The sequence below is a fragment of the Arvicanthis niloticus genome, chromosome 24, assembly GCF_011762505.2.
Source record: "Arvicanthis niloticus isolate mArvNil1 chromosome 24, mArvNil1.pat.X, whole genome shotgun sequence".
NCBI classification, from domain to species: domain Eukaryota; kingdom Metazoa; phylum Chordata; class Mammalia; order Rodentia; family Muridae; genus Arvicanthis; species Arvicanthis niloticus.
Window position 1 is genome coordinate 37,782,129 of NC_133432.1, and position 144,179 is coordinate 37,926,307.

General features: G+C 41.3%; 3 protein-coding genes and 1 pseudogene across 4 annotated transcripts in view; 2 read left to right on the forward strand and 2 right to left on the reverse strand.

Moving 5' to 3' along the window:
- The first annotated feature begins 17,129 nt into the window (after nt 1–17,129).
- Nucleotides 17,130–34,371, forward strand: LOC143438269 (CD209 antigen-like protein C). The gene is made up of 6 exons (XM_076923959.1): nt 17,130–17,178; nt 17,733–17,822; nt 18,145–18,216; nt 18,844–18,995; nt 20,110–20,219; nt 34,170–34,371. The coding sequence occupies exons 1-6, from the start codon at nt 17,130–17,132 to the stop codon at nt 34,369–34,371; spliced, it is 675 nt and encodes a 224-aa protein (XP_076780074.1).
- An 18,747-nt stretch (nt 34,372–53,118) lies between these two features.
- On the reverse strand, nt 53,119–118,058 carry LOC143437491 (CD209 antigen-like protein B; annotated as a pseudogene). Its single transcript, XR_013106937.1, has 11 exons — nt 118,013–118,058; nt 117,857–117,911; nt 117,495–117,529; nt 116,886–116,975; nt 116,359–116,445; nt 115,235–115,318; nt 114,318–114,422; nt 113,682–113,768; nt 113,039–113,187; nt 55,081–55,190; nt 53,119–53,853 (listed from the first exon to the last, which is right to left on the reverse strand). The product of XR_013106937.1 is annotated as a CD209 antigen-like protein B (transcript).
- Nucleotides 118,059–121,490: 3,432 nt separating this feature from the next.
- On the forward strand, nt 121,491–126,286 carry LOC143438151 (uncharacterized). The gene is made up of 2 exons (XM_076923756.1): nt 121,491–123,365; nt 123,653–126,286. The coding sequence occupies exons 1-2, from the start codon at nt 121,493–121,495 to the stop codon at nt 123,757–123,759; spliced, it is 1,980 nt and encodes a 659-aa protein (XP_076779871.1). The 5' UTR covers nt 121,491–121,492; the 3' UTR covers nt 123,760–126,286.
- Nucleotides 126,287–138,250: 11,964 nt separating this feature from the next.
- LOC143438152 (CD209 antigen-like protein C) overlaps nt 138,251–144,179 on the reverse strand; it is a 13,754-nt gene continuing 7,825 nt past the window's right edge. The window contains exon 6 of the mRNA XM_076923757.1: nt 138,251–140,173. Coding sequence (XP_076779872.1) covers nt 140,023–140,173 — 151 coding nt within the window. The 3' untranslated portion in view covers nt 138,251–140,022. The remainder of the gene's footprint in view (nt 140,174–144,179) is intronic.

Below are 144,179 nucleotides of genomic sequence, written 5' to 3' on the forward strand. Positions count from 1 at the left end.
CTTCATGTTCATTGACTATACTATTGGTGTCTTCAACAACATGGATTCACCATCAGGTTATGGGCAGTGTGGTAGTGGACATTATGTTTAGATGAAGATTTACTGGGCTGTAAAGGCTTGTAAAAACAAAGTTGTTTTTAGCTTGTATAAGGCACGAGGACATTGCTTCTTGCTTGAATGTACCCTGTCAGCTAGCTTGCCTAAGCAAGACAACCTCACTTTGCAATTAGGCTATCATTAAAAACTGTAGGTTGTTGTTAAATATTCCACTGCTCCAGCCATTCTTACAAAGTAATGGGTCACAAGATTAAGCAGGCTAACTGCCAAGTTTTACTTTTGTATGAAATGATTGCTTGCTTAGATGGTTGAAACACCTGCTACTGGGTGTCTGTTACATAATCAATCTTTACCTGTACCTAGACAGGAAATAAATTTATTTGACTCCCCAAAACTATACCTTTGTGCTTTTGTCTTTTTAATCCTCAAACTGTCAACAGCGGATTAGGGGCCTTACCTATAGAAATCTTTCTGCTTCTTGGCAAGTTTGTGTTTTTGTTTAATAAAATGCCTCTATGTTTCTAAAAACAAAACTCGAATTATATTGGTGAACCTCTGAGTGGACCCAGACCCACAAGAGAAGCTAACACTCTTGGCTATAGCCTCAGATGTTTGGGGAGATGGGTGTTTATGGGACCTTTGGAGGTTATAATTATTGCACTAAATTAATTCTGAGTCTGTAAAATATGCACTTTACAAAGAACTTTAAAGTTATGATTATTTGCCTTACATATTAATGGTTGACAAACTCTTAAGTCAGTTCAGTAAATAGTTGTATGACAGAACTTCTGGTAAGATGAAACACAGTCAGTCTACTCACCCTAGATAGGGAACCCCAAACAGACCAGAGTATGTACACCACACAAGCACAATTGACAAAACAGTGAGCTTTATTGGAGTTACTTACAGAAATATTGGTTAGAACATACTCACAGGAGCACAAATAATTGAAAAACAGTTGCATCATCAAAGCCCATCCCAGGACTGGCAAGAGCTCACGAAGTTTGGGAACCCAAAGCACACTGAACTTTCTTCAGGCAGCTCAACATGTTGGACAGAGCGCCCTTCCCAAGGGACTCAGTTGATCTACACCTATTCCACATAGCTGGGTTGGGATTTGAGTCTTCACAGCTTGACTTGTTTGAGAGTGATTCCCACTAGCTGCTTACCTTGTTTATTCTTTGGAAGAAAGAGCCTAGAAAAGATGGTTACTTTCAGGGACTCTTGATGCTATTTTGAATTGTTTCTCTTCCTTCTGAAAGAGTTCCTGTGGAGTGGAATGTTTCAATCTCAGAGGAAACTGTTACAGAATAACAGTGAAAAGCTAGAAGGGAGATTGTCTGAAGTATTTTATGTGATTGTGCTTTAGAAAGGATGGACACAACTTAAGTTACTAAAGAACAACTAAAAAGAGCACAAGCCCATGGTGATTCTAAGAGGTTGTTTCTCTTATATAACCATACAATGCCACAGATAGATGGGTTTAAATCAATTCTGAGAGTGACGATTTCACAGTTATGACTGTCCATTTTAATTTAATATATTTTCTCTAGATTCAATAGTTTTTTTGAAATGTGTAAATGAAATATAAAGACTGTTTATTGGACCCTATCCTCAGTGGACATTGTTGTGGTAAATCTCTGACCCAAATAATTCTGTTCAAGGAAAACACAACTCAATATTTATGATTATAAACTGCAAGCTTAGATTGGGCAGATTTACCATTGCACTACTTTATTTCTCAGCTATGAGATCCCTTACAACTTGCGGTTTTTCTCGGCCACATTCTTCTCCTTTGTTGTCTTTCCACCTCCAGCTCCTCTGTCACCTTTGTAGTCTCTCTCCTGTCAACTTCCTCTTCTGACTCCTCCTCTTCTGACTACTCCCCTAAGCCTTTTTCTCCACCTCCCCTTCTACTGCCCAATCACTGGCTCTAGCCTTTATTTTACTAATACAATTGGACAGAAGGTTCACAATATTCACTCCCCTTGGCAGCCCCTCCTAGGAGTGGAACTACCATCAAAACAAGAGTCTAGGAATATCCACAACAGTTCCCCCTTTCTTTCCAATTAAAAGACTCTTTTCTCTCAGATATTAATTGAACACAATCTATATTACCATGTTGTAATTGTTAAAGTACAAGATAGACCTAATACCCAGTCCATCATTTTTAACTAAATAGAACCTCTGCCATCTCTCTCAACTAAAAGACTTAGTTCTGAACCTGGCTTATGTCCTGTCTTCAGAATGAATAGCATCTGAAAACCATCCTCTCAAAGTAAATAGCCTGGGTTGGCTGTGAGACTATAAATCTTCAACCCCATCAGAATTCCAGAATGACTTAATTAACTGAAGATATGGGAAGCACAAAGTGTGGCTTCTAAAACTGAGCCAATTTAAATAGACTGCCGAACACCTGTACAGTCCCTTATTTCAAAACGTTGGAGCATCTGGCCTTTAGCCTTCTGGCCCAGGATCATCTGACAGACCTCATAATGCAAAATTAGTAAGGGCTGATTACTCTGTCTTGGCAGATATAATCAGTCAACTATTCTGCAAGTGTGTTCTTTTTCTGCACAGTATTTCATCTATAGATGAAAAGAGGCAATTCTTGCCTAGTGGCTGTCTCACCACAACTAGAGTAACTCCAAAGATGCTCAATTTCTTCCTAGAATCCAAGACAGGGAAGCTGTCAGGAGCAGACAGGTCTCCAATAAAATGAATGTTTATACAGTAATGCTTGTAATATCAATTCTGTGGACTTCTGACATTTTTGAAAACCAACTACCTATGTAAAGTAATCTGAACTGTTGTCTGTTAATTCCTTTCCAATATTTCTAATTAAAATTTAGAAAACATCCTAACAGTAAGCTCTGAGCCATGCAATTGCTATAGGCCCTTGACTCACAAGCCATCCATCTCAAATCTGTTTTAAAATAATGTTAAAAAAAAGGACTGGGTCTAAGCCTTGTATTTCTAAATGAGTTATACAGGCACAATGCCTATATGAGAGTAAAAATATTAATCCCACTTTTATATCAATAAGAAATCACACCAGTGAAAACCCTAAATTTGTACAAAATAAATTAAATAAATTCTATACCAATATAAGAGATTATAACTTCAATCTTGTAACAATCATAAATATTTCTACCAATGTAAGATATACCTATGTAATGTTTGACTTAAGAGTAAATTTGCTAACCTAACCCTATTTGTCTATTTCTATGATATTACTATGTCTCCCCCTTTCTTTCCTTCCTCCCTTTTACCTAAGAAGGAAGGATTGAGAGAAGGACAGGAAATGTAGAAATCCCTGAGTTTGAGCTCTCTAGTTCCCTCCCTGTCCAAAGCTACATTTGTAAAGTATCCTTTAAATGACAACACATGTATAATTTCTAAATTAACCAGACCCATCCACCCCAACATAAAGAAATAGGATGATGATCTCCTTTTGTCTGCTTCCAGCTAGGGCTGTCTTTCTCTTCTTTCATCCTGCAACATATAAAACTTAAAAGCAGCAGGTAGTTTTATAAAGACATGGAGCATGCAGGGCACATCGCTTGGTCAATGAAGATCAATAAAGAAAGGCAACTGTCCTTCTTCAGGTTAGTTTGATCACTTAATCAAACTATAATATAACTTTGTATACATGCCCTCATAAAGCATGGTATGTATTAAGTCATGAGAAATTAGTACCTAATTAAGTGCTCTTGGCTTTGCATAGACATTTTACTCCCAGCCAGTTCCAGAGCTGTCTCCATATAAGAGACATAAACAACACCATATATACATCACCTATTTTGTTGGTTGTGTTCTTCTGTGTTGACAAGGTCTTCAGGAGGTCTCCCTTTGTCATGTCTGATTTTTATCAACTTGGAAGGAACCCACAGCTTTTCTTTTCCTGTGGAAACATAGGCATAACCTCTCCCCCAGCATAACACATTTCCCACTTTCCATTTTGACATCAGAATATCCTTAATATAAACAGGTTGATTTAGCTCAGTAGTTTTTTTCCACCATCCAATGTCTCTCAGCAGCTGTGGTGTTTTGTTCATTAGCATTCAAAAAAATTAAGGTTAATAAAGCACTATGTAATCTATCTTTAGGAGTTCTTATTGATCCCTTTTGCCTCTTAAGCATCTCCTTTAGAGTTCGATTGGATCTCTCCACAATTGCTTGTCCCGTAGGATTATGTGATATGCCTGTACCATGTTTTATATTATAATATGTAAAAAAAAACTTCTTCATCTTATTAGAGATATATGCTGGACCATTGTCTGTTTTAATTTATATGGGTATTCCCATAATGGCCATGACTTCTAACAAGTGTGTAATTACAGAGTCAGCCTTTTCTGATGCCAAGGCAGTTGGCCATTTAAATCCTAAATACCTGTCTATAGTATGGTACACATATTTCAGTTTACCAAACTCTGTAAAATGAAAGACACCTATTTGCCAAATGTCATTTCTTTGGGTACCCTTAGGGTTAGTTCCTGGAGGCAAGGGAGTTTGGTTATATAATGAGCAAGTAGGGCATTGCCTCACAATTTCCTTGGCTTGTTGCCAAGTAATAGAGAACTCTTTCTTTAAACCTTTGCTGTTAACATGGTGTTTTTATCAAATTCTGAAGCCTCTAGCATGCTTCCTATCAATAGTTGGTCGATTTCATTATTACCTTGTGCTAGAGGGCCTGGCAGTCTTGTATGGGATCTTATGTGTGTTATATATAGTGGGTAACTCCTATTTCTGATAATTTGTTGTAGTTGAATAAATAGTGAGGTCAATTCAAAATCATCCTGAATAAGTTCAGCAGTCTCTATGTGTAAAACAACCCTTTCTGCATATTGAGAGTCAATTACTATATTAAGGGACTCTTGAAAATCTGACAATATCATGATTATTGCATATAATTCAGATTTTTGAACTGACTTATAGGAATCAGCCACCATACATATGTCTCCTGATTTATATCCTGCCTTCCCTGATTTACTAGCATCAGTGTAAAATGTAGGGGTTCCAGATATCAGAGTTCCCTTTAATATACAAGGGATAATCCAATTAGTTCTTTTTATGAACTGAAGCTGTTTGCTTTTAGGGTATCTGTTGTTAGTGTTGTTAGTAAAAGGTACAACAATTTCAGCTGGGTCCATTCCAACTAATTGTCAAAGTTTCATTTTTCACTTTAGTATCAATTTGGAGACCTTCTCAATGTAGGTTTTTAACTTTTTACTCTGTTTATGAGCTAAAAATATCCATTCTAAGATATAATCTTCTCTCTGCATAAGAATTCCTGTAGGAGAGTGAGTAGAAGGTAAGATAACTAAGATGCAGGCCATCTTTTGATCAATACGATCTAGATGTGTATCCTGCAATTTTATTTCTACCAAGGCTAACTCCTTCTCAGCCTCTACTCAGACTCTTATTTGTCAAGTTAAAATTACTTTTGTTTCTTCTACAGTATTTAATGTATGTTGCATTGATTTTACACTTTCTAATTGTGTTAGTGTATTGAAATCTGGCATGTCAGTTATGGAGGTCTATCAATCAGCTTTTGTTTTATTGCCCTGAGTATGACAGAACATTGGTATTCTGAAAAAATGCTTGCAAGTACTGGAAAAAGTGAGTCAGGCTTTAGGTTGAAGCAAGAGGGTAGTGGGCTTGATAATTACTGGTATAGCAGCTCCAATTAATTAATTTCTAGCACCACTGCTTCTGCAATTGCTTTGACACAAGATGTTAAGACAGCTACTTTTGTTAACCATTTATCAAAAAGGTTACTAATGTGTTGAATATACAAGAGGATTTAGGTAGGCACCTGGAAAAATGGATTGATGCTCTTTATCCTATTCAAATTATTGAAAGGAGGTTCAGATTTTAAGAGTAAGGATCCATCTTGAGTGTCATGCCAAATACCACTGGATTTATGTTAGTTCTAAAATTTACAGTGGTAGTCATTATAATTAGGAAAACATTTAAAAATACTTGCAGTGTATTTTTCATAATTCTAACACCTCTCTGGATGTTTTAACTTTGCATAGTGTGCTTATAAATTTAAAGAATGCTGCTCTGATGAGCATTAATGTGGCAGATAATGCTGATAAAATTACCCATGGCCTGAGGTCAGTATTTCTATTTTGATCAAGTTTTAAGAATGTCATATATAGCTTGATCATGCTAGCCCTTTTGTCCTGGAAATACTTTTATTCCTGCCCATTGTGTTAAAGCTTGTCTTTAACAACAGCAGCATGTTGGCTGCCAAAGTACATGGCTTGAAACTGAAAATGGACCCCCAGACAGAGTTATTAAATTGACAGGCTGGCAAGCAAAGGATGGGTAAGATTCTGCACAGAGCCTTACCAACCTAAGACATAAGTGCATTGTTGGGGGTCGACTTTTAGCAGAAAGCGGCTATCAGCTTTGTAGCCATCTTGAGCCATATACCCTGACATGTGACTTGGATTACAATAGCCTACAATAGCTGAGCATACTCTGATAATCTTGGTTTAGATACCTTGAGATTAAAGGTGCGTGAGATTAAAGGTGTGTGACTTAAGAGTGTAATTTAGAGATAAGATTTAGAGACAAGACCTAAGGGCATGATTAAAGGTGTGACCAAAAGGCATGGCTTAGAAGTGAGACATATAAAAGGCAGAGACAGAACAGAACAGAGAACCAGACACAGCAGAGAGAAGACAGGTAGCAGGCACTTGGAAGAGAACTTGGAAGAAGTAACTTGGAACTTGGAGGGACTAGGAGCTAGGGACTAGGCACTAGTAACTCAAGACTTCAGACTTAGACTGAAGAATAAACGGGATTGAATTACACTCTGTCTGGTCTGCATTCTTCGAATCCATCCTCACTCTCGCTCTTGCTGAACCCCGACCCGTGGACCAGAGCTTGGGCCAGGATACAGTGGCCACCCAAATGTGGGTCGGCCCGGGCCTCAACATTTTGCTTGGGCCCCAACAGTGCATTGCTTTTGTTAATGAATATTCCATGATGGGTAAGGGAAGCATTCTTGGTAGAACAACCTAATATATGCTCAGTTTTGTTTGTGAAATAAAAAAGGGGGAGAGGTGTGGGTGCCAACAGAAGGCGGCTATCATCCTTGCAGCCATCTTGAACCATATACCCTGACAAGAAACTTTTTTACAACAGCCTACAATCGCTGAGCAGACTCTGATAACATCTTGTTTTAGATTCCCAGGATTTTCCCTTGGGTGTGTGAGACTTAAAGTGTGAATTAGAGGCGATGTGGGGCACTGAGCTGAGAGACAACCAGGTGTCTGGTCAAACGAGCTTCTGAACCCGGAGAACCCTTTAGGGATGGTATGAGTTCAGCTCTGTTCCTGGCCCCCTGGCTCTCTCAGCTTCCGCCCTTCACAGCCCCTCCCATGGAGAGGTTGAGAAGTCTACGACCACTGGGTCACGTAGGAATGGTGCCCCAGGCTCTCCTCACATGCATATGAGGCATCCCCAAAAACCTCAGACTAAGCCAATGAGGTTACCTGCTGCTAAAACCTTCACCCACCTCAAACTGTATATATTGAGCTTAATTGAGAAGTAAAGCACACACAAGAACCATCCTATTGTCTGAGAGCTTCCATCGTGGACCCTCCCCTCTTTGCCAGCTAGCCAGCTCCACAGCTTTTAACACTGGGCAAGGGTTCTACCACCTTTCCCTGCTACCTGGCCTGCACTCCCCAGCTTAGCAAAGAGCTGTAACACTTCAAAACCTGCCGGCTCTCCCAGAACATGCCTGGGACACCAGGCTGCCTCCTTGTCAGCTAGTCGGCTCCTTATCAGCCTAGCCTGGGCCTGGACTGGTTCAGCACAGAGAGACAGGGGCAACACCTGGAAGAGACCGGTCAGCGACAGGGCACCAGAGGCAGTGGCTAGGGCAGGCAATCTCCTCTCCTGCTCGATCTCTGTGTCCTTTGGCCTCGACCTCCCGCATCAGGTCTGGATGGAGATCTACAGACAGTGGAAACGCAGGCCGGAGGCAGCACGGAGACAGTAGTGAGCCCTCCCTGCTCCCACCCTGTCCACAGCCGGAAGATCGTCATGGGACACGCTCCAAAACAAGGGTCCTACTTAAAGGTAAGACTTAAATGTCTTGCCTACTTATGGCAAGACTTAAAGGTGTAACTTAAAGGTGTAATTTAGAGATAAGACTTAAAGGTGTGACTTAGAAGTGAGACATATAAAAGGCAGAGGCAGGCAGAAGGAATTATTAGACACTTGAGATTAGACACTTGTACTCAAGACAGGCACTTGAAAGAGAACTTGGAATGAGACTAGCAAATTGGAACAGAGATTAGAACTTGAGACTTATCACAGAGGAACTAGGAATTAGGACCTGAGACTTGGTACTAGGAACTAAGGACTTGAAAAGAGAGAAGAAGAGAGACTGAAGAATAAACGGGATTGAATCACACTGTCCGGTCTCCATTCTTTGTGTCTATCCTCACTCTTTTTCTTGCTGAACCCAGACCCGCAGACCAGAGCAGCTTGGGGCAGTGCAGGCTCTAACAAATTAGCCCCCAAGGCTTTTGGCAGTGTGGGTTCCAACATTGTTAAAGCCGTCCCCAACCTCTTGGCCCCCAAATGTGGGGTAGAGCAGTTCTCAACTGAGAGGCAGAGAGTTTCTGGGGCTGCTTAGCAAAAATCTGACAAGGGACCAGGAGAGGAAAATGGGCAACTTGGCAGGAATATGACATTGGCCAAGGACAAGGAATTGGGCTTCAGGCAGGAATCTGACATTAGGCTGGAACAAAGAAGTAATTTCAGGCAGGAATCTAAATCTTAGGCTAGAACAAAGAAGTAGGCTTCAGACATGAAAATTACTTTGGGCTAAGACAAGAAAGTTGGCTCAGATAATTTAGTCATCCTGATAAGCTTTTAGAAACAGTGATCGCTGAAGTATTCATGGAATTTGGTTCATTTACCTGCTTATTCTTTGACTATTTGTGTTTAATGTCATGCTTGTTCCTTGACTATTTGCATCTCTTATATTGCTAGTTCCTCAACCTAGAACTGACCTTAATACTTGCATGTAAATAAAATGATATAAAAACAAATAGGAGGAGGGGGGATGGAATACAGGGTTTTTAGGGAGGAGAAATGGGAAAATGGGTTGGCATCTAAAATGTAAATAAATAAAATATCCAATAAAAAAAGAAAAATGAAATTAACAAAATTTTTTTAAAAAAGAGGTGAATTGAAGGAAATGTTTATCCAAGGGAATGTCAGTATAAAGAGGTAAGAAGGAAGTAGTGTCCTCAGTATTACCTTATTTCCTGTTACTGTGATAGAATAACTTCAGAATTAACTTAACAAAATTAAACATATTTAGGCTCATGGTTTTTTAATGTTCAGTCCATGATCACTTGGGCCCATTTCTTCAGGGCTTTGGCAAAGCAGGATATCAAGGCAGACAACATGTTATACCCTTGCAGGGATCCAGAATATAGAATATGTTCATCAGGTCTTTCTAGGGAAATAGAATCAACAGAATGGTTTTTTTAGATTTGGTAATATGGTAGGGGCTGGGTAGCCCAACACTGGCCATCTCGCACTAGAGAAACAGACAACCCAGTAAATCCTTAGTTTACAAGTCTGGGTGTCTTACCTTTCTGTATTTGGCATTACCCAGGATGTTAATGATGAAAGAAACATTTGTCATTAAGATTCTGAGTTTATCCTCTCTTCTGCTGGAGTATCCTTGAAAATAAGAGCCCACCTTCATCTCCTAAGTCAGGCCCAATAACTTCTCAATCAAACTCACTATTTCTCTAAAAGTTAAATACTAGTGCACATACTGGTTAGTTCTTATCAGGTTAATATCAACTAGAGTATCTGATATCACAGTTTGGGCTTCTGTTGCAGTGATAAAACACTGTGACTAAAAAACTCAGGGAGGAAGGGCTTAATTTAGCTTAAAGTTTATAATTGTCACCCAGGGAAGTCAGGGAAGGAATTCAAGGTAGAAACGTAGAAGCACAAACTGATAGTTACTCTTTGAGTTGCCTTAAATGGTGACCAAACAGAATCAGGTGAGGTTTTCCTTGCAGTTTGGGGATGAAAAGTTTTATAAATTCTATGAGCACTCATATAGAAGTGGTTCTGCTGGTGATCTGGATTCCAAAGCTCTGGAGAAAGTCCTCCATTGCAGTTTCAGTTGAAATTGCAGATAACAGGAGAGCCTGGAAAGAAACTTCTCACCAACAAAATTCTGATGCAACGTTAATGTTATTAACTTTATGTTAATTTGCTAGATTAATTTTGCTATTAATGTTGCTAGATTTAGGGTCAGAGCTTGGGCCCTAACAGGCCTCCAACAACAGGCTCAGCCACCATCCTTAACAGTGCAATTAAAGACTATCAATAGTGAAAAGAAGAAAAAGAGATGTATTGAACATGGCTATATTGGGAAGAGGAACTCTTAGGAACCATGTAGGATGGGTTAAGTCTAGCAGGTGGCCTTCTTGGAGGTGGTCCATTGCTTTGGCATGATCTGAGACATGTGAGCTCTATGAGGCAAGGTCCCAAAAAGACTTCATCTCAGGATTGTTTCTTGAAGTTGATATTCCTTTCCTGTAATTATTAAATTAACAATCCCACATTATTGATCAGATTTCTTGCAGATCATCATAAAGATGAACTTTCATGAATGAAAGCTATGTAGATTAATTAATAATTCTATAAAATTTCTGATTCATTCAAACAATTTTAAAATAAGAATTTTAAGAGATGGTCTTAGTTAATTTGTTAGAAAGATGTAATAAAATTAGAATCAAGAATATAATGTGCCCACTCCTCATACAGTAAATAATGGTTGCATAATAAGAAATAAAATGAGCTTTCATAAGCACACTAAAAGGAGAAATATAATTGGAACAAATCTGTGTTCAAAGACAAACGATTACATACAAAACTAAAGCCACAGGTATGCACTATGATAAAGCAAGACCATGAAAAAAATGTTCCTTAGAAGTTATAATAAGCACATAAAATGAAACACTGCTTTGAACTTAATATCAGCATCCTGTAACTCATTTTGTGTAACATTTTATCCCTGAGGTAATTTTCTAAGAACTTTTGTCTAAGAAGGTATTAAAGAGGCCAAGGAAAAGAAATAAGGTGTTGGCTTAAGGGGCTCTGCCCCGTTCATCCATCCATCCATCCATCCATCCATCCATCCATCCATCCATCCATCCAGTCATATATGTCTTTTTGTTTATATACATGTATGAAAGTATATGTGTATGTATGCAAGCATACATGAACACTTGTGAAGCTGATGAGACAGATGCCTAGGCGAGCTTGAGTGTCTATATATGACTGTGTCTAAAAGCTATAAAAAGCTAAATAAATAATTAAAAGGTGATGTAGCCAATTTCTGCTTCATCTGGTGTGTGTGTTTTCTGTGTGAGTGACTCCTTCATCTTTTCTGGTTTACAAAAAGTTAACCAGACAAGTTAGTAAGGGGTTTCTGGCTGCCTGGCCAGAGAAGGGAGTACTAGCAATAAATACTTTACCTAATCTTTCAACTCCTCCTCCCCTTCCAGCCCCACACAGTTAGCAACAAATGTCAGTAGGTCCAGAGGCTTGCAGTTTCTGGCCTCAGAGTAACTTAGTCAAGATAGGTCTACATTATTATAGAAAGCAACCCTACTTTCTCAAAAAGCCAAGTCTTGCCCCCACCAACACTATCCCCCACACCCTACTACCTTCAAGAGAGAACCAGGTCTCCAGAGCTGGCCTCTAGCAAGAAACAATGAGAGGCAGTGAATCCATCTTCACTCACATCCATCTTGAGAGCTGTAATACAAGGCTCAGTTATAACTAGAGTAGAGCTAAGCATTCCCAATCAAGGTGTGACCTGAATCAAAGTGAGCCCAACAGGACCCACACCAATGTGCAAGCTACAGCCCTGCAGAGTGTTGTACCTCAGAAAGACAAGCACTCTCAGACAATCTTTAGTGAAATAACTCATGCACTTTATTCCTTGTGGATAAGACCTTATAAACATTTGGGGGTGGGCTTGGATCTAGAGGCAGATGTTTTCTATTGGCTTGCTCTGAGATGTTAGGGATGCCTCATCTGCATGTGGAAGGAATTTAGGTGTTGTTTCTATATAACTTACTGCAATAGTCTTCTCAATGTGGTGCTATGGTCAAGTGTTCCAGGACAAAAGACTGGTAGGGACTAGATTTAAATGCCTACCATTCTCAATTATGAGAATTGTTTGGATTACTAAATCCATTCAACTTTACCAGGTTTTCTGTCTCAGGGCATGATCCACTGCTCCACAGGTTCCATTGTTTCAATAGTTTGATATCCAAGAGAGGGCATAAGTGTTTCTTTGAATATCTTCATTCTCCTGAGGATGGTTACATTAGGATACTGCCATCAAGATACCAGAACTATATGACACCCACAACATGCATTAGCTTCTGTTTCAAGTGACTGACACAATTGTTAGCTGATTCACCAAAATGTCCAACATTTCTTTATTTTTATGTGGCAGTTTATGCACCAAGAAATGGGTGGCATTAATATGGAGTTCTGGGCTTCCACTGTTTACTAGAACTGCAAAGTCTCCTTGGAACTCAGGTCATGAGAGGTTTTAGAAGATCCTTGAATGGTGTTTTAGGACACTGTGATTGTCTTCATGTTCTGATTTACAGAATTGTCTGGGATTACTGTGCTAGAGTTCATGGGTAGAATGGTGAGTCAGGTCTGAGAAGTGAGGCTTTTTTTAAAAATCACTTATGTTGGGGTTTCATCTGTTGCTATGTATTGTAATGCTAAATTCAGGTCCCCAAGACTTGGTTGTCACAGAGACAGGAGAGTCCACACATAGACTATGGACACAAGTGAATTTACGTGATCTTGCCCCCAAGTTATTTATTTCTGATTGGTGAATAAAGATGCCAACAGCCAATAGCTGGGCAGAAGAGACATAAGCAGGGTTTAAGGTTTCTGTACTTGGGATCAGAGGAGAACCACAAGAGGGAGAAGGGAGGTGGAGGAAGAAAAAAGCTTCCATGGGTTATGTGACTCATAAAATAATGGCCATCTTGGTTGACTAATTGGAGCAGCCTGGACAAAACATGGCAAGTTATATATGGGGTTACTGGCTGGAAAATAGAAATAATAGCATAGAGGATAGATATCTGCCCCAGCTTTTGTTCTGATTAAGGCTTATTGTAAATACAAAGGATGTGTGTGTTATATATCTGAAAACTAAATAGTCAAAGGTGGGGCAGAGTTTCAACAACACACCTATCTGTTTATATGCCTGTATTCACACAATTATGGAGGCACACACACATATGCACATGCATGCACATATGTACACACCTACACTTGCACATACACACATATATGCACCTACATGCACACACAGATGTACCAGCATGTACATATATGTGCATTTGTATATACACAAACATCTATATTCACAGGTTTGTATACACATTTGCATGTGTACATATTCATACACCTGCATGTGCACACATACATCTGTGGGACCATAATGGCCAAGGGGCAGAGAGGAAGGATTGAAACAGCTTCAATCCCAGAAACTGAAGGAGCCTTAAGGGCTGGTGGCCCCATGAGGAGAGCAACAATACCAACCAGCCAGAGCTCCCCAGGGTCTAAACCACCAGCCTAGGATCACATATGGAGAGACACATGACTCCAGCTGTATATGTAGGGGAGTATGGCCTTGTTGGGCATAGGTGGGAGACAAGGTCATTGGTACCTTGAAGGCTGAGCACTGAGGGAGGAATCTGAGGGTGGGGAGGGGGGCTGGGGGTAGGTGGGTAAACACCCTCATAGAAGCAGGAGGAGGGAGGATGGGGTACAGGGTTCCCGGGTGGTGGGGGAAATGCGGTAAGGGGATAAAATTTGAAATGTAAATATTATATCCAATAAAAGAGGGGAAAAAAGAAAAGCGGTTAGAACCAACATTCTTAATAAAATGTCAGCCCTCTTTAAAAAAAAAACTATCTTGATACTAAAATTTGTTTTGAGAATTGTATATTGCAGAATGATCAGCCTTGGTGTATCTACTCAACAAGCAAGCTGGGCAGACCTGCTCAAACCTCTGAGGTCCGGGAATTCCATCTGGAGGCAGTGACAACACAGCATCAGAGGATTGTCAATTTGCTCTTCCCCCCACTCCTCTTCTAATATCTCAATGCCCATAATCAGCTTGAAGAAGCTAATGAAGAGTCAGTGCCCCTATTCCCTGGGCTTGGGGACTAAGGTGGTAAATGTTGGACTGTCTTTCTAGGGAAAAGTAGTGATTTTGTGGGAATAGAGAGGATTAGCTAGGAGTTAATTGCATAGCCATACCTATTAGTAGAAATCTGTATAATTGGTATCAGGATGAAGATATAAATTCTTAAATGGCACCAATTTACTTTGATTACAAATTTTAAGGTTTTCATTGGCATGAGCTTCTTATTGATATAAGAGTGAGATAAATATTGTTACTCTCATAGGCATTGTACCAGTATAACACATTTAGGAATACAAAGCTTAGACCCAGTCCGTCTTTAACTTTTTTAAAACTGATTTGAGATGGTCAGCCTGTGAGTTAAGGGACTATAGCAAATTCATGGCATGGAGTTTATTATAAGAGTGTACTCTATGTTTTATTTAGAAATAGCTGAGTGGAGTTAACAGGCAACAGTCCAGATTACCTTACATGGATAGTTGGTTTTCAAAACATCAGAAATCCTTAGAATTGACATCACAAACATTTCAGTATTAATGTTCATTTTCATTAGAGACCTGTCTGCTCCGGACAGCTTCCTATATTGAATTCTAAGAAGAAATTGAACATCCTTGGAGTTACTCCAGTTGTGGTGAGACAGCCACTAGGCAAGAATTGCGTTTTTCCATCTACAGACAAATTACTGTCCAGAAAAGGACACACTTGCAGAATAATCGACTGATTATATCTGCCTAGACAGAGTAATCAGCCCTTAATAATTCTGCATCACCAAGGTCTGTCAGATGATCCTGGGTCAGAAGGCAGAAAAACAGATGCTCCTACGTTTTGAAGTAGAGCGAGTGTCCAGGTGTTCAGAGGTCTCTTTAAATTGGCTAAGTTTTAGAAGCTATGCTTTGTGCTTCCCACAATTATAGATAACTCAGTCATTCTGGATTTCTGACAGGGTTGAAAACTTATAGCTATTTACCTTGAGAGAAAAGATTCGAGTGGATGGTCGGCAGCTGACAGTCATCCTAAAGCCAGGTTCAGAACTAAATGTTTTAGTTAGGATAGATGACAGAGGTGCTGGTTAGTCAACAAAAGGATGGACTGTGTATTAGGACTATCTTGTACCTCACTGGTACAAATTGGCATAATTATGCTCTAATTGTATTTTGAGAGAAAAATTTCATTTTAACAGGAAGGGTGATGTGTAGGAGGAGATAAGGTAGGAGGAGTACTGAGAGGAAGAAAAGGAGTAAGAAGAGGAGAAGAAGAAGGAGAGGAGAAGCTAGGTGATGAAAGAGAGAAAGAGTGGGGAGACATGGAGGCAGATATTCATCTATCTCCACCAGTCAAAGATAGTTGTTATATCTAGGTTGGGTAGTGGGTTACACCTCTGCTTGAACAATTCCAAACTTATAAAGCCTATGATTAACATTATTTTAAAAAATGTATAAATGCAAAAAGGAAAAGGGGGCATGGGATAGGGGTTTTCTAAGGGGGGGGATGGGGAAAGGGGATGGCACCTGAAGTGTAAATAAAAGATCTAATAAATAAAAAAAAATTAAAAAAAGACTTTACTGCCCATACAGTTATCATACTACCCTAATTGATTTCATAAGGTTCTCTCCCTGGACTCTATAGTCACTGATTATGCATATGAAGTGTCTTCCAACACCCCTGTCCAGGCTAATTGTACATAGCCACACAAATTTTGCCCCAGAGATTGACAACTTCCCTAGGGACATAAATACTCACTTTCCCCCTCAATAAATTGAATTAGTTGTCTGAAGCTGTTCCTGTGTTTGTGTGTTATTTACCCACACACCACCTACTAATATCCTGTCTGCAACCACTGGCACCTGGATAAGCTTTTCTTTCCCTAGTCCAGCCCTGTGTACCCTGAAGGTGTGAAGTCATACCTAGGATGGCGGCTGACACCCAAAGACATTCACCAGCATACAAACGCACACAGACATCACCCATTTAACATGTGCATACATGCGCATGCACACATACACACAAGTTCACACACATACCTGTATGCACACATACACACACTTGGTATACCACCATGTACACACACTCCTGCATTTGCACACACTCATGCAAAGTGACTAATGATGGCAGGTGCTAAATAAACAGAATGATGATTTCAGCTCTGTCAGTCATTGAAAATTACTATGAGTGAAGTAAACCAAAGCAGAAAACCTTGTATACAGTGTTTTGTGGAGAGTGTTGACATAGATAGTTGCCTCCCTCTTTAGTGCAGGAGGTGTAATGAAGAAGCTTCAGGACAGGTTATTGGTTTTGGTCACTGCATGCCCACAGTTTTACCACACCACAAGTGACCAATTCTATTGGCTTCTCACCTCAAAACTTCTAAGATGGCTAGTCCTAAATGTCAACTTGGTGGGTTTTAAGATCAACCTAGAAACAAACCTCTGGACATGTCTATGAAAGTAAAAGGGAGGGGGATTCTAGGTGGTTACAATGTGCACAGCTTTCTTAAGCTCTGGTCACTCTAACTTCCACACCAGGAAGGACTATATCCTCAAAGCTATGAGAACCCCCCCCCCCAAACTGTCTTGTTTCTTGTCAGATATTTGGTCACAGCAATGAAAGAGTTAACTAACACACCTCAACAACCCTCCCTTAACTTCATGGAAGGTCTGACAAATGCCATACTGTGTCAGATGCTCAATGCCTCTTTCTAGTCTCTTCCGGCACTAATATTCACTTCCCCCTTTTCTCTTTATGAGTTCAGATTCAGAGAGTAAAGAAAGTAAAAGCTGGTGTTGCCAGCAGGTTCCAGCATTGAAGGAGAGCACCAATGATGATTGTCTCCATGGAAGCGAATAAGAAACAGCAGGTTGGCCCCCTAGGTAAGGCAGGAATGGAGCTTGGTGGTTTGGTGGGAGGAAGCTCCAGGTCTCAGCATATTCACCTATGGCCTTCACACACAATTATGTATGTGTGCACACATGAACACAAACTTAAACATACATTACATACTCCCATGTGCACCTGCACATGTGCATGTACACACACAAACACACACAGTTAATCGTTGGCCTTCAAATGCAGTTATACATGAATGCATACATACATACATACATACATACATACATACATACTATATACACACACACATTCACTTCTGGCCTCCACAGGCATTTGTGTGTGTGTGTGTGTGTGTGTGTGTGTGTGTGTGTGTGTGTGTATTTTGAGTTGCTTTGGAGACAAGCCTTGGTCAGGAATCTTGTATCCTAGAGAATTAGAGACTTCTCTGGGTTCCTCGAGAACCTAAAGGCTCAGTCCTAGAGACCTGACACTGGTTTCCATGGCACTAGTAAGGTTGAGGCTGGGACGTGAACAACTGTTTTCTGGGGAAAAGGTGATTGACAGTCTTATTGTGAAATATCTCTCTCTCCCACAGGGTGTCTGAGACACAGCAATGGCCTTGTGGTGTTGCATCTGCTCTCCATTGTGCTCCTGACTGGGCTTCTTGTGACTGTTCTTGTTCAAGGTAAGGCAGAAAAGGGGTTTTGCACAGCCAGTTTGGGCTGGCTAATTGTCTGTGAGAGCTGGATCTGGGCCATGTTTAGGGGATTAAGAGGAAATAATGAAAATGGGACATACTATAGCCTCTTGGGGAGTGCCCACTCTGGAGCATAAGAGGGTAAGAGTAGGGACAAGATCCATGTCCATTTCGTGTAGTACAGCCATCACTATTTGTCATTTTTTCCTCTTTAAATGTTATTAGAGAAGATTTCTATTGCAAGGATCCAGAGCAGGTTATGACACACAGTGAAGATTTTAAAATTATAGTTTCTGGATTCTTCATGCAGGTTTTAAGGGCCCCAGCTCCTCAGGGGATGAGAAAATCTACAAGCAAGTGATGCAACTGGGGGCTGGAGTGGGTAAGTGAGCAGAAATCAGGCATTAAGGAACTGAGAAGGTCTCCTTCTGAAGGCACTATGCTTGCGATATTGACCCACTCCAGACCTCAGTTTCTACTCCTGTGGGGACTTGATGTCTCAGTTGGTAAAGTGCTTACCATACAGAATCTGAGTTCAAGTCACAAAACCTACATTTTTAAATGCATGGGGAATGTATGTTTTAATCCCAGCATTGTACAAATGCAGATAGATGGGTCCCTGAGACTCACTGCCCATCCAGATTAGTGCACATATATACCTTCACACACATGAATGCATCCATGCACACATGATAAGTAAACAAATTAATGGGAACACGGGACAACAACCAGGGTATCATCTTATGGTCTCAAGGGGTGACACACAAAGTAGGCACTCGGTATTCCCAGGATTCGTGGGAATGTGCACACAGCAGGCATTCAGTTTTCACAGTTGCCATGCACCTAGTCGTCAAGATACACTCCTGGTCTCTGGTTTGATCTCTTAAGTGCCTGTTTCTCCCAGGATGTAGCATCAAATGAGGGAGGGCCCTAAGTATAGAACGCTTGAGAAACTTCAAGATCATGGGTATCCAAGTATGCATCTATCCTAATCCACCTCCCCCAATAGACAGCCTTTGCCGTCCTTGCCCCTGGGAATGGACATTCTTCCATAGAAAATGTTACTACGTCTCCAAGTCCCAGCGTAACTGGAATGATTCTGTCACTGCTTGCCAGGAAGTGGAGGCTCAACTAGTCATTGTTGAGAGTGATGAAGAACAGGTATGCCTCATGGGGTTCTTTATCCTGGGATAGGGCATGATCATTGAGCATGAAGGCAATAGTTGGCAAGAAAGTGTTTCTGGTTAAGGAATTCTTACTCCATTTGGAAAGGGACCAGTCGGAATGTGAGAATGAGGGGATCCCTAGCACCCTCTAAGTAGACGCACCAAGTTCTGAACATACATGAATGCTTCAGAAAACTCATAAAGTCTTACTTTAACTCCAGCTCCAAGGGATCTGATGCCTTTTTCTGGTCTCTATGGCACCTGCACTCACATGTGAACCTACCCACACACAGACACATACACATAATACAAATAATAAAATAAAAAGATTAAAAAGCAATTTAAGAGAAAAGATGCTTTCTTTGCTCACTGTTCTAAGTTACAGTCCATCATGGTCAGGAATTCACAGCCACAGGAGCTTGAGAGAGCCAACCACGTGGCATTCACAGTGGCAGAAATTGATGAACGCTAGTGCTTAGCTTACTGTCTCCATTTTCCAAGGCTGAGGGCCTGTGCTCAGGGAATGAATCTGCCCACAGTTAAAATGGCTCCTTCTCGCATCAATTAATATAGATAACACCTGATAAATGTGCCAAGAAGCAAATCTCCTATGTGATTCTCTGTTCTGGCAAGTTGACATTTAAAACTATCACATTGTCCCAGCTAGCCTGCTGGGTAAAAGATAGAAAATTTTTCTGGTAGGACGAAAATATTCAAGTGTATACTTTTAACCATTTTCTCTGGTGTAAATTATGTCATTGTACTGCTAATGGAATATTGCTCAATTCAGAGCTAAAAAGATACTGGACATTGCTAGCTACCCTGAACCATCTGGCTCTGGCACATTAAGGCTCATAGGTGAGTTTGTATGGGCATGCTTCTCACAAATACTAGCAACACTTCCAGGAACACATGTCTAGACTTCATCTGTGGACACTCTGTAAGTCAGACCTCATTTGGCCACAGGACAGAGATGTAAAAGGGACTCAGACACTGGAGCATGTATCAGGGGCTCCTCTCAGATATAAGAGTGAAAATTGGGAAAACACTATGTGGAAGATACGGAAAATGAGGTAGAAACCCTACTGACTTCTCTCTTTCCCTTCCAGACATTCATGAGTGTGATTTCTAAGGATAAAGGATCAGCCTGGATGGGTCTCTCAGACCTGAAACAGGAAGGCATGTGGCAGTGGCTAGATGACTCACCTTTGTCAGACAGGTAGCCCTGGGAGCATGGAATATCACAGAGTGTGGGATGGGGTTGCAAAACTCTGACTTGAGCTGTCCTTCAAGTTCCTTGCCACTCCCCAGCTGCCTTAGGCTTAAGTGTCCATGAGAATCATTGGGGTGTGGGGTCAGTCTTCATATCCATGCTCAGATAGGAAGGTAGGACTTTTAAATTCTATAATCAGAGTGTCACTATAAACTTGCAGTTTATTTGGGTTGTTTAAATATAGTGTGTTAAACAGATGGGAAGGGAAATACTTTAGCCAGTAAAGTGCTGGCTTTGCAAGAACTTGAATTTGATCCCCAGAACCCACTTTTAAAAAAAGCTGGTATCTAATAACACTATCAGAGTTTCTTGAGAGGAAGTTAAAGGCTGGTCTTAAGACAAAAAGTAAACATGATGTTATCAAGAGAGCATTGTGTGGCCTGTAAGATAACTTAGTGGAAAAAGTGTTTATCATGCAAGAATGAGCATCTGAGTTCAGCTCTCCAACAGAAAAACACATTTAAGAATATCTGGGTGTAACTGGGCAGTAGTGGTTTAATCCCAGCACTTGGGAGTCAGAGGCAGGTGGATTTCTGAGATCGAGGCCAGCCTGGTCTACAGAGTGAGTTCCAGGACAGGCAGGGTTACACAGAGAAACCCTGTCTCAAAAAACTAAACAAAGGAATATTTGGATGTGGTAATATATACCTGTAATACTGGCACTGAGCATGGTGTCACATGCCTGAAATACTAGTGCTTAGGGGGCAAAGACAAGATAATCCCCAAAGACTACTGTCCAGCTAGTTTAGCTTCATTGGTTAACTTCATGTTCAGCAAAGACCCTTTCTTTAAAAATATAAGGTTGAGGCTACTGAGCTGGTTTATTCAGTGAAGTGCCTAGCATGCAAGACTAAAAACTGAGTTTAGATTTACAGCACCCACAAAAATATGGGGTGGTAGCACACATCTCTTATCCTAGCCCTAGAGAGCTGAGACAGACAGATCTCTGGTGCTCACTAGTCCAGGCAATCAATGATTTACAGGTTCAGCAAGGAACCGTGTTTCAAAATATAGTATGGATCCAGTGTGGTGACACAGACCTTTAGTTCCTCCACTCAAGACTCAGGGACAGGTTGAGGCCAGCCTGATTTACACAGAGTTTCAGGACATCCAGGGCTACAAAGAGAGATCCTATTTTAAAATAAATAGCAAAGAAAGATAGACAGAAAGAAAGAAAGAAAGAAAGAAAAAAGGAAAGAAAGAAGAAGGAAGAAGGAAGAAAGAAGAAAGAAGGAAGAAAGGAAGGAAGGAAGGAAGGAAGGAAGGAAGGAAGGAAAGAAAGAAAGAAAGAAAGAAACAAAGAAAGAAAGAAAGAAAGAAAGAAAGAAAGAAAAATTGAGGAATAATCAAAGCAGACACTTTACGTCAACTCGTCAACTTCTGGCCTCCACATGCAAGTGTTCACACATTCACACAAACATATATACACCACACACACACACACACACACACACACACACACACACACACACACACACACTAAAATGAATATGGACTGATGAAGACACCTGGCATTGACATGCAGACACAAGCTCATGCACTGATGATCATGCTCATGGGTATCCATAAACAAACATGTACTCACACAATGTCACAGACAACACAGAGAGAGGACAGAGTGAGAGGAGGAAGAGAGATCTCACTGTTATCTCAGGAATAAGTAAGTGAAACATCGGTAAGAAGCATTACCTCTTTTAAGTCATCTAGTAGGTTCTGTGTAAGGGAAGTCCACAAAGTGGTTCACAGACTATAACTTGATTTAGGCTCGAATTATCATGGGTGTAAGTTAGTGTGTGAAGCATGTGGACATGTTCATGTGTATGAATGAATGGGTGTGTGAACCTGCATGTACATGTCTGTGTTCTTACATAAGGCCATAAACTGATGTCTGGTGCCTTCCTCTATTACTCACCACATAATTCTTTTGTTTTGCGTTTTATTTTTTTATTGGATATTATATTTACATTTCAGATTTTCTCCCCTTACCCCATTCTCCCCAACACCCAGGAACCGCCTATCCAATCCCTCCTCCTCCTGCTTCTATGAGGATGTGCCCTCACCTAGCCCCCCACTCCCCACTCCCCAAACTTGAATTTTCCCCCACTCAAAGTTCAGCCTTCATAGGACCAAGGATCTCCTCTCCCACCTATGCCTGACAAGGCCATCCTCCCCTACATATACAGATGGATTCCTGGTTCCCTTCCTATGTGCTCCTAGGCTGGTGGTTTATACCCTGGGGAGCTCTGGTTGGTTAGTGTTGTTGCTTTCCTCATGGGGCCACAAAATCTTTCAGTTTCTTCAGTCTTCTCTCTAACTTCTCCATTGGGAACCCCTTGATCAGATCAGTGGTTAGCTGTGAGCATCTGCCTCTGAATATGTCAGACTCTGGCAGACTTCTAAAAAGACAGCTACATCAGGCTCCTGTCAGCATTCACTTACTGAGATCCACACCAGCGTCTACCTTTGGTGACTGCACATGGGATGGATACCCAGGTGGAGCAGTCTCCACCTGAAGAAGATGGCCACTCCTTCAGTCTCTGTCCCACACTTTGTCTCCCTATTTGCTCCCTTGAGTATTTTTTTACTCCTTCTAAGTAGGACCTAGGCATTCACACTTGGTCTTCCTTCTTTATGAGCTTAATGTGGTCTGTGAGTTGAATCTTGGCTATTTCAAGCTTTTGAGCTAATATCCACTTAGCAAATAAATACCATGTGTGTTCTTTTGTGATTGGGTTGCCTCACTCAGGATGGTATTGCCTAATTCCATCCATTTACCTAAGAATTTCTCAAATTCATTATTTTTAATAGCTGAGTAATATTCCATTGTGTAAATGTACCACATTTTTTGTATCCATTCGTCTGTTGAAGGACATATGGGTTCTTTCCAGCTTCTGGATATTATAAATAAGGCTGATATGAACATAGTGGAGCATATGTCCTTGTTATATGTTGGAGCATCTTCTCGGTATATGACAGGAGTGATATGGCTGGATCCTCAGGTAATGCTATGTCCAATTTTCTGAGGAACTACCTTACTGATTTCCAGAGTGAATGTACCAGTTTGCAATCCCATGGAGGAGTGTTCCTCTTTCTCCACATCTACTATCACCTGAGTTTTTGATCTTAGCCATTCTGACTGATGTGAGGTGGTATCTCAGGGTTGTTTTGATTTGCATTTCCCTGATGACCAAGGAGGTTGAGCGTTTCTTAAGGTGCTTCTCAGCCATTTGAGTTTCCTCAGTTGAGAATTCTTTGTTTAGCTCTGTACCCCATTTTTAATAGGATTATTTGGTTGTCTGGTGTCTAATCTCTTGAGTTCTTTGTATATATTGAATATTAGCCCTGTATCGGATGTAAGATTGGTAATGATCTTTTCCCAATCTGTTGGTTGCCGTTCTGTCCTATTGACAGTGTCCTTTGCCTTACAGAAGCGCTGCAAGTTTCTGAGGTCCCATTTGTCAATTCTTAATCTTAGAGCATAGAACATTGGTGTTCAGTTCAGGAACTTTTCCTTTGAGCCTAGGTATTCGAGGGTGTTCCCCAACTTCTCTTCTATTAGTTTCTGTGTATCTGGTTTTATGTGAAGGTGCTTTATCCACTTGGACTTGAGACTTGTACAAGGGGATAAAAATGGATCAATTTGCATTCTTCTACATGCTGATGTCCAGTTGAACCAGCACCATTTTGTAGGAAGCTGCTGTTAGCAGTGGCTATACAATTATCTGCGCAGTTGCTAGGCTGATAGGCGGGCCATTAGTCACTGCCAATCCCGAGGCATATTGGGTGGTGAACGAACAGCCAACCAAAAGTGAATACGTCACTCTAGGGTGTATTTAAGGGAGCCTCTTCCGGTTTCTTCCGTCTTTTCCGCTTTTGCTGTTACAAGAAGTAAAGCCTCGTCTGTAGTGATACCCGATTACTGCCTCCGTGTCCTTATTCGCGGGCGAAAAGGGATTTTGGGGGCGCGCGTTACAACTGGTGCCAAAAACCCGGGAACGTCAAGGTGCCGCGGAAAGACCACCCAAGTTTTGGGTCGGGTTAACAAACTACAGGATAAGAGGTACACACTTTGGAAGTTATGTCTAAAATAGAAATCTTAACAAGCGGATTTAAATCCACTGTGGCCACTTCATTAATTAAACTCTTGCTCATATCGCAATTGTTTTGTGGCTACTCGGGCATATCAGAACTAAAGTGTGTTGGCAGGCTACAAAAAGGGCCTGGTGATAAAAGGGAGTGTTCAAAGGAAACACGGACTACTGCAGAGTCCATTAAGCTTGGAGACCCTCCGCCGGATGGCGGAGAGAGAACGGAGGTCAAAGGGACCCCCCTATACTTCATTAAGGAGCCTGACTCCATAGAACTGGGCAGCTCCGAAGAGGAAGCAGCCGCTTGTGCTAAAATCTTAAGTCACTCAGCCCAGCCCCACCGACCTCGGCCGGAGCCAGCGGCTCGCTCGGGCTCGAGGGTCCCCGGCCGTGCTTCTCGGCTCGGGCTGTGGGAACAGAGACGCTGCGACAGGGCCTGGGTCAGACGAGTTACAGAGGCGTCTGCGCGGCTTGCAGTCCAGCAGACAGAGGAAGCCGGGCAGTGGTGGCTCACGCCTTTAATCCCAGCACTTGGGAGGCACAAGTTAGAACAGATGCCAGTGATGGAACAAGGGATTTTTACTGAACCGCGCGCCGCAGAGACGGAACCGCGCGCGACAACTGCGAAACCGCTCGCGGCGGCAGCGGCGAAACGTGGGAACGGGAGACTGAAAAATTGCCTAGAAGCGTGCTGTGGCCCGGGGTGGGAAGCTGTTTGTGTTTATTTCACAGGTGGAAACAATTTAATTTGGGTCCCCACGTGGCTGCTGCAGCCAAAATGGCGGAGCGATGGCGGAGCGCGGCCTGGAGTCGCTGGCCCCCATGTGGTACAGACGCGGCTGCAGGAGCGGGAGCCGTCGCAGGATCAGAAAGAAGGAAGCTAGATTACAAGATCTCGGCTGACTCTCCTGCCATTTTTGGCTGAGTATATCGATGTGGGATTTGGTAAAATCTTAAACTGTTCCAGAGGTTTTTAGTTCAAATTTAAGGTTTTAAATAAAGGCAAAATCTCTCAGTTCGAGACTGCACCTAAACTGGCAGGCAGGCAGGCAGAGGGAGGTGAAGTGCATTTACATTTGAATTAAGACAATGCAGACTGCCTGTAGAAGCCCGGGTGCAAAACATTTCCTTTTGTTCTGGGTCTTCAGACCAGGCCCTAGAAATGTGCTTAAGGGAATTTGTCTTTTGTTCTCATTGTTTCTTGTGAGAGGAGGGGTAAACCTAAGACCCAAAGATTTTACAACAGTCTGTGGGCTAAAGGTTATGATTGTACTGCAGAAATTAAAATTATATCTGCTTCCCTCCATGAGTATAGCTGTGCCTGCTGATAGAATATGGTTCAGGTTGTTTTAATTCCTCTGTATTTGGAATTGTTGAGGATGAGATGCCTTAGATTCCTTTAATATGTGTTACAATTATTAGAGAATAAAATTGGCTTTTATCCGATATTCTCATGGAACAAAAAAGATTGGTTATTAAATTAATCCAAAATAAAGTTCAAATTTAAGTTTTATACAGCATAACTTGTCTTCTCCAGCTACCATTTCAATAAATGTTTACATAAAAAATATTTTTATACCATTCCTTTACATTTCTGGTAAAGGTAAAAGGTTTACAGATAATAAATTTATTCATAATGTTTAAGAGCCCATGAAACAATATTTGTTAAAAAATAATTGCTTTAAAAAATGGGTAATGTTTTATACTTTACATATATATACAAATTTTGTTGCTTTAATACAAAAGGGTAAGAGGTTAAATCCTTTGGTGTATATTATAGCTTATTAGTGGATTTCTCTAAAGAAATTTTTTCTACAAACTATCGCGTCAATATAGCGAGCTTTTAAAATTTTTAAAATACTTGTTACTTCAAAAAAAGATATTCAAAGACAGTGTCTTTCAATGTTTGAGTCAATTTGACTTTAGAAATAACTCAGCCATTAAGGCTGGACTTAATTTAAAATATAAAGGCTAAACTCCCAGCGGCCACGTGGTGTCTCACAACCATTTGTGGTGAGGATCTAACGCCATCTTCTGGCCTATGAGTGTACATGCAAAGAAAAATAGTTTACTTTAATCTTGAATTACTCTTAGTAATTTTTAAAGGTTGTTAAGAGATATTATTTGACTAAAACCTCATTTTAAGCTTACCATAAGAGGATTTAAAACCTCTGTTTAATGTTTTCAAAGGGATGTAAGTCCTAAATTAAATCATATATATATTTTCTTGAGTTTATCTTGCTTCAACACAATTTATGTGTTGTAGTCACTGTTTAAATGTTAAAAAAGGGGTATATCTACCTTTGTCTTGTTGAATATGTTTCATAAAGTGCAAAATGTTTCGGCTACAAGATTTAATATCTCTAGCCATTTAAATAACATTAAAAATTAGTAAGGTGTTTAAAAATACATCTGCACAACCGGTGTTGGTGTGTGTAGACCCTTCATTTTTCTTTATGTTATCCAACCTTCAAAATAATTCTGATATCTTAGATTGTAAAAATGTTACATGCTTTTTAGCACAAGGCTAGAATGGATCACTAGACCTAGCCTTGGTTGTGCATGTGCCTACCTTTGTGCCCATCTCAATACATCGTTATAGAGACTTAAAATAGACTTTGGTCAATCAGAGAGTTGATTGGCTCTAGCCCATGTGAAGGGGCTCACAGATGTGGCTTAAATAAGCTGTGTCAACAGCCCCACATCCAGGTGTTACACCTCTAAGATTTGTGAATGATGCATTTACTTAAAGCCATGATCTTTCTGCTTATTTAAAAGGAAAGTGAAATGGGAAATTGGACCAGATACAGCAGCCATTGCAAATCCGGATTTCCAGCCTTGATGGAGTGTGGATGGAGCCTGTTTCCCATGGAGATTTTACTTATTAAAAATAAATTTCTTCTGCCTTTTCTTTCTTTCTTTCTTTCTAAAGAGCGGGAATAGGCCTGCTTGATATACAGTCCTATGATGTGAATTAGTATTCATAAATGGTTGGTTTGTAAGCTCAAAGCCCAGCAATATAAGTGACAAGGTAGCTTAAAGCCTAAGCACTCGCAAACCTTGGAGCAAGCATCCCTCCCTGAAATTTGACGATCTAGGCTGGAAAATAGCCTATGACAGAGACATTCTCAGTCTATGCACACCAGGGGTTCGGCCCATTGCACTGGGATAGATGAGAAGTCTTGTCCAGTCAGCTCTTGCCTAAATAATTGTGATACCTAATAACAGGTTGACAACCCTCGCACTCCTGGGAGCTATATATATGCTCCATTGCACAGGGATGGGTGTCAATTCTCTTTATATTTTCCTTAGCCCGTGCACCCAGAGGACTGGTCTCCATTGCACCTGGAAGGGTAAGGAAAAAATCTTCGGGCTATAAGCTCTTGATCGCTTACTCCCCCCCAAGATGGAGTTTGCCTGATCGGGTTTGAGTTCGAATCTTATTTGGTACTACATTTAATAGGCAAAAGGCTGTTTCATATTAATAATTTAAACGGGGGGAGATGTAGGAAGCTGCTGTTAGCAGTGGCTATACAATTATCTGCGCAGTTGCTAGGCTGATAGGCGGGCCATTAGTCACTGCCAATCCCGAGGCATATTGGGTGGTGAACGAACAGCCAACCAAAAGTGAATACGTCACTCTAGGGTGTATTTAAGGGAGCCTCTTCCGGTTTCTTCCGTCTTTTCCGCTTTTGCTGTTACAAGAAGTAAAGCCTCGTCTGTAGTGATACCCGATTACTGCCTCCGTGTCCTTATTCGCGGGTGAAAAGGGATTTTGGGGGCGCGCGTTACACCATTTGTTGAAAATACTGTCCTTTTTCCACTGGATGGTTTTATCTCCTTTGTCAAAGATCAAGTGACCATAGGTGTGTGGGTTCATTTCTGGATCTTCAATTCTATTCCATTGATCTTTCTGACTGTCTCTGTGACAATTCCATGCAGTTTTTTTTTTAAATCACTATTGCTCTGTGGAACAGTTTGAGGTCAGGGATGGTGATTCCACCAGAAGTTCTTTTATTGGTGAGAATAGTTCTTGCTATCCTGGATGTTTTGTAATTCCAAATGAATTTGTCAATTGCTCTTCTATCTCTATGAAGAATTGATTTGGAATTTTGATGGGGATTGCATTGAATCTGTAGATTGCTTTTGGCAAGATGACCATTTTTACTAAATTAATGCTGCCAATTCAGGAGCATGGGAGAGCTTTCCATCATCTGAGATCTTCAATGTCTTTCTTCAGAGATTTGAAGTTCTTGTCATACAGATCTTTCACTTGCCTGGTTAGATTCGGTCCCAGATATTTTATATTATCTGTGACTATTTTGAAGGGTGTCATTTCCCTAATTTCTTTGAGTAGAGGAAGGCTACTGATTTGTTTGAGTTGATTTTTATATCCAGCCACTTTGCTGAAGTTGTTTATCAGGTTTGGGAGTTCTCTGGTGGAAGTTTTAGGGTCACTTAAGTGTACGATCATATTATCTGCTTATAGTGAAATTTTGACTTCTTCCTTTCCTATTTGTATCTTTTTGACTTCCTTTTGTTGTCTAATTGCTCTGGCTAGGACTTCCAGTACTATATTGAATAGATAGGGTGAGAGTGAGCATCCTTGTCTAGTCCCTGATCTTAGTGGGATTGCTTCAAGTTTCTCTCCATTTGGTTTGATGTTGGCTACTGGCTTGCTGTATATTGCTTTTACTATGTTTAGGTATGGGCCTTGAATTTCTGATCTTTCCAAGACTTTTAACATGAGGGGATGTTGAATGTTGTCAAATGTTTTCTCAGCATCTAGTGAGATGATCATGTGGGTTTTTTTGAGTTTGTTTATGTAGTGGATTACATTGATAGATTTCAGAATATTGAACCACCTTGCATTCCTGGGATTAAAGCCTACTTGATCATGATGGATGATTGTTTTTATGTGTTCTTGGGTTTGATTTGGGAGAATTTTATTGAGTGTTTTTGTATCAATATTCATAAGAGAGATTGGTCTGAAGTTCTTTTTTGTTGGGTTTTTGTGAGGTTTAGCTATGAGCGTAGCTGTAGTTTCATAGAATGAATTGGTTTGTGTTCCTTCTATTTCTACTCTGTGGAAGAGTTTGAAAAGAATTGGTATTAGGTCTTCCTGGAAGGTCTGATATAATTCTGCACTAAAACCATCTGGTCCTGGACTTTTTATTTCGTGGGGAGCCTTTTAATGACTGCTTCTATTTCTTTAGGGGTTATGAGACTGTATAGATGGTTTATCTACTCCTGATTTAATTTTGGTACCTGGTATCTGTTAAGAAAATTGTCCATTTCATCCAGATTTTCCAATTCTGTTGAGTATTGGCCTTTGTAGTAGGATCTGATAATTTTTTTTAATTTCCTCAATTTCTTTTGTTAGGGCTTCCTGTTGAGTTCTGATTTTATTAATTTAGAGACTGTCTCTATGCCCTTTGGCTAGTCTGGCTAAGGGTTCGTCTATCTTCTTGACTTTCTCAAAGAAACAGTTCCTGGTTTTGTTGATATTTTGTATAGTTCTTTCTGTTTTTACTTGGTTGATTTCAGCCCTGAGTTTGATTATTTCCTGTCATCTACTCCTCTTGGGTGTATTTGCTTCTTTTTGTTCTGAAGCTTTCAGGTGTGCTGTCAAGTTGTTAGCGTATGCTCTCTCTAGTTTCTTTTCGTAGGCACTTAGAGCTATGAGTTTTCCTCTTAGTACTGCTTTCATGGAGTTCCACAAGTTTTCATATGATGTGTCCTCATTTTCATTAAATTATAAAAGTCTTTAATTTCTTTCTTATTTCTTCCTTGAACAAGTCTTCATTGAGTCGAGAGTTGTTCAGTTTCCACCTGTACGTGGGATTTCTGTTGTTTTTGTCCACGTCAAAGACGAGTCTTAGTCCATAGTGGTCTGATAGGGTAAAAGGGATTATTTCAATCTTTTTGTATCTTTTGAGGGCTGTTTTGTGACCAATTATATGATCTATTTTGGAGAAGGTACCATGAGGTGCTGAGAAACAGGTATATTGTTTTGTTTTAGGATGAAATGTTTTATAGGTATCAGTTAAATCCATTTGGTTCATAACTTCTGTTTGTTTCATTGTGTCTCTGTTTAGTTTCTGTTTTCACGATCTGTTTATTGCTGAGAGTAGGGTGTTGAAATCTCCCACTATTATTGTTTGAGGTGCAAGTATACTTCAAGATTTAGTAAAGTTTCTTTTATGTATGTGGGTGCTCTTGCATTTGGGGCATAGATGTTCAGGATTTAGAGTTCATCTTAATACAGTTTTCCTTTGATGGATATAACGTGTCCTTCCTTACCTTTTTTGATTACTTTTGCTTGAAAATCAATTTTATTTGATATTAGAATTGCTAATCCAGCTCGTTTCTTGGGACCATTTGCTGGGAAGATTGTTTTTCATTCTTTTACTCTGAGGTACTATCTGTCTTTTTCACAGAGGTGCGGTTCTTGTATGAATCAAAATTCTGGGTCCTGTTTATGTATCCAGTCTGATAGTCTATATCTTTTTATTAGAGAATGAGACCATTGATATTAAGAGATATTAAAAAAATTATTGTTGCTTCCTGTTATTTTTGTTATTAGAGGTGGAAGTACGTTTGTGTAACTATCTTCTTTTCGGGTTGTTGGAAGATTACTTTCTTGCTTTTTCTAGGTTGTAATTTCCCTCTTTGTGTTGGAGTTTTCCATCAATTATCCTTTGAAGGGCTGGATTTGTAGGAAGATATTGTATAAATTTGGTTTTGTCATGGAATATCTTGGTTTCTCCATCAATATTGATTGAAAATTTTGCTGGGTATAGTAGTCTGGGCTGGCATTTATGTTCTCTTAGGGTCTGTATAATATCAATCCAGGATCTTCTGGCTTTTATAGTGTCTGGTGAGGTGTCTGGTGAGAATCTGGCATAATTCTTATAGGTCTGCCTTTATATGTTACTTTACCTTTTTCCCTTACTGCTTTTAGTATTTTTTCTTTGTTTTGTACATTTGATGTTTTGATTATTAAGAGACGGGAAGTATTTCTTTTCTGGTTTAGTCTATTTGGAGTTCTGTAGGCTTCTTGTATATTTATAGACGTCTCTTTCTTTAGGTTAGGGAAGTTTTCCTCTATAATTTTGTTGAAGATATTTACTGGCCCTTTAAGTTGGGAGTCTTCACCCTCATCTATACCTATTATCCTTAGGTTTAGCCTTCTCATTGTGTCCTGGATTTCCTGGATGTTTTGGGTTAGGATCTTTTGGTATTTTGCATTTTCTTTGAAAGTCATGTCAATGTTTTCCATGGTATCTTCTACACATGAGATTCTCTATTCTATCTCTTGTATTCTGTTGGTGATGCTTTTGTCTATGACTCCTGATCTTTTTTTTAGGTTTTCTATCTTCAGCGTATTGTCCCTTTGTGATTACTTTATTGTTTCTACTTCCAGTTTTAGATCCATGATGGTTTTGTTTAATTCCTTCACCTGTTTGGTTATGTTTTCTTGTAATTCTTTAGGGGATTTTTGTGTTTCCTCTTTAAGGACTTCCACCTGTTTCCCTGTGTTCTCCTCAAACTTTTTGAGAGTGTTATTTGTGTCCTTCTTAAAGTCCTCTATCATCATCATGAGAAGTGATTTTAATTCTGTATCCTGCTTTTCTGGTATGATGGGGTGTTCAGGGCTTGCTATGGTGGGAGAACTGGCTTCTGATGATGCCAAGTAACTTTGGTTTCTGTTGCTTATGTTCTTGTGCTTGCCTTTTGCTATCCAGTTAACTCTAGTGCTATCTGCACTCACTGTCTCTGACTGGAGCCTGCCTTTCCAGTTATCTTGCTTGTGTCAGAACTCCTCTGGGTCCAGATGTCTCTGTGATATTGTGATCCTGAACTCCAGCTGCTCTGAGTACAGTGGCTCCATGTACTTCTCTGAGTACAGGGTTGTTGGGAACCACACTAGCCCCATGTTGGGCACCAAAAATGTTGGGGCCTAGGCTGCCCCACTTTGGGTGGCCTAAAATGTTGGGAACCACACTAGTACCACGTTCGGGCGGCCAAAATGTTGAGAACCACACTAGCCCCACGTTGAGCACCAACAATGTTGAGAACCACACTAGTCCCACGTTCGGGCAGCCAAAAATGTTGGAGCCAAGGTTGCCCCACTTTGGGCGGCCTAAAATGTTGAGGCTCTCTCCACTCCGTGCTTGGCAGCCACTGTATCCCGGCCCAAGCTGCCACTCTGGTCCATGGGTCGGGGTTCAGCAAGAGAGAGAGTGAGGATGGACTCGAAGAATGGAGACCAGACAGAGTGTGCTCAGCTGTTGTAGGCTATTCTAATACAAGTCTCATGTCAGGGTATATGGCTCAAGATGGCTGCAAAGCTGATAGCCACTTTCTGCTAAAAGTCGGCTCCCAACACAGGGTGTCTCAGGATATGGTGTCTCCATGGGAGCAGACCAGTTAGGTGTCTGCTGGTCTGACTGCAGTGGCTTCACTAGGATGTCTCAGGATATGGTGTCTGGTGCTCTGAGTTCGGTGGCTCCTCTAGGATGTCTCTGGATATGGTGTCCACTGCTCTGAGTTCAGTTGCTCCCACTGCTCTGAGTTCAGTGGCTCCTCTAGGATGTCTCGGTATATGGTGTACTCATGGAAGCAGACCAGCTAGGTGTCTGCCGAAGTACCTAGCTGGACCAAGTGAGGGCACAATAGGAGTGGCATTCTGCAGGGGCAGGGTTTGGGTGCCTGATGGGTCCTGAGCACCCCCTGTTTCCAGTTGTAGCTCTCAAGAGTAGGGCAGTGGGCAAGTGTTCTTGCCTGCCGCTCTGAGTTCTGTGGCCCCTCTAGGATTTCTTGGGATATGATGTTCTCATGGGAGCAGACCATCTAGGTGTTTGCCCCAGCCACTTGTAGTAAAATTTCTTGTTGTCATGGGAAGCATTACTTGTTATAATCACAGATCCCAACTGCAAGGACAGTCATCATGTCATAGGTGTCACAGAAGGAAGTACCTGGTCTTGTCAAATGCTGTGGGGTCAGGGTGTGTGGGGGAGGTGGAAAGCAAGGACTCTTATTCTGGTGTCTATGGGAATAAATGACTATAGCTATATTCCAAGCTTAGGACTGGCCATTATGGAATATCCATGGGGTTCTGGGGTAGCCCGTGCTGGATTTCTCCACTCTTACACCATTCAGGGCCTCTTGCTTAGGCATTGGGCTGCACACGTGTGCTGCTCGGCTTTCCCACATCTCTTAAATATAACTAAGAAAATCCTCCATAGACACACCCACAGGCCAACCCAATATAGGCAATCCCTAAGACTGTCTTTCCTGGTGACCCTAAGTTGCATTAATTTGACAATGAAAGCTAACCCTCATGTGGTTCAATCATGAGTAACTTATTCCATCCCCTAAACCCACATAATAAAGCCAAGTGTTTTGGCATGTGCTTGTATTCTCAGCACTGGGAAGGCAGAAACAGTGGATCTGATGCTCACTAGAAAGTCAGTGTAGTAAATTGCATTTAATTGGTGCTTATGGTTTCAGGGGGTTAGAGTTCATGACCATCATGGCAGGAAGCATGGCAGCAGGAAAGCAGGCATAGTGCTGGAGAAGTACCTAAGAGTTCACATCTTAATTCATAAGCACAAGACAAAGAAGTAGCTAGGAATAGTATGGCCTTTTAAAACTGCAAAGCCCAACCCCAGTAACACACGTCTTCCAATAATTCCACACTTCCTAATCCTTCTCAAACAATTTCACCTAATGGGGCCAAGCATTCAAACATATGATCCTATGGGACCCATTGTCATTCAAACCATCACAATTGGTTTTGCAGTTTCATGAAACATTGGATCAAAGGAGAGCCCAATAATGATCAGGAAGAAGACTGTGCAGAATTCAGAGGCGATGGCTGGAATGATGCCCCATGTACAATTAAGAAATATTGGATCTGCAAGAAGTCTGCTATGTCCTGCCCTGAAAAATTATGTCATCTATCTGTAACACCTGTTGCCAAAATGACCCTGCAGGATGACTGAACTTAACCTTCAACCTATGTCTGTCAGTTCCTTCCTCTGTGAAATGAAGATCTTAACTGCAGCTGTCTCTTGATTTGTCTTCCCTCTCTCTCCCTCTCTTTGTCCTTCCCTCCCTCCCTCCCTTCCTCCTTTCCCCCCCCCTCTCTTTCTTTCTCTCTCTGCATTTATCATTTATCTTGCACTTTCACCTTGTTGATAGGGACCAATTTTGCTAGGAATGACTGGCAGCCCAGTAATCCTCCTGTCTCTACCTCCTCAGCGCTTGGATTGCCACCATTCTAGCCCTTTTAAAATGTGGGTTTGAGTCACAAATTGGAGCTTAAGAGACAGTGATGATGGGGCTACTGTGTAGCAAGAGGGATCCCCAGAAATAGGGGTACAGTGGAACTGCTAGGTAGGGTACCTTTTAAAGGACAGAAAGAAGCTGAAGCAGGGCATAAGGAGTTGATCAGTCCAGGTGGCCCACCCATGAGGCATTAGGCACCTCTGAGTCTCAGCCAGGTCCTCACAGCTTCCAGATAAGGATGAAGGACAAGAAGGAACCAGGACACAGAATTCCCTTCTTTCATTCCTGGCCCCAAGCAAGGACATTCTGGAAACTGTTACATTGGGGGTCCCTGCCCTATATGCTTCTATATCCTCATCAGAACAAAATTAAAGCTTGATCCACTAAGCAAGAGGCCATACAGCCCCCTGGAAATCTCCATTCCTTTTCATGTCTCTGTTAAAGTGACCACTTTAGGGTCCTCCTGCAAGCAAAATTCTGCAACCCTTTTTTTCACAGCTAGCTTGCTTTGCTTGCCATAGTATTCTTAAGGCCCACAGTGTGGAGTCTATCATACTTTTGTCTTATTCACCCCTAAATAATATTCCACTGTGGACTGGAACACCCCCATACATACACACATATGTAGCAGATATGTAGTTTGGTCTTCATGCAAATACCCTAACAACAGGAACATGGAAGTATATGTGTATGTTTGGGGGGTATCCATGACTCTGTTGCCTGTTTGTGGATCATGTTCTTCTAACTGGGGTACCATATCTGGCCACAGAGGCAGAAGATATGCCAAGTCCTGCAGTGACTTGATGTGCCAAGAAGATGTCCTCTTTCTCAGAGGAGGAGAGGAAGCATAGAGGGAGGGAATTATGAAGGAAATATTGGGAAGAGGGGACTGCAATCAGGATGTAAAATAAATGAATAAATAAATAAATAAATAAATAAATAAATAAATAAATAAATAAATGGGGAAAATATTCCATTTTATGTATGATGGTTATGTTTAGTTGTCAACTAACAGTATCTCCAGTCAACTAAGAGACAGGCCTGTGGAGCACATCCATGAGGGTGTTTTTTTGAAGTAAGAGGATTCTGATCTGTATGAGAGTGGAGAGGCATAGATATGCTCTCTGTTCCAGTCTATGACCAGTTGTTTCAAGTTCCTACAATGATGGGCTGTAACATGGAATTGTAGCTAAATAGAGTCTGTCTCCCTAAAATGTTTTTGTTTGAGTAGTTTATCACAGCAACAGGAAATTTAATGAAGACTCAGTATCTTTTAGGAACCTGGAGCTTGTTACATTAAGTAGGCTGGCTGGCCTTACTGTTCAAGGGATCCTCCTGTCTCTGCCTTCCCAGGTCTTGGATTATAAACATGCCTGGCTTTTCACATGTGTTCTGAAGATTGCAGTTGACTCCTCATGCTCACATGGCTAACACCTTACCAGCTAAGCAATGTCCTAGCCTGAGGATATGGCTCTTTACAGAATTCATGATATGTAAGCGTTTTCTCCCATCTGTGAGTTTCTCTTATTCCTATTCCTGATTTCAAGGTTAATGCTGGTAACATTTTTGAAATATGAATGAGGCTCAGTATGGTTTCCATGTGTGCAGGTATATGTGCCCATGTGTCCAGGCCAGCTGGACAATCAAGTGGAAATTTTAGACCCTGTGGAGAGGACTCAGATGCAAGAGAAAATAAGGAGGCACAGCAAGTCAAGATGTCTGATCAAGCTGGCAAATTTTTTATTGTTCACACTGAAAACAGGATATGGGGAGGGGTAGAAAAGGAAAGAGGGTTTTGCAGGTAGATGAAGCTAGTTGCAGCTGCAAGGTCTAACTAAGTTATTCTCACAAAGCCTTTCTGTTACCAGGGATTCTAAAAACATCTATCTAGCAGGATGTTGGCTAAATCTAGAGATCAGGAGGAAGGGTTACTAAGATGGGTTGCTATGAGGCCATGTTTGAAGTTCTGAGAACTGACAAGTGAATCATGGAAGGTAAGCAGAGGGAAGAATAGTAGATAGGAAAGCCAAGGATAAGTGTTTGCCCAAGAGTAAGGCCCATGGCTATGGCTTCCCACATCTCTCCCTTCCCTGTATAATAGAGCACTAGAAGCATGGAGGGGGAAGTAAAGGCCTGATCCCCTTTGAGTTTCGGGCATTGCACTGAAGGGCTAAGCACTCCTTGGTTAGGGAGACTGAACCCCAGCCTCCCAGGCACTTTTTTGATGGGATGTAAAGAGTGACCTATGCCAACCCATATGCAATCAGGCATGTTTCTCAGGATCTTTGAGCACAAAGAAAGAGGTATCCCTGCAGTACTTTGTCTAGTACCTTCCAACATCTCCCTTTACAGAGGGGGATCAATGGTAGGACATCCCAGAAAGGCAGCCACTCTAGGGATTTGGCGGGGGGGGGGTGATTTTTGAAGCACCTCATTGGTGCTGGTGCTTGACAACTTCTGGAGTGGGTTCATTATCAGAGTCCAATTTTAGGTAATGGACCTAGAGTGGCTTGGCCTCCAGGTTGTCTACCTGGATCTTTATGAGAGTAGTAAGGTGAGCGAAGGCCCAGGGGACAAAAGAAATGAGCAAGAGAAGGCCAATGAGAGGCCCAAGGACAGAAGGCAGCAAGGTAGAAAGCCAAGGCGAGGTAGAGAACCAGTTCTTATACCAGCTCTTGCTCTTTTTTCTCTAAGTCCTCTCGAACTCTGCAATGCTATCTTTTACCACCCCAATTTATCTGCAAAGAGGCAGCATGCTTCCTTTAAAGGGGTGCAGAGTCCTTCCTGTTGAAGGAGCAAAAGATCTAGGCCTCATCTATTCTGGAGGACAACTTTAGCTAAAGAGGAAAGTGGCTCACTAAGGGCTTTGATGCTCTACTGTAGCTTTCTAACATCTTGATCAATGATGTCACTAAGCTCAGAGTAGTAGTGGTTGGAGAGGACAAGGAAGGAAATTCCAGTCCCAGTGCCCATTGCCCCCAGCCCCAAGATGACTGCAATGATGGGCTCTCGCTTTTGTCGGAGGAGAACATCATTGTGTCTTGAGGGTGAGGTCCAGGAAAGACACTCCTCTTGGTTCCATAAGTGAAAAAGTCATCTGAGGAGTAATAGGCTAACCACAGGAGAACCTGTGCAAAAGATCTTTTGAAGCCTTAAAGGTGGTAAGGTGTATGCATGGCGTGAGTCCAGAGGAGCAGGGCTACCATGTATCCTCAAGAGGGATAAGGTAAAAGTCACCTGTAAAGTTAAAAGAGGTTTGAGTGTGATTATAATGCAAACAAAGGTAGGAACCAGCTTGTTTCTGGGAGAGGTGATGAAGGTATCAGATCCTGAGACCATCTCCAAAGAAAATCTTTTAAGGAAGGGATGTTGCCAATGGCAGGAACTATGTTCTGTGGAGAGAGTAAAATTATTATGAGAGATAGAAATTCCTTCATAGAAAGGAAGAGAAGAATGATAGCAAGGCCAGCAGTCTTGCCTGAGCTCTGGGCAAGAATCACTGATGGCAGTAAACATCTGTTCTACAAGGGAAAAGACAAGGTGTGAAGAAGAATGACAAGAAACTGTTGTTAACGAGGAAGTCAACTCTGGCATGGCATGATCCTGTGAAGGAGAAGTCGGAGGAGGAGGAGGAGGAAGAGGAGGAGGAGGAGGAGGTTGAGAGTTGGAATGTAGGGCAGGTTGGTGAGAGACCAAAACTGGATTAGGTCTTATTGCAACAGAGAAAGTTTTATGCAGGATTTCTTTGAGGAGTTTTCTGCAAAGGGATGATGGATATTAGTCAATGGCCATGAATTCCACAACCTGGTGGCCTATCCAGACTGAACCCAGGATGGCGGGTTCCAGAGGCTCTGGAGGCCCCATTGGGCCTGGGGCTTAACAGGAGGAGTGCTCTCCAAGGAGGCTCCGAGCGTGGACTTTGACCACAGCTGCTCAGACAGTGTCAAGTACTTGATGCTCAACTTTGGACCCTTCAAAACAGTGTATCGCTGGTGGCGCTCCTGCCCTGCAACAATTCATGGGCTCCCGGTGCTGCAAACACACAGTCATAGCATATATGGATGTCATCTATGTATTTGGTGGAGACAATGGAAAGATAATGGTCAATGATAATAAAGGGGCTATTGTCTTCCTGAGGACTGAGGAGGCAGTGAGCTGTCTCCTCAAAGTGGCTAACAAAACTACTGTAAGTTTCCTCAGGACCCTGTCTGATCTTAGTCAATGCTCTTGAAGCAGTATACTTAGATGGAAGTTTCCTCCAAGCTCCCACTGCCGCTTGGCAAACCTGAGCCAAGAGACCAGGTGTATAACATCTCTGGGCATCAGGTATATTGTAAGGTGGTTCGCCCATAAGTTTGGCAAATGTCCAATCACAGGTATCAGGTTTTTTGGAGTTATGAAGTGCCAGGTTATGAACCGCTTCTTGAAATTCAGCCTTCCATAAATACATGGAAGGCCTCCCTCTAGTGCGCCTCCCTAGGCCTCCCTCTAGTGCGCCATGAGCCAGCTGAAAAATTCATTTGGAGTTAACCAAGCCCCAGTAGAGGCCTCCAGTAAGGCTAAGGTAAAGGGGGCCGTTGGACCATACTTACAGGTGGCTGATTTAAATTTTTCCAGAATTGACAAATTAAGAAAACCATACACAAGGGTATGTCGGTCTAGGGTCTGCCTCTCTGGGGCAGCTGCAGCCACAGAATCCCCATCATCTTCATCCTCACTAACAGTCCCATCGGGGTTAGGATTATGAGGGTGAGCCTCACTAGAAGATGGCTCCTCACCTGTATCTCAGGGAACAGATGTGCCTCTACAAAGTGAAAGTGGAAAAGCGATCGAGGTGTGAGGGGCCTTTCCAGGTTTCTTCTTAAGGGACTGGGGCTCATCATGAAAGGGATGTTGTTGGCCTGGGGGGAAGGAGAGATCTGTTAATTGTTTATCCAGGTCATGAAGAGTTTTTAAAAGTGAAAGTTGTTCCTGGCAATTATGGACAAAATCTGTGAGGACACTCAAGTTGGCAGTAGCTGTGGAACATGCCTGCAGGAGGGGGGTGTTTGTTAGAAAAACTTGATCAAGAGGAGAAGACGGATAAGGCTGCAGGGGATAGAAAGGGGGGGAGAAGTTGATTAGAGAGTGGCTCAGGATTTTTGGAAGTTGAAAGAGCCACAGTTTTCTCGAGATGGGGCCAGTCAGGATTGGGATATCAAGCATCCTCCTTGTCAAGGGTGGCTGATGTTTCGCGCCCCTTCACCCGCGAAAGAGGCACGTGAGGCAGTGTTAGGGTAGTTACTACAGCGAGGCTTTATTCTTGTATCAGCAAAAGCGGAAGACCCCAGCCCGGGAAAAGCACTGCTATATGTACCCTAGAGTGGTGTGTTCACTTCTGATTGGCTGTTCACTCATCACCCCATATTACGCCCTGGGATGGGCAGTAGCTTGGCACGCTTTTGCCTTTTGCACCTGCGCAGTTAGTTGTTTACTTGTGGGAGCACAGGATGCCCGTGCCATCTTGTAATGGCGAATGTTGTCACGCTCACCGTGGCTCCTAACATCTCCCCCTTTCAAATTTATTAAGATGGAACAGCCTTTTGCCTATCAAGCACGGCACCAACTCAGTGAGGGAAAGCAGAGGCCTGATCCCCTGTGCAAAATGAGATATTGTAATGGGTTTCTTCTCTTGTCATCGTGCAATGAGTAATACTTCCCATACCCATCTCAATGCCTTTTTGTCGGGGAAAGGGAGCCTCCACTCTGGAGCGCCTGGTGGCCGTCCGTGCACGGAGAGGAGGTTTTGGCATCAAACCTTTGTGCAATCAGGCATACTTTCGGGAAATCTATCCACACTCGTGGAACATTCCCTGTCGAGTACCCACTCTCAAACACCTCTAAATATTTAGGTACCACAGTTATTCAGGCAAGGTCTGGCTAGACTTAGACCTCTCATCGACCCAGTGCAATGGGCTGAACCCTTGGGGTGCATCAACTGAGGGTCTCAGTCATCAGATACTTTCTCAGCCTAGATAGCCAAATTTCAGGGGAAGATCCTTGCTCAAGGCTACGAGTGCTTGGGCGATAGCGACCTTGTCACGTTTTTGTTGGCTCTGAGCTTGCAGACCAACCATAACATGAACACTAATCCACAACATAGGGCTGCACCAAACAGGCCTAAACCCACCCTTTAAGAAAGAAAGAAAAGGCAGAGGTAAGCCAAGAAGTAAAATCGCCAGGGGTAACAGTGTCCACTCGTGTTCCAGCAAGGCTCATGATCCGGACCTGCAATTGCTGCTGCATCTGGTCCAGCTCCCCAGTCCAATTCCCTTGTAAATAAGCAGAAAGATTATGGCTTTGAATAAATGTATCATTCATAAATCTCAGAGCTGTAATACATAGATGTGGGGTTGCTGACACGCAGCTCATTTGAACCATATCTGTGAGTTGTTCTACATGGGCTTGGAGCAAATCAACTCTCTGATTGACCAACAGAATGCCTGATGCCAAGTGTGCATCCACTTTTTGTAGAGTGGTCAAAGCCTCAGAAGTCTTTTCTAAAATTTGATGAACAACAGTAGCTGCTGTAACTTAATTAGCCAAGGCTATGCCGGCTGTCACAGCTGCAGCTGAAGAGATGGTAATAGCAGTGACAATGGCTGCCGTAATGCCAAAGTCTCTTTTATGTCTTATTAATGATGTAATAGGGAAAGTTTCAGGATCGGCTTCTACTGGGATGGGCAGAAAGGTAGGCACGTGCACAACCAAGGCCAGGTCCAGTGATCCATTCCAGCATTGTGCCAAAAAGCATGTAACATTCTTACAATCCAAGATATCAGAATTATTTTGAAAGTTGGATAACATAAAGAAAAATGGGGGGTCCACACACACCAACACTGGTTGTGCAGATGCATTCCTAAACACCTTATTAATTTTAATGTTATCCAAATGGCTAGAGATATTAGATCGTGTAGCTGAAACGTTTTGTACTTCATGAAATATACCATTCAACAAGGCAAAGGCAGATACACTGGCACTAGCTCCAGCCTCATTACTCAACACCCAATGATAAAAGGGCCAAATATTTTCTATGCCAGTGCTCTTACCTGTATTATTCATTATAGCCAAATCGAGAGGAGGGGATAAATTAAATCCTCTGGCAATTTGTTTCTTGGGTTTAATCTTAGACTGGCAAGGTGAAAACACCACTGGAAAGGACAAATCTGGATAGTACCACGGTATCATCTGTTGCAAAGTGGCATTATTGGTATGCCAATTGGACCTCTTAATTATAGTAACATTACTTCTAATCATGGTGGTGGTAATGTTTATAGGTGCTGATGAATTCAGACCGACATTTCCCGATCCTTCCATCTGTCCTGAACTAATCTGATTCAAGACAGCCCCTAGCACTCTTGTCTCTACCTTACTGTAAGTCACAGGATCCACCCAATTAGCAAGAGTGGCTTTCTTAAGAATCATACAAGGTGTATGCAGTTTACTTGTCTATTACCCTTGCTTGCTGCCACAAAACAAAGTGTAAAATTTAATGGAAAACTTGTAGCATTATATAACTCAGGCTGCTGGTAGGTGCGCCGAGAGCACGGGGCATCCATGTAACACTCAGTAGCTGTAAACAACGGCAGCACTGCAGAATTTGAATGTACTGGCATGGGAACAGGCCAAGATCTAACTATGGCCCATAGTGGTATACTTATCCCCAAATCAAACATCAGCATCAGGAGAATCAGAGCCATTATTCTGCAATCTATCTTCATTCTTCACGATCTACACCAGCTGCGTGGAGACCCAAATTGGATTGTCTTCACCCTGTGGAAAAACACAGACAGCTCCCCTCCCTGACCATGGCAGGGGGTCTATCGTATCCCTGACCTTGGAGAAGGACAACAGCCATCGCTAAATTTGCTGCCGAAAGTCCTGCATTAGTGAGGGGACCTCCCAAGCCACGACAGGCTCTCAACCAGTCTTGTAACCCTCTGTTCCCACGAGGGGCAATGACTGTGCAGCATTCCGCTGTAGCATTTTCAAAGACCATTTGTTCTATCAATGGCATTGCCTGCTCTGGTTCCCCAAAGATTCTGCCAGCTGCCTCAGTCATACAGGCCACAAAGTCAGAGAAGGACTCACTGGTCCCCTGAGTTATTTTGGACAAATAAAGATTACTGCCTTCCTTCCTAGGGAGAGACATCCATGCCTTTATTGCAGCTCATGCTATCTGTGCGTAGACCTGCCAGGGATGAGCGGTCTGGTCGTTCGCGTGTATGCCAACTCCAGCCAGCATGTCAAAAGTCCATAATTGTTGTCCCTCAGTGTTTGCATTAATCCCGGCTTGTGCTTGCAGTGCTTCCTGCCACAAGGCCTTCCACTCTAGGTATTGGCCCATATTGTTAAGTACCGCCTTCACTGTGTCCTGCCAGTCTCCTGGCATCATAGCAGCTGCACTTAACCTCTCCACTTGGGATACAGTAAAATTAGCCCCAATTCCATATGCGTGTATTGCCTCAGCTAATTCTTTGACCTGCCTATACTCTACTGGGGCATGAGCACGGGTGCCTTCTGCCCCTTCAAAGACCAGAAATGCCAGCTGTAGCTGTCTCCGATCTCCTGGGCTAAGAAATGAATTAGAGACAGAGCATAGGCCGGAGGCAAGGGTGGGGACGAGGGACTCAAGGTCTTTCTTAGTCTTATCTCAGAATGGTTATATTTTTACATAGGCAGCTGCCTCCTCCTCTAGGCTTTCTTCTTCGGAGCTGCTAAGGCCTATGGCGGCAAGCTCCTTAATGGGGTATATGGGGGGGGGGGTCCTTTTGACCTCTACTCTCTCTTCACCAGCCAGTGAAGGGTCCTTAACCTTAACAGGCCCTGCAGTGGCCCCTGTTCCTTTTGAGTACTCTTTTCTTTGACCAGGCTCCTTGGCCTGTCTCTGTTGCCCAGGCTTTTTTGCCTGCTTCTCCTTTCCAGGATCCTTGGCCTTATCTTTTTCCCCAGGCTCCTTGGCCTGATGCCGACTAACACGCTCTGTTTCTGATACCCTGGAGTGGACCTCTCTTGAAACCTCTTGACTTGCCCTAATAGCTGTGCTTCGAGCTGGATCCCCACAACACAAATAAGCTAAAAGCAAAAGCAACACAAACAAGAGGCCAACTAGTGCAGTGGTGGCAATGGGTGAAAATCCGCTCACAATGAAGGCTTCCAACCCAAACATATCTCTCAGAGATGTACCTCGATCCTGTAGTCTTTTAACCCACCCTGAATCTCGGGGGTCTCTGCGGCGCCTTGAAATTCCCGGGTTTCAGCACCAGATTGTTCCGTGCACCTTCCAAGTCCCCTTCACCCGTGAAAGAGACACGTGAGGCAGTGTTCAGGTAGTTACTACAATGAGGCTTTATTCTTGTATCAGCAGAAGCAGAAGATCCCAAGCCCGGGAAAGGCACTGCTATATGTACCCTAGAGTGGTGTGTTCACTTCTGATTGGCTGTTCACTCATCACCCCATATTACGCCCCAGGGTGGGCAGTAGCTTGGCATGCTTCTGCCTTTTGCACCTGCGCAGTTAGTTGTTTACTTGTGGGAGCACAGGATGCCCGCACCATCTTGTAATGGCGAATGCTGTCACGCTCACCGCGGATTCTAACATATACAGAACAAAGAGAAAATAATAAAAGCAGTAAGGGAAAAAGACAAAGTAACATATAAAGGTAGACCTATAAGAATTACACCAGATTTCTCACTAGAGACTATAAAAGCCAGAAGATCCTGGACTGATATCATACAGGCACTAAGAGAACACAAATGCCAGCCCAGACTACTATACCCAGCAAAACTCTCAATCAATATTGATAAAGAAATCGAAATATTCCATGACAAATCCAAATTCACACAATATCTTACCAGAAATCTAGTACTTCAAAGGATAATTGGTGGAAAACTCCAACACAAGGAGGGAAACTACAACCTAGAAAAAGCAAGAAAGTAATTTTCCAACAACCCTAAAAGAAGGTAGCTATACAAACATATCTCCACTGCCAATAACAAAAATAACAGGAAACAACACTCACTTTTCCATAATATCTCTTAATATCAATGGACTCAATTCTCCAATAAAAAGACATAGACTATCAGATTGGATACATGAACAGGACCCAACATTTTGCTGCATACAGGAAACGCACCTTTGTGGAAAAGACAGACACTACCTCAGAGTAAAAGGTTGGAAAACAAACTTCCAAGCAAATGGCCCCAAGAAACAAGGCTGGAGTAGTAATTCTAATATCAAATAAAATTGTTTTTCAACCAAAAGTAATCAAAAAATATAAAGGACACTTCATAATCATCAAAGGAAAAATGGACCAAGAGGAACTCGAAATTTTGAACATCTATGCTCCAAATGCAAGGGCACCCACATACACAGAAGAAACTTTACTAAAGCTTAAAGCATACATTGCACCCTACACAATAATAGTGGGAGATTTCAACACCCCACTCTCAGCTATGGACAGATCTTGGAAACAGAAGCTAAACCGAGACACAATGAAACTAACAGAAGTTATGAACCAAGCGGACCTAACTGACATCTGTAGAACATTTCATTCTAAAACAAAAGAGTATACCTTTTTCCCAGTACTTCATGGCACCTTCTCCAAAATAACCCATATAATTGGTCACAAAACAGCCCTCAAAAGATAGAAAAAGATTGAAATAATCCCTTTTACCCTATCAGACCACCATGGACTAAGACTTGTCTTTGACATGGACAAAAACAACAGAAAGCCCACATACACTTGGAAACTGAACAATACTCTACTCAATGATAACTTGGTCAAGGAAGAAATAAAGAAAGAAATTAAAGACTTTTTAGAATTAAATGAAAATGAGAACACATCATATCAAAATTTGTGAGACTCCATGAAAGCAGTACTAAGAGGAAAAAACATAGCTCTAAGTGCCCACAAAAAGAAAATGAACAGAGCATACATTAATAACTTGACAGCACACCTCAAAGCATTAGGACAAAAAGAAGCTAATATACCCAAGAGGAGTAGACAGCAGGAAATAGTCAAACTCAGGGCTGAAATCAACCAAGTAGAAACAGAAAGAATTATACAAAATATCAACAAAACCAGGAGCTGGTCCTTTGAGAAAATCAACAAGATAGACAAACCCTTAGTCAGACTAAACAAAGTGCACAGAGACAGTACCCAAATTAATAAATTCAGAACTGGAAAAGGGAGACATAACAACAGAAACAGAGGAAATTAAAAAAATTATCAGATCCTACTACAAAGGCCTATACTCAACAAAATTGGAAAATCTGGATGAAATGGTCAATTTTCAAGATAGATACCAGGTATCAAAGTTAAATGAGGAGCAGATAAACCATCTAAACAGTCTCATAACCTCTAAAGAAATAGAAGCAGTCATTAAAAATCTTCCCACCAAAAAAAGTCCGGGACCAGATGGTTTTACCACAGAATTCTATCAGACCTTCCAAGAAGACCTAATACTAATTCTCTTCAAAGTATTCCACAGAATAGAAACAGAAGAAACAATACCCAATTCATTCTATGAAGCTACAATTACACTCATAGCTGAGCCTCACAAAGATCCAACAAAGAAAGAGAACTACAGACCAATCTCTATTATGAATATTGATGCAAAAATACTCAATAAAATTCTCGCAAACTGAATCCAACAACACATCAAAGCAATCATCCATCATGATCAATTAGGCTTTATCCCAGGAATTCAGGGATGGTTTAATATTCGAAAACCCATCAATGTAATCCACTAAATAAATAAACTCAAAGAAAAAAACCATATGATCATCTCACTAGATGCTGAGAAAGCATTTGACAACATTCAACATCCCTTCATGTTAAAAGTCTTGGAAATATTAGGAATTTAAGGTCCATACCTAAACATAGTAAAAGCAGTAAACAGCAAGCCAGTAGTCAACATTAAACTAAATGGAGAGAAACTTGAAGCAATCCCACTAAGATCAGGGATTAGAAAAGACTGCCCACTCTCACCCTACCTATTAAATATAGTACTGGAAGTCCTAGCTAAAGCAATTAGACAACAAAAGGAAGTCAAAGGGATACAGATAGGAAAGGAAGAAGTCAAAATTTCACTATTTGCAGATGATATGATAGTATACTTAAGTGACCCAAAAACTTCCACCGAGAACTCCTAAACCTGATAAACAACTTTAGGAATGTGGCTGGATATAAAATCAACACAAACAAATCAGTAGCCTTCCAATACTCAAAAGATAAACAGGCTGAGAATGAAATTAGGGAAATGACACCCTTCACAATAGCCACAAATAATATAAAATATCTTGGAGTGAATCTAACCAAGCAAGTGAAAGATCTGTATGACAGGAACTTCAAGTCTCTGAAGAAAGAAATAGAAGATCTCAGAAGATGGAAAGATCTCCCATGCTCCTGGATTAGTAGGAATTATTTAGTAAAAATGGCCATCTTGACAAAAGCAACCTCCAAAGTCAATGCAATCCCCATCAAAATTCCAAATCAATTCTTCTTAGAGATAGAAAGAGCAATTTGCAAATTCATTTGGAACAACAAAAAACCCAGGATAGTGAGAACTATTCTCAACAATAAAAGAACTTCTGCGGGATTCACCATCCCTGACCTCAAACTATACTACAGGGCAATAGTGATAAAAAACTGCATGGTATTGGTACAGAGACAGGCAGGAAGATCAATGGGATAGAATTGAACATCCAGAAATGAGCCCACATACCTATGGTCACTTGATCTTTGACAAAGGAGCTAAAACCATCCAGTGAAAAAGGACAGCATTTTCAACAAATGGTTCAACTAGAGGTCAACATGTAGAAGGATGCAAATCATATCTCATTATGCTTAGAGCATAAGCCATTGGTGTTCTGTTCAGGAACTTTTCCCCTGTGCCTAGGTATTCAAGGGTCTTCCCCAACTTCTCTTCTAATAGTTTCAGTGTATCTGGCTTTATGTGAAGGTCCTTTATCCACTTGGAGTTGAGCTTTGTGCAAGGGGATAAGAATGGATTAATTTGCATTCTTCTACATGTTGACCTCCAGTTGAGCCAGCACCACTTGTTGAAAATGCTGTCCTTTTCCCACTGGATGGATTTAGCTCCCTTGTCAAAGATCAAGTGACCATAGGTGTGCGGGTTCATTTCTGGGTCTTCAATTCTCTTCCATTGATCGTCCTCTCTGTCTCTGTACCAATACCATGCAGTTTTTTATCACTACTGCTCTGTAGTACAGTTTGAGGTCTGGAATGGTGATTCCCCCAGAGGTTCTTTTATTGTTGAGAATAGTTCTCACTATCCTAGGTTTTTTGTTATTCCAAATGAATTTGTAAATTGCTCTTTCTACCTCTATGAAGAATTGATTTGGAATTTTGATGGGTATGCATTGAATCTGTAGATTGCTTTTGGCAGGATAGCCATTTTTACTAAGTTAATCCTGCAAATCCAGGAGCATGGGAGATCTTTCCATCTTCTGAGATCTTCTTCTATTTCTTTCTTCAGAAACTTGAAGTTCTTGTCATACAGATCTTTCACTTGCTTGGTTAGATTCACTACAAGATAATTTATTTTATTTGTGGCTATTGTGAAGGGTGTCATTTCCCTAATTTCTTTCTCTGCCTGTTTATCCTTTGAATAGAGGAAGGCTACTGATTTGTTTGAGTTGATTTTATATCCAGCCACATTCCTAAAGTTGTTTATCAGGTTTAGGAGTTCTCTGGTGGAAGTTTTAGGTTCACTTAAGCATACTATCATATCATCTGCAAATAGTGAAATTTTGACTTCTTCCTTTCCTATCTGTATCCCTTTGACTTCCTTTTGTTGTGTAATTGCTCTAGCTAAGACTTTCAGTACTATATTGAATAGGTAAGGTGAGAGTGGGCAGCCTTGCCTAGTCCCTGATCTTAGTGGGATTGCTTCAAGTTTCTCTCCATTTAGTTTGATGTTGGCTATTGTCTTGCTGTATATTGCTTTTACTATGTTTAGATATGGGCCTTGAATTCCTGATCTTTCCAAGACTTTTAACATGAAGGGATGTTGAATTTTGTCAAATGCTTTCTCAGCGTCTAGTGAGATGACCATGTGGTTTTTCTCTTTGAGTTTATTTATGTAGTGGATTACATTGATGGATTTCCAAATATTGAACCATCCCTGCATTCCTGGGATAAAGCCTACTTGATCTTGATGGATAATTGTTTTGATGTGTTGTTGGATTCGGTTTGTGAAAATTTTATTCAGTATTTTTGCATCAATATTCATAAAAGAGATTGGTCTGTAGTTCTCTTTCTTTGTTGGGTCTTTCTGTGGTTTAGGTATGAGTGTAATGGTAGCTTCATAGAATGAATTGGGTAGTGTTCCTTCTGTTTCTATTCAATAGAATAGCTTGAAGAGGATTGGTATTAGGTCTTCCTTGAAGGTCTGAAAGAATTCTGCACTGAAACCATCTGGCCCCGGACATTTTTTTGGTGGGAAGATTTTTAATGACTGTGTCTATTTCTTTAGGCATTATGGGACTGTTTAGATGGTTTATCTGCTCCTCGTTTAACTTTGGTACCTGGTATCTATCTAGAAAATTGTCCATTTCCTCCAGATTTTCCAATTTTGTTGAGTATAGGCCTTTGTAGTAGGATCTGATAATTTTTTTAATTTCCTCTGTTTCTGTTGTTATGTCTCCCTTTTCAGTTCTGATCTTATTAATTTGAATGCTGTCTCTGCGCCCTTTGGTTAGTCTGGCTAAGGGTTTGTCTATCTTGTTGATTTTCTCAAAGAACTAGCTCCTGGTTTTGTTGATATTTTGTATAGTTCTTTTTGTTTCGACTTGGTTGATTTCAGCCCTGAGTTTGATTATTTCCTGCCGTCTACTCCTCTTGGGTATACTAGCTTCTTTTTGTTCTAATGCTTTCAGGTTTGCTGTCAAGTTGTTAATGTATGCTCTTTCCACTTTCTTTTTGTGAGCACTTAGAGCTATGATTTTTCCTCTTAGTACTGCTTTCAATGAGTCCCACATGTTTTGATATGATGTGTCCTCATTTTCATTTAAATCTAAAAAGTCTTTAATTTCTTTCTTAATTTCTTCCTTGACCAAGTTATCATTGAGTAGAGCATTGTCCAGTTGCCAAGTGTATGTCGGCTTTCTGTTGTTTTTGTCCATGTCAAAGACAAGTCTTAATCCATGGTGGTCTGATAAGGTACTAGGGATTATTTCAATCTTTTTGTATCTGTTGAGGCCTGTTTTGTGACCAATTATATGGTCTATTTTCGAGAAGGTACCATGAGGTGCTGAGAAGAAGGTATATTCTTTTTTTTTTAGGATGAAATGTTCTATAGATGTCAGTTAAGTCCACTTGGTTCATAACTTCTATTAGTTTCATTGTGTCTCGATTTAGTTTCTGTTTCCATGATCTGTCCATAGCTGAGAGTGGGGTGTTGAAATCTCCCACTATTATTGTGTAGGGTGCAATGTATGCTTTAAGTTTTAGTAAAGTATCTTTTATGTATGTGGGTGCCCTTACATTTGGGGCATAGATGTTGAGAATTGTGAGTTCCTCTTGGTACATTTTTCCTTTGATGAATATGAAGTGTTCTTCTTTATCTTTTTTGATTACTTCTGGTTGAAAACTGATTTTATTTGATATTAGAATCGCTACTCCAGCTTGTTTCTTGGGACCATTTGCTTAGAAGATTGTTTTCCAACCTTTTACTCTGAGGTAGTGTCTGTCCTTTCCACAGAGGTGCATTTCCTGAATGCAGCAAAATGTTGGGTCCTGTTTACGTATCCAGTCTGATAGTCTATGTCTTTTTACTGGAGAATTGAGTCCATTGATATTAAGAGATATTAAGGAAAAATGAATATTGTTTCCTGTTATTTTTGTTATTGGCAGTGGAGATATGTTTATGTAGCTACCTTCTTTTACGGTTTTTGGAAGATTACTTTCCTGCTTTTTCTAGGTTGTAGTTTCCCTCCTTGTGATGAAGTTTTCCACCAATTATCCTTTGAAGTGCTGGGTTTGTGTTGAGATACTGTGTAAATTTGGATTTGTCATGGAATATTTTGGTTTCTCCATCGATAATGATTGACAGTTTTGCTGGGTATAGTAGTCTGGGCTGACATTTATGTTCTTTTAGGGTCTGTATGATATTGGTCCAGGATCTTCTGTCTTTTATGATCTCTGGTAAGAAGTCTGGTGTAATTCTTATAGGTCTGCCTTTATATGTTACTTTGCCTTTTTCCCTTACTGCTTTTAGTATTTTTTCTTTGTTTTGTACATTTGATGTTTTGACTATTATGTGGCAGGAAGTATTTCTTTTCTGGTCTAAACTATTTGGAGTTCTGTAGGCTTCTTGTATATTTATGGACAGCTCTTTCTTTAGGTTAGGGAAGTTTTCCTCTATAATTTTGTTGAGGATATTTACTGGTTATTTAAGTTGGGAGTCTTCCCCCTCATCTATTCCTATTATCCTTAGGTTTGGTCTTCTCATTGTGTCTTGGATTTCTTGTATATTTTGGGTTAGTAGCTTTTTGTATTTTGCATTTTCTTTGACAGTTGTGTCAATATTTTCCATGGTATCTTCTGCACATGAGATTCTCTCTTCCATCTCTTGTATTCTGTTGGTGATACTTGTGTCTATGACTCCTGATCTTTTTTTAAGTTTTCTATCTCCAGGGTATTCTCCCTTTGTGATTTCTTTATTGTTTCTACTTCCATTTTTAGATCCTGCATGGTTCTGTTTAATTCCTTCTCCTGTTTGGTTGCATTTTCTTGAAATTCCTTAAGGGATTTTTGTGTTTCCTCTTTAAGGGTTTCTATCTGTCTACCAGTGCTCTTCTTAAGTTCTTTGAGAGTGTTATTTATGTCTTTCTTAAAGCCCTCTATCATCATCATGAGAAGTGATTTTAATTCTGATTCCTACTTTTCTGGTGTGATGGGGTGTTCAGGGCTTGCTCTGATGGGGGAGCTGGATTCTGATGATGCCATGTAACTTTGGTTTCTGTTGCTTACATTCTTGCTCTTGCCTTTTGCCATCTGGTTAACTCTAGTGCTGCCTGTACTTGCTGTCTCTGACTGAAGCCTGTCTTTCTAGTTATCTAGCTTGTGTCTGATCTCCTAGGGGTCCAGATGTCTCTGTGATCTTTTCCAGCTGCACTGATTACAGTGGTACCTCTAGGATGCCTCAGGATATGGTGCCTCCAAGGTAGTAGTCCAGCTAGGTGTCTGCTGTTCTGGGTGCAGTGTCTCCTCTAGAATATCTCAGGATATGTTGTCTGACACTCTGAGTTCATTTGTTCCTCTGTGGATCTGGATTTAGTGAACCTTCCAGTATGTCTTAGGTGGAATCCAGGGTCCACACAACAGCAGACCTGGCAGAGGTCTGATCTAGGCCTCAGATCTGAGAAGTAGTTTCTAAGACACTGTCCAAGTTAGAGTGCTTGGGATCCCTGCTTCCTCCGGGTTCTTGGATGTTGGGGGCAGAGCTGCCACCCAAGATCTGCTCAGTGCTCTGGCCCAGACAGGAAGGAACCAGTGTTCCAGGCTGGGAGTGACTTCCTGGGTCCTTTTGGTTCCCAGTTACTCCCTGTTTAGGGCGGGCCCTGCTTCTGCTTACCTAGGATACTGCCTGAGTTCGAGTGCCTGGGATCCCTGCTTCCTCCGGATTCTTGGATGTTGGGGGCAGAGCTGCCACCCAAGATCTGTTCAGTGCTCTGGCCCAGACAGGAAGGAACCAGTGTTCCAGGCTGGGAGTGACTTCCTGGGTCCTTTTGGTTCCCAGTTACTCCCTGTTTAGGGCGGGCCCTGCTTCTGCTTACCTAGGATACTGCCTGAGTTCGAGTGCCTGGGATCCCTGCTTCCTCTGGATTCTTGGATGTTGGGGGCAGAGCTGCCACCCAAGATCTGTTCAGTGCTCTGGCCCAGACAGGAAGGAACCAGTGTTCCGGGCCGTGAGTGACTTCCTGGGTCCTTTTGGTTCCCAGTTACTCCCTGTTTAGGGCGGGCCCTGCTGTCTGCTTACCTAGGATACTGCCTGAGTTTGAGTGCCTGGGATCCCTGCTTCCTCTGGGTTCTTGGATGTTGGGTGCAGAGCTGCCACCCAAGATCTGCTCAGTGCTCTGGCCCAGACAGGAAGGAACCAGTGTTCCAGGCTGGGAGTGACTTCCTGGGTCCTTTTGGTTCCCAGTTACTCCCTGTTTAGGGTGGGCCCTTCTGTCTGCTTACCTAGGATACTGCCTGAGTTTGAGTGCCTGGGATCTCTGCTTCCTCTGGGTTCTTGGATGTTGGGGGCAGAGCTGCCACCCAAGATCTGCTCAGTGCTCTGGCCCAGACCAGAAGGAACCCCCAACTTTACTTCTTATGCATTAGATTTGATTGAAATACTTTTCTGTTGCTATAATAAAATAACCAGACAGAAAGCAGCATAGGAATGAAACAGTTTATTTTAGCTTATGGTACCAAAGACATAAGAGTTTTTTGTGGTGAGAGAGTCATAACAACTACAGGGGAAGGAAAAGCATGGCAAGAGGAGCAGGAAGATGGCTGATCAAATTTTCAACCACAAATACGAGGAAGAGTGAGAACAGCAAGTGAGGTGAGACTATTAACTCCAAAGCCCACCCTTAATCATGTACTTTCTCTAGCAATGTTCCATCTTCTAAAGGTTGCATAGCCCTCTTCAAGTAGCACCACCTACTGGGGACCAAGTATTCAAATATGTAAACTTACAGGGGATATTCTCAGTCAAAGTTCCACAACTGATAAGCAATCCAGAAATTAATTTAGGAAGAAAGATGAAAACATGAAGAAACATCCCAAGCTCAACCCAAAGTAAGTGATTTGCACAGGAGAGGGCAGAGCAGTGACCCCAACTGTTTAAAGATAAAGTGTCTGGAAAATTAGAATTCAGATGTATATTTGAGACCTAAGTACCCATAGAAAGACAGAAGGAACTGAAATGAACATACTTAAAGTTCAACTAGATGATAAATGGCCCTGTTTGTAAACTATGGCGATAAACAGATTTCACTTAGAGCAAGGCGATACAGGTTTCTTGCAGATCCAGAATGATATAGATAAACATGAGAGATCATTCCATCCACGATTTGAAAGTACTGCACAATCTTCATTGCCATAGTTGTTGTTGGGTTCCCCTGGAGACCAATAGTTCCTGAAATTGAAAACCCCAAAGAACATGAGCTTCTTTCCCAGCCCTATGATGTCAAACTTTTCTGACTTCTGGCACTGGGATCATTTCTTATCTGTCCCATGTGCATATGAAGGTCATACTTCACTCAGATCTTGACAACATGCTTAAGTTATTTCTGTGAGAAACCAATATGATATAATACAGAATTCAAAAGTCTCCAATTGTAAAATTGAGGCAGTGTTATCTTAGATTTTGTAGAATCAATTGGTAGCCTGGACAAATGGCAAAACAAAACAAACAACTGCCATGAACATTTGATGTAAAGCAGTAGTTTTTTGTATTCCTTACTAAATTTCTCTATTCCCTTTATTCTGCTTTCTCTATTCCCTTTATTCTGCATTGGCTAAGTTCTTCAGCAAGGTACAATTTTCCTAGTATTTAGTATAATGTCCTTTCTGAATTCTCCATCCTATTTATCCAGGACATAAAGCCTTGTTTAACACATATACCGGGGCTTGAGATTCCTTTGTCCACCATTTCTGATACATGGTCTCAGTCAATTAGCAGGTTCTCTGTAACTTGCTAACCCTAATATAAATGGAGAGTGCCTAGACAAGCAGCAACCAGCTGAATTCTGCTCATGTATGATTCTCGGGTGACCTCTAAGCATGCCTTTTACTGAAAATGGGACATTATGACATTTCAGATCCCACTGACATTCCAGACTAGCCTGATATACAATCCTATTTTTTTCCATAGACATCAAAAAAACCCTGGCCTTAATCCTCCCACCTGTTTATTTTCATGTTCTCCACAGTATGGAGCAATTCATTTGCAGCTCTCACAGTACCATGGATCTTTATGCCTGACAAATAGTATTTTGAAGGCAAGCATACTCCTATATCTCAGATTATCTGTGCATATCATGCAGAACATGACCCTTAGAGAAAACAGTTATTCTTTTCATTTGACTAGATGGGTCTTTTTGCAAAACCCATCTCCATTGGGATTGTGGACAATTCACATTTACTTATAGGAGGGACTGGGGAGAATCACTTTTTTCAGGAAGAAATTCCTGCAATATCGATCATGCTGTAATCTCCTCCTTCAGATCAGGTGGTCGAACTGCAAAATCATGTCATAACTCACCTCAATAATATTCCAATAAACAGACTCTCATGCTTAGGAGTCCAATGAGTTGGTGAAAAACATGTGGTTCATGGAGATACCCTCAACACACTATATTACCTCCATTTCAAAGGTGAGCCATCTAACCACAGCCATTGGCCTTCCTCTTTTGCATCTGACAGCCCCATCCAGAAATTCACTTTCTTTTTAGGAGTCCTCTGGAGAAAGCTCTGGAAAGGAAAAACAAAAGTCATGATGGAGTTCTGCTGTCATCTTCTCATTTTGTCCTATTATCTAGGTATAGAGTTCTACTTGCAGTCAGACCCTAGGTTTCTACTGCAACAATGAATGCACGCTTGTGTTTAGATTGAATCAAAACACACACACACACACACACACACACACACACACACACACACACACATCTTTACACTCATACTCATAAACACATGTAGGCATTAACATGAAGAGTTCAGGCCAGGTATCACAAAGGCTCTCTCTGGAATGTAGAATTTAGAAGCAGTGTGTGGTGTGACTTGATAGATCTTAATTTTTGGCATCGGTCTTTGTCTCACATGCTTTGTTGAACTAAAATAATGGGATGGGAAACTTGCTCCCAGCTTCCCAAACTTACAAGAGTCTGGTGATTTCTAGGTTTTGAGGATTTCATCAGGAATTTTCTCCTCAGAATTATAAACTTCATGTGTGTGGATGTGAAGATGTGTGTGTGTGGATGTCAGAGGACAAGAATTGGTTCTATTCCTATTGTGTGAGTCCCAGATCCCTGGGATTCTTAGCAAGCACTTTTACCCATCAACTCATCCTATGGGCCCCAAATCAGGACATTTAACATGAGTTGCTTGCTAAACTCTGGTCAGCACTCCAAAAGATTCCCCTTCATATTAAATGTTCCCTAACACATATATCCATGTTCCCACTTTATATATATATATATATATATATATATATATATATATATATATATAATATATGTGTGTGTGTGTGTATGAGACTGTACAATTCTTACCTTTTCAAGTGTAGTAAAATGCCTTATAAGAATTTCATCTATCTAGAGTTCATATCCATAGAATAAAAAAGACATTAGGAGGAGTCTGGGTTCATACCTGCTCTTCATTACTTTTTATGACAACTAGTTGGGCTCCCATGTCTTTGCAGTAAGTAACAGCTTCCTTCCAATTCTTCTGAAATGTGGAGAAGAAGTAACAGTTTCCTTGGAAGAGTGTCCAGTCCCAGGGGCAGGGGCGACATAGGTGGTCTGTTGGTAGAGTGAGTCAGGTGGATATACAAAGTTATCAATGTATCTTTATCAGTTCAGCCTTTCAAGTCCCTGAGATTTGGCCCTCTTCTGTCCTTGAAACTGCACAAAGGAAACCATTTTTTATACACTCCTTAATTTTTCTTGTAGTTGTTTTGTTCATGCATGTGCACATGTGTTTGTTTGTGCACTGTTCTATGTGCATGTCCAAGTGGAGGCAAGGATGGATGTTGGAGATTTTCACCCATCACTCTCATTATTTTTTAAAAAACTCTTATGTATATGAAACAACAAAAATGAAATTTAAAAGGCTATAAATTTGAGAGAGTTGTGCGTGTATAAAATAGGAAGGCTGACAGGGTGGGAGAGAAAATATGTAATAATATTTTAACTAAATTTTTTAAATTAGAAATATATTTATTTAATTTTGATTATTTGATCTATGCAAACAATATCTTTCATTTTTTCTTACTTGTGAGACTTGTTCTCTTTGAACCTAGTGCTCCCAGTTTTGGCTAAACTAGTAAGTGAGCCATGGGGTATGCATGTACCACACCACTCTTGTGTTAGGGCTTGTGTAGCTATGCCAAAATTCTCTCTGGTGTGACAAATCCAAACTCAGGTTCTCATGTTTGTGCAGTAAGTAATTTATTCACTGCACTGTCTCCCCAGGACATTTATTTTCTCTTAAATTCCTGACTCTGTTCCCTCCAAGATGATCCAGGGGTCCTTGGTCACAACTCCTATATACAGATAATAGCAGGGACTTTATATGTCAGAACAGACATTAGGAGTCTGGGTTCATTGAATGTCTTCTGTGTGTATGCCCCAGTGTGTCTAGTAAGTGCCATTTTAAATGTTAATCTGTATTCTCATTCAACAGATGTAGAAACTGAGGAACTGGACGCCCAGTCTCTTCAGTCATCTCATCCCCTGTGGAAACCCTTCCATGTTCTTGGAGATCTACTTTCTGGTCACTTACCTAGTCCAGCCTTCAGCTGGTCCAGTTTCTGGAGAATGTGTTCTTTTTCCTGATCATGCTCTTGGGAACTAGGAACCTCAGAGCCTATGTCAAGAAAAGACAATGAGAACACTAAATGTTGATAAATCTATGAAAAAGGAAGCATTGGTTCAGGAAAGATGACACATAATCATCCTTCAGGGGTTTGCTTTATTTAAATTGCATCAAGACTATGAAAGAGCCTCTAGTTTGGAAAGCCTTTATAAAGAAAACACAGTTATAATTTTAAAAAGGTAAAATGGGACATTAAAGCTAGAGAAGCTTCCCCTTAATACCTGGAAAAGAATTTCACGTAAAAGTCAGAGAGCTAGCTGTCATGACAGGATTGTGGGGCTAGGCCACAGGAGCTTCCAGAGATGTTCATCCAAACAAGGGAAATATCTGAATTTGTTATACTTTCAGGGTAGTACATGAAGGTTCATACCACATAATTTGTTCAGCAGAGCATGATCAACAAGGAACACATAGAGGATGGGCATCATAACACAGGAAGCTGGTTAACCCCATCGAGATGCTTCTTAGCTCTGAGAGGGGGAGGAAGAGAGAGAGACAGAGACAGAGACAGAGAGAGACAAACACAAACAGTGACACATGCAGAAGCACAGACACAGACATATACAGAAACGACACAGACACACACAGACACATACACAGACACAGACACACACACACACAGAGTAAGTATTATGTCTGATTTGGTCAGGCTGTGAAATCTATCCTTTTGGTGACCAGAAGTTCTAAATATTTATTATGAAAGCTTTTTTTTTTGTAGTAAGTTTTAATTGACATAAAGAATCAGAACTGTTCAATGCACATAAAATAAAATCCTGTGGAGAGCCCAGACAAAGATGACATATGTCTAACACAAGCCCTCCCCCTGAAACTCAGGGATTATGATGGACATTGGGGTAGAAAGATTGTAAGCATCATATGCAGTGGAGGACTGCTGCAAAACAGTGTTTCCTGGACCCCACAGTGTTGTGACTGCAGCTCAAACCTGCAGAAGCTCAAGCTAGACAAAATCACAACACAGATGGAGAATGGACACAGGAAGCCTCAACTCTAGCTGAATAACAGCAACTGAAAGCTGCTGGAGAAGGGAGAGTGAGATGGAGGGAGGGAAGGATGGAGAAAGGATCAATGTTCTTTTGCCCCAGGAGACTACCCAGGCTCCAGGAAATGGACTTAAACCCATGTACATAAAGAGTTTTAAGTGTACTCAGTGGATTATAAAAATGATGGAGCCCATGAAGCTGGGAGGAAAAAGGAGTGGTGGAGAAGAGGTGAGAAACTCAAAGACAAAAAGGAGGTAATGGAATTGATCAAAACATTTTTTTCATGTGTAGAATTCACAAATAAATTGTAAATACAGGGCAGACAAAGATCTAACTAATATGTGCTGGGTTCCCAGGAACATCATGTCCAAGTTCCAACATCTTATTTGAATCTATTTCATTTGAAGATGAGAAATCCTAATGCCCAGGGAAGTATGGTGACAAGGGTAAATGAGTCAGACCATGTCCTTGAAACTGCTTCTTTCTTGCTAAACAAGAGTCTTGAGAGAACCTGTGGCTAGTTCCTAGAAGGCATGTAAGACCACAGTCCCAGCTTCAGAATCACCTCCACCCATATGCAGGAGGCTAGAGCAGGAAGCTCTAGCATTACAGTTGTCTGACCTTTGACAAGGATAGCCGTGAGGAGACCAGCCAAGAGCACAATGGAGATGAGCTGCAGCATAGTGATGAAATGCTCACATTCCTGACACCCTGAGGAAAGGAAGTTTAGTTTTTCAGCAGCCCAAGGTTCCTATGACACTCTAAACCAGGAATAGCCTAGTGTCTTCTTTTCTTTTCTGAATACAGGATGACCGATAGATATCATTTTCCCACTGCTTAGGTTATCTTGTCCATAATCCACTAAGTGAGCATCAGAAGTCTGTTTCCAGCCTCACCTATCTCAAGATCCCACATTTTGATCCTCCAGTGTTCAACTCTCTGGAACCCAATAGGCAAGATGTTCAGTCCCTACTACACCAAGAACCAGTTCAGTTCTCAGATGCCACATCCATAGAATCAAGACTTCAGACCCCAACTCTATTTTAAGTCTCAGGCATTCTGTATCCACCCTTGCCCCACAAGATTGAGGATTCCTGTTTGCCAGTATTCACTTCACCTAATACATGCCTCACTTCCCAAGAATATAAGAACTGACTCACTTTTCACCTAAGACCCAGAAGTCAGTTATTCAACCTCCTCCTCATTAGGAGCAAGGAATCCTGACCCTGGCCTTCATCTTTGAACAGCAAGAATCTAGAGACCATCAACTTCTCAGGTCCTGGGATTCCAGGTTTTCAGAAATCCATGTTCTTAGGACTCAGGACACTAGTCCCCACCCTCTACCTATCCATGTTCAGGAGTCAAGTCCTCCAATGTTCATCTCCGAATGACCCAGTTTCCGACTTTGCATCTTCCATTCCCCAGACATTAGAAATAGACTGACAGCCCCAATCTTCCTAGAAACCAACTGTTTATTATATCAGTCTCCCTGTCCCTATGTCTGAGGACTACCTCTTCCATTCCCTTGTCAATACCTTCTTAATCCTTGTATAACTTTTAAAAACTGGTTCAAAGCTTCTTACAAAGGCTACTTCTTGTTTACAAGCTCCTTCATAGAATGGTTAGAGCATCCATTAGAGCCTGAGAATGCTGAGTCATGAGCTGCCCCTCTCGCTCAACCCTAAGCTTCCTAGGTCTTTGTTTAGCCTCACCCAAGGACCACAGATGTTTGTCCCTGTCCATGGTGCATATGCTCATCTTCACTGCTGTCCACCAATATGCAGAATTCTGGGGAGCACAGTTTTTCTTTGCCGCAACCTTTTCTCACTCCTCAAATCTGCACTCAACCAGGAAGAGGAAAAAGAGAAGTGGTGACTGTGACCACATGAGCTACAGGAAGGAGCCTGAAGATTAAACATAGATGAAATTGACCATTTTCTGGGGTTTCAGGGAGATAGAGAGAAGTTTAGAAGCCCAGAGTAGAGAGTATTGGTCCACTGTTAATGTGATCAATCTCTTCGATGGTTTTAACAGAAAATATCCCAATTCAGCTATAGTATTCTTTTGATCTCTTACAGAGATCAAAATCTCTGTATCCTACCACAGAGGTATATATTCATTCATGTTCATCGATACAGTACTTACAATAACTCAGAAATGGAAAGTACTGAAGTGCCTATTCACTAATGAATGGATAATGGTAATGTTTTTGCACATTAACTATTCCCATTGAATTTCATATGTATTTTAATGTGTTTTGCATGAGGATGGAAACCTGTGTGTAATCATAGACTTGGAAATTTGAGGCAGTGAATTCTTAGAGCACAATGGCTAGAAAGACTAGTCATCTCGATGAGTTCTGGGTTTGACTAAGTGACTCTGTTTCAAGAAATAAGTAGAACAGCAGTCAAGGATGATAGCCAATATCAACCTCAGGCTTCTATATGCATGTATGCCCAAATCTTTCTTGCCAAAATGTAGGAAAGTGAAAACAAGAAATAATCAACTTGTGAAATAAGACCCTTTTGCTGTGCTTCCTGGAAACCCAATCTCAACAGTCTAGAATTCCCTGCCTTGTATTGCTGAATTTCTTATTCATGGCAATGTCTAGTGAGTGACTCTTGGGACCAAATCATCAACATTTACATTTGTTTGATATTTGTGATAAAAATAACCTAGAATTTAGAGACTGGCATAGCCCCATGCTGTCATTCATAGCAGTTCAAGGGTTTCCTTTCATGTTCATGCTTTAGCAGAACATTCTTTCTCTTGTGCCTGCTTCAGCTAAATGTTCCTGCACAAGTCTGCACTAGTCTTTTACCTGTGTCCACTTCAAGGAAACACTCCTTCACGTGTTTGCCCCAGCAAAACAGCTTCTAACACAACTGACTTTACAAAGAATCCTTCAGTTTCTATTTCGCTTCCATAATATTCCTTGAGCATTAGATGAAGGAGTTTTGTTGTAAATGTTTCTGGGACTGGGTTCCATAACTCTGCATGTTGACTGGTTTGTTTTCTGTAATGGTCTCTGTCTATTACACTGAGAAGTTTTCTTGATATGGAGTGAGAAATACACTTATCTGTAGATATAAGAGAAAATATTTAGAATATAGTTAGGGATTATGATGGTTTACTAAAGTTTTAGTTCTAGTCTTTCTTCCAAGATCCATAAATTCACTATCCCCAGGAAGTTAGATGGGTTTCCAATAAAAGAGAGAAACCATCTATGGTTTCTCTCTTGTTCAGGGCTTCTCAAATCACTTAAAAAAACTGTTGATTGTTGCCAAGGTTTTTATGCCACTGCTGCTTTTTCTGTGTTATTATGTCATGCTGCTCATTGTTGTGGATTTTAGGCAAGTGCTACATGTTTCTTTTTAAAATTTTATTGAAAATAGATTATTCTCTCATACAACCCACCCCAACAATGGTTTACGCTTTCTCCACTCCTCTTACATTCCCACACTTCCCCTCTCCCCCAGATCAAGTCTGCTTCCATTTCTTCTTTAAAACAGAGCAGACCTGTAAGAGATAACAACCAAACAGGACAAAAGAAGACACAATAAGACAAGGTGAAAGTCCTCATACTGAGGCTGGACAAGTCAACCAACGGGAGGAAAAGAATCCCAAGAGCAGTTTCACTATAACCAATAAATGTTATTGTTCACCAGCTTAGCTGAATTAAAAAAATGATCTTTAGCAGGGACTAATTCCCAAGCTTTCTGAGTGGTTAGCCTACAATTATGTCTCTGTGGGAAATCTGCCCTAGTTCTATTTCTGCTGCTTTGAAAAATACCTAAAGAAAAACAAGTTCATGGAAAAGAAGGATTATTTAGGTTAAAGTTCCAGGTTACAGTGTGTCATTGTGGGGAAGACAAAGAAACTGAAAATTGAAGTAGCTTGTCAAATCCATAGTCAAGAACAAAAAGTAAATGGACACACGCATTACTCAGATACATAGGAAATGGTGAACTCATGCTTCCATCTTTGGTTAATGCTTGTAGTCAAGGCAATCCCCAATGAGTATACCCTGTTGGCCAACCTGATCAAGACAATTCATTCTTAAGATCTCTTCTCAGGTTATTCTAAATTGTGTCAAGTTGACAAAAGTAGCCATTTCAGTCATTCAAAATTTTACTAGATGAACAAAGGCATAAGGAAAGATGTTTATAGATTTTGGATGACTACATATAGGCCACCCCACAGTAAGACAATTTAGTCAACTGGTTCTTCTTGTTGGAAACAAAATCCTTAACATATCCAGTATAGAAATTTTATTTGAGCTAGGAAGATGACTCAATGTGTATGAGTGTTTGGTGTCCAAGAATGGGGACCCGAGTTAGAATCCCAGCACCCACATACAAAGCCAGATGTGACTGCATGTGCCTATAACCACAACAATGTAGTGTGAAGTGGATATAGGTGAATCCTGAAAGCTTGTTGGCCATATAGCCTAGCTCAAAAAGCAAGCTTCCAGTTTAGTGAGAGACCCAAGTCAATGTAATAAGGCAGAAAGCAATAACAGAAGAGACATGAGGTCTTCCTCTGACCTCTACATATGTGCATGTAGTGTACACACCTACATACTCATGTGCATGGAACACACAGACAAATAAAAATATCTTAATTAATTCTTTGAGATTTTTGTATAATGTATTTTGATACTGTCCACCTGCCATTTTTCCTTCTCTCTTCCCTGTTCCTTCTACCACATTATCTTGCAATTCTGTCTTTTTTCTTTATTCTTTTTGAGACAAGGTCTCACTATGTAATCCTGGATATTCTGAAATTTTATGTGTAGTCCAAGCAGGTCTCTAAATGACAGATTTGTCTGCCTCTAACTTCTAGGTGCCAGGATTAAAGTTGTGTCCCATAGTACATTAACCTTTTTTTGTTTATTGAAAATGGGTTCTTTCATACAATATATCCTGATTACAGATTTTCCTTCCCTCTATTCTTCCAAATTTCTCCCTACCTCCTCTCCCATATGTTTCTTAAGAAAACAAACAGGCTTCTAATGTATAATAATAAAATAAAATAGGTAAATTAAAATATAACAAGAAATAAAAGGTAACACATCATAGTTAGACAACTAATTTATGTCTGTCATCTGTACAATAGCAATGCCATCAAGTATTACTTCCCTGCTTGAGACCCTTTCTACTTAGAAAATTGACCTTTGTAAATAATTTTTGTCTCTCCCTTTTACCAAGAATGTAAATTTTAAAGAAAATTTCCTTTGAGTGATGTACATTTTAACTACTGGTGTGGAGTATACAGGAAAAGGAAATAGATAAACCCTGGTCACAAGATTGTTTTATCAGTAGAATTTTAGAGCTCAGAACCTGTAATGGTCTTCATATCTAATCAGAGAACATTCCAGGAACCTACTAATCTTGATCTTTTAGACTGGTGTAATAAGAGTTGAGGAGATGGCTCAGCAGTATATGTGCTTGTTATGTAAGCATGAGTGATTAGTTTCCATAAAGAAGACAGGCTAGATTGCCAGGCATCAGTGGAAGTGGATGGCCTTGGTGCCTGAAAGTTTGGATTCCCTTGTGTTGGGAAATTTCAAGCGCAGGGAGGTGGGAATGGGAAGATGGTGGGAGCACACCCTCATAGTAATTGGAGGAGAGGGGGATGGGGTAAGAGGGTAGGCATCAGTGGAAGTGGAGAGCCTTGGTGCCTGAAAGTTTGGATTCCCTTGTGTTGGGGAATTTGAGAGCAGGGAGGCAGGAATGGGAGGATGTTGGGAGCATACCAGCATAGAAACTCCCAGAATTATATGGATTAGACATGACAGAGGCAGGCCAACAGAAGACTAGATTCCATAATTCAAACAAAAATTTATCTAGACATTAAAATTTGTTTTGAGGATTGTATATTGCAGAATGCACAGCCTTGGTGTATCTACTCATCAAGCAAGCTGAGCAGACCTGCTTGAACCTCTGATGTCCTGGAATTCCATCTGATGCAACGAAGACACAGCATCAGAAGCTTATCAATTTATTTTTCACTCTGCCCCTATTCTAATATTTCAACACCCATAATCAGCTTGAAGAAGTTAATGAAGAGTTGTTGCCCTTATTCCCTGGGCTTGGGGACTGAAGTGGTTAATATTGGGCTGTCTTTCTAGGGAAAGTAGTGGTTTTGTTGGAACAGGGGAGATTAGTTAGAATTTATTCCATAGCCATAACCTATTGGTAGAAATCTGTATAATTTTTATGAAGATGAAGTTATAATTTCTTAAACGGTACAAAATTTACTTTAATTTCAAATTTAAGGTATTCATTGGTATGAGCAACATTTAAGAATTCAAGGCTTAGACCCAGTCCTTCTCTAACTTTTTTAACTGATTTGAGATGGTTAGCCTGTGAGTTAAGGGCCTATAACAAATTCATGGTTCTGAGTTTATTGTTAGGGTATTTTCTATATTTTATTTAGAAATAGCTGAGAGGAGTTAACAGATAATAGTCCAGATTGCCTTACATGGATAGTTGGTTTTCAAAATGTCAGAAGTCCACAAAATTGACATTACAAATATTTATGAATTAATGTTCATTTTGATTAGAGACCTGTCTGCTCCTGACTGCTTCCTGTTTAGATTCCAAAAAGAAACTGAGCAAATTCGGAGTTATCCCAGTTGTGATGAGACAGCCACTAGGCAAAAATTGCCTCTTTCCATCTACAGACAAATTACTGTCCAGAAAAGGACACACTTACAGAACAGTTGACTGATTATATCTGTCTAGACAGAGTAATCAGCCCTTAATAATTCTGCATCACTAGGTCTGTCAGATGATCCTGGGCCAGAAGGCTGAAGATTGGAAGCTCCAATGTTTTGTAGTATAGGGACTGTTCAGGTGTTCAGCGATCTCTATAATTTGGCTAAGTTTTAGAAGCTATGCTTTGTGTTTCCCATAATTTCAGTTAACTCAGTCATTCTGGATTTCTGACAGGGTTGAAGACTTACAGTCTCATAGCCAATCCTGGCTATTTACTTCGTGAGAAAAAATTTGAGAGGAAGGTTTTCAGCTGACATTCATTCTAAATCCAAGAAAAAAGCCAGGTTCAGAACTAAGTCTTTTAGTTGGGGGGGATGACAGAGGTTCTGGTTAGTCAACAAAATGATGGACTGGTATTAGGTCTATCTTGTACCTTACTGGCACAAACTGGTATAGTTATGCTCTAATTGTATTTTTAGAGACAAAGTTTTATTTTAACAGGAAGGGTGATATGTAGGAGGAGCTAAGGTGGGAGGAGTCAGGAGAGGAAGAGGAGGAGTAAGGAGAGGAGGAGGAAAAGGAGATGAGGAACTAGGTGACAAGAAGGGTGGGAATATGGAGGTGGATGTTTGTGTGTCTCCACCTGATAAAGATAGTTGATATATCTAAGTTGGTTATTGGGTTACACTTCTGATTGTATGGGCATCTTGTTATTGGGTATTACCAAACTTATAAAGCCTTTGATTAACATTTAAAAATGTATAAAAGCAAAAAGGAGAAGGGGGGATGGGATAGACATTTTCTAAGGAGGGGAAAAGGGGATGGCATCTGAAATGTAAATAAAATATTCAATAAACTGGAAAAAAGAAGGCAAGCTAGTGCCACATCTATAATCTACTCACTGCATGTGTGTGTGTGTGTGTGTGTGTGTGTGTGTGTGTGTGTGTGTGTGTGTGTGTTGACATAATTGGTGGAGCTTGTTTGCTTCCAACCAGCTTTAGGTTCAGTTCGAGACTCATTCTCAAGGCAGTAAAGTAAATGTGACAGAACAGGACACCTGGTATCCTGTCTTTTGTCACCCTGAAGATGCACTGGCACATGTGTCCATATACACTTGTGTCTATGTCTGTGATTGTCTTGATTGCCTTAACTGATGTGGTAAGACACACCCATTGTGAGTGGCACTGTTCTCAAAGCAGAGGACTCTGAACTGTGCAAGAATAGAAACGAAAGTTCACTCCTATTCACATGTTAATTATTCTGTTCCTGGTTATGAATGTGATATCTAGTCTCTGAAAACTCATGACACTATCTTCTCTGCTTTGATGGACTATAATATGGAACTTTGATCTGAAAACCCCTTTTCTCCATGAAGTTGTTTTGCAGGGCATTTTGTCATAGGAACAAGAAACCAAACTAAGCTAAGTTTTCCTAAGAATATTCTATTAGAAGGGAAAAGTAGTATAAGAAAATGATGATAAAGACATTGAGCAGCATGTTGCCATCCTGACCTCTGTCTCTTGAGGCTCTATTTCTTCCTAAAAGACTCATCTGTTTACCCTATACAGCCTTTGCTTTGTTTTGCTTTGTTTTGTTTTGTTTTGTTTTCAGATACAAAGTATCCTCCAAATCAGTATATATTCAAGGCTGGTACTGAATGCAGCCCCAGTTATCAGAGGTTCTTCTTTAAGAGGAGATTAAATAAAAAGGACTATGTTGATAAATCTATAAATATGTTTTTAATTTATAGCTGAATGAGCTTTTCTGAGGTGGCATATAGGTGGAGGACATAGGTCAATGGAGACATACACATTAGGTATATCTTGTCATTCCCTTGCCTTTTTTGTTTTTTAAGATTTGTTTATTTATTTTATTTTATAAATATGAGTACAGTGTTGCTGACTTCAGACACACCAGAAGATGGCATCAGATCCCATTATAGATGGTTGTGAGCTACGATGTGGTTGCTGGGAATTGAACTCAGAAACTCTGGATGAACAGTCAGTGCTCTTAACTGCTGAGCCATTTCTCCAGCCCCATTCCCTTTCCTTTTAACTTCTCTCCTCCTATCTTCTTTTCATCTTCTGCATTTTATGCTCTCTATTCTCTTCATCTTCTAATTAAATGTTTTATTATATGGGAGTTTCACATTTGCATATACTGTTTTCTGATCAAGTCTACCCCATTTCTTCCTCCTCAATACCCCTCTATTTCTCTCATCATTTTTCCCTCCCAGCTTCATGTGAGAGGGGAAAAAACCATAGGGGAGGGTCTGATGCTAAGGTCCTGTTCCCCAGTTGGTTCTTGATCTGTCAGTTAGGAATGCTATAGGGCAGTTGCTTGGTGGAAAGAATAGGTGGGACTTTTGGGTCCCTGGAGAAAAGCAGAGGGGCGAGGGAGGAGAGGCTCACCATAGTTTGGAAAGAGAGGAACCCAGCAACCATGTGAGGTCTCTGGAAGAGCTGGGGCCTGTTGCAGGTCCTAAAAATGGGTGGTCATAGATGTTTAGCAGTGACTATATGTATCTTGGCAAATAAAGTTTAGGGTATATGGGAGGTGCACAGATAAGAGATTGATAAGGGCATGTTTTTCCAGGCAGGAGATAGCAGCACCCAGCAAATGTGTCAAAAGGCAAGTTAAAAATGAACAACTGTCTGTCTCTGTCTCTGTCTCTCTGTCTGTCTCTGTCTCTCTCTCTCTCTCTCTCTCTGTGTGTGTGTGTGTGTGTGTGTGTGTGTGTGTGTGTGTGTGTGATCTGTAGATTCAAAGGAAGCTGGTGGAGGCTGGTAGTGCATCCCATTCCTTGAAGTAAGGTTTGGTAGCAAAAAGTTACACACAACACAAAACACTGAAACCACTTAGTGCCTGTGTCTATGTGCATGGGTTAAAGACCATGCACTATAGTATGGGTTAGTTTTTAGGGACCAAATCTATGAAGAAAACACACTCTTCCTCCTCTGGGGACCATTGATTGGCTATAGATTCTTAGCTAGTAGTGGGGCTTCATGGTACACTTTCTTGTCCAAGATGGGATTTAGTCTGACTTGATCTTGTGCATGTAATCAGAGTTGCTTGTGTTCATGTGTTACAACAGCTTTCTCATGTTGAGAAAATGGTGTTTTCTTGAAGACATTTAGTACCTATGACTTTTACAGTCTTCCTGGCTTCTTCTAGATGGTGATCCTTAAGCCTTGGATGGGGGAATGATACAGATGTCCCATTTAGAGCTAAGAACACTAGATTCTTATTCACTGCAAGTTTACCTGTAATTGTATGTCTCATTAACACTACCTACCTATGAAAGAAGCTTTCTTGATGAGTGTCAAATGAGTGTCAAGAGATACACTAAACTAATAATATGAAGGTAAGAATTTGGGGGACGGATTAATACTATGTCCACTTAGTGGAATAATAGTATTAGATTCTCTTGTAGGACTATGCCCTGGCTAACCACAGGTTATTGGCCCTGATAATGGCACCACGTTTGGTCCAGATAATGGTGCCCACTTGTGAATAGGACCTGAAATTCAATCAGAAAGTTGTTGATTACTCCTCTGACACTCATGTCAGTATTATAGTAGTGCACATATCTTTCCATGCCAGCCTTAACTGAAGCTCTCAGAATTCACAGCTGAGTGAAATTGATGGCTACTTTTCACCCCTATGAGCACTCATAGCACCTTCCAACACTGATTGCTTGCTATCCCATAGAGGTAAGCTTTCAAGTGAGTATCAGCATGATTTCTCCAAATACTATGCCTCAAGTAGGTGGTGTTGTGATGGCTATTCCTAGTTGTCAACGTGACTACATCTGGAATGAACTACAATCCAGAAATGGAGGGCACACTTGTGATCCAGATCTTGGGGCTGGAAGACACAGGCTTCTGATCTGGGTCTTCACATGAATGACACATACTTTTGATCCAGATCTTGAGGCATAGTAGCTATGAAAATCTTAGGCCCATTAATCCTAAGAGACTGGGGCAAGAAGATGTCTGTTATCCTGAGACAGAGCAAGTTCCAAATTCAGGTGTAGTGGTATACACCTTTAATCTTGGCCACACCTTCTGCTGAAGGCCTACATAAGGACTTTGGAAGAAAGAAAGCTCACTCTGCTTTGCCTGATTGCATTACTTACCAGCACATGTGTTGGTATTTACTTCTTCAGGATTCCAGGTCATGCAGAAGACCAGATGAAATAACCAGCCTCATGGGACTAAGAAAATACTGCATTCTTGGACTTTCCATTCATAGCTTCCGATTGTTGGGTTAGTTGTACTGCAGACTATAAGTTATTACAATAAATCCTCTTAATATACAGATATACTCCTTAAGTTCTGTGACTCTAGAGAACTCTGACTAATATAGGTGTCTTATGTAATATGGTTGTAGCATCAAGTATTGGAGGTAATCAAGAACAAGTAGTAGAGGCTAGAGAGTTGGCTCAGTGGTTAAGAGCACTAACTACTTTTTCAGAGGTCCTGAGTTCAATTCCCATCAATCACATGGTCGCTCACAACCATCTGTAATGGGATCTAATGCCCTCTTCTGGTGTGTCTGAAAACAGTTACAGTGCACTCACATATATAAAATAAATAAATCTTAAAAAAAAAAAAAGAACAGGAAGTAGCCTGTAATATTTTGGGGCTCTATGCAGGTTTGATGGACAACAGCTCAAGAAAGGTTACACATTCCTGGTACTTGGCTTTTTAATTTGTTGGCATTTGGTGTGTGATAGTGCTTTGTTGTCCCTTTATAGAGTAACTCTATTTACACCTTTCTTGTATGTGTGTATGTATATATTTTAGAAAGTTTCTACAGTAGTATATTTCCATTCTAAGAATTCCATTAGAATGTTGATGGGAATTTCATTAAAATTGTAGATTTCTTTTGGTGAAACGGAATTCTCACAATAATAATCCTATGAATCCAGGAGTACATGCCTAGGAGTGGTACAGCTGAGTTTTCAGGTGGAACTATGTTCAATTTTCTGAGAAACCAACATATTGATTTCCAGAGTGACTGTACAATTTGCACTCCCACCATCAGTAGAAGCATGTTTTCCTTTCTCCACATCCTTGCCAGCATGTGCTGATGCTTCAGTTTTTATCTTAGCCATTCTGATTGGTATAAGGTGATATCTCAGGGTTCTTTTGATTTGCATTACCCTGACTAAGGATATTGAACATTTCTTTAACTGCTTCTCAACAATTTCAGATTCCTTTGTCGAAAATTCTGTTTATCTCTGTACCCATTTTTAATTTGGTTATTTGGTTTATTGAGGTCTACCTTCTTGAGTTCTTTAATATATTTTGAATATTAACCCTCAGTTGGGTGTGAGGTTAGTGAAGATCATTTCCTGATATGCAGGCGGATGTTTTGTCTTCTTGACAGTGTCCTTTGCCTTAGAGAAGCTTTTCAGTTTCATGAGGTACTGTTTATTAATTGTTGGTCTTAGAGCCTGAGACACTAATGTTCTGATGAGAAAATTATCTCTTTTACCACTGTGTTCAAGGATATTTCCTACTTTCTCTTCTATGAGATTTAGTGTACCTGGTTTTATGTTCAGGTCCTTCATTCTCTTGAACTTGAGTTTTGTGCAGGATGATAAATATGAATCTTTTTTGCATTCTTCTACTTGTGGACATCTAATTAGACGAGCACCACTTCTTAAAGATGTATTCTGTTTTCTATTGTATGGTTTTGGCTTCATCAAAGATTGAGTGTCCAGAGGTGTATGGAGTTATTTCTGAGTCTTTGATTTGTTTCCAACCATGACATCTTGAAGTAGAATAAGAAGAGTGACATCATTGCCTTGTTTTTGATTTTAGTCAAAATGTTTCATGTTTTTATCCATTTATGATTAGGTTTACTGTATGTTTGTTATATATTGCCTTTATTATTGTGTGATGTGTTGCCTCCATCCCTAGACTCTCTAGAGTTTTTATAATAGAAGGATGTTGAATTGTGTCAACAGGTTTTTTCTATATCTAATTAAGTGATTATGTGGTTTCTGCTCTTGAGTATATCTTTGTGGTAGATTATGGTCAACGTTGGGGTTCTAATGCTTTGCATTATTCTGGCCCCAAATCATGAATCTTCATGTCTAGATGCCGATGGTCCTTGTCCCCAGTTTTGTTTTGATTGATCAATAAAAATCCAATGGCTAATGACTAGGCAGGTAAACTGAGGCAGGACCTTTGGATTTGGGGAGGCAAGAACTGAAAAAAGTAGGAGAATTACTGTGATTCAGAGGGAGATGGATCAGATTTAGAGCTGCAGAAGGAAAATCATCCAAAATATAGGTGAGAAAAATGTGGTCCCTGGAAGGGCTGCCCAGAAGCATCTTAGGCAGCAAAGACTAGGGAGCCACCCAGAAGGAGCCAGGGCAACAAAGATAAAATATAGAACTAGGTTTTAAACCAGGAGTACAGGAGAGAAATGTGTGATAGCTGTGGGAAATATTAGAAGTGCCCAACCTTTGAGATAGCCAAGGATAACTGGTGTGTGTGTGTCTGTGTGTGTGTGTGTGTGAGTGTGTGTGTCTTCCATTCCTGAATCCAGATAGTTCTTGGGCAGGTGCACTTATGTGTCCTGCCAGGAGCCAAAGCAGTGTAGCCAACTATCACTACAGGTTATTGGTTATTTTCCTGTTACTCTGCTCTTTATTGTGTTTAAATTTTAAATTTTTTATTATGTTTCACTATTTTTTTTAAAAAAGTACACAACATACTTTGATTGTATTCTTTCTTTTCCTTCAAGTCTTTCCAGGCTGCCTCCTAACTCCCACCCAAGTTCATGTTCTTTCCATTTCTTTTGTCTGCTGGAAAAGCAAATAAAGTTCTTATTCATATAAAAACTGATATTACAAAGTACAGGAACAAGGCCTTGGTAGGGGGAAGAAACAAATCTTCTGCCAACTTGCCAACACTGTCTCACCCAGTGCAACCATAGTGCTCTATTCTACATACAATTACTTATATAATAAACTACAAATAAAATCTCTGAATGATAGTTCGCTCTATTTTGGTGGCAGAAGAAAAAAGAACTTTGGTTGGAGGCTTTATTCTTTTGGCAGATCTTCTCAGTCATTTTTTCTCAGACCTTCTCAGTCAGATATTTCTTCATGGTTATTACAAAATATATGTTTCTCTGACAAGCTCTTTAAAAAAATTCCCAAAGATGGGATAGCTGGGGACTCAGCTCAAGTATCTCCAAATATATGTTGTTCATCTTCTGACCTTTCTCTGATGTTTCTTGGTTGTTTTCTGGCTCAATGTGACTCCCTCTGTTTGTTAGCTTCTATGGTCCATACGTTTCTGTTGGTCCATAATTCCTTGGAGACAAATTCTGGGATCCACATTTCCCAGATTTGAACTTTGTACAAAGTGATAAATATGGATCAATTTTCATTCTTCTACATGCAGACCTCCAGTTAGACCATCACCATTTAATGAACTTCATGCTTTTGGCTTATTTGTCAAAGACCAAGTGTCCATAGGTGTGTGGGTTTATTTCCAAGTCTTTAATTTTATTTTATCGATCGACCAGTCTTTACATGTACCAGTGCCATGTGCTTTTTATCACCATTGCTCTGAAGTACAGCTTGAGGTAACAGATGGTGATTCCCCCTAGAAGTTCTTTGATAGTTGGAAATTGTTTTGACTATCCTCAGTTTTTTTTTTTCCACATGGAGTTGAGAATTGCTCTTTCTATGTCTGTGAAGAGTTGTTTTTGAATTTTGAGAAGGATTGCATTGAATCTGTAAATTACTTTGGGTAAAATGGGCATTTGTACTATATACCATGAATATGGGAGATCTTTCCATCTTCTGAGATCTTCTTTGATTTCTTTCTTCGGGGGCTTGAAGTTCTTGTCATAGAGGTCTTTCATTTACTTGCTTATAGTTACACCAAAGATATTTTACATTATTCATGGTGATTGTGGAGTATGTTTTTTTTCACTAATTTCTTTCTCAGCCCATTTATCTTGGGTATAAAGGAAAGCTTATGATTTGTTTGAGTTAATTTTATATCCAGCCACTTTGCTTAAGTTGTGTATCAGCTGTAGAAGTTCTCTAGTAGAATTTTGGGGGTTGCTATTCTATCATCTGCAAATAGTAATATTTTGACTTCTTTCTTTCCAATTTGTATCCCCTTGATCTCCTTTTGTTGTCTAATCACTCTGCCTAGAACTTCAAATACTATATTGAATAGATGAGAATAGAGTGGGAAGCCTTATCTTTTCCATGATTTTAGTGAGATTGCTTCAAGTTTCTATCCATTTCATTTTATGTTAGTTGTTGGTTTGGTGTATATTGCTTTTATTATATTTAGGTATGTTACTTGACTTCCTGATTTTCCAAGACTTTTATCATCAAGGCTTACAGTATTTTGTCAAATTCTTTTTCAGCATCTAATGAGATGATCATGTGATTTTTTAAAGATTTGTTTATAGAATGGATTACGTTGATGGATTTTTGTACATTGAACTATCCCCTGCATTACTAGGGTGAAGCTTACTTGATCGTGGTGAATGATGTTTTGGATTCAGTTTGCAAGAATTTTATTGAATATTTTTGTATTAATATTCATAAGTGAAATTGGTCTAAAGTTCTCTTTCTTTGTTGGATCTTTGTGTGGTTTAACTATCAGAGTAACTATGGTTTTGTAGAATGAATTTAGTAGTGTTCCTTCTGTTTCTATTTTGTGGAATTGTTTGAGGAGTATTGGTATTTCTCTTGTTTGAAGGTCTGGTACAATTCTGCACAAAAACTATCTGATCCTCAGCTTCTTTTCTGGTCTTTAATGACTGCTTCTATTTCCTTAGGGGTTGTGAAACTGTTTAGATAGTATACATCATTTTGATTTAACATTGCTATGTGGTATCTGACTAGAAAATCATCCATTTAATCTACATTTGCCAGTTTTGATGAATGTGTGCATTTGTAGTAAGATCTGATGATTTTTGAATTTCCTCAGCTTTTGTAGTTAAGTCTCCCCTTTAATTTTGTATTTTGTTAACTTGGATACTGTCTTGTGTTTTGCTCGGTGTAGTTATTCTCTTTGTGTTAGAGTTTTCCGTCTCATATCCTCTGTAGGTGTGGATTAGTGGAAAGATATTGTTTCAATTTGCTTTTGTAATGAAATATCTTGGTTTCTCCATCTATGGTGATTGCAAGTTTTGCTGGGTATAGTAATCTGGGCTGATATCTGTCATCTCTTAGGGTCTCTAAGACATCTGTCCAGGCCCATCTGGTTTTTGGTGCCTCTGTTGAGAAGTCAGGTGTAATTCTGATAGGTGTGCATTTATATGTTGCATGTTTTTCCTCCTGCAGATTTTAATATTCTTCTTTGTTCTGTACTTTTAGTGTTTTATTATGTTGAGGGAGGATTTTTTTTCTGGTCCAATCTATTTAGCATTCTGTTACCGTCTCATCTGCTTATAGCCATTTTTTCTTTAAGTTACAGATATTTGTATTTTTTGGTTGCTTGGTTGGTTTTTTAGTTTTGGTTTTTTGATTTTGTTGAAAATCTGTTCTGGGATGTTGAACTGGTAATCTTCTCCTCCTATTTCTAGTCTTCTGATGTTTGGTGTTGTCATAATATCCCAAATTTCCTGGATGCTCTTTGTAAGGAACTTTTTACATTTGGCATTTTCTTTTACTGATGTATCAAATCATTATAGTGTATCTTCTTTGCCTGAGATTCTCTCTTCCATCTCTTGTATTCTGTTGGTGATACTTGTAGTTCCTTTTCTTTTCCTAGGTTTTCATCTCCAGTTTGCCTCAGTTAGTGTTTTCTTTCTTGCTTGTATTTCCATTTTCTGGTCTTGAAGTTTTATTCATTTCCTTCATCTGTTTGTATTTTTTTCTGTATTTCTTTAAGGGATTTGTTTCTTCTTTAAGGGCTTTTATCTGTTTGATTTTATTTTCCTGTATTTTTAAAAGGATTTATTTGTTTCCTCTTTAAATGTCTCTATCATCATCACAAGATGAGATTTAAGGTCACCATCTTGCTCTTCAGGTGCCTTAGAATATCTAGGTCTTATTTAGTCGGCGTGCTGGTTTCTGATGGTGCCATATTGTACTGGCTTTGTGGTTTATGTTCTTCCACTTGCCTTTAGCCATCTCATTGTCTCAAGTGTCAGGTGGCTTGATAGTCCCTGGGAGTAACAGGCCTCTGAGACTTGTTTTTATGGATGGCAGCAGGCCTCCCTAGAGGCAGACAGAACTGTGATCTAGGGAGTGGGGTTCTGAATAAAGATTGAAGGTAGCTATGTAGACTGAGAGATGGAGATCTGGAATATAATTTGTAAAGTATGAACTTACTCTTCATTTAATTGATTGTTTATATATTTTAATTTTTATTTCAATTTCAGCCCCAAATTTGGTTATTTCTTTTTGTATACTGACTTGTGCTGCTGTTTGTTCTTATTTTCACAAATCTTAACAGTACATCATTAAGAGATTAAACAGAGATTGCTCACTTCTTTGGTGTAGGTATTTAGTGCTATAAACTCACCGATCAGGACCTTTCATTGGATCACATAGGTTTTGGGTTTGTTTGCTTGTTTTCACTTTCATTCTATTATAGAAATTTAAGTGTTTTCTACTTGACTTTTTTCCTCTACTCAATTATTCAGCAGTGTATTCTTTAGTTTCCCTGTATATTCTGAAGTTTCTATTTCTGTTGATATCTAACTTTGTTCCATTGTGATCACATGGAATGTAGGATGTCATTTCAATTCTCCTAAATTTGTCTAAAAGGAGGGATTGTTTTATCTGTTTGTTTTTCACAACTGAGAAAATGCATACATAAAATATGGATGTTGGGCATTTTCTTAATTGATGATTGATGTGAGGGCCCACCCCATTGTGAATGCTGCCATCGCTGGGCTGATGCTCCTAGGTTCTATAAGAAGATTGAACAAGCCATGGGGAACAAGCCAGTAATTAGCATTTATTCCTTTATGACTTCTGCATCATCTCCTGCCTCCAAGTTGCTGTCTTATATATACCCTTTCCCTCAGTGCCTCTCATGATGAACTGTGACTGAAATATGAAACTATAAGCAAAATAAACCCTTTGCTCCTTAAGTTTCTTTTGATGGTGGTGTTCCATCACAGCAACAGTAAACATAATTAAGACAGTTCTTTAATGCTTGGGTGGAATGTTCTTCAGAGAACTGTTAAGTCCATTTTATTAAGTTATAGGGTTTCTCTATTTCATTTAAGCTCTCTCTTGAGTGTTCCTATGAAATATTGTCCTGTATTATCTTGTGCCTCATTCTTGGGTGACAGCTTTTCTATGAGATATGGAACACACACACACCCTTGCACACACAATTGGGTCTTACTCAGAATCAAATCCTGTTTCCACTTTATAGCCCTAGCTTATGTTGAAGTTGCTATAGGATACAGAACTTCCTAACTGTTGGGGGCCGACTTTTAGCAGAAAGCGGCTATCAGCATTGCAGCCATCTTGAGCCATATACCCTGGCATGTGACTTGGATTACAATAGCCTACAACAGCTGAGCACACTCCAATAATCTTGGTTTAGATATCTTGAGATTAAAGGTGCATGAGATTAAAGGTATGTGAGATTAAAGGTGTGTGACTTAAGAGTGTAATTTAGAGATAAGATTTAGAGACAAGACCTAAGGGCATGATTAAAGGTGTGACCAAAAGGCATGGCTTAGAAGTGAGACATATAAAAGGCAGAGACAGAACAGAACAGAGAACCAGACGCAGCAGAGAGAAGACAGGTAGCAGGCACTTGGAAGAGAACTTGGAAGAAGTAACTTGGAACTTGGAGGGACTAGGACCTAGGGACTAGGCACTAGGAATTCAAGACTTAGGACTTAGACTGAAGAATAAATGGGATTGAATTACACTCTGTCTGGTCTGCATTCTTTGAGTCCATCCTCACTCTCGCTCTTGCTGAACCCCGACCCGAGGACCGGAGAGGCAGCTTGGGCTGGGATACAGTGGCTGCCCAAACGTGGGTTGGCCCGGGCCTCAACATTTTGCTTGGGCTGTGACATTTTTTGGCTGCCCCAACGTGGGGCTAGTGTGGACCCCAACATTTTTTTGGCACCCAAGGTGGGGCAGGGAGATCGAGAGATTTAGTGAGGAACATTACTGGAAGAAGGATCCCTTGATTGTCGCAGGAATCTGCTGCTTGAGAAAGATAAGGAAAATGAGACAAAAAATTAGTCAGCCTGAATTCAACTCTCTGTTTTGGTTTTGTTGTTTACTGCTCACATGTGTTAATTTTCTGCTTTTGTTCTTGAATGCTGTCTTTTTTGTTCAAAATAAAAGGAAGCGTAAGTTAGAATCCAAAATACAACCAAAGGTTGATAACAATTTGTCAGAGCCAGATTGTGCTGACCAAGAGGAAGAGAAAGTCAAATTTTATGATGCTGAAATGCCCCCCTCCCTATGCACCTCCACCTCCAAGTGCTCCCCCAATGGAGATGGTGGTTATAGATCCCATAAGGGAGTTACAGGAAAAAAATACTGTTCTTAAACAACAAATAGAGTTAGAAAAAGAATATCAGGACTTAATTAATCAGCTACAAAAATTAAAGACAGGAAAGATGTCTCAAGAGGTAAACTGTGAAAATCCCCTGGCTCCTTGTATTCCTCAACCAGGAGTCCAAAGACAGTCTCTATCATCTAGCTTAAGATTAGCCACAGATCAGCCAGAGGAGGGAAATGCTGAGGCTTTTCCTGTATCAGAGACCAGAGATGCTCAAGGGGTTGCTTGGAGACATCACACAGGGTTTAATTTTTAAATTATTAAGGAATTAAAAAATGCAGTATCACAATATGGTGCCACTGCTCTTGCAATTTTAGAGTCTACTGTAGAGGAGTGACTAACTCCTAGTGATTGGAATACATTAGCGAGAACAGTTCTTAGCAGTGGAGACTATCTTATTTGGAAATCAGAGTATCATGAGAATTGTAAAGAAACAGCTAGGAGAAACATTCAGGCAGGCAATGGTTGGTCCTTTGATGCCTTAGTAGGAGAAGGGCAATTTGCTTCTAGTGATAACCAGATGCACTATGACCCAGGTTTATATGCTCAAATTCAAAATGCAGCCATGAAGGCTTGGTGTAAACTTCCAGTAAAGGGAGACCCTGGTGCATCTTTAACAACAGTCAGGCAAGAGCCTGATGAACGATTTTCTAACTTTGTTCATCGATTAATGACAACAGCAGGGAGGATTTTTGGTAATGCAGAGGCAGGTGTAGATTATGTGAAACAACTTGCATATGAAAATGCTAATCCTGCCTGCCAAGTGGCCATTAGACCTTACAGGAAAAAGACAGACCTTACGGGGTATATCAGACTCTGTTCCGACATAGGTCCCTCTTACCAACAGGGCTTAGCTATGGCGGCTGCCATGCAAGGACAATCAGTAAGAGATTTTTTGGCAAGTAAAGAGAGAAAGGCATGTTTTAAATGTGGTAAGCCTGGACACTTTGCAAGAGATTGCAAAGTAGAAAATGAGTTAAGCCAGAGACAGCCCAGAAAACAGCCTGGGCTCTGCCCACATTGCAAATGTGGAAGGCATTGGGCTAGTGATTGTAGGTCTAAACAAGATGCACAAGGTAACACCGTTTCCCATAATCAGGGAAACGGGAACAGGGGCCAGCTCCAGGCACCAAACCAACACAAGCCAGAACAGGCTTATGGAGCAGTCAGTTTCCTACCAGCAAACACCAATCTCTTTCTGAACTTAGTTGAGCAACACCAGGAAGTGCAGGACTAGACCTCAGTTCTGCCACCCACACAGTATTAACCCCAGAAATGGGACCTCAAGCCTTACCCACTGGAGTGTTTGGACCACTCTATCCAAATGTGTTTGACCTGATAGTGGGAAGAAGCAGTACTACTATGCAGGGACTACAGTTTTTTCCTGGAATTATAGATAATGATTATGAGGGTGAGATTAAGGTAATGGCACAGGCAATTCAGAATATAGTCACCATTGCTACAGGAAAGAGGATAGCTCAACTATTGTTACTTCCATTGTACCCTACTAATCACAAATATAAGAATCCTAAAAGAGGGGATCAAGGTTTTGGTTCCTCTGATGCATACTGGGTACAGCCTATAGTTAAACAAAAACCTATGATGACAATTTGGCTAGCTGGAAAGGCATTTCAAGGCTTGGTTGACACAGGAGCTGATGTGACTATCCTAAAACAAAGTGATTGGCCTGCTACCTGGCCTCTGACCCCAACCTTAACCAATTTAAGGGGTATTGGCCAAAGTCAAAATCCACTGCAAAGCTCTAAGGTGCTGACGTGGAAAGATAAAGAAGGAAATACAGGAAATATACAACCCTATGTCATCTCAGGCCTTCCAATTAATCTCTGGGACTGAGATCTGTTATCCCAGTTGGGATTGATTATGTGCAGCCCTAATGAAGTAATCATGGCTCAAATGGTAAACTCTGAGCTGTCCCCAGGCAAAGGATTAGGAAAAGGTAAAGATGGAATTATTCATCCTACTGAAGTTTATGGTAACAATGAAAGAAAAGGCTTGGGGTATTTTTGATGGGGGCTACTGATTCAGCTGCACCCCTAGGGTGTTGTGCGGATCCCATCACCTGGAAAGGGGACTCGCCCATCTGGGTGGATCAGTGGTCCCTAAACACCGAAAAATTACAAGCTGCCCAGTTGCTAGTGCAGGAGCAATTACAGGCAGGACATTTAGAAGAGACTAACTCTCCCTGGAACACCCCAATATTTGTCATTAGGAAAAAGTCAGGAAAGTGGAGATTGTTGCAAGACTTGAGGGCTATTAATGCAACCATGATTAAAATGGGAGCCTTACAACCTGGGCTGGGCTGCCCACACTGGTGACCATATTTTAGGTTATTATAAAATAGTTATAGATTTAAAAGACTGTTTTTTTACTATCCCCTTGCATCCTAATGATAGAAAACGTTTTGCTTTCAGTGTTCCCTCTATAAACTTTAGGGAACCTATGAAAAGATATCAATGGAAGGTATTGCCTCAGGGTATGGCTAACAGTCCTACCTTGTGCCAAAAGTTTGTGGCTTCTGGCATAGAGGGTGTTAGAACTATGTGGAAGCAAATCTACATGATTCATTTCATGGATGATATTTTGATACCTGGAAAAGATGGAAACAGGTACTCCAGTGCTTTGATGATCTTAGAACAGCTTTACAGACTGCAGGGTTACAAATAGCACCAGAAAAGGTGCAATTACAAGACCCATATACCTATTTAGGATTTCAGATTAATGGTCCACATATTATTAATAGTAAAGCCACACTGAGGACTGATTTCCTTAAGACACTTAATGATTTTCAAAAACTATTGGGAGATATTAATTGGCTACGACCATATTTGAAACTTACAAAAGGAGAACTGAAGCCTCTGTTTGATATTTTCAAGGGAGATCCTGACCCTAAGTCTGACAGGGCTCTAACAGAGGAGGGTAGAAAAGCCTTACAGAAGGTAGAGAATGCTATTTCATCTCAATTTGTAACTCATATTAATTATTCTAAGCCTTTATATTTTCTTGTTTTTAACACTAAACTGACTCCTACTGCAGTTTTTGGCAAACTGCACCCATATTATGGGTTCATCTTCCCTCATCCCCCAAGAAGGTTCTTAATCCATACTATGCAGCTGTAGCAGATATGATTATGTTAGGCAGAGATAACAGTAAAAAATATTTTGGAAAAGATCCTGATATCATAGTACAACCCTATACAAGGCATCAGGTTGATTGCCTTATGCAGAATTCTGAAGTCTGGCCTATTGCATGTGCTTCATTTGCTGGTCAGATAGATAATCATTATCCACGAGATAAATTGGTTCAGTTTTGTAATCATCATGAATTTGTTTTTCCATCTCGTACTGCACATGAACCTATCAAGGAAGCATTGCTAGTTTTCACTGATGGTTTTTCATCAGGAACAGCTGTTTATGCCTTTAAGGATCAAGTAATCTCTTTTGCTACATCATCTGTATCAGCTCAATTGGTTAAATTACATGCTGTTATTGCAGTGTTTCAAGCATTTCCAAATCAAACTATTAATATTTATACAGATAGCTCATATATAGCTCAGTCTATCCCTCTGCTAGAAACTGCTGCACAAATAAAACATTCATCAGAAGTAGCTGATTTGTTTTTACAGTGCCAACAGTTAATTTTGAGGAGAAAGTATAAATTCTTTATAGAACACCTGAGAGCCCACACTGGGCTACCAGGTCCTCTCTCTGAAGGAAATACCAAGGCAGACATAGCTACTCGTATAGCTGCAGTGACTTTATCAGATCAGCAATCTAATTTGGATCAGGCCATAAAGGTTCAGGAGTTACATCACCTTAATTCTAAAACTTTAAAAAGGATGTTTAAAATTACCAGAGAACAAGCTAGACAAATTGTCAAACAATGTCAATCATGTGTTAAACTTTTACCAGTTCCTCATTTGGGTGTAAATCCAAAGGGACTGATACCAAAAAGTATCTGGCAAATGGATGTTACTCATTATAATGAATTTGGCAAGCAAAAATATATACATGTATGTGTAGACACATACAATGGTTTCATTTATGCAACATTACAAACTGGAGAAGCAAGCAAGCATGTGATCGCTCATATGCTTGCTACAATCGCTGTATTGGGTGTGCCTAAACAGATAAAAACTGACAATGGCCCAGGTTATACAAGCTCCAGTTTCCACCAATTTTGTGAGAAATTGGGAATACTACATAAAACGGGTATTCCATATAATCCACAGAGCCAAGGTATAGTAGAAAGGGCACATCAAACCATTAAATGTCAATTTGAAAAAATTAAAAAGGGGGAATACCAAGGGATCCCCCAGAAATATCCTTCATCATGCACTCTTTATTTTAAATTTTTTAACTTTAGATTCTGAAGGAAAATCTGCTGCAGATAGATTCTGGCATCCTGATACCAAAAAGAATTTTGCAACAGTCCTCTGGAAAGACCCATTAACTGGAACCTGGAATGGGCCAGATCCAGTGCTTATCTGGGGAAGAGGTTCTGTTTGCATATATTTCCAAACTGCAGATGCTTCACGTTGGCTGCCAGAGAGACTGACTAAACAAATAGACAACAATAACAAATCCAGGGAGGAGAAACCCCCTGAGAAGCGTATTTTTTCTTCACAGGAAACATGAAGATGCTTCACAATTGCCTTCAAACTGGAACAGATCAACGAGTAAACCTGACTTGGGAAGTTATCAGTGCTGAAGGAGACATTACCACCTGAATCTCCAGGGTGGCTCTATTGGACTCTTGATTCCCTGACTTATGATTTAGTGGGGAACTAGATTGTTTTAGATTTAGTGGGAATTTAGATGGTTTAGACCCAGGAGAACCCCCACTACCACAGTTACTATAGTTGTTTTTTGGGGGTTTGAGATTGATTACAGCAGGAACAGGGATTTCCTTAGTTTTCTTTAGATCAAAGCTATGATCAGTTTTGTATTTCTATAGATTTAGATTCTGATATAAGACATTTATAAACAGAATAGAAGAGGCTTACACTTTTTACTCCCCTGACAGAGGGAGTTATATGTTGCCCTTAAAAAAAGAGTGCTGCTGTCATACTAACTACTCAGGCGTTGTTAAGTCTCTTGTCTTTTGGGTCCATGTGTTTCAACAAACTGATGGCTTTTGTATGAGATGCTATTCAAATGAAACCCACACAGGTCCACTATTACAGGCTGGAAGTAGGGGACTCTGAAACCTCTATCATCAAGACTGATGAGGATTAACCCCTAACTTACGCACTAAGCCAAATAGTCAGTGATGGGTAAGAGAGCATACCGAGACCCTTGCCCCTAAAAGAAGGGAGGCCTCACAATCCTAAGACAGGAGCTCAACCAATGGCTGTTGAGTATCCAAGGACAGGAAAGGGAGGCTGGGGTCCTTTGCTCAAACCTAGGACAGGCACGGTTTCCTTAAGTTTTCCCAGCCTTCCCTTTTGAAAAAAATTAAAAAGGGGAACCTGTTGGGGGTCGACTTTTAACAGAAAGCGGCTATCAGCTTTGCAGCCATCTTGAGCCATATACCCTGACATGTGACTTGGATTACAATAGCCTACAACACCTGAGCACACTCCGATAATCTTGGTTTAGATATCTTGAGATTAAAGGTGCATGAGATTAAAGGTATGTGAGATTAAAGGTGTGTGACTTAAGAGTGTAATTTAGAGATAAGATTTAGAGACGAGACCTAAGGGCATGATTAAAGGTGTGACCAAAAGGCATGGCTTAGAAGTGAGACATGTAAAAGGCAGAGACAGAACAGAACAGAAAACCAGATGCAGCAGAGAGAAGACAGGTAGCAGGCACTTGGAAGAGAACTTGGAAGAAGTAACTTGGAACTTGGAGGGACTAGGAGCTAGGGACTAGGAACTCAAGACTTAGGACTTAGACTGAAGAATAAATGGGATTGAATTACACTCTGTCTGGTCTGCATTCTTTGAGTCCATCCTCACTCTCGCTCTTGCTGAACCCTGACCCGTGGACCGGAGCTTGGGCCAGGATACAGTGGCCACCCAAACGTGAGTAGGCCTGGACCTCAACATTTTGCTTGGACCGTGACATTTTTTGCCACCCCAACGTGGGGCTAGTGTGGACCCCAACACCTACCCACCTGTGGAACAAATGCAAAGTCCAATCTAATTCCATCCTGGATAAACAACTTCTGCTGAAGCTTCTGAGAGATGAATTACTGGTTGTGCTCTTGTGAGCCTAACATATGAAACCTGGTCCTCACTCTGAGGTACTTTCTTGGTAGCTGTTGAGAGATGTCAAAATTTCCGAGCACCTTATACCTGTCCTGAGGTTAAATGCAGTCATCACCTTGTGTCTTCAGTTCTTCTTCCTTCTTCTCTTTCTCCTTACCATTATCATTGTTGTCACCATTTTAGTCATCATTGTCATCACCATAACCACCATAACCACCATCACCACCACCACCACCACCACCACCGCCACCGCCGCCACCGCCGCCGCCGCCGCCGCCCCCGCTGCCACCACCACCACCACCACCACCACCATTGTCTTTCTTGAAGGCATCATAAATTGAGCATCTATGTTCCACAACATGTTCCTAGTCAATATGTTCTCCCTCACCACAAGTCAAAAGCATCACAGGACTGCAGACTGAAAACTCTGAAACAATGAGACAAAACCAAATGTCTCCACTGCAAATTGATTTTCTCAGACATTCTGTCACTGAATCAGAAAGCTAACAGTCTCTTCTAAAATGATTGTCCCTTGAGTAAATCTGATTTGAGTTTTGCTGTTTTGTTTTGTGTTGTTTTGTTTGTTTAACCAATTCTTATCTTCCAAGTATTGGGTTTTGGAGTCAAGGGGCAGCAAGCAGGATACAGTATACAGGATGCTTTGATACATTAGCATCACCATTATAATTTAAATTTTTTTGTTTTTTCTTTATAGACTAACACTTGGGATTTGAGGCTTTTGAGTTGAAGCTGGAACAAAAAGATTTTGTACACTGACCAAGCCAGCTCAGTCAGTCAACAGGGTCTCAAGGGAGGAAGCAAGGATTAAAAAGAAAAAGACAATTAGACAACATTACAGCATGACTCCATCCAGTGCTGAGGCTGAAGTGAATTTTTCTCCAGTCTGCTTTCATGCCACTCTAGGTACATGCATAGAATAAGGTCAGTTCTAGGTCAAGAAACAAACAAAGCAATAAAAACAAATAGTCAAGGAACAAACAAGACAATAAACAAAGTCCCATAGTATTCAGGGAATTATCAAAATGATCAAAATCTAGAGCCTACTTCTGTGCCCTGGCCCAAAGTCAAATTCCTGCCAAGTTTCTAGAAGCAGCACAAAGAGCTTTCCACAGTAGACCATCAGGATTGAATGATTGCACTTATGGGAGAACACTCATTGGAGGGAGTAAATTGAAAAAGTACTTTGGTTTGAATAAAGGTTGTGGCTCACCTGAAATTCACATTGAAGTTTGATAGGCACTTTGGTAGAATTGAAGATAGATCTTTTAAGGAAAACGGTATGCACACTGTTTATGTTTCTTGACATTAGTCACATTGTCTTAGTCAGGGTTTGTATTTCTGCACAAAACATCATGGCCAAGAAGCAAGTTGGGGAGGAAAGGGTTTCTTCAGCTTACACTTCCACATTGCTGTTCATTACTAAAGGAAGTCAGGACAGGAACCCACACAGGGCAGGGACTTGAAGGCAAAAGTTGATGCAGAGGCCATGGAGGGGTGCTGCTTACTAGCTTGCTTCCCATGCCTTGCTCAGCTTGCTTTCTTATAGAACCCAAGACTACCAGCCCAGGGATGACACCTCCCACAATGAGCCCTCCCACCCTTTATCACTAATTGAAAAAATGTCCTACAGCTGAATCTCATGGAGAAATTTCTTCAAGTAAGGTGCCTTTCTCTGTGATAACTCCAGCTTGTGTCAAGTTGACACACGAAACCAGCTACATTATCTATGTACACCATAATATTCTTGAAAATTTTTCCACTAGTGCAATAGTGGCCAGAAGGTAACAGGAAAAATACACTGCTTTCTGGTTGAATCCAAGGTCTGCTCTGCAGTAGGAAATTCATTCATGGCATTGTAAATGTGGTCAAAAGTCCATGTACCAGGAGTTCATGTTCTCAAGCAGAGGAACCTACTGCTATTTCTTTGCTGGAACATCTTTTAAATATTCATCTTTATATACATGGGTTAGTGCTGCTTTCAGCCTCTTTCTGTAGTGGAAAACAATGCCCAAAGCTCATAGCTGGTCAAAGTGCCTAGAATAAGTAACTGCTGAGAGTTCAACCATAAATGCAATATCTATATCAAATATCACAATGCTTATATGAGAAAGAGAGGGAGGAAAAAATGTAAGATCCAGAGGCTGTGAAGGTGCTATAAAATGCGGTCTTCTGTATACAACATAGCCACTGGACTCATGAATTTATAGCAGCAATGGATCCTTGCAGAAGTCTTGGACAAGATCAAGCCAGCTGGACCAGTCATTTTATCAGGCAACAACACTAATTGTTCTCAGTGGGTTACAAAAAAGAAAGAAAGAAAGAAAAGAGGACAGGAAAACAGGAGGGAAGTGTTTGGGGTACAACCTGGGTAAGTGAAAGAGGAAGTTAGGAGCCAACATAATAAAAATGCATTGTATACAGAAATAGAATTTTCAAAGAATGAATAAAAGTTTTCTGTTTTAAAAGTGAGAAAACAATAAATTCTGAATTTCCCATAATGGAGCCACATAGCTAAGAGACTGAATCCTGACTTACAGTGCTTTGGTTCTTTTTACCTGCTAGGTGAACAGTGAATTAACTATCAGTGTGGGGAAATTAAATGAATGAGCAGAGGAAAGCAGCTATAAACATGGCTGAAGACAGTAGGCACAAAGGAACTATCAGCAACAATGATTCAGTGAGCAGAAGTCACCATGAATAGGGACAATGGCAAACCAAGGAAGTTAAGCACTAGTTGGAACAGATGGCATTTATGAGAGGCTCAGAGAATTGCTTGACTCCCTACATTATAAATAGTGGAGAGACAACAAAGACTATTATTTCAGAATAATCATATTGAAATTATTAAAGGCAACCCAAAGCTTGGTTATACCCTGAATAAACTAGTTCTTCCTGGTAGATGTGTCTAATTTTCTCAGACCAATTTTCTAGAATATTTAGTAAGTACCATGCCATTGCTTCCACTCTATCTCTTTGTGTGTAAAACCCACTTCCTTATTTTTCTTCCTGAAGGTACATTTGGGGACTGAGTAACAGGGTGTGACAATTGAAAGCTATTGTCCAGAAGTCCTGCACACTGAGGGACAGCGTTGATCATGAGCAACTCCAAGAAAGTCAGAGTGAGCATGGCCCCACTGGATAAAGGTGGAATGGTGTAGTGGGATCTCCCCTGGGGGCAGTTCAGATCTCTTCCTAGCTCTTTACTGATGATCTTCTCAATCTGAGCAGGGGCTAAAGACCAGGGACATTAGATCTTCCTCTAAAGGCTCTGGGCTTCAGCCAACATTTGAACTTTATAGCTTTCCAGGTACAGCAGGGTTAAGAGGCCACAGACCAGGCATTTACATTTCAGATGCCATCCCCTTTCCCCAGCATGAGTTAATAGCATAAACATTCTTTAAGATGAACCTTTGTTGGATTATATAGTGGCGTGTTTTATTAGAGGTAGGCAAGTTTATATGAACTCAGATAATATTAAGACAGTGGCATAGCAAGAAGAGGAAATATGAAGCACTTAATTGATGGCAATTGAGTTTAGGTAATGAGGTAACAGATAATATCTGTGAAAGCTTAGCTGTCAATGTAGTCAGAAGTCTGAAAGAGTAAATAATAATTTACCAGTTACATATTATTTTAAAAAATGACAGAGCCCACTAGCCAACAGTTCCCATGGTCTCCATAGTTTCTTGGGTGAAGTCAGTTTGGCTTCCAAGCGCAGAAGACACAGGGCTTTTTCTCTATGGAATGGATATGAGTGACATGAGAAATCACTTACCTTGGTTTAGCCAAGTCATTTGACACAGAGCATCCAGTTTAGTCCACTACATTAGTGACAATATCATCGAATACAATCCAGGCTGTATCTTCTAGGAGTCCAAGTCTTCTGAAACCATCATGGGTCAACTGTTACAGGCTTTGGGAATTCTGTCGGCCATAAGCTTAAATATAGTATTAGCAGACTTCTGACACGATTGAGAGCCATAAGGTTTGGTTGTAACTGAATAGAATTTAATAGCAGTAGTAAAAATCTCTTAAGACAGGATAGGAAAGAATCTAAAAGTAACTTTGGTAGGTTCTATAGGTAGAGGAAAGCACATTTTGATATTAGTAAGGAAACATTTGGCTAGGACCAGAATAAGAAAGTTGGCAACAGTAGGATAGGATCATATAGCTAGCGGGTAGAGGCTGTGGGCCACAGGCACTGCAGGTCAGGTCTGTTGTGCCAGCAGGGTGGGACTTCCTACTAGCAGCCAGAAGTCACTGCCCAATGCCTCTGGCAGCTAGAGTCTGCAGTGAGCAAGGAAAAGCATGTCACAGCAACGTTCATGTTAGCTGTTCTTGTGGAAGAAGGCACCGATAACACTCCCTTTACAGGTCCCAGGCAAAGAGGGAAAGAGAGAGAGCCTTCCTCGAGTGCACGGGGAGCCAAGCCCTTTGCACAGGTGGTTGTGCATGTGGGGAAGCAAATCTCAGAGAGGGTCCCTGGCAGAATGTAAGGAGTAGACGCAGAGCTAAGGACCAGAGGGGAAGGGAGCAAGCAGGGTTCCAGACCAGCTGCTTTTCAGGCAAACCGGCTGAGCTAAATGGCCACAGTCAGCCACAAATGATGGAGGGGGAGAAGAGGCCTACACTAGCAGGTGGAGGACTGACCCCTGGGGGAGACAGACGTGCTAGGGACTAGAGCTTGGAGCCAGTGCTCCTGAGAGAGAGAACACTCTGTCCAGGCCCAGCCTGGGGTACTCAGCTGCGAGAAAGAAACTGTCTCAAGAGGAGAGGGAAAGTGTCTCACCAAAGAGGAGTCTTAGAACAAGGGTTAGGGAAGGAAAGGGTTAGCTCTGAGCTCAAGAAATCTTTGTTGGGACCATGAGGATGGTTACTCTGATAAGTGGCGGGTGGCTAAAAAAAGCCTGGGGTGGGGAACAAGCAGAATACATGGAGGGATTAGAGCAGAGGTAGATGAATGATTGGAAATAGGGAACCTCTTTCCATTTACCAGACTGCTGTATGTATGTATGAAGACCATTTAAAATGACTGGGTCTAACATGCCATTAGGTGGCCATTTTAAACTATTATCTAGAGGATACCAAATCCAGACTTTATTTCAGAGATGTATCAATTTGGAAGGCCTCAAATCAGGCATTAGTTTTAGATATCTGAGGTTTTTAAGGAGACAACCCAGTGGGGTGTCTGGGGGTGCGGCCAAAGACAATGTAATGCCCACTGGGTGACAGGGGGGCTTACTGAGCTATCATATTGGTGTCCCAATAGAAAGGCAGCAAGAAGTCAGGCAACAGCCTAGGTAGTCAGGTTGTCGCGAGATTTCCTAGGGGCCCCAACAAACTCCTGGAGTTTGAGGAAAGCAGTTTAACCTGGTGCCAGGATTTTTGGCAGCTGCAAGAGCTCAGAGCAGGGAGGGAGACTGTAAACTGCTTTTGAGGGAAGTGGGAGTCACCCAGCAGACAATATCCTAAGTAGTAGTTCAGCTAGGAGGCCAGTCATAGGGACTGGGGCAGACAAATGCCAACACCTCTCAGCCCAGGGAAGGCTGGCCAGGCCTTATCTGGGTGTCTAGGGTCCCTCCTGCCAATTGGAATCTCCTTAGCAATCAATATGCTGGTGTGTGTTTGCAGGCTTATGCAGTCTGGTATCAGGAAAGTGAACCGAGAGGTCTGTGTGGCTGCCTAACCTTCGTGGCAGAGTACCACGTGGTGGGCCGCAGGCATAGTTAGTCTGTAGCAGCAGTGGAAATTCATACAGTCAGTGATGGCAGGTAGCGGGGATGGAGTCCACTTGGCTTAGAGGCTGTGATGGTAGAGGCAGGCCACATGAAGTCTGTCCTGCCCGGTTACAGCATCCAGGGGCTGCAGCAGCCCACAGCACAGCAATTCCCAAAGTTTTTGTATCTAAGTCTCGGCACCAATGTTAGTTGTTAGAAGTCCAATCACAGTTCAGAACAGACCACTTCAGACCACAGGGTTCCAAGGTGGAGGAGGTTTTTTTCAGGAGATAGGGCAAAGGTGGGAGAAGAAGGTGGAAGAATAAGAGAGAAGAGAAGTAGAGGCTGGCCATGACCACGTGGAGAGAGGAAGAGGGGGGAGGGGACAGAGAGGCAAGAAGGTAAGAGAGTAAGAGAGTGAGGAGGGGGCAAGCAGCCCCTTTTATAGTGGGCCAGGCCTACCTGGCTGTTGCCAGGTAACTGTGGAGGTGGAGTTTAGACAGAATACTAACAATCACCACTCCCTTAATTCCATTTAATATCTTCAATCTATCTTCTTGAACATAGAATTTTGCTCCATAGCACTTTCTAATGTCCTTTTAAGCCTTGGACCACACATTTTGCATTTTTTGTACAGCTTGTTGCATTTTATCAAAATGCTCTTCACAGAGTGATCCACAGGATAGAGGCCATACTAGGCTGTTTTGAGATTTACTTTGTCAAAACAATTAATCTAAATTCCTTCATGTTAGCTTCAGGTAGATTCTTCAGACAAAAGCAAAAGGCAATCACATTCTTCACTAAAATATCACAAGAATGATCTTCAGGCAACACACTAAAATTCTCTGAAATTCCTTGAGCCAGGTCCTATAGTCTAAATCACCTTTAGTACCACTGTCTTCCATGTTCCTGCTAGGATGGACCATTAAACCCCCTCTTAAAGCATTCCATGCCTTTTCTAATCCAAAATTCCAAAATCTGCATTTCCCCAAACAAAAACATGGTCAGGCCTATTACAGTAATATCCCAGTCCCTAGTACCAACTTCTGTCTTAGTTAGTTTCCACTGATGTGAACAGACACTATGACCACAACTCTTATAAAGGGAAACATTGCATCAGAGCTGGCTTACAGTTTCAGGGGTTAGAACATTATTATGACAGGAAGCGTGGCAATGTGGAGGCAGACAGGATGTTAGAGGAGCCGAGAATTCTTCATATTGATCCCCAGGCAGCAGGGAAGGAGACTGTGTCACACTGACCAGACTTGGGCATATATGAGACAGCAAAGTCTCCACAGTGACACAATGTCTCCAACAAGGCCTCACCTGTGCCCTTACCCCAGCCTTGAGCAGTTCTGAAAGAACTTGTTTACCACAATAGACCAAATAATAGGACCTAGGTGGAGTTACCCACCTTGGCTGCATGTACAGCCTGCTACAGGAACATAAGAATAACTGCCCACTGAGCTTGCCTTGAGATATCTCCAGCAGTGATCAAGGATGGGTTCCCCCACCCATATCTGGCTGAAACAAGAAAAGGTTTGGTGGGGCTTGTCCATTTAAATTGAGAGCTGAACATTAAACTTATAGCCTTGATCAAAGAACTTGGTCTTGGCTTCATCTTTTCAAGCCCTCTGTCCCTTTCTTCATTTCCAGCCCCCCCTTTTAGGTGAACCCAGTTGATTTGTGGCTGCAGGTGGCTACTGGTGGCACTGCAATGAGAGACCTGAAAACAGGGGAACTGCTGAGAAATGCTGTCTTAGGTGGAGCTCCATGAAAATGGAAGAAGAGTATCCTGTGCACTTGGTAAGCAACAAACAGCATTGATGCTAGTGCTAGTTATTTTTTGGAGGATGTTGAAGACCCCCAAACTCAGGAGACCCTTCCTCAAGTCTCAGGAAATCACGACCACCCAAAAATCACAAGAAACCATACCTGAATGCAATCAGCAGAGGTTTACTGGGGAAAGTTGGCTAGTCAACGGACAAAACTGCTTGTCCATGCAGGAACAGAATTTTAACAAAGGCCTGCAAGCTGAGGGTTTTTTTATAGCATGGGGTAGGGAAAGGAAGGCATTTTCACACAGTTACACATGATTGGTTGCATTTTCGCGCGGCTACACACGATTGGTTGTTTTACACATTTTGAACATAACACTGGGAAGACCAAGGGAGGGGTAACCAAGAACAGTGGAACATTCCAGAGGAATCCAACCCAAATGATCCAGAATCATGTGAAAATCACTCTGCATACTCATTCCTCTCAAGAATGTAGCTTTACCATGTCACTGTGCCCTGCCCTGTCATTTACCAACTATTTCAGATTAACTATTTTTCTTCCCTGAGGCTTGAGGAATGTAATCCAGCAAGTGTCCTCTGATTCAGGGATAATGTCCTCCACCCGGAATGTGTCCTAGGGCAGTGAAGGCCTGAAATCTTATTTTCAATTCCAAGTTCTGGAACCTGCACTTTTTCTGCCCAGGTCTAAGGGCAAAGAAAAGTCTACATATTTCATAAAATGGTCTTTATAATTTTTCACTCTACATTACCTTCAAGGGGGATGCAAATCCTAATTCCCCTCAACAATTAACTAATGAAGGAAAAATAGCTTTGCAGAAAACAGAGTAAGTTATTGGTTATCAACAGATTAATTATATAGACTATGATCAATTGTTGGCTCTTTGTGTTATTGCTACTCATGTGCTCACAACAGCCCTTTGACAAAAGAAATTATTAATGTAGATTCGTGTTTCTTCATCTGCAAGTAAAATTTGAACATCCTATTGTGACACTGTTGCTGTGTTAATATAGAATTATAAGATAGAATCCTGAAAGTATTTTGGATGAAATGTTTATTCCTTATTCCAAACAGCAATTAAATTGGTTACTGAAAAATGATGATATTTGGCTTATTACATGGCAAACTTTTTAGGCAAATTTGATAATCATTATCCAAAAGACAAGTTGTTACAGTTTGCCTCTATGCATGCTTTTATATTTCTTGAAATTTACTGCACATGTCACTCATAGAAAAGATGTTTACTGTATTTACAGATGCCTTATCTAATGAGAAGGCAGTATATGTATTGAGATCACATGTTCATTTTCTTGAGTTTCCCCTGCTTCAGCACAAATAATTGAATTATGTGCTGTAGCTACTGTTTGAAATGCTAAAAAAAAATCAAGCTTTTAATTTGTATACTCACAGCCAGTATATGGCTCATGGCTTATAATTGCTTGATATTGTTCCTTTTTAAAGATATTGCTAATTCTCAAATTTTACAAATACAGCTTAATTTAAGAAACATGTACTGTTGCTTAACTTTGTAAGACATTTAAGAGCTCATATTGGATTGCCTGGACCTCAGGGCAATGCCACAGAGATTTGTATACCAGGCAGATAATAGGACTTATAAAACAATTGGCCATACAATCCTATTCTTTTTTATTTTTTTATTGGATATCTTATTTACATTTCAGATGCCATCTCCTTTCCCCATTTTGCCTCCCTAGAAAACCCCTATCCCATTCCCCCTCTCCTTTTTGCTTTTATACAATTTTTTAAAAATATTAATTAAAGGCTTTATAAGTTTGGTAATGCTCAATAACAAGATGGTCATACAACCAGAAGTGTAACCCAATACTCAACCTAGATATATCAACTATCTTTGACTGGTGAGACATGAGAACATTTGCCTCCATGTTTCCCCCCTCTCTCTCATCACCTAGCTCCTCCTCTTCATGTCCTCCTCCTCTCCTTACTCCTCCTCTTCCTCTCCTTACTCCTCCTACCTTAACTCCTCCTACATATCACTCTTCCTGTTAAAATAAAACTTTTCTCTTAAAATACAAATAGAGCATAACTATACCAATTTGTGTCAGTAAGGTACAAGATAGACCTAATACCTGAAAGAAAATTTTGAAATAGGCCCAAACTAATAAAATAGCTGGGCCCTGTGATTCCTTTTCCTAACCTAAATAGTTAAAAATGCCTGTCAGCAGGTTTGGGCCCAGTTAATTAGCCACAGAAAATGTGAAGTTACAAAACAAAGGCCTATTAAAACATCCAAAAAAAAACTGACTGACCATGAAAGATAAAAATATACAAGTATGTTCCACGCCCCTTTTCGAGTCCCCTTTGCCCGCGAAAGAGACACATGAGGCAGTGTTCAGGTAGTTACTACAGCAAGGCTTTATTCTTGTATCATCTGAAGCAGAAGATCCCAAGCCCGGGAAAGGCACTGCTATATGTACCCTAGAGTGGTGTGTTCACTTCTGATTGGCTGTTCACTCATCACCCCATATTACGCCCCGGGATGGCAGTGGCTTGGCACGCTTATGCCTTTTGCACCTGCACAGTTAGTTGTTTACTTGTGGGAGCACAGGATGCCCGCACCATCTTGTAATGGAAATGCTGTCATGCTCACCGTGGCTCCTAACATCTCCCCCTTTCAATTTTATTAAGATGGAACAGCCTTTTGCCTATCAAGCATGGCACCAACTCAGTGAGGAAAAGCAGAGGCCTGATCCCCTGTGCAAAATGAGATATTGTAATGGGTTTCTTCTCTTGTCATCGTGCAATGAGTAATACTTCCCATACCCATCTTGATGCCTTTTTGTCGGGGAAAGGGAGCCTCCACTCTGGAGTGCCCGGTGGCCGTCCGTGCACGGAGAGGAGGTTTTGGCATCAAACCTTTGTGCAATCAGGCATACTTTCGGGAAATCTATCCATACTCGTGGAACATTCCCTGTCAAGTACCCACTCTCAAACACCTCTAAATATTTAGGTACCACAGTTATTCAGGCAAGGGCTGGCTAGACTTAGACCTCTCATTGACCCAGTGCAATGGGCTGAACCCTTGGGGTGCATCAACTGAGGGTCTCAGTCATCAGTTACTTTTTAGCATAGATAGCCAAATTTCAGGGGAAGATCCTTGCTCCAAGGCTACAAGTGCTTGGGCAATAACGGCCTTGTCATGTTTTTGTTGGGCTCTGAGCTTGCAGACCAACCATAACATGAACACTAATCCACAATGTAGGGCTGCACCAAACAGGCCTCTCCCTACCCTTTAAGAAAGAAAGAAAAGGCAGAAGTAAGCCAAGAAATAAAATCGCCAAGGGCAACAGGGTCCACTCATGTTCCATTAAGGCTCGAAATCTGGATTTGCAATCGCTGCTGCATCTGGTCCAGCTCCCTAGTCCAATTTCCTTGTAAATAAGCAGAAAGGTTATGGCTTTGAATAAATGTATCATTCATAAATCTCACAGGTGTAATACATAGATATGGGGTTGCTGACACGCAGCTCATCTGAACCACATCTGTGAGTTGTTCCACATGGGCTTGGAGCAAATCAGCTCTCTGATTGACCAACAGAATGCCTGATGCCAAGTGTGCATCCACTTTCTGTAGAATGGTCAAAGCCTCAGAAGTCTTTTCTGAAACTTGATTAACAACAGTAGCTGTTGTAACTTGATTAGCCAAGGCTATGTCGGCTGTCACAGCTGCAGCTGCAGAGATGGTAATAGCAGTGATAATGGCTGCAGTAATGCCAAAGTCTCTTTTATGTCTTATTAATGATATAATAGGGAAAGTTTCAGAATCAGCTTCTACTGGGATGGGCACAAAGGTAGGCACATGCACAACCAAGGCAAGGTCTAGTGATCCATTCCAGCATTGTGCTAAATAGCATATAACATTCTTACAATCCAAGATATCAGAATTATTTTTGAAAGTTGGGTAACATAAAGAAAAATGGGGGGTCCACACACACCAACACTGGTTGTGCAGATGCATTCCTAAACACCTTATTAATTTTAATGTTATCCAAATGGCTAGAGTTATTAGATCGTGTAGCTGAAACGTTTTGTACTTCATGAAATATACCATTCAGCAAGGCAAAAGCAGATACACTGGCACTAGCTCCAGCCTCATTACTCAACACCCAATGATAAAAGAGGCAAATATTTTCTATGCCAGTGCTCTTACCTGTATTATTCATTATAGCCAAATGAAGAGGAGGGGATAAATTAAATCCTCTGGCAATTTGTTTCTTGGGTTTAATCTTAGACTGGCAAGGTGAAAACACCACTGGAAAGGACAAATCTGGATAGTACCACGGTATCATCTGTTGCAAAGTGGCATTGTTGGTATGCCAATTGGACCTCTTAATTATAGTAACATTACTTCTAATCATGGTGGTGGTAATGTTTATAGGTGCTGATTAATTCAGACCGACATTTCCCGATCCTTCCATCTGTCCTGAACTAATCTGATTCAAGACAGCCCCTAGCACTATTGTCTCTACCTTACTGTAAGTCACAGGATCCACCCAATTAACAAGAATAGCTTTCTTAAGAATCATACAAGGTGTATGTAGTTTATTTGTCTTATTATCCTTGCTTGCTGCCACAAAACAAAGCGTAAAATTTAATGGAAAACTTGTAGCATTATATAACTCAGGCTGCTGGTAGGTGCGCCGAGAGCACGGGGCATCCATGTAACACTCAGTAGCTGTAAACAACGGCAGCACTGCAGAATTTGAATGTACTGGCATGGGAACAGGCCAAGATCTAACTATGGCCCATAGTGGTATACTTATCCCCAAATCGAACATCAGCATCAGGAGAATCAGAGCCGTTATTTTGCAATCTAGCTTCATTCTTCACGATCTACACCAGCCGCGTGGGGACCCAAATTGGATTGTCTTCACCCTGTGGAAAAACACAGACAGCTCCCCTCCCCGGCCATGGCGGGGGTCTATCGCGTCCCTGACCTTGGAGAAGGACAGCAGCCATTGCTAAATTTGCTGCCGCAAGTCCTGCATTAGTGAGGGGACCTCCCAAGCCGAGACAGATTCTTAACCAGTCTTGTAGCCCCTTGGCTCTCCAAGGAGCAATGGCTGCACGGCATTCAGCTGTGGCATTTTCAAAGATCATCTGTTCAATTAATGGCATTGCCTGCTCTGGTTCCCCAAAGATTCTGCCAGCGGCCTCAGTCATGTGGGCCACAAAGTCAGAGGACTCATTAGATGTCTGAATTATCTTGGACAAATAAAGGTTACTGCCTTCTCGCCTGGGGAGAGACTTCCAGGCCTTAACAGCAGCTGTCGCTATTTGTGCATATACCTGCCAAGGGTGAGCGGTCTGGTCATTCACATGTACGCCAACTCCAGCCAGCATGTCAAAAGTCCATAACTGTTGACCCTCAATGCTTGCATCAGCTCTGGCTTGTGCTTGTAACTGCTCATGCTGGAGCGCTTTCCATTCCCATATTCCATTCCCAAAATTGGCCCATATTGTTAAGTACCACCTTCACTGTGTCCTGCCAGTCTCCTGGCGTCATAGCAGCTGTACTTAATCTCTCCACTTGGGATACGATAAAATTAGCCCCAATTCCATATGTGTGTACTGCCTCAGCTAATTCTTTGACCTGCCTATACTCTACTGGGTCATGAACACAGGCTCCCTCTGCCCCTTCAAAGACCGGAAATGCCAGCTGTAGCTGTCTCCAATCTCCTGGGCTGAGAAATGAATTAGAGACGCTGCCCGGGGCATAGGCCAGAGGCAAGGGCGGGGCTGAGGGACTCAAGGTCTTTCTTAGTCTTATCTCAGAATGGTTATTTTTTGCATAGGCGGCTGCCTCCTCCTGTAGGCTTCCTTCTTCGGAGCTGCTAAGGTCTATGGTGGCAAGCTCCTTAATGGGGTATAGGGGGGTCCTTTTGACCTCCACTCTCTCTTCACTAGCCTGTGAAGGGTCCTTAACCTTAACAGGCCTTGCAATGGCCCCTGTTCCTTTTGAGTACTCTTTTCTTTGACCAGGCTCCTTGGCCTGTCTCTGTTGCCCAGGCTGTTTTTGCCTGCTTCTCCTTTCCAGGCTCCTTGGCCTTATCTTTTTCCCCAGGCTCCTTGGCCTGATGCCGACTAACACGCTCTGTTTCTGATACCCTGGAGTGGACCTCTCCTGAAACCTCTTGACTTGCCCTAATAGCTGTGCTGCGAGCTGGATCCTCACAACACAAATAAGCTAAAACCGAAAGCAACACAAGCAAGAGGCCAACTAGCACAGCGGCGGCAATGAGTGAAAATCCGCTCTCAACCAAGGCTTCCACCCCAAACATACCTCTCAGAGAAGTACCTCGATCCTGTAGTCTTTTAACCCTCCCCGAATCTCGGGGGTCTCCAACAGCGCCTTGAAATTCCTGGGTTTCGGCACCAGATTGTTCCAAGCCCCTTTTCGAGTCCCCTTCACCCGTGAAAGAGACACATGAGGCAGTGTTCAGGTAGTTACTACAGCAAGGCTTTATTCTTGTATCAGCAGAAGCAGAAGACCCCAAGCCCGGGAAAGGCACTGCTATATGTACCCTAGAGTGGTGTGTTCACTTCTGATTGACTGTTCACTCATCACCCCATATTACGCCCTGGGGTGGGCAGTGGCTTGGCGCGCTTTTGCCTTTTGCACCTGCGCAGTTAGTTGTTTACTTGTGGGAGCACAGGATGTCCATGCCATCTTGTAATGGCGAATGCTGTCACGCTCACCTTGCTCCTAACACAAGTACATCCTTAGAAGAACAGAGATATGTCCAAATGAATAATGAGCCATCTGGTGTTCCTCCAAACCCTTTCCCCCTCCCCTTGAGGTCTTCTCAAGGTCCAAGAAACTGCAATTCAAGTTTAACTAGAGACTACGCTAACTTAGATCGGTACAGTCAGCTGATGTAAAACAACCAGTCATGTGTACCCATGTTAAAATCTCCCAATTCCCCCACCCTTTGGCTATAAAAGTCCTAATTCTTAGAGCTTCCAGGTCAGTCCCTCTATCCCCTATGTGAGATATGGAGATATGGACTGGCCCAGAGCTCTGATATTACACTGTCCCATGTGTTTACAGCAAGCTGGTCTCTCGTGAGTTTTTTGGGTGGGCACAGTCCTGAGACTTGAGTGAGAATCTCTCTCTGAGTTTTTTCATACTCAGTCCACCATATTTTTTGACTAACCAGAACCTCTGTCATCCCTCCTAACTAAAAGACTTAGTTCTGAACCTGGCTTTCATTCTTGGTTTTAGAATGAATGTCAGCTGAAAACCATCCTCTCAAATCTTTTCTCTCACAGTAAATAGCCAGAATTGGCTATGAGACTATAAGTCTTCAACCCCATCAGAAATCCAGAATGACTGAGTTAACTGAAATTATGGGAAGCACAAAGCATAGCTTCTAAAACATAGCCAATTTACAGATACCGCTGAACACCTGGACAGTCCCTTTACTACAGAATGTTGGAGCATCTGATCTTCAGCCTTCTGGCCCAGGATCATCTGACAGCCCTAGTGATGCAGAATTATTAAGGGCTGATTACTCTGTCTAGGCAGATATAATCAACTGGCTATTCTACAAGTGTGTCCTTTTCTGGACAGTAATTTGTCTGTAGATGGAAAGAGGCAATTCTTGCCTAGTGGCTGACTCACCACAATTGGAATAACTCCAAAGATGCTCAATTTCTTCTTAGAATCCAAGACAGGAAGCTGTAAGGAGCAGACAGGTCTCTAATCAAAATGAACATTAATATAGAAATGTTTGTAACATCAATTCTGTGGACTTCTGACGTTTTGAAAACCAACTATCCATATAAGACAATCTGGACTGCTGTCTGTTAACTACTCACAGCTATTGCTAAATAAAATGTAGAAACCACCCTAACAATAAACTCAGAGCCATGAATTTGTTATAGGCCCTTAACTCACAGACTAACCATCTCAAATCAGTTTAAAAAGTTAAAGAAGGACTGGGTCTAGGCCTTATATTCTTAAATGTGTTATATAGGCACAATGCCTATGAGAGTAACAATATTAATCTCACTTTTATATCAATAAGAAGCTCATACCAATGCAAACCTTACATTTGAAATCAAAGTGAATTTTGTAACATTTAAGAAATTATAACTTCATTTAGTAACAATTATACTTATTTCTACCAATAGGTTATGGTTATTCACTAAATACTAGTTAATCCTCCCTGTTCCAACCAAACCACTACTTTTTTCTAGAATGACAGCCCAATATTAACCACCTCAGTCTGCAAGCCAAGGGCATAGGGGCGCTAACTCTTCTCTAACTTCTTCCAGCTGATTATGAGCATTGAGATTTTAGAAGAGGGGCAGAGGGAAGAGTAAATTGATAAGCCTCTGATGTTGTGTCTTCACTGCATCCAGCTGGAATTCCCGGAGATCAGAGGTTTGACCAGGTCTGCTCAGCTTGCTTGATGAGTAGATACACCAAGGCTGTGTAGTCTGCAATATACAATTCTCAAAATAAATATTAGTATCAAGATAATTTTTTGTTTGAATTCTGAAATCTGGTCTTCTGGTGGCTTGCCTCTGTCATGTCTAATCCATACAATTCTGGGAGTTTCTGTGAGGGTGTGCTCCCACCATTTTCCCATTTCAGCCTCCCTGCTCTTGAATTCCCCAACACTAGGGAATCCAACTTTCAGGCACCAATGCTGTCCACTTCCACTGATGCCTAGCCCCTTACCCAATCCCCCCTCCTCCAATTACTATGAGGGTGTGTTCCCACCATCCTCCCATTTCTGCCTCCCTGGTCTCGAAATTCCCCAACACTAGGGAATCCAAACTTTCAGGCACCAAGGCAGTCCACTTCCACTGATGCCTGGCAAGGCCACCCTCAACTACTTAGACAGGTGGAGCCATGAGTCTCTCCCTTTTTGTTCTCAGGCTGGGGAATTTTAGAATGGCTACTCCAGCTTGTTTCTTAGGACCATTTGTTTGACAAATTGTTTTTCAGCCTTTTACTCTAAGGTAGAGTCTCTTTGAAACTGAGGTGTGTTTCCCATATGCAGCAAAATGCTGTGTCCTGCTTACCTATCAAGTCAATTAGCCTATGTCTTTTAATTGAGGAATTGAGTCCATTGATGTTAAGAGATATTAAGGAACAATGATTGTTGCTTCTTTTGGATTTGTTGAAAGAGGATTATTTTCTGTTTTTTTCTATAATATAATTTATTTCCTTGTATTGGAGCTTTCTCGCTATTATCATTTGTAATACTGGGTTTGTAGAAAGATATTGTATAAATTTGGTTTTGTCATGGAATATCTTGCTTTCTCCATCTATGGTAATTGAGAGTTTTGCTGGGTATAATAGCCTGGCATTTGTGATCTCCTAGGGTCTGTATGACATCTGTCCAGCATCTTTTAGCTTTTATAGTATCTAGTGAGAAGTCTGGTGTAATTCTGATAGGTCTGCCTTTATATGTTACTTGGCCTTTTTCCCTTACTGCATTTAATATTCTTTCTTTGTTTTGTGCACTTGGCGTTTTGATTATTATGTGATGGGAGGTATTTCTTTTCTGGTCTAGTCTATTTGGTGTACTGTAGGCTTCTTGTACGTTTATGGGCATCTCGGTTTTTAGATTAGGGAAGTTTTCTTCTATAATTTTGTTGAAGATATTTATTTGCCCTTTAAGTTGGGAATCTTTACTCTCATCTATACCTATTATCCTTAGGCTTGGTCTTCTCATGGTGTCCTAAACTTCCTGGATGTTTTGTGTTAAGAACTTTTTGCATTTTGTGTTTTCTTTGACCATTGTGTCAATATTTTCTATGGTATCTTCTGCACCTGAGATTCTCTCTTCTACCTTTTGTATTATGTTGGTGATGCTTGCATCTATGATTTCTAATTTCTTTCCTAGGTTTTCTGTCTCCAGGGTAGTCTCTCTTTGAGATTTTTTTTATTGTTTCTACTTCCATTTTTATGTCCTGGATGGTTTTGTTCAATTCCTTCACCTGTTTGGTTGTGTTCTCTTGTAATTCTTTAAGGGATTTCTGTGCTTCCTCTTTAAGGGCTTCTACCTGTTTACCTTTGTTTTTCTCAAATTCTTTTAGAGTGTTATTTATGTCCTCTATCATCATCATAAGAAGTGATTTTAAATCTGAATCTTGCTTTCCTAGTGATATGGGGAATTTAGGACTTTCTTGAGTGGGAGAACTAGGTTCTAAGGATGCCAAGTACCCTGGGTTGCTGATGCTTATGTTCTTGCGCTTGCCTTTCACCATCTGGATCTCCTTAGTGCTACCTGCCCTGTCTCTGACTGGAGCCTATCTTTCCTATTATTTTGGTTGTATCAGAACTGTGTGGGGTGGGTGTTACTACTGGGGTTATATCTGGGGCCCAATCCTCTGGATTCTGTGAAATTGGGGGCAGAGCTGCCACCTGGGATCCACTCCGTGCTAGGGCCCAGACCAGAAGGAACCAGTGCTCTGGGCCAGAAGTGACTTCCTGGGTCCTAGTGGGTCCCAATTACTCCCTGTTTGGGGCCAGTGTTGCTTTCTTCTTACCTAAGATACTTCCCAGGTTGGAGATCCTGGGAGGCCTGCTTCCTCTGTGTTTTCTGAGATTGGGGTCAGAGCTGCTACCTGGGATCTGCTCAGTGCTTGGTCCCAGACTGAAAGGACTACAATCCTATTCTTTACATCATCAAAATAGTAATAGCTTGAGACAACAATTTGGTATTTCTAGAGAGTATGCAAGTCAAACTGTAAAAACTTGTTCTCAGTGTCCTTAATTTTTTCATAATGGTGTTAAGCCTTGAGGACTTATACATAATCAATTCTGACAAATGAATATTATTCATTTTTATTTTGGAAAATTAAAATATGTACATGTGACTTGACACCCTTTGAGACTTTCTAGTTGCAACTGCTTAACAAGAGAAACAACTAAAAATATAACTACTTATTGCCTACATTAATTTTCTATGCTTGGTGTTTCATATCAGATTAGAGATAATGGAACTGGCTATTGCAGTCAGACATTTGAGATGTTTTGTTGACAATTTAATATTACCCATATTACTGAGATTTCTTATTATACTCAAGGACAAGGAAATGTGAAAGAGATATTATGGAACTTTAAAATAATATCTTGATAACTCTCTTGAATGTGGGAGGAGCAGCTACTGGTGCTTCTGCCCTGGTTTTGCAAGGAACTCTGTAAAATTGGCTCTTAAAAAACTAAAAAGAGGGAATTATGCCCTCCAAGGTCACCAAAAGCACACCTTCCTTTTGTCTTAAATTTTTTGCAAGCTGATGCTAAAGGTCAGTCTGCAGCAGATCGCCTCTGGCATCCAGTCACTTCCATCTCATTTGCCAGAGTCAAATGGAGAAACCTCCTAACTAATAAATGGAATGATCCTGACCCTGTTTTAATTTCGAGCCATGGCTCAGTCTGTTAGTTGTTAGAAAAAGTCTGACCGCAGTTCAGAACAAACCATTCCAGACCACACTATTCCAAGGGGGAATTGGTTTATTCAGGAGATAGGGTAGAGGTGGGGAGAAGAAGGTGGAAAGAAAAGAGAGAAGTAGAGGCTGACCATGACCACGTGGAGAGAGAGGAAGGGGGAGAGAAAGAGTAAGAGAGTAAGAGATTAAGAGAGTAAGAGTAAGAGAGTGAGGAGGGGGCAAGCAGCCCCTTTTATAGTGGATCAGGCCTGCTACAACAAACATCAGATAACCTAATGAAACTGACGTGCAAGAAGATGATCTTAAATCCAATCTTAAAAAGATGTTAGAGGCCTTTAAAGAGAACATGAATAAATCTCCCAAGGAAATACAGGAAAATAAATTCAAACAGGTAGAGGAATAAAAAGAGGAACCAAATAGATATAAAACACACAGAAAAATACAAACAGGTGAAGGATGTGAATAAAACTGCTCATGAACTGAAAAGGAAAATAAAGTAATAAAAAAATACAAACTGAGGCAATCAGAAGATGGAAAACCTAGGAAAGGGAACAGAATGTGAGCAAAACCAACAGAATGCAGGAGATGAGAGAATCTCAGGCATAGTAGAAGTGATAGAAAAAACCCAATGTATCAGTTAAAAAATGCAAAATCTAAACAGGTTATGACATAAAAGATTCAGGAAATTTAGGGCTCTAGGAAAATCCCAAACCTAAGAACAATAGAAATACAACAAGAGGAAAATTCTCAGCTCAAAGCCCCCAAAACACCTTCAACAAAGTCATAGAAGAAATTTTCTCTAATCTAAAAAAGAGAAATGCCTAAAAAGATACAAAAGCTTACAGAACACCAATTAGATTGGACCAGAAAAGAAAATCCTCCTGCCACATAATAATCAAAACACTACATATACAGAAAAAATACATATACATTACATATGCAAAGAAAGAATTTTAAAACTGTAAGGGAAAAAGTATTGATTTCAGCCATGATTTTTATTATTTCCTGCCTTCTACTCCTCTTAGGTGTGTGTGCTTCTCTTTTTTTAACCTAGAGCTTTCAGGTATATTTTTAAATTGCTGGTATGAGAACTTTCTAATTTCTTTATGGAGGCATTTAGTGCTATGAACCTTCCTCTGAGCACTGCTTTCACTGTGTCTAATAAATTCCGTGTGTTATGCCTTCATTTTCATTGACTTCTAGAAAGTCTTTCATTTCTTTCTTTATTTTTTCCCTGAACAAGTTATCAGTGAGTAGAGAGTTGTTCAGTTTCCATGAGTATTTATGCTTTTTGCTGTTTTTGTTGTTGTTGAGGTCCAGCCTTAGTCTGTGGTGACTTGATGGAATACAAGGAATTATCTCAATCATCTTGTATATGTGGAGTCTTGTTTTCTGCCCTATTACAGTGTCAGTTTTGAAATGAAAGATCCCCGAGATGGGAGTCCCTCACTCAAGTCTCGGGATGTCACAACCACCCACTAATTTACAAGACACCGATCTAGATGCAGTCAGCAAGAGGCATATTTCAGGATTAACTGGCTGATGGTCAATCCATAACTCACACAGGAGCAGAGGAATTGACCCAGTGGCCCAGGGGGAGGGGGACTTTTAAAGGGTAAAACCGCAAACCAGGGGGGTGAGGGGGTAACCAAGGGAATATCAAGAATGCAATCTTGTTCAACCATTCATCTTGTGATCAGCTAGTTCCTGGAACCACCCAGATGACTTGCATCTTTCTTTGTACCATTCACCTTGTGGAATGTGTCTCTCCTGTGCCTTGGACCTTTCACACCCACAGGTAGGTTCTATTCCCTGAGGTCTGAGGAATATTAATCAGCCTCTCCCTTCCTCTCCTAAATGTTAATCAAGCAAGTGTCCTCGGACTCAGGAATAATGTACTCCTCCTGGAATGCAGAATGTATCCTGGGGCAGTGAATTCCAAGACCTAAAAATTTCACATTTAGTTTTGCTTTCTTTGTGGAACTAGTGAACTGGATGGCCTGTGTTTTTGTTCTAGGGGTCATAAAACCTTCTGATACTTTTCATAAGTTTTCTATATCTTTCAGGAAAAGGTTCCATGAAGTGCTGAGGCAGAGGGTTTAAGTTTGTGCAAAATAGATTATGGAAGCCCATTAGGTCTATTTGATTTATCATGTCTGTTAGTTTCATTATTTCTCTATTTAGTTTCTGTCTTAATGACCTGTCCCTTGGTGAGAGTGGGGTGTTGAAGTCTCCTGCTATTGTTGTGTAAGGTTCAATATATGCTTTGAATTTTAGTAAAGTTTTTTTTACAAATTTCAGTGCCTTTGCATTTGGGGCATAGATGTTCAGAATTGAGACTTCATTTTGGTGGATTTGTTCTTTGAAGTGTCCTTTCTCATCTCGTTTAAGAACTTTTGGTTGAAAGTCTATTTTATTGGATATTAGAATGGCTACTCTGGCTTGTTTCTTGAAACTGTTTGCTTGAAAAACTTTCTTCCAGCCCTGTACTTTGTATAGTGTCTGTCTTTGTTGCTGAAGTATATTTCTAGAAATATCTTGTTTTCTACATCTATGATGATTAGAGTTTTGCTGGGTATAGTAATCTAGGTTGGCACCTGTTTTTTTTAGAGGTTGCAATATGTCTACTCAGGCCCTTCTAGCTTTTAGAGTCTCTTTTGAGAAGTTGGGTATTATTCTGACAGGTCTGCCTTTGCAGGTTACCTGGCCTTTTCCCCTTGCCACTTTTAATATGCCATTCTTTATTCTGTAGTTTCTGTGTTTTGATTATTATCTGCCAGGAAAATTTTCTTTTCTGGTCCAGTCTCTTTGGTATTCTATATACTTCCTGTATGTTTATAGGCATCTCTTTCTTTAGGTTGGGAAAGTCTTCTTCTATGATTTTGTTGGGAATATTTTCTGGGACTTAAGCTGGAACTCATCACCTTCTTCTATTCCTATTATTCTTAGGTTAGGTCTTTTCATGGTATCCCAGATTTCCTGGATTTTTTTGTGTGTGTCAGGAATTTTTTAGATTTAACATTTTCTTTGACTGACATATTATCAATTTCTTCTCTTGTGTCTTCTACACCTGAGATTCTCCTCTATGGCTCATATTCTGTTGGTGATGTTTCTATCTGTTGTTCCTGTTCTCTTTCTTGGGTTGTGCATCTCAAGGATTCCTTCAGCTTGTGTTTACTTATTGCTTCCATTTCCACTTTTAGGTCTTATTTATTTATTTCACTTGTTTAATTGTATTTTCCTGTATGTCTTTAAAGGATTCATTTGTTTCCTCTTTAAATACCTCTATCTGTTTGATTGTATTTTTTGTATTTCTTTAAGAGATTTAATTTTCTCTTTTAAGGCCTCTATCCTTATAAGATTGAATTTAATGTCATTTTAAAATTTTTGTTTGTGTTAGGTTATCCAGGGCTTGCTGCACTGTCTGTATTCTGGAGGTGTCACATTGCTCTGGCTTTTTTAAATTGTGTTCGTTCAATGTCCTTTAGCCATCTGGATTGTTAGTAGGTATTGGGAGGTGGTGAACTTCAATAGTCTTGGTGTGTCAGGCCTCTTATGGTTAGGTACCCTTGGGCTGTATGCTTCTAGACCTACAGGTCTGTGTTGTTCAGCATTTATAAATCTGTATATTTTAGGAGCCACAGGCCCAATGAAGGTGGGCAGAGAGGTGACAGGAGAATGGAGGTCCACCTTGGTTAGCAGACTTTTCAGGGCAGCATGCTGTGATCCAGAGGACTCAATGAGCAGAAAATGATAAAATCTAACACCCCTTCATGTTAAAAGTATTAGAGAATTCAGGGATCTAGGACACATATATAAATATAATCAAAGCAATATACAGCCAACATCAAACTAAATGAGGGAAACTTAAAGCATTTCTACTAAAATCAGAAACAAGACAAAGCTGTCCACTCTCTCCATATCTATTTGACATAGTACCTGACATTATACCTAGAAAAATAAAACGACTAAAAGAGATTAATGGGATCTAAATTGGAAAGAAAAAGTCAAAGTATCACTATTTGTAGATGATATGAAAGAATACATAAGCAACCAAAAAATAATTCTATCAGAGAATTCCTACAGCTGATAAACACCTTCAGGAAAGTGGCTGGATACAAAATTAACTCAAAGAAAACTGTAGCCTGACTCCCCTTCCACCCTTCACCTGGGCCTGCTGCCTTCAGCAGACACCTACCTGGTCTGCTCCTGTGTGGACACCAGATCCCAAGACATCCTAGAGGGACCACTGAGCCCAGAGCAGCAGATCCCAAGATATCCTAGAGAGACCACTGAACCCAAAGTGGCAAACACCCACCTGGTCTGCTCCTGTGTGGACACTGAATACCAAGACATCCTAGAAGAGACACTTCACCCAGAAAAGCAGACACCTAGCTGGTCTACTACCATGGAGACACCATATCCTGAGACATCCTAGAGGAGCCACCACACAGAGCAACTGAAACTCAAGATTAAAAGATAACAGAGACATCTGGACCCTGAGGAGTTCAGACACAAGAAAGATAACTGGAAAGGCAGGCTCTAGTCAGACACAGTGAGTGAAGGTAGCACTAGAGTTAACCAGATGGTGAAAGGCAAATGCAAGAACGTAAGCAAAAGAATCCAAAGTTACATGACATCACCAGAAACCCGTTCTCTCATCATAGCAAGCCATGCACACCCCATCACGCTGGAAAAGCAAGATTCAGAATTAAAATCACTTCTCATGACTGTGATAGAGGACTTTAAGAAGGACATAAATAACACTCTCAAAAAATTTAAGGAGAACACAGGTAGACAGGTAGAAGCCCTTAAAGGGGAAACACAAAAATCCCTTAAAGAATTGCAGGAAAACACAAACAAACAGGTGAAGGAATTAAACAAAACCATCCAAGATCTAAAAATGAAAATAGAAACAATAAAGAAATCACAAAGGGAGACTACCCTGGAGATAGAAAACCTAGGAAAAAGATCAGGAGTCATAGACACAAGTATCACCAACAGAATACAAGAGATAGAAGAGAGAATCTCATGTGCAGAAGATACCATGGAAAACATTGACACAACTGTCAAAGAAAATACAAAATGTAGCTCAGGCTGGCCTTGAACTTGTGATCCTCCTGCCTCTGTCTCCTTCAGCAAATCCTACCAGCGTGTGCCACCACAACTGGCAGCACTGAAATCTGTCATATGATCCTGGGCCAGAAGGCAGAAGAACAGATGCTCCAATGTTTTGTAGTAGTGGGAGTGTCCAGGTGTTCAGAGGTCTCTATAAATTGGGTAAGTTTTAGAAGCTATGCTTTGTGCTTCCCACAATTATAATTAACTCAATCATTCTGGATTTCTGACGGGGTTGAAAACTTATAGCCTCATAGCCAATCCTAGCTATTTACCTTGAGAGAAAAGACTTAAGTGGATGGTCTTCAGCTGACATTCATTCTAAAGCCAAGAAAAAAGCCATGTTCAGAACTAAGTGTTTTAGTTAGGATAGATTACAGAGGTACTGGTTAGTCAACAAAATGATGGACTGGGTATTAAGACTATCTTGTACCTCACTGGTACAAATTGGCATAATTATGCGCTAATTGTATTTTGAAAGAAAAGTTTTATTTTAACAGGAAGGGTGATATGTAGGAGGACCTAAGGTGGGAAGAGTACTGAGAGGAAGAGAAGGAGTAAGGAGAGGAGGAGAAGAAGGAGAGTAGAAGCTAGGTGATGAAAGAGAGAAAGAGGGGGGAGACAGGGAGGCAGATGTTCATGTATCTCCACCAGTCAAAGACAGTGGTTATATCTAGGTTGGGTAGTGGGTTACACCTCTGATTGAGCATTACCAAACTTATAAAGCCTCTGATTAATATTTTTTAAAAAATGTATAAATGCAAAAAGGAAAAGGGGACATGGGATAGGGGTTTTCTAAGTGGGGGGGGGAATGGGGAAAGGGGATGTCCTCTGAAGTGTAAATAAAATATCCAGCAAAAAATGAAAAAAAAAAGAAAATGCAAAATGCAAAAAGCTCCTAAAACAAAACATCCAGGAAATCCAGGACACAATGAGAAGACCAAACCTAAGGATAATAAGTATAGATGGAAGAAAACTCCCAACTTAAAGGGCCAGTAAATATCTTCAACAAAATTATAAAGGAAAACTTTCCTAACCTCCAGAAAGAGATGTCCATAAATATATAAGAAACCTACAGAACTCCAAATAGCCTAGACCAGAAAAGAAATATCTCCTGCCACATAATAATCAAAACATCAAATGTACAAAACAAAAAAATGCTAAAAGCAGTAAGGGAAAAAGGTAAAGTAACATATATAGGCAGACCTATAAGAATTACACAAGACTTCTCACCAAAGACTATAAAAGCCAGAAAATCCTAGACTGATATCATACATCATAAGAGAACAAAAATGCCAAGCCAGACTACTTTACCCAGCAAAACTCCCAATCAGTATTGATGGAGAAAGCAAAATATTCCATGAAAAACCAAATTTATACAATATCTTCCCACTAATCTAGCACTTCAAAGGATAATTGTTGGAAAACTCCAACACAAGGAGGGATACTATAACCTAGAAAATTGAAGAAAGTAATCTTCCAAAAACCCCAAACGAAGATAACCACACAAATATAATTCCACCTCCAATAACAAAAAAAACAAAAAAACAAAAAAACAGGAAGCAACATTCATTTTCCCTTAATATCTCTATATATAAATAAACTCAACTCTCCAATAAAAAGACATAGACAATCAGACTAGATACATGAACACAGCCAGCTCCGAATTTTGCTGAATACAGGAAACGCACCTCTGTGAAAAAGACAGATACTACCTCAGAGTGAAAGGATGGAAAATAATTTTTCAAGCAAATGGTCCCAAGAAACAAGCTGGAGTAGCAATTCTAATGTCAAATAAAATCGATTTTCAACCAAAAGTAATCAAAAAAGATAAGGAAGGACACTTCATATTCATCAAAGGAAAAATGTACCATGATGAACTCTCAATTCTGAAAATCTATGCCCCAAATGCAAGAGCACCCACATACATAAAAGAAGCTTTACTAATGCTTAAAGAATACATTGCATCTCACACAATAATAATGGGGGATTTCAACACCCCACTCTGAGCAATGGACAGATCATGGAAACAGAAACTAAACTGAGACACAATGAAATTAACAGAAGTTATGAGCCAATTGGACTTAACTAATATCTATAGAACATTTCATCCTAAAACAAAAGAATATACCTTTATCTCAACACCTCATGGTACCTTCTCCAAAATAGACCACATAATTGGTCATAAAACAGGCCTCAACAGATACAAAAAGATTTAAATAATTCCTTGTACCCTATCAGATCACCATGGACTAAGGCTGGACTTTAGTAATGACAAAAACAATAGAAAGCCCACATACACGTGGAAACTGAACAATGCTCTACTAAATGATGACTTGGTCAAGGAAGAAATAAAGAAATTAAAGACTTTTTAGAATTTAATGAAAATGAGGACATATCATACCAAACCTTATGGGACTCCATGAAAGCAGTACTAAGGGGAAAGCTCATAGCTCTAAGTGCCTACAAAAAGAAACTGGAAAGAGCATACACTAACAAATTGACAGGACACCTGAAAGCTTTAGAACAAAAAGAAGCAAATATACCCAAGAGGAGTAGACAGCAGGAAATAATCAAACTCAGAGCTGAAATCAACCAAGTAGAAACAGAAAGGATGATACAAAATATCAACAAAACCAGGAGCTGGTTCTTTGAGAAAATCAACAAGATAGATAAACCCTTAGCCAGACTAACCAAAGGGCACAGAGACAGTATTCAAATAAATAAAATCAGAACTGAAAAGGGAGACATAACAACAGAAACTTGGGAAATTTTAAAAATTATTAGATCCTACTACAAAGGCCTATACTCAACAAAGTTGGAAAATCTGGATGAAATGGACAATTTCCTAGACAGATACCAAATATCAAAATTAAATCAGGATCAGATAAACCATCTAATCAGTCCCATAACCCCTAAAGAAATAGAAGCAGTCATTAAAAGTCTTCCCACCAAAAAAAAATCAAGGGTGGGGAGGTGGGAGTTGGGGGGTAGGTGGGGGCACATCCTCATAGAAGCATGAGGAGGGGGGATGGGATAGCAGGTTCCTGGGTGGTGGGGGCAAGGGAGTTAGGGGATAAGAAATGTAAATATAATATTCAATAAAAATAAATAAATAAAAAGAAATCTGTAGCCCTGATTTATACAAATTATAAATGGGCCAAGAAAGAAATTAAGGAAACAACACCATTTACAATAGCCACAAATAACATAAAGTGTCTTTGTGTAACTTTAACCAAGGAAGTAAAAGATCTGTATGACAAGAACTTCCAGTCCCTGTAAAAAGAAATCAAAGAAGATCTCAGAAGATAAAAAGATATACCATGCTCATGAATATGTAAGATTAACTTAGTGAAAATGGCCATATTACCAAAAGCAATCTACAAATTCAATGCAATCCCCAGCAAAATTCCAACACAATTTTTAATAGACCTTGACATAACAATTCTTGGCTTCATATGTAAAAAATGAAAAAACCCAGGATAGTCAAAAGAATCCTGAAGGATTGAATGATAAAAGAACTTTAGGAGAAATTATCATCCCCGACCTCAAGCTGTACTACAAACCAATAATGATAAAAACTGCAAGGTCTTGGTACAGAAACAGACATAATGATCAATAGAATCAAATCGAAGACCCAGAAATAAACCCACACACCTATAGGATGCTTTGTTTTTGATACAGAATCCAAAACCATACAATGGAAAAATGAAAGTATCTTCAATGGTGCTGAACTAACTAGATGTCTGCATGTAGGATGAAAATAGATCCATACTTATCACCCTGCACAAAACTCAAGTCCAAATAAATCAAGTACCTTAACATAAATCCAGATACACTAAATCTCATAGAAGAGAAAATGGGAAATACCATTGAACCCATCGATTTAGGAGACAATTTCCTGAATAGAACAATGGCTCAGGTTCTAAGATCAACAATGGGACCTCATGAAACTGCAAGTCTTCTGTAAGGCAAAGGACACTATCAATAGCACAAAAGAAAACAAAATTTCAAGAAGTTATACACCAACAATCCAAGTAACTCATTAAAAGAATGAGATACAGAACTAAACATATTCTCAATAGAAGAATCTCTAATGGCCAAGAATCACTTAATGAAATGTTCAAAGTTCTTAGTCATCAGGGAAGTGCAAATTAAAACAATTGTGAGATTCCACCTTATACCCAACAGAATGGCTAAGATCAAAAACTCAAGTGACAGCACATGGTGGCAAGGATGCATGGCAAGGGTAGCACTCATCCATTGTTGGTGGCCATGCAAACTTCCTCAACCACTCTAGAAATCAATTTGATGCTTTCTCAGAAAGTTGGGAATAGTTCTGCCTCAAGACCCAAATATGCCACTTCCAGGCATATACTGAAAAGATGTTCCACCCTTCCACAATGTCACATGCTCAGCTATGTTTTATAGAAGCTTTATTCATAATAGCCAGAAACTAGAATCAACCTAGATGTCCTTTAACTGGAGAATGGATAAAGAAAATGTGGTTAATTTACACCATGAAGTACTACTCAGCTATTAAAGATGAGGACATTATGAATTTTTCAGGCAAATGGATAGAGCTAGAAAATATCATCCTGAGTGAGGTAGCCCAGTCCCCAAGGGACAAGCATGAAATGTACTCACTTATTACTACATATTACCCATAAAATACAGGTATCATGTTACACTACACAGATACAAAGAAGCTAACCAAGAAGGAAGAATCAAGTTAGAGAGCTTTAATCTCACTTAGATGAGAGAATGAAATAGTCATGAAGCAGATGGAGGGAGGGAACTGAGTGGAAAGGGATTGGGAAAGGGTTCAGGATCAGGTGTAAGGAAAGGACAAGAGAGATAGCTATATGACCATGAAAATGAATGGAAATCTGCAATTGATGGGGGTGAAGAGTTTAGGGCATCTCCAAGATAAGAAAGAGACTTGAAATAAGAACGGTGCCTAAAAATTAATGAGGATGACCTTAGTTGTGACTCAGTACACTGGGGATATGGAAAGTGAAGAGGCCACCTCCTGTAGCTAGACAGGAAGCTCTTTAGAGCAATAGAGACACCACCTGACCCAAAAAACTTTCAACCCAGACAAGGGCTGAATCCCACCAGATAAACCTGTTCATCATTATTCATGATGACTAGCTGAGCCTTCACTTCTTTGCAAGCTGTGACAGCAACATTTCAGTTCCATTGGGACTTGGAGAAGAAGTAGCAGTTTCCTAGGAGGAATGTCCAGTCCCAGGGGCAGAGTCAACACAGGCGGACTGTTGGGGAAGTGGGTTAGGACAGACTTACATCTGGATGCCTGTGATATTGCACCTGGTTAGCCTTCAAACTCTCCAGAGTCAGGGCCTTCCATTGACACAACATTCTGAGGAAGCATTTTTTTTCCACTTTCTACACCCCTTTGAATCTCTAAGGGAACTCAGGAGTCCTAGATCTACTTCCTCTAGCCTGGAAGAAGTAGGGGATAAAGTTCAGAACAGAGGGTAGGAGACAAGCTCATGACCTTTGTGATTACTGAAGTGTGCACAAATATGAACACTAAGTGTTCACTGTGTGTGCACAGCCCCTATTATCGCTGAGTGCCTGCTGTTTGCACAATCCCTGTAAATACCAATTACTATCCTTGCTGCTACATTATAGACCCAAGTGAGAGGAGGGGACTAAGGTTCAAAGATGTCTGAGAACTCAAAGAGATTGACCCAAAGTAATGACTGCCTGAGGCTCCTGAGGCCTCTGGTTTCTGTTCACTCATGGAGTTCAGTCTTCATCTGTACCAGCTGTTGGTAGATCTTCTCCTGCTTATATTCATCCTGTACCTGGAAGCTGGGGATCTTGGAAACTGGGCCAAGAAAAAAGAGGGGAAACTGCAGCTATTAAACAGCTACTGTGCACATTGACTTGAACTGTGTTCCCAGGGACATTCCGCCATTTCTCTTTTGAGATGGGACTCACTGTTGAAACCTGCAGGACATAGGCAGCCACAGTGGACTTGTCAGACCATATTGCCCAATCTAACCTAGTAGAGTCTTTTGATAAGTATTCATTCTATAGACTTTGTTCTTCCAGAGAACCTGACCAATGAAGGCTTTGTAAATGTTGAGTGCCTACTATGTATACAGTCCCTATAAACACATAGTACCTACTGTGTGCATGTCCCTGTGAAAACTGAGTACCTACTGTATGCATGGTGCTTATAAACACCAAGTACTTAGTGTATGGTTCTTATCAACCCTGAATGCCTACTGGGTGCCTGCCTCTGTAACATCAAGTGCTATCCTTGCTGTCATTTGTGGCCTGAATTTACAGATGAAGAAACTGAGGCAAAAATACATCTTATATATGACTCAAGAAAATTGACCCCTATAGTGATGTGATGCCTCAGAACCACTGGTTTCTGACCACTCATGGAGTTCAGCCTTCAGCTGTGTCAGTTGCTCAGAGATCTTCTCTTGCATGGACTCATTCTGCCCCTGGAAAATGGGGATTCTGGATACTGTGCCAAGAAAAAGAAAGAGAAAAATAAAGACCTGCCATGATTAAATACCTACTATGCGCCATTGCCTATCCCTGGGAGATCTTATGTCATATTTTATGAACTTCACCATGTCACAGCTTGTCACAAATTCTGACACAAATGAACATCCCCTTCCTGGTTCTCCAGTGGCTACGACTGCAGGCACAGGTTGCCACCCCAGCTTCTGGGATGGTTTCTGATTGATGTCATGTTTACTCTCCTTTGGAAACTGGGGAAGTATACATTCAAAAGGGTGTCTAATCCTGGAGCTTGGGTTGGGGGTTAAGGTGAGCCCACACTTGAATGCCTATGTTTCTTTTCTCTTCAACCTTCAGGACCTCCAGAGTGAAGGTCCTTTGACACAGCACGCTGGAGAACTATTCCCTTCTCTGCTTCCTAAATCCCTCCCCAATCCCAGGAAAGCCCAGGAGTCCCTGTCCACTTCCTCTGACAGGAAGAACTATATAGAATTCAGAATAGGAGCCAAGACATTGGCTTGAGTATCTACTGTGTGTACAACACTTTGAACATGAGTGTACACTGTGCATATGACCACTGTGAACATCCAGTGCCTGATGTATGCATGGTCCTTCAGAGCTCCCATGCTGTGAACAACCACTGGGAATGTGAGTGCCTACTGTGTATACAGTCCCTATAAGGAGCAAATAGCACCCTTGTTGTTACTTTGTGGTTTCAATTTATAGATGAGGAAACTGAGGCTCAAAGAGGTCTGATAGCTCAAAATTAGCCCCAACAAACCCAAAGCCTTGGACTGCTGGTTTCTCACTCACGGAGTTCAGCCTTCAGCTTCATCACTTGCTCAGTGATCTTCTGCATAGACTCATTCTGCCTCTGGGAGATGGGAATCCTGGACACTGTGCCAAGAAAAAAAATTGCCGTTATTAAATATCTACTGTGTGTCACTCCAGGGATATTTTAGAAATATTTGTTTATTCTGTGTGGGGGCGGGAGCATGCATGTTTGTGTGCATGGAGGTTACAGGAAAACTTGTAGGAGACTCTCCTTCTACCATGTGAGTTCAAGGGACTGAATTCAGGTCATCAGGCTTGGAGCAAGTACTTTTGTCTGCTAAGTTATCTCACTGGCTGTGTGCCATTTTACGTTTTAGACAAGTTTCAGTTGGTGTCAGTGCTTCCTCAAATTCCTGTAGGTAAGTGGTTATCCCTCCCTCAGTTTCCCGAGTTGTTCAGACTACAGGTGAGTCCTACCATTACAGCATCTAGGACAGTTTCTGATTGATGTTTTGTTTTTTCTCCTTTGAAGATTGGAAATGGAACACCTAGAAGAATATCTAAACCCAGGGGAGGCAGATCAGGATAAACCCACCCTCACATGACCACGTTCTTTGTCTACTTAACCTTCAGGCCCTCTAGAGTGACACAGCATCCTAGGATCACCTCTCCACTTCCCAACACCTCCCACCCCCAACCCCCAACCCAGGAGTCTGAAGTATTATCCTCTAGACTGAAAGAATTTGGTGCTTAGCAATCAGAACAGAGGCCAAGAAAATTGTTTACTTGAGTACTGATTGTGTGTATGACTCCTGTGAACATTACATGTGTATATGGCCCCGATGAATATGTAATGTTTGCTGCATGCAGAGTACATGTTGTGAGCCAAGTATGTGCATGTTCTCTGGGAACACTGAAAGCCTACTGTGTGTATGGCCCTTGTGGCTATTGAGTGCTTACTGAGGACACAGCCCCTGTAGACACTGAGAACCTACAGAGTGTTCAATCCATATTGATACCATTTTTGTCATTGTTAATCTTATGGTCTCAATTGATAGAACTGATAAAACTGAGGATCAAAGAGATCTAACAATTTAGAAAAATTGACCCCTTTCCCCAGAGCCCTCCTGAGTCCATGACACTTCTGGTTGGTGGACACTCACTAAGTTCATCTGTCAGCTGGGTCAGTTTCTGAAGGATCTTCTCCTCCTTGGATTCCTCCTGCCCCTAGGTTTTTGGGGTTTTAGAGACTGTGAGGAAAAGAAAAAAGAATTTCATTATTAAATACTTCCTGTGTGTCAAGTCCTGCATCAAATTCAGTGTCAACTTTTTTTTTCAGATCAGTCTCATTATGTGGTCAAGACTTCTCTCATTCCTTGGCACAAAGGATCATCGTGCCTCAGCTTCCCCAGTAGCTGGGACTATAGGCACACTACAGCACTCGAGAGTCTGAGACAGTTTCTCACTAATGTCTTCCTTAGTTCTGTTTGAAGACTAGAAATCCTACCACTCAGAAAAAGCTGAGCCATAAAGAGAAATGGATCCAGGATCCACCCATGTCTCTTTTCTCATTTTGTCCTACACCAGAGATGGGGGCATTCTTTAAAGACATGTCATCCATTTCCCTCCCAGACCTAAAAAGGCCCTAGCTGAAGGTCCTGCAAGAACTGGGCCCTTCATTGTGCCTAACCTTGGAAAAAAATGATCATCAGGAGTCCAGCCAAGAACAGGAAGGAGAGCAACTGCAGGACCAGGGGGACTTGGCTGTGTCCCAGGCATCCTTTCAGGGAAAAAATGGACATTTTAGTAGCCTGGTTCCAGCACTGAGGATCCACATCCTCCTCCCAGCTGGCATGTGAATCTAGACTCAGATTCTACCTCCCCATGGGCCATGGTTTTGTTCCCTGGCCTCAATATTCTCACAGCCTGTAATTTTCTGTTCCAACCTCTATCTACCTACACTCTCAGTTTCCTAGCCCAGCTTCTGCTTCCCCAAGACTCTTAACTCCTTGCTGTACCCTCCATCATTCCAGGACCCTCAATTCCCTGCCCAAACTTCCAATGTATCATAGCCCAAGTTTTCGTGTCCTACCTTCCACTTTCCCATGGTACATGATTTTCTTCCCTAGCCTAGGATGTCTCTCCTAGCCACCTGCCCAAGCCTTCCCAGTGGCCCTCTATTCCCTGTCCAGCCTCTATCTCCTCAGATAGAGGAAGTTCAGAGTCCTAGCCTTCAACTCCTGAGGACCCACTTTGAGGAGGGCTCTTCACTTTTCCTCAGCCCCTCACCCTGTTGTACCTGCCAAACTCTTGATTCCTGAATTTGATCATAATCTGGTATTCCACCCCGCCCCCAAGTCCCGTTCACCCTCGAAAGAGACATGAGAGGCAGTGTTCGGGTAGTTACCACAGAGAGGCTTTATTCTCGTACCAGTTGAAGTGGAAGACCCCAACCCCGGGAAAGGCACTGCTATATGTACCCTAGAGTGGTGTGTTCACTTCTGATTGGCTGTTCACTCATCACCCCTTGTTACGCCTTGGGATTGGCAGTGGCTTGGCGCCTCTTGCACCTGTGCAGTTAGTTGTTTACTTGTGAGAGCACAGGATGCCATCGCCATCTTGTAATGGCGGATGCTATCACCGCTAACTGCGGTTCCCTACATTCTGGAGCTTTTAAAATAATACCTGCTGCCACTGACCATTAACTCAACATCTTCTTAGGGAAGAGAGCACCAGTCAAGCCTGGGTGGGCTCAACTCTGAGCAGATCCCTCTGACTTCCCTCCCCCATGCTCCCAGAATCCCAGCTCAGTCTCACCCAAAGAATTAAGAGTCTACATCCCGGCTTCTGCGGAGTCAGTCATGGTCACCACTGTCCCCTGGTGTGTGGAAATGCTGGAGATCACAGCTTTTATCCCCAGATGTTCTCTAAATGTCCTTTCACTCCAGAAGGGGAAGAAGGAAGCACATGGTTGCAGAAGAGTCTGGGGGAGGGCTGCACCTTTGACACAACCTATCTTGTGTCAGTTAACTCAAGATTTAGTTGTTTGTTTGTTTGTTTGTTTGTTTGAAGGGAGGGGATTACATTTTGGGATTTTGTAGCAGAAAGAACTGGTGTATTCATGTTGTGACCAAATTATGGGTGCCATTTCAAAGCCAATACAATACATCTTCTTTGTTATGCCCTCTTCACTTATGCTGAATGTAGGAGAGCAATATCCCATCTTCCCAGTTTCTCTACCAATCTGACTCCAGACTATCTTGCTTTTTTATGTCCTGATCAGTGGCGATTTCTGCTGACTTTGCTGTTCTCATGCACCTGTCTGTTGAGTACATGCTGTTGTCAGGACTTCTGATTGCTGGGTGGAATCATTTCTCAAACCTCATCGCACTGTGCTAGCTGGAAAACTGCATAGCCAGAGTAGGCAACTGTCTAATTAGCCAGACAGTTGGTTCACAGTGAAGCTGAGAATTGAACAAGGGTAATTTGTGTCTATGTTGTAAACCAAAAAAAAAAAAAAAAAAAAAAAAAAAAAAAAAAGAATAGTTCCAAGGAAGAAATGAAAAGATTCATAGCTGTATCAGAATTGTAGAATTTTGAAAAAAACAGGCTGGCAAAGTGGTTCACTGGGTAGAGTGCTTGCTGCACAAGCATGAAGTCCGGAGTTCATATCCCAGCACTCAGGTAAAAAGCCAGGCATGCCAGCACTCACCTGTACTCCAGTGTTGTGAGAAGTAGAGACAGGATGATCTCAGGAGCTCATTGAACTACTAACCTAGTCAAATTAATAGTTCTGGGTTCACTGAGAAACCCTATCTCAAAAGATAAGGTGATCAAAATGATAACCAAGCCAGTTAGAGATAAGCTAACTTTACAAACATTTTGTTCACCTGGATATAATGGCTATTTGGCTCCATTCCCAGGACAAAGGAGACAACAGTGATCTACAACCATTATGCCCATCCTTTATGTCGTGTCTCTGGACTCTTCCAACTGCTGATCACCAGTACAGACTCTTTCAGAGAGAAAAACTCAAGAGGTATCTTGCAAGATGGGGTAGATCAAAGAACTCCAGGTCTCAACCAAGGTTTCACCCTATAAGATGAAAGAAGGCTCTGAGCAAGCCCTAAGGGAGGGAGCTTTCTTGTAAACCCAAAAGGTTGGATGTGGCAGGCTTCTAAGGAAAGCTGACAGTCAGGTTTTCCATTAGGAAAACAATTGGAGGGAACATTTTGTAAGCTTCAAATGAGTAGTGAGTGGTTGTGAGGCATGCTTCTTTGTCAGAGAACTCTATGCTGTGGAGACCCACTGTGCAGGGCAATGAGGATGAATTTGCTTTGAGAAAACCCATTCAGTAGGACTGAGCCAGATAAACTAGATTGTAAACTCACTTTCACCCTGAAGCCTGGACCATCTGTGACCAAGGGCTGAGTTCTGTCCCAGATCTCTTCCCTCACCCCTTGACAAAAAAATCCAATTAAAACCTGGGACCCCTTCTGTAAGAAAGAAGGAGTCCTATTCAGTATCTTACATTTCTAAAAAGAAAAGGATCCATCTATGCAGCAATAGGAAAGCTGTTATTTGTACTGGGTAAAGGCCCTAATGGAAAAGATATTGCTTAGCACTTAATCCCTTTCAGGAAAATAAATTCTCACAATGAATGGCAAATTTATTGTTATTGTGTCTTACATTAAAATTTTAAATAGCTTGATCCAAGAGATTTACATGTAAAGACTAAGATGACTGAATATTTTCAATCTAAAAATAGTTTTTCATCTTGAAATAATCTTTCTGAGAAAGATACAAACAACACATTGATCAGGCCAAGTAAGAGGAGGGGTGGGTGTGTGGTGGGGGTGGGCACTGTCCCTGCATCTCTGGCCTCCTATGGCTACCCTCCCCTAACCTCTACACCTTGTCTGGCCTCAGTTGGAGAGGATTCTTCTACTACTGCAGTGACTTGATGTGCTGGGGGTGGGGGAGGTGGGTGGGTATATGGGTATAGTGAGAGTGATTGCCAGTGGGGCTCCTCTTTTTCAAAGGAGAAGAGAAGAGGGGAATAGAAGGTGGATCTGCGTGAAGGGATACTAAGAGGAGATATGGGGAGCTGACTCTGGGATGTAAAGTGAATGAATAAATAAAATTCAAAAATTAACAAACAAGACCCCGGATTCCGCCAGACACATTCTGGGGGATCCATAGAACCCATGGCCAGTGCTAGCACCCCCCTTCTGCCGCTAGCCCCTCCTCCGGTCTGAGGCCTGCGGTGAGTGCACCCCAGATTCTGCCAGACACATTCTGGGAGATCCACAGATCCCACAACCAGCTTTAGGTAGGAAAGCCCACATACTACACTGAGCTCATAGCTGGGTGCCCTGAGTGCTCAGAATCCAGCAGATACTCCTCCCCCCCTGTTGGGCCTAACACAAGGTCTAATCTCCATTTCACCTCCACCCTTCAGTCATGTACACAGGTGGAGGGCGTGAACAGGCCCTAGAGAGATTTACATACCTGAAGGCCAGAGGTGGAGCCGATTAAACATTCCTCCCCAGCCCCTCCCCCCTTCTCCCCTCCCCTTTTTAACTCAGGTCGATCCTGGGTTTGAGAGAGTATGCATCCAGATCCGTCCACAATTCGCCATGTGAATAAACCAGTTTTGGAAACCCAAGGGCTTCCTCGTGTGTTGGGGCTGCGCCGCTATGAGGAACTGTGAGGAGCCAGGGAGAGACTTTTAGTTAATGAACAGCCGGGCCCAACTTCCAGCTGGAGAAACCCAGAGCGTTCCCAGCCGACTACCCACAGCATGGCAGGAGGAACCGCGGGATCCCCAAGCCTTTTTTTTCCCCACATCTGGCGCCTCAAACGTGGGGCCTTGGAAGCCACACAACCACGCAGCTACTGATACCGCGGGAAGGGTAAGCCCCGAACTCTTGAAACAAGAAATCTGTTTTTTCCTCCTGTGTTTCAGTCGGAAGCCATCTCGCGGATTTAAGTAAGCCAAGGGAGCCTTTGCTACCTCCTGGCCAGGGCCACTCTCTGGTGCTGGTTCAAAGCTTCCCTGGCCTCTGCTTAAATCCCGATAGCCCGCAACGGGTGTTGGCAAAGACTCTATCTAGACTCTCTCTAAAACAAAAAGAAATCTGGTGACGCAGCAGCCATTTAAAAGCCATAAGGGCGGCTGCCAGTTCTTAAATCTGCGGGAAGGCTTGGCGCTCTTGGACCATTGTGGAATCCCCCAAAGCCAATAGGCCAAGGGAACGTTCCCATTTGACAAGGCGTTTCTCCTCCTTTTCTATCATGGGAAACTCCACCTCACGTAAATGTTCACCCCAAGCCAGGCAAATATATTCTTTACTAAAGACCCACGGGATAAGAATAGGCAAAAGGCAAGCCTCCTTGTTTTGGGAGGAAGTCCTTCAGATAGCACCATGCATGGCAGAGGATAATATTTACAGTCCAGACTCTTGGAGCAAAGTAGCTTCCCTTATCAAAAACAGAGATAAAAAACCCCCTTGTGAGTTTTTGCCGATCTTAGCTGCAATTCGGCAATGTATAAGACCATCGAAAATAGGACAGACTGAGAACAACACAGCTCCTGGGGCCCCTCAGTTAAATGAACCCAAAAACCAAGGCCCCAAAAGTCACCTGGTTTCAGACCTTGAGGCCCTTACCCAACTAATAAGAGAAATAAAATCCATATACCCACCCCTTCCCCCTTATGCCTTGGAGGAAATGAAACCATGTGCTCCTCCTGTCCCTCCCTCCCCCATCCAAAGGCAAGGCTTCATTAAAATACCAAAGGAGCCTTCCCCTGCCTTCCCTCTTACCTCCCAACCAAAGAGAGATAAGTCCCCTCCCCCTCCTCTTAGCCGCAAAAGTAGCAGTCCTTCAAAATCCATAGATAAAACCCAAACTGCTCAAACATTCCCAGTTAATATCCACCCCACTCGAACTAAACCACTTAAATGGCACCCTATCCAAGCCTCCGACCTAAAAGAACTCAGGCAGGCAGTGAAGGAAGATGGCATTCATGCACCGTGGACAAAATCGCTCCTACAGAGCCATATTGCCAACTTAAACACCCCCCAAGATTGGAGAGATATTTGCCGTTCTGCCCTTCCTGATCCAATGTTTCTAGAATGGGAAGCGTATTATCGTGATGAGTGTCTTCAGCAAGTCAGGCAAAACCAGGGAAGGGAAGATGACACTCCATGGGGTTTTAAAGAACTCTTTGGCCAGGAAGATTTCTCTACTGGGGCACAACAGGCAAGTCAGCCAACAGGCTACTATGACCAGGTCCGCCTCTGTGCCACTCAAGCCTGGAATAGGCTTACTCCACCTTCAGGGTCTCAAGACCCTGCCCACTCCCTGCTCTCCCTTCATCAGAAGCCTGGAGAATCCCTATCTGATTTTATTCTCAGAACTAAAATGAGCTTAGAAAGAAAAATCTCCAACCCCACAGCTAGGGACCTTCTTCTTAAAACCATTGTTTGGGAAGGCATGACTTCCGAGTCTAGACTAGCTTGCCAGGGTCTCCGGGAGGAGCATCACGATAGGTGGATTGTAGCAACCAGAGAAATAGGAACCCCATCAAATCAGGTTGCATCCATAGCTCAGGCATTTGTGGCAGCAATAAAAACAGAAAAAATCTGCCTCAAATGTGGGGAGACAAGACATTGGAAAGATGAATGCCCTACAACCTGCCATCTTCGGGGCCGGGAGACCCAGCGAGACCTCGAGCTTGCGCGTCCCCCGCCCCCGAGCCGCCCGCTGCGAGCTGGCCCCGCCGCAACCGCCACCGCGCTAACCAGTGCCCGGAGAGAGCGGAGAGGCGGCATGAGCGAGGCGGGCGAGGCCACCACCTGCGACACCACGCTCCCGCAGGCCGCTGACCCTGCGCCTAAGAGCCCTGCGGCCAGCGGCACGCCCCAGGCCCCGGCGCCAGCCCCGCCCCTCGCGGGGAGCCCTGGCAGAGACGCAGCCCCCGGACCCGCCCCGGCCTCTTCAGCTCCCGTGGGCAGCGAGGACTCGGAGAAGAAAGTTCTTGCCACCAAAGTCCTTGGCACTGTCAAATGGTTCAATGTCAGAAATGGATATGGATTTATAAACCGAAATGACACCAAAGAAGATGTGTTTGTACACCAGACTGCCATCAAGAAGAATAATCCACGCAAGTATCTGCGCAGTGTGGGGGAGGGAGAAATTGTAGAGTTTGATGTGGTTACAGGAAAAGGGGGTCCTAAAGCAACAAATGTGACTGGCCCAGATGGAGTTCCAGTAGAAGGGAGCCACTATGCTGTGTGGCGTAGACCTCCCCATAATGCTGGTGAGATTAGACAGATGAAAGATGGAGTCCCCAAGGGAACACAACTCCTGGTCCATCGGAATCCAACCTACTGCCTGAGGTTCTGCAGGGGACCCGCTCACCCACGCACGAGCCCATATTGTTCCCTACAGGTGGTAGAGCCAGCTCCAAGAGTGTTCTCCCCAGTTATTGCCCACAGAAAACCTCTCCGCGAAACTCCAGGACAGTGAGTAATTCCCAGCCTAGTTCACAAAACTAGGCAGGCTTCTTTCTGTCTCTCCCCTCTTTCTCCACGTGTTCCTTGTTAGCTTCTTCTAATTTTTAGCTACTGCCTAGTTCAAAAGACTAGGCCCCACTCTTTCTCCATGTGTTCCTGGTCAACTTCTCTACTTTAACCCCTCCTCTTTCTCTCTGTCTCTCCCTCTCCATGTGCTTTCCAGCTCAAGGGCAAGATGGCAGACCCCCTAGCCTCCACTTTGCCCATCCCCCAGCTCCACAGAGAGGGCTCCTTCACAGACAACAGCAGTCTTTCTTTCAAGTCACAGTACCTGCTGTAACCCTCTTTCTAAGACTCCCTTGGCTGAGAGACTCCTTCTCGCGGCTGAGACCGTTCTCTCTTTCTCTCTCTCTTTCTCTCTCTCTCTCAAAATCGCCAACTCCAAACTCTAGCCCCTAGTGCCCTGCCAGGTAGCTTCTTTTCCTACTCCCCCGTCATATGCGACAGGCTACAGCTATTTGGCTTAGCCTGCTTGCCTGAAGCAACAGGGCGGAACCCTGCTTGCTACCCAGCCCAGTGTTCCTTAGCCAGCCTATGCTGTCCCTCACCCTCAGTCATTTGCAGCTGACTAAAGCTACTTAGCTCAGCCAGCTTGCCTGAAGCAGCAGATCTAAAATCCTGCCTGCACCCTTTGCCCCCTGTGCTGCCTGCCAGTTTCTTTCAAAGCTGCTGACTCCAATCCAGCTTCCACGTGTCTTTCCCATAGACACAGACTCTCACTCTTTCTGACTCTTAGCCCTCCCCAATACTTCTTGCTTGCCTTAAACTTTTTTCAAAGTTGGCCTTTACTTTTATCTACATTTAAAATTTACCAGTTAAGAAAAAGAAAAGCGGGAATGCAGAACCTCTCTGCCAGAGCACCCAGAGGCCACATGGCAGAGCTAGGCCCCTCCCCCCACTGCTTCTAAACCCGCCATTACTGCTCCTCCCCAACAGGAGGACCTGCAACAAACGTTCATGTTTTTCAACCAAAATTTTTAAACGTTTCCTTTTCTTCCTAACAGGAACACCTAGAACAACAATGCTTGTGTTTTTTCAACCAAAAATTTGTTATTTTTTCTATTTTAATGCTGCCTTTTCTCTCTAATACTCGTGATAGATGTCCAACATTAGTTTTCAACCTTTATAATTTCTTCAAGGTTTAAAAGCCATCTAATTTCCTTCCACAGTTAAGTGAACGTGCTGATCACCATATCTTGAGTCTTAATTAACAACTAATTTCTTTTACAGACAAACTGTTGCTGCCAATCCCAGATACAAAATTAACATTGTTTTTCTCCCTCAGCCATCCAAAAACAGACTCAGATACCTTCCAAGACCAAACTTTCCTCAAACACCTTTGCTTTTCCAGGATCTTAACAACAGGCCATAAGGTGCTTGTTCCCAAGCAATTTAATGCCCCATGTCCAGCCTACAGACATCTCCCTGCCCGAGATGCTGCTTCCCTCCTGTGATTATCCTACAGGTATACCCACAGATCCAACAGAGTCCAGCCATCTTCTGGAACCTGCCTGAGATGCCAAGCTGCTTTCTCCCAGCCACCTCATCTGACTGCAGACTCCAGAGACACGCTGAGATCCAGAGACAGCGCCACCTCCTGGAACCTGCCAAGCTGCCTTCTTCCAGTCATCTCATCTGACTGAAGACCCCAGAACATGCCGAAATCCAGAGACCCACACCAGGCTCCAGAGATGCTCACTACAGAAAACAGATCCAGACCTTCCAGCTACAAATGAACTCTTTTGCCAAAGTCACATAGCTAAAGTTACATGTTAGTGAGGAAAACATAATGTCTATTTAGATTAATCAGATGTCATTATCCTCAAACTGTACAATCTGTGTTTAATTGTTTCAATGATTCCCTGCCTTCCAAACCCTACCCCCAATTCCCATTACCCTTGACTTGGTTATGCTACACCCTCTGGCCTTCATAGTGTTTTATTTTGACCACCTCATCCAAAATTTTCACTAAAAACAGTGAGATGTTGGGCCATGAAGACATGGTTTGGACATAGCCTGGTTGAACGGGCTTTAAACCCCGGAGACCCTTTTAGAGGGACGGTAGGATGTTTAGCCCTGTTCCTAGGCCCCCTTGATAGAGCACTGGGTTTGAGATAGCCAGGAGACCCAACAGGACATTGCCTGTCAGGGACGGCATATTATCTCCCCGCGCTCTGGGACTCCAGACTACTTCCACATGGTCCACATCTCTCATTAACAGAGTTGCCCCTCCTTTTATGAAAGAAAAAAGGGTGGGATGTTGGGCCTAACACAAGGTCTAATCTCCATTTCACCTCCACCCTTCAGTCATGTACACAGGTGGAGGGCGTGAACAGGCCCTAGAGAGATTTACATACCTGAAGGCCAGAGGTGGAGCCGATTAAACATTCCTCCCCAGCCCCTCCCCCCTTCTCCCCTCCCCTTTTTAACTCAGGTCGATCCTGGGTTTGAGAGAGTATGCATCCAGATCCGTCCACAATTCGCCATGTGAATAAACCAGTTTTGGAAACCCAAGGGCTTCCTCGTGTGTTGGGGCTGCGCCGCTATGAGGAACTGTGAGGAGCCAGGGAGAGACTTTTAGTTAATGAACAGCCGGGCCCAACTTCCAGCTGGAGAAACCCAGAGCGTTCCCAGCCGACTACCCACAGCATGGCAGGAGGAACCGCGGGATCCCCAAGCCTTTTTTTTCCCCACACCCCCCTGCGCCCCTGCCGGCTAGCACCCCCCTTTTGCCCATCTCCTGGGTCTGAGGCCCGGACCAGACCTCTACCAAGACTGCAGTTGTGTGGACCCCGGATCCCGCCTGAGACATACTGGAAGGTCCACTCAACCCAGAGCCATAGAGGAACAACTGAACTCAGAGGGTCAGACAACATATCCTGAGATATCCAAGAGGAGACACTGCACCCAGAACAGCAGACATCTAGCTGGACTGCTACCTTGGAGGCACCATACCCTGAGGCATCCTAGAGATACCACTGTAATCAGGGCAGCTGGAAAAAATCACAGAGACATCTGGACTCCTAGAAGACCAAACACAAGCGAGACAACTAGAAAGACAGGCTTCAATCAGAGACAGAAGTACAGGCAGCACTAGAATTAACCAGATGGCAAAAGGCAGGCCCAAGAACGTAAGCAACAGAAACCAAAGTTACATGGCATCATCAGAACCCAGTTCCCCCATCATAGCAAGCCCTGAACACCCCATCACACCAGAAAAGCAGGATTCAGAATTAGAATTACTTCTCATGATGATGATAGAGGACTTTAAGAAAGACATAAATAACACTCTCAAAGAACAGATAGAAACCCTTAGAGAGGAAACACAAAAATCCCTTAAGGAATTGCAAGAAAATGCAACCAAACAGGAGAAGGAATTAAACAAAACCATGCAGGATCTAAAAATGGAAGTAGAAACAATAAAGAAATCACAAAGGGAGAACACCCTGGAGATAGAAAACTTAAAAAACGATCAGGAGTCATAGACACAAGTATCACCAACAGAATACAAGAGATGGAAGAGAGAATCTCATGTGCAGAAGATACCATGGAAAACATTGACACAACTGTCAAAGAAAATGCAAAATACAAAAAGCTACTAACCCAAAATATACAAGAAATCCAAGACACAATGAGAAGGCCAAACCTAAGGATAATAGGAATAGATGAGGGGGAAGACCCCCAACTTAAAGGACCAGTAAATATCCTCAACAAAATTATAGAGGAAAACTTCCCTAACCTAAAGAAAGAGCTGTCCATAAATATACAAGAAGCCTACAGAACTCCAAATAGTTTAGACCAGAAAAGAAATACTTCCCGCCATATAATAGTCAAAACATCAAATGTACAAAACAAAGAAAAAATACTAAAAGCAGTAAGGGAAAAAGGCAAAGTAATATATAAAGGCAGACCTATAAGAATTACACCAGACTTCTCACCAGAGACCATAAAAGCCAGAAGATCCTGGACCGATATCATACAGACCCTAAAAGAACATAAATGTCAGACTACTATACCCAGCAAAACTGTCAATCATTATTGATGGAGAAACCAAAATATTCCATGACAAATCCAAATTTACACAGTATCTCAACACAAACCCAGCACTTCAAAGGATAATTGGTGGAAAACTCCATCACAAGGAGGGAAACTACAACCTAGAAAAAGCAGGAAAGTAATCTTCAAAAACCGTAAAAGAAGGTAGCTACACAAACATATCTCCACTGCCAATAACAAAAATAACAGGAAACAACACTCATTTTTCCTTAATATCTCTTAATATCAATGGACTCAATTCTCCAGTAAAAAGACATAGACTATCAGACTGGATACGTAAACAGGACCCAACATTTTGCTGCATTCAGGAAATGCACCTCTGTGGAAAGGACAGACACTACCTCAGAGTAAAAGGTTGGAAAACAATCTTCCAAGCAAATGGTCCCAAGAAACAAGCTGGAGTAGCGATTCTAATATCAAATAAAATCAGTTTTCAACCAGAAGTAATCAAAAAAGATAAAGAAGAACACTTCATATTCATCAAAGGAAAAATGTACCAAGAGGAACTTGCAATTCTCAACATCTAGGCCCCAAATGTAAGGGCACCCACATACATAAAAGACACTTTACTAAAATTTAAAGCATACATTGCACCCTACACAATAATAGTGGGAGATTTCAACACCCCACTCTCAGCTATGGACAGATCATGAAAACAGAAACTAAATCGAGACACAATGAAACTAACAGAAGTTATGAACCAATTGGACTTAACTAATATCTATAGAACATTTCATCCTAAAACAAAAGAATATACCTTCTTCTCAGCACCTCATGGTACCTTCTCGAAAATAGACCATATAATTGGTCACAAAACAGGCCTCAACAGATACAAAAAGATTGAAATAATCCCCAGTACCTTATCAGACCACCATGGATTAAGACTTGTCTTTGACATGGACAAAAACAACAGAAAGCCGACATACACTTGGCAACTGGACAATGCTCTACTCAATGATAACTTGGTCAAGGAAGAAATTAAGAAAGAAATTAAAGACTTTTTAGATTTAAATGAAAATGAGGACACATCATATCAAAACATGTGGGACTCATTGAAAGCAGTACTAAGAGGAAAAATCATAGCTCTAAGTGCTCACAAAAAGAAAGTGGAAAGAGCATACATTAACAACTTGACAGCAAACCTGAAAGCATTAGAACAAAAAGAAGCTACTATACCCAAGAGGAGTAGACGGCAGGAAATAATCAAACTCAGGGCTGAAATCAACCAAGTCGAAACAAAAAGAACTATACAAAATATCAACAAAACCAGGAGCTGGTTCTTTGAGAAAATCAACAAGATAGACAAACCCTTAGCCAGACTAACCAAAGGGCACAGAGACAGCATTCAAATTAATAAAATCAGAACTGAAAAGGGAGAAATAACAACAGAAACAGAGGAAATTAAAAAAATTATCAGATCCTACTACAAAGGCCTATATTCAACACAATTAGAAAATCTGGAGGAAATGGACAATTTTCTAGATAGATACCAGGTACCAAAGTTAAATGAGGAGCAGATAAACCATCTAAACAGTCTCATAATGCCTAAAGAAATAGACACAATCATTAAAAATATTCCCACCAAAAAATGTCCGGGGCCAGATGGTTTCAGTGCAGAATTCTTTCAGACTTTCAAGGAAGACCTAATACCAATCCTCTTCAAAGTATTCCATCTAATAGAAACAGAAGGAACACTACCCAATTCATTCTATGAAGCTACCATTACACTCATACCTAAACCACAGAAAGACCCAACAAAGAAAGAGAACTACAGACCAATCTCTCTTATGAATATTGATGCAAAAATACTCAATAAAATTCTCGCAAACCAAATCCAACAATACATCAAAACAATTATCCACCAAGATCAAGTAGGCTTTATCCCAGGAATGCAGGGATGGTTCAATATTTGGAAATCCATCAATGTAATCCACTACATAAATAAACTCAAAGAGAAAAACCACATGGTCATCTCACTAGATGCTGAGAAAGCATTTGACAAAATTCAACATCCCTTCATGTTAAAAGTCTTGGAAAGATCAGGAATTCAAGGCCCATATCTAAACATAGTAAAAGCAATATACAGCAAGCCAGTAGCCAACATCAAACTAAATGGAGAGAAACTTGAAGCAATCCCACTAAGATCAGGGACTAGGCAAGGCTGCCCACTCTCACCTTACCTATTCAATATAGTACTGGAAGTCTTAGCTAGAGTAATTAGACAACAAAAGGAAGTCAAAGGGATACAGATAGGAAAGGAAGAAGTCAAAATTTCACTATTTGCAGATGATATGATAGTATACTTAAGTGAACCTAAAATTTCCACCAGAGAACTCCTAAACCTGATAAACAACTTTAGCAATGTGGCTGGATATAAAATCAACTCAAACAAATCAGTAGCCTTCCTCTATTCAAAGGATAAACAGGCAGAGAAAGAAATCAGGGAAATGACACCCTTCACAATAGCCACAAATAAAATAAATTATCTTGGAGTGAATCTAACAAAGCAAGTGAAAGATCTGTATGACAAGAACTTCAAGTCTCTGAAGAAAGAAATTGAAGAAGATCTCAGAAGATGGAAAGATATCCCATGCTCCTGGATTGGCAGGATTAACTTAGTAAAAATGGCTATCCTGCCAAAAGCAATCTACAGATTCAATGCAATACCCATCAAAATTCCAAATCAATTCTTCATAGAGATAGAAAGAGCAATTTACAAATTCATTTGGAATAACAAAAAACCTAGGCTATCGAGAACTATTCTCAACAATAAAAGAACCTCTGGGGGAATCACCATTCCGGACCTCAAACTGTACTACAGAGCAGTAGTGATAAAAACTGCATGGTATTGGTACAGAGACAGACAGGACGATCAATGGAACAGAATTGAAGACCCAGAAATGAACCCGCACACCTATGGTCACTTGATCTTTGACAAGGGAGCTAAATCCATCCAGTGGAAAAAGGACAGCATTTTCAACAAGTGGTGCTGGCTCAACTGGAGGTCAACATGTAGAAGAATGCAAATTAATCCATTCTTATCCCCTTGCACAAAGCTCAACTCCTAGTGGATAAAGGACCTTCACATAAAGCCAGATACACTGAAACTATTAGAAGAGAAGTTGGGGAAGACCCTTGAATACCTAGGCACAGGGGAAAAGTTCCTGAACAGAACACCAATGGCTTATGCTCTAAGATCAAGAATGGACAAATGGGACCTCATCAAATTGCAAAGCTTCTGTAAGGCAAAGGACACTGTCAACAAGACAAAATGGCAACCAACAGATTGGGAAAAGATCATTACCAATCCTACACCTGATAGGGGGCTAATATCGAATATTTACAAAGAACTCAAGAAATTAGATGCCAAACAACAAAATAACCCCATTAAAAATGGGGTACAGAGTTAAACAAAGAATTCTCAACTGAGGAAACTCGAATGGCCGAGAAGCACCTTAAGAAATGTTCAACTTCCTTAGTCATCAGGGAAATGCAAATCAAAACAACACTGAGATACCACCTCACACCAGTCAGAATGGCTAAGATCAAAAACTCAGGTGATAGTAGATGCTGGCGAGGATGTGAAGAAAGAGGAACACTCCTGCATTGTTGGTGGGGTTGCAAGCTGGTACAACCACTTTGGAAGTCAGTCTGGCGGTTCCTCAGAAAATTGGACATAGCACTACCTGAGGACCCAGCTATACCACTTCTGGGCATATACCCAGAAAATGCCCCAACAAATAACAAAGACATATGCTCCACTATGTTTATAGCAGCCCTATTTATAATAGCCAGAAGCTGGAAAGAACCCAGATGCCCTTCAACAGAGGAATGGATACAAAAAATGTGGTACATTTACACAATGGAATATTACTCAGCTATTAAAAATAATGAATTCGAGAAATTCTTAGGTAAATGGATGGAACTAGAAAATATCATCCTGAGTGAGGTAACCCAATCACAAAAGAACACACATGGTATTTATTCACTGATAAGCGGAGATTAGCCCAAAAATTTGAAACAACAAAGATTCAACTACCAGATGACATGAAGCTCATGAAGAAGAAAGAACAAGTGAGGATGCCTAGGTCTTTCTTAGAAGGAGTAACTAAATACCCAAGGGAGCAAATATGGAGACAAAGTGTGGGTCAGAATCTGAAGGGGGGGTTGTAGGGAGACCATTCTGTCTGGGTATTCATTCCATGGGCAGTCACCAAAAATAGACGCTGATAGGGATGTCAGGATGGGAAAGCTGACAGCAGCCTGATAAGGCTGTCTCCTTAGAGGTCTCCCAGAGTCGGACATACCCAGAGACAGATACCCACAGCTATCCATTAATTCGATCAAAGGTTCCCAATGGAGGAGCTAGAGAGTAAATTGAAGGAACCTGAAGGGCTGGTGGCCCCGTGAGGAGAGCAATAATACCAACCAGCCAGAGCTCCCCAGGGACTAAACCACCAGCCTAGGAGCACATATAGAGAGACACATGACTCCAGCAGTATATGTAGGGGAGGATGGCCTTGTTGGACATAGGTGGGAGACAAGGTCAATGGTACCCTGAATGCTGAGCACTGAGGGGGGGGGGGAAACTGAGGGTGGGGAGGGGGGCTGGGGGTAGGTGGATAAACACCTTCATAGAAGCAGGAGGAGGGGGGATGGGATAAGGGGTTCCTGGGTGGTGGGGGAAATATGGTAAGGGGATAAAATTTGAAATGTAAATATTATATCCAATAAAAGAGGGGAAAAAATAGAAAAGCGGTTAGAACCAACATTCTTAATAAAATGTCAGCCCTCTTAAAAAAAAAACTATCCTGATACTAAAATTTGTTTTGAGAATTGTATATTGCAGAATGATCAGCCTTGGTGTATCTACTCAACAAGCAAGCTGGGCAGACCTACTCAAACCTCTGAGGTCCGGGAATTCCATCTGGAGGCAGCAAAGACACAGCATCAGAGGATTGTCAATTTGCTCTCCCCCCCCCAACTCCTCTTCTAATATCTCAACGCCCATAATCATCTTGAAGAAGCTAATGAAGAGTCAGCGCCCCTATTCCCTGGGCTAGGGGACTAAGGTGGTAAATGTTGGGCTGTCTCTCTAGGGAAAAGTAGTGGTTTTGTCAGAATAGAGAGCATTAACTAGGGTTTATTGCATAGCCATAACCTATTAGTAGAAATCAGTATAATTAATATCAAGATGAAGATATAAATTCTTAAATGGCACCAATTTACTTTGTTTACAAATTTTAAGGTTTTCATTGGCATGAGCTTCTTAATGATATAAGAGTGAGACAAATACTGCTACTCTTATAGGCATTGTACCAGTATAACACATTTAGGAATACAAAGCTTAGACCCAGTCCTTCTTTAACTCTTTTTAACTGATTTGAGATGGTCAGCCTGTGAGTTAAGGGACTATAGCAAATTCATGACTTGGAGTTTATTATAAGGGTATTCTCTATGTTTTATGTAGAAATAGCTGAGTGGAGTTAACAGGCAACAGTCCAGATTACCTTACATGGATAGCTGGCTTTCAAAACATCAGAAATCCTTAGAATTGACATGACAAACATTTTAGTATTAATGTTCATTTTCATTAGAGACCTGTCTGCTCCGGACAGCTTCCTATGTTAAATTCTAAGAAGAAATTGAGCATCCTTGGAGTTACTCCAGTTGTGGTGAGACAGCCACTAGGCAAGAATTGCCACTTTCCTTCTACAGACAAATTACTGTCCAGAAAAGGACACACTTGCAGAATAGTCGACTGATTATATCTGCCTAGACAGAGTAATCAGCCCTTAATAATTCTGCAGCACTAAGGTCTGTCAGAAGATCCTGGACCAGAAGGCAGAAGAACAGATGCTCCAACGTTTTGAAGTAGAGCCAGTGTCCAGATGGTCAGAGGTCTCTATAAATTGGCTAAGTTTTAGAAACTACGATTTGTGCTTCCCACAATTATAGTTAACTCAGTCATTCTGGATTTCTGATGGGGTTGAAAACAAATAGCTATTGACCTTAAGAGAAAAGATTTGAGTGGATGGTCGTCAGCTGACATTCATCCTAAAGCCAGGTTCAGAACTAAATGTTCTAGTTAGAATAGATGACAGAGGAGCTGGTTAGTCAACAAAAGGACGGACTGGGTATTAGGACTATCCTGTACACTGGTACAAATTGGCATAATTATGCTCTAATTGTATTTTGAGAGAAAAGTTTCATTTTAACAGGAAGGGTGATGTGTAGGAGGAGATAAGGTAGGAGGAGTACTGAGAGGAAGAAAAGGAGTAAGAAGAGGAGAAGAAGAAGGAGAGGAGAAGCTAGGTGATGAAAGAGAGAAAGAGGGGGGAGACAGGGAGGCAGATATTCATGTATCTCCGCCAGTCAAAGATAGTTGTTATATCTAGGTTGGGTAGTGGATTACACCTCTGATTGAACAATTCCAAACTTATAACGCTTATGATTAACATTATTTTTAAAAAATGTATAAACGCAAAAAGGAAAAGGGGGCATGGGATATGGGTTTCCTAAGGGGGGTGGGGGGGGAATGGGGATAGGGGATGCCATCTGAAGTGTAAATAAAATATCTAATAAAAAAAATTAACAAACAAAAACCAAAAAAGTACGTGAGTCAAGCAAAGCACATTGGGCTCACATCAAGAAGCAAAATCCAAAACAACAATAACAAAAAAAAAAATGCATCCTTCATTTTGTCTGGAGACCAAGAGCAGGGTCACTTCTCAGAAACTTTTGGTGTTAGAGCTCAGTAGGTAGAATTTTTAGAGGCAAAACCCAAAACTGCAGCAATGTTAAATGAGGACCAGAGTAACTTTGCAACACTTAACAGAACATTGTAGTCATTTCTGTGGGCAAACAAAGGGCCACCTAGCCCACCTAGACCCACCTCATCACTAACCTCTAAACTTGATATTTCTACTGTTGCCATGAGTACTGTATTCTCCCTCTGTGAATGTGCTATGTCTCTTTTAAAAGTCCCTGCCATCATGGCATATTCCCTGTCTGTCTGTCTGTGTCTGTCTGTCTGTTATCTCCACCCACAGATGCTCTTTACCTCAATTCAAATAAATCACTCATGTGAGATCTGTTGTGTGGTGGCATCTCTGAGGCCCTATCCACCAATGTACTCTTCCAGCTTCTAAGCCCAAACAATTTCAGACACAACAATTAATTTTGATTTATAGCCTTTTCTGTTATTTTAGGTTATGTTTAGTTTGTATAAACATTAATTGCTTTGGCTAATGCATCTGGACCATTATGGAAATCCCAAATATTTTGCCAAAGTAGGCATGGCTGTTGCAGGTAGAAGGCTGAAAGGTATCTAGGCAGATACAAAATGGAATCAGGATAAGGCAGCACCTTATGTGAGAGCCAAAGTTATGTTTTTAAGTTTTAATTACTGTGCCTAAGAGATCTGTAATACAAACATACCTCTAACCTGTTAGCTTCTTGTCCAAGGGCAGATACTTCCTAAGATGCTGGATGCTGCTGTTCACAGAAGATAACAAGCTACCTATTTCTACTTTCCTAAACAAGTTTGGTCCCCCCAAACTGCACCAGATGGCTTTGGTCACATATAGGTGGGAATTATGTAGGCAGGAAGTACATTAGGGTGTATGCTTGCCCTCAGTTGGAGAAGGTGAGAAATACACAGTCTTCTGGGTTTGCCTTTATAAACACCTGGTCAATGTAGCTTGTGGTCATTCTCTGGGAATCCCAGGTATGTATCTAGCCAGGGTCCATCTGCCTGGTCAGAATTTAACAAAGCTTGCTTTAAATTTGGCTCAAAAGTTGTCATGGTGGGTTTTCTTGCCTGGTGGAGTTAACACTTAGTAATTTCTCTCTAAAACTGTAATTTCAAATGTTCAGGTCTCTGGGTAGTCCGGTTTGATTATTCGTGTTTATGAAGAATGTTCTACCACTCAACGTTGCTGGTATCACTAAAGGTCTTGCTGAGATGTGAACTTCTCTCTCAGGCCCAATGGGACCTTAACAAAGTTACAAAAGATATAAATAGGAAGTGATAACATAAAACAGAGTCTCTGGCACAGGGCCACACATGTTGACCTAGTAAAAGTGTTAAGCTATTGTAGAGAGGATGAATTTGATAAAGATGGTGACAAACCATAAAAGATTGAAGCCAAGTCAGAGAAAGTCTGAATATGTCACATGCAAAGATGACATACTTAATGCTGAAAATTTTTAAAAATGTTCCTGTGGATAGAGACTGAATTCAAGTAGTATGTTGAGTCATTTTTGTCTTTGCTAACTTTGTTAAGCTTTTGCTACTTGGAAAAAACTGAGTCATGTAAGAATTGTGGTAAAAATTAACTGTGTACATTTTTATTCTCACAGATGTTTTTGTAATGAGAAGCAAGCTTACTCTTCTGTCCCTTAAATTGTATCTTCTGTGCAAAAATGAGCTACAAACATATCTGTTAAATTAATTTAGTCTTTGCTAAAGTATACTATAAAGTGGTCAAGAGACTGAGGTGCCCAGAATTTCCATGAAATATGTGCTTGGTTTAAAATCTTTTTTAGTACTAAAAAAGCTTCAATTCAAAAATTATAGTTTTTAAGGCTCAAAGTTTTTATAATTTAATTTTTTTATTTACTCACTTTACATCCTGCTCACTTCCCCCCCCCTGAGGTCATCCATATACACAGTTCTTCACCCCCCCCCACCTTCTTCCTTTCTTCTCTGAGTGGGTGGGGGGCTCCCTTGGGTATCCCTCCATCCTGGCACTTCAAGTTTCTGCAAGGTTAGGCACTTCCTCTCCCACTGAGACCAGACAAGGAAGCCCAGCTAAAAAGAATTCGATGTACAGCTTTTGAGCTTTTGGAATAAGACTCAAAATGTTAACAGAGATTGTGGTGAGCCGACAGAAGGCGGCTATCATCCTTGCAACCATCTTGAGCTATATACCCTGACAAGAGACTTGTTTACAATAGCCTACAACAGCTGAGCACACTCTGATAACATCTTGTTTTAAACACGCAGGATTTTCTCTTGGGTGTGTGAGACTTAAACGTGTGATTTAGAGGGAGACTTAAGGGCATGACTTAAGGTGTGATTTAGAGATAAGACCTAAGGGCATGACTTAAAGGCATGATTTAAAGGCACAGCTTAGAAGTGAGACATATAAAAGGTGAGAGGCAGACTGTGACTGTACTAGCCAGGCCTTCTGAGCTGTTTACTGGTTTAACAGCTCCTGGATAGAGGCCTCAGAGCCAGTTTGGTGATAAATCAGGAGGACACTGAATATTCAGTTCCCTATAGCACATGATTTTAAATAGAGCTTTATAAAAGATGTTTAATACCTTTAACAGGTGGAATAATATAGAAGAAACTCCAAGTGATTAACACATTTACCAATGATGAATTTACCAATAGATTTACATAGGAGACATTAAATCACACAATGTAGTATTCAGCTAAGTGAGAGCTGCCTGGTGCTCAGGAAGATCAGAAGAGAGAGACAGCTCCCCTGGAAAGAAAAATCCAGTGAAACACTGTGTTAGAAAACTCCATCATGATATCTAGTATGTTAATTTAAATGAAAACTGTCAAGGTGTTTTTGAGCCACTCATTTTTATAAGTGACTCCAACAAAGTCACAGATACACTGAGCTAGACTTGAGTGAAATTGTTTCTTTGATTCATCACAGTTGCCTTACCTTGGGTGAATAAAAGTCCCAAAACAGTCTCCCAGGCCTACTGCCATTGCTACTGTTGTTAGTTTGTTGGGTGCCACACCCTACCCCAGACTGCCATTCTTACTATGCCCTTATTCAGAGTCCAGGCAACTGAGTGGCCAAGGAGGCAAAGTTTGATGCACTGACTGAGGTGAGAGGTTATGTTTCTCCACCTACATACACCCTGAACAAACAACCAGTCTTTAACTTGTTCTTTGGTAATTTCTTTTAAATATAAATTGTATTTAAATCATATTCATACTTCTCTTTTTCCTGCCAACCCTTCCTGAACTCTCATTTTCCTTTCAATTTTGTCTCCTTCTGTCTTTTTTATAACCCACTGATAGTTGAGGTTGACTAGATGACTGGGTGTGGCCCTGTAAGTTCAGTGCTGGATAGGACTGAAGATAGGAGTATGGTTGGGCATCCCTGGATGCCAGTCTAGCTGAAAAAAGAGCTGGTCTATATTCAGTCAGAGGAGACTTTGGTTCAAAGGTATAAAGCAGGTAGTGGTAGAGGACACACTACTTCTGGTCTCACATACATGTGCATGGGCACATGCACCTGCACACATTGAAACCATAGTGAGCCTCATTCATATTTCAAAAATGTTACCAGCATTCTCCTTGAAATCAGGAAGAGAAATAAAGAGAAACTCACAGATGGGAAAAAAAAGCTTACACATCATAAATTCTGTAAAGAGTCATATCCTCAGGCTAGGACATTGCTTAGCTGGTAAAGTGTTTGCCATGTGAGCAAGAGGAGTCAAGTCCAATCCTCAGAACTCATGTGAAAAGCCAGACATGCTTATAATCTAAGACGGGGGGAAGGCAGAGACAGTACAGTCCCTGGGGCAGTCAGGCCAGCTAGCCTAGTTTACGTAACAATCTCCAGGTTCCTAAAAGATGCTGTGTCTTCAATGAATTTCCTGTTGCTGTGATAAACTACTCAAACAAAAACATTTTAAGGAGACAGAATGTATTTAGCTTACAATTTCATGTTACAGCGCATTATTATAGGAAATTGAAACAACTAATCAGAGACCAGGACATCATATCTATGCCTCTCCACTCAGACACAGATCAGAATCCTCTTTCTTCAAAAAAAAATTACCCTCACGAATGTGCTCCATAGGCCTGTCTTTTAGTTGACTGGAGATCCTGTTAGTTGACAACCAAACATAACCATCATAAATACAATGGAATATTTTCCCCATTAATTAATTTATTTATTCATTTTTATCTTGTTTGCAGTCCACTCCTCCCAATATTCCCTTCATACATTCCCTCCCTCTATGTTCCCTCTCCTTCTCCTCTGAGAAAGGGGAGACCCTCCTGGGTACAAACCTTCCCACATCAAATCACTGCAGGACTGGGCATATCCTCTCCTTCTGTGACCAGATATGGTAGCCAGTTAGTAGAACAGGATCCACAAACAGATGACAGAGTCAGGGATACCCCCTCATCCCTGCAAACACACATACACTTCCAGTTCTAGTTGTTGGGGGATTTGCATGAAGACCAAACTACATATTTGCTACATATGTGCATGGGGGGATGGTGTTCCAGCCCACAGTAGGATATTATTTAGGGGTAAATAAGAAAAAAGTATAATAGACTCTACACTGTGGGCCTTAGGGATACTATGGAAAGCAAAACAAGCTAGCTGTGGAAAGAAAGGTGTTGCAGAATTTTGTTTGCAGGAGGACCCTAACATGGTCACTTTAACAGAGACATAAAAGGGAATGGAGATTTTCATGGGGCTGTATGGCCTCTTGCTTAATGGATTCAGCCTTAATTTTGTTCCAATTAGGATACAGAAGCTTATAGGGCAGGGACCCCCCAATGTAACAGTTTCCAGAATGTCCTTGCTGGGGGCCAGGAATGACAGAAGGGAATTCTGTGTCCTGGTTCCTTTTTCTCCTTCACCCTTATCTGGAAGCTGTGAAGACCTGGCTGAGACTCAGAGGTGTCTAAGGCCTTGTGGGTGGGCCACCTGGACTGATCAGCTCACCCTCTCTTTATGCCTTGCTCCAGCTTCTGCCATATGTCTTTTAAAAGGCCCCCTACCTAGCAGTTCAGCAGTACCCCTATTTCTGGGGATCCCTCCTGCTACACAGTAGCCCCATCATCACTGTCTCTTAAGCTCCAATCTGTGACTCAAACCCACATTTTAAAAGGCCTAGAATGGTGGCAATCCAAGCGCTAAGGAGGCAGAGACAGGAGGATTACTGGGCTGCCAGTCATTCCTAGCAAAATTGGTCCCTATTAACAAGGTGAACGTGCAAAATACAAGATAAATAAAAAAAAAAGGCAGGGAGGGAGGGAAGGAGGAAGGGAGAGAGATGGGAAAGGACAAGTCAAGAGACAGCTGCAGTTAAGATCTTCATTTCACAGAGGAAGGAACTGACACACATAGATTACAGGTTAAGTTCAATCATCCTGCAGGATCATTTTAGCAACAGGTGTTACAGACAGATGACATATCATTTTTCAGGGCAGGACATAGCAGACTTCTTGCAGATCCAGTAGTTCTTAATTGTACATGGGGCATCATTCCAGCCATCGCCACTGGATTCCACACAGTCTTCTTCCTGTTTATTGTTGGGCTCTCCTTTGTTCCAATATTTCATGAAACTGCAAAACCAATTGTGATGGTTTGAATGACAATGGGTCCAATAGGATCAAATGATTGAATGCTTGGCCCTATTAGGTGCAACTATTTGGGAAGGATTAGAAGGTATGGAATTATTGGAGGAGGTGTGTTACTGGAGTAGGCTTTGCAGTTTTAAAAAGCCATACCATTCCTAGCTAGGTCTTTGTCTTGTGTTTATGGATTAAGAGGTGAACTCTTAGCTACTTCTCTAGCACTATGCCTGCTTTCCTGCTGCCATGCTTCCTGCCATGATGCTCAGGAACTCTAACCCCCTGAAACCATAAGCACCAATTAAATGCAATTTACTACACTGACTTTCTAGTGAGCATCAGATCCACTGTTTCTGCCTTCCCAGTGCTGAGACTACAAGCCCATGCCAAAACACTTGGCTTTATTATGTGGGTTTAGGGGATGGAATCAGGTGCTCATGCTTGCACCACATGAGGTTAGATTTCACTGTCAACTTAATGCAACTTAGGGTCAACTGCAAAGACAGTCTTAGGGATTGCCTATATTGGATTGGCCTGTGAGTGTGTCTATGGAGGATTTTCTTAGTTATATTTAAAAGATGTGGGAATGCTGAGCATACCGTGTGCAGCACCCATTGCCTAAGCAAGGAGCCCTGAATTGTGTAACAGTGGAGAAATCCAGCAGAGACTACCCCAGAACCCCATTGATACTCCAAAATGGCCAGTCCTAAGCCTGGAATACAGCTATAGTCATTCATTCCCATGGACACCAGAATAAAAGTTCTTGCCTTCAACCTCTCCCACTTCCACTCCGACTCCACAGCATTTGACAAGACCAGGTACTTCCTTCTGTGACACCTATGACATAATGTCTATCCCTGCATTTGGGATCTGTGAGTGTAACAAGTAATGTTTGCCATAACAACAAGAAATTTTACTACCAGTGGCTGGGGCAGACATCTAGCTGGTCTGCTTCAGTGAGGACACCACATCCCGAGACATCCTAGTGGGGCCACAGAACTCAGAGTGCAGGTTAGAACACTTGCCCACTGCCCTATGCCCCAGAGCTACAACTGGGAACAGGGGGCGCTCAGGACCCACCAGGCACCCAAACCATTTCCCTGCAGAATACCACTCCCCTTCCACCCCTAACCTGGTCCTTGTGGCTGGGGCAGACACCTAGCTAGTCTGCTCCTATGAGGACATCATGTCCTGAGACATCCTAGAGGGGCCACTGAACTCAGAGCAGCACCAGACACCATATACTGAAACATCCTGGAGGAGCCACTGAACTCAGAGCAGCAGACACCATATCCTGAAACATCCTAGAGTGTGCCCTTCTCCCATAGCCTTGAGCAGGCCTGCAAGCCATTTACCACAGTAGACCAAATCAATAGGACCTGGGAAGCATTACATTGCAGGCCTTGGGGCCCTGCAGTCTGCTACCAAGCTAAGAATAATGGACCATCTGCTGAGCATGCCTTGACACCTTCGGGCTACTATCTCCTCACCCAGCCCCTGGGCTGAACCAAGAGAGACTCTGGGGGGTGTGGCTTCCCCTTTATATGTGAAAGCAAGATATTAAACGGCCTTGATCAGAATTCGTGGTCTTGGCCCCAGGCTTTTCTCACCCTCCATTCCCTTTCATTCACAGCATTCCTCTCAGGTGAACCCGGTTCCTATAGCTGCTGGCAGCTACACTAGAGGAGCCACTGAAGTCAGAGCAGCAGGCACCATATCCTGAAACATCCTAGAGGAGTCACTGAACTCAGAGCAGTGGGAGCAACTGAACTCAGAGCAGTGGACACCATATCCTGAGACATCCTAGAGGAGACACTGTACCCAGAGCAGCTGGAGCTCAGGATAAAAGGATCACAGAGACATCTGGACCCTGAGGAGTTCTAACACAAGCGAGATAACTGGAAAGGCAGGCTCCACTCAGACACAGTGAGTGCAGGTAGCCCTAGAGTTAACCAGATGGTGAAAGGCAAGCACAAGAACATAAGCAACAGAAACCAAAGTTACTTAGAATCATCAGAACCCAGTTCTCCCACCATAGCAAGCCCTGAACAAACCCCATCACACCAGAAAAGCAGGATTCAGAATTAAAATCACTTCTCATGATGATGATAGAGGACTTTAAGAAAGACAGAAATAACACTATCAAGAAATTTGAAGAGAATACAGGGAAACAGGTAGAAGCCCTTAAAGAAGAAACACAAAAATCCCTTAAAGAATTGCAAGAAAATACAACTAAACAGGTGAAGGGATTAAACAAAACCATCCAGGATCTAAAAATGGAAGTAGAAACAATAAAGAAGTCTCAAAGGGAGACTAATCTGGAAATAAAAAACCTAGGAAAAAAATCAGGAGTCATAGGCCCAAGCATTACAAACAGAATACAAGAGATAGAAGAGAGAATCTCATGTACAGAAGATACTATGTAAAACATTGACAAGACTGTCAAAGAAAATGCAAAATGCAAATAGCTCCTGATCCAAAATATCCAGGAAATCCAGGACACAATGAGAAGGCCAAACCTAAGGATAATAGGTATAGATGAGGGTGAAGATTCCCAACTTAAAGGACAATATTATAAAGGAAAATTATAGAGAAAAACTTCCCTAACCTACAGAAAGAGGTGTCCATAAATATAAAAGAAGCCTACAGAACTCCAAATAGACTGCACCAGAAAAGAAATACCTCCTGTCACATAATAATCAAAGCATCAAATGTACAAAACAAAGAAAAAATACTAAAAGCAGTAAGGGAAAGGGGTAAAGTAGCATATAAAAGCAGGCCTATAAGAATTACACCAGACTTCTCACCAGAGAGTATAAAAGCCAGAAGATCCTGAACTTATATCATACACATCCTAAGACAACACAAATGCCAGCCCAGACTACTATACCCAGCAAAACTCTCAATCACTATTGATGGAAAAACTAAGATATTCCATGACAAAACCAAAATTACACAATATCTTCCCACAAATCCAGCACTTCAAAGGATAATTGATGGAAAACTCCAACACAAGGAGGGAAATTACAACCTAGAAAAAGCAAGAAAGTAATCTTCCAACAACCCCAAAAGAACATAGTTACACAAACATAATTCCACCTCTAATAACAAAAATAACAGGAAGCAACAATCATTTTTCCTTAATATCTCTTAATATCAATGGACCAAATTCTCCAATAAAAAGACGTAGACTATCAGACTGGAAACACAAACAGTACTCAGAATTATACTGCACACAGGAAACACACCTCTGTGAAAAAGACAGACACTACTTCAGAGTAAAAGGATGGAAAACAATCTTCCCAGCAAATGGTCCCAAGAAACAAGCTGGAGTAGCAATTCTAATAACAAATAAAATCAATTTTCACCCAAAAGTAATAAAAAAGGTAAGGAAGGACACTTCATACTCATCAAAGGAAAAATGTATCAAGATGTACTCTCAACTCTGAACATCTATGCCCCAAATGCAAGGGCACCCACATACATAAAACAAACTCTACTAAAGCTCAAAGCATACATTGTACCTCACACAATAATGATGGGGGATTTCAACACCCCACTCACAGCAATGGACAGATCATGGAAACAGAAACTAAACAGAGACACATGAAACTAACAGAAGTTATGAACCAAATGTATTTAACTAATATCTATAGAACTTTTCATCCTAAAACAAAAGAATATACCTTTTTCTCAGCACTTCAGGGTATCTTCTTCAAAACAGACCATATAATTGGTCACAAAACAGGCCTCAACAGATACAAAAAGATTGAAATAATCTCTTGCCCCTTATCAGACCACCATAGACTAAGGCTGGTCTTTAATAATGACAAAAACAATGCAAATCCCACATATGCATGGAAACTGAACAATGCTCTACTCAGTGATGACTTGGTCAAGGAAGAAATAAAGAAAGAAATTAAAGACTTTTTGGAATTTAATGAAAATGAGGACATATCATACCAAACCTATGGGACTCCATGAAAGCAGTACTAAG

Bases quoted from the DNA above. Each gene is read 5' to 3' on its own strand.
- LOC143438151 (XM_076923756.1), top strand. From the start codon at position 121,493: ATGGGAAACTCCACCTCACGTAAATGTTCACCCCAAGCCAGGCAAATA. The intron at 123,366-123,652 runs GCAAGTATCTGC...TGTTCCCTACAG, and splicing joins CATCAAGAAGAATAATCCAC to GTGGTAGAGCCAGCTCCAAG.
- LOC143438269 (XM_076923959.1), top strand. From the start codon at position 17,130: ATGATTGTCTCCATGGAAGCGAATAAGAAACAGCAGGTTGGCCCCCTA. The intron at 18,996-20,109 runs GTATGCCTCATG...TTTCCCTTCCAG, and splicing joins TTGAGAGTGATGAAGAACAG to ACATTCATGAGTGTGATTTC. The intron at 20,220-34,169 runs GTAGCCCTGGGA...TTGGTTTTGCAG, and splicing joins GACTCACCTTTGTCAGACAG to TTTCATGAAACATTGGATCA.